General features: G+C 39.9%; 2 protein-coding genes across 2 annotated transcripts; one reads left to right on the top strand and one right to left on the bottom strand.

Annotated features, from left to right (window-relative positions):
* Positions 1–4522: 4522 nt before the first annotated feature.
* Positions 4523–84624, top strand: XRN2 (5'-3' exoribonuclease 2). Its single transcript, XM_082670980.1, has 30 exons — positions 4523–4682; positions 22375–22502; positions 22585–22696; positions 24587–24698; positions 26192–26250; positions 26327–26416; positions 27391–27463; positions 27603–27653; positions 28137–28294; positions 29645–29719; positions 29806–29939; positions 30039–30096; positions 30180–30287; positions 34543–34587; positions 36265–36396; positions 41937–42055; positions 45202–45337; positions 46589–46696; positions 46795–46884; positions 48037–48109; positions 52171–52254; positions 53310–53407; positions 54060–54139; positions 55392–55448; positions 63374–63442; positions 63536–63667; positions 65509–65636; positions 76477–76540; positions 81605–81743; positions 84088–84624. Exons 1-30 carry the CDS (start codon positions 4608–4610, stop codon positions 84151–84153), a joined length of 2853 nt encoding a protein of 950 aa, XP_082527106.1. The 5' UTR covers positions 4523–4607; the 3' UTR covers positions 84154–84624.
* A 6351-nt stretch (positions 84625–90975) lies between these two features.
* NKX2-4 (NK2 homeobox 4) lies at positions 90976–92356 on the bottom strand (the record flags this gene model as incomplete). Its single annotated transcript, XM_082671063.1, has 2 exons — positions 90976–91589; positions 91906–92356. 2 exons carry the CDS (start codon positions 92354–92356, stop codon positions 90976–90978), a joined length of 1065 nt encoding a protein of 354 aa, XP_082527189.1.
* Positions 92357–144179: the final 51823 nt, after the last annotated feature.

Here is a 144179-nt window from a genome sequence, read left to right on the forward strand (position 1 = left end):
GAATTATTACTGTTCAACTCCTTGAAACATATGCCTTCTGTCAACTTCCTGTCTTTTGCTTCAGGAGACAATACAACCTGTGGCCTTAAACAGAAATCTGCCAGAATCTTCTCAAATGTCATGTTATGGAATGAAATGGAGCAGGACGCTTTCATAGTGCTGACCTAGGACGTCTTATACCCGCTTTACAAGCGAATCACATTCTGGTGGGCTTTGACTGTTCGGGGTTACATTTCAGAGCATGGGATCTGTCATTGAAATCCATGTAATAACAAGTATGGATTTGGACTTGTGGCTTTGGTCAAATCCTGTTCTTTGAAACCGAACTACATACAGCCAAAGTTTGCAAAAACATCAGTCGCAGCCTGTATACACTATACACTCCAAAAGTATCTGAGGGATACAAGGCCTTGCAAAAAAAAAAAAAAAAAAAAAAGGATTTTTGTGGTTAGAGAAATTGCGAGATGGGGCATGCCAAAAGGCTCTAACGTGGCCACAGAAATGGAGTCTGCTTAACTCAGTTCAACCCAGAGCTCCTAAAGTCATGTGACTACAGATCCCCTTTCTCACGTGCTTTGGGGGTACGATGCTCATTGTTTTATGTCTTTGGTCAACTTAAGGTGTGAGGACAGACTGAGAAAGTTTACAGGGAAATAAGCTTTCTGAATACATTTAGCAGTGTGTACAGACCGAGGCCTTAACAAATGCATCTTTCAGTTATTTCCAGTTCTGCATTACCTTTCTGTACCTACATTTCTGAGCTGCATTCTTTTTTTTTTTTTTTTTTTTTCTGAGCTGCATTCTTAAGTTCAGTGAGGACAGGACTGCACAGGAACAAACATGTTTTCACCAACGTCATGTTCATTTGTACCTGTGAATTACACCTGGTGATAATGATTGCACATTGTTTTGTGCTACAAAGAGCATTTAAGACAAGATCTGAATATATCAAAATCCTAGAAATTTGAAAAAGTAGCTTTGGATGGGTTCTAAGAGCAGAAACTTGGCGATTCCATTTCTGTTTCTGTGTCCTAAGACAGAGGTTCTCAAAGTTTCTGGCCTTGGGACTCCATTATACTCTTCAAACTTATTGAGCACCCCAAAGAGCTTTTGTTCAGGTAATAATATCTGTCAATATTTACCATGTTAGAAATCAAACCTGAGAAAATTTAAAAATGCTTAGAATACTAAAATAAATAATTATTAATTGGGACTTCCCTGGTGGTCAGTGGTAGAGTCCGCCTTCCAACGCAGAGGACGCTGGTTCGATCCCTGGTCAGGGAACTAAGATACCATATGCTGCGGGGCAACTAAGCCCAGGTGCCGCAGCTACTGAGCTTGCAGCCTCAAGGAGAGAGCCCACGTGCCACAAACTACAGAGTCCACGTGCCACAACTAGAGAGAGAAAACCCACATGCCACAACTAGAAAGAAGCCTGTGCACTGCAACGAAAGATCCCATATGACGCAACTAAGACCCGACGCAGCCAAAAAAGAAAGAAAATTATTAATTCACTTTAACAAAAAACCCATAACATGCTAACATAAGTAACATATTTTAATAAAACAACTATTTTTCCCAAAATTAGTGAGAAGATTGGCATTGTTTTATATTTTTTGAAATTCTTCAGTGTCTGGCTTAATAGAAGACAACTGGGTTGCCACAGCTGCTTCTGATATTCAATCTGTTGAGCTATCACATCACATAACCTCTGAACAATACACTCAGAGAATGAGAGTGAAGAGGGAAAATCACATGTTTTTTTTGGCCTTGCTGCTCGGCATGCAGGATCTTAGTTCCCGGACCAGGGATCGAACCCATGGCCCCTGCAGTGGAAGCACGGAGTCCTAACCACTGGACCACCAGGGAAGTCCCCAAAATCACATCTTAATATTACTATGAAAATAGTTTTAACCTCATGGACCCCCTGAACAGGTCTCTGGGATCTTAGGGGTCCCTGGATCACATTTTGAGAACTACTGCTCTAAGAATTCAATTCAATAAAAATATTGACAATCTACTGGATGCCCACAACAAGATTAATAAAGACATGTCCCTGCTTCCAGGGAACTCACAGTGTCTCCTTCCACACACACCTCCTTTTTTTCCTATTGAATCTCACTGAGATTTCAAGACTCATTGTCATTCAACTTCCTACTTATCATCTCTGATTTCCCCATTAGATGACTAGATCTCTATCTTTTTAAAATGTCTGTAGCAGTTATTGTCTGTGCAATTCATCTGGGATTTTTAGTCATACACTGTGGTATGAGACTTGTTTACCGTAGGTCAAAACGCGACTTTATTATGCTGTGGTTGTATCTTGTCCTTGCTACTGATGGTAGGCTCTTTGAAAGCAATGATTTATTTTGTTAATCGTGCCCAACACAGGCAGGCAGCAGGGACTGTGGACCTTAAATACATATTTAATAATTTGATTTGCAGCTTAATTAAAAAGTGTGGCAGAGATAAGGCGTGTTCACCAATCCTGTTTCCTGTTCCTATTCTTGAGCACTCCAAAAGACTGTATTTCCCAATCTTGTCTTCAGTTGGGTTGGGACCATGTGACTGGGATTTGGTCAAACGGATGCAAGTAAAAATTATGTAAGCCCCCATCAAGCCTGGCCCTTCAGAACATCCAGGGCAGCCCTCCTGCCCTGTCTTCCTTTGGTAGTGGCTGTGGTGGTCATGTGTTGAGCTGGCAGAAGCACAGGATGAAAGCAGCTGGATCCCTGAGTCACCCCGTGGAGGACAGCCCTGTAGGGTAGCTCAACTGCACATATGGTCAGCTGATGAGATTTCAGGCATTACTTATTACCACAGCAAAGCCTAGCTTATCCTGATATGTTAGAGGAAAGAGGATGTTCACAGACGAGATAGGAAACAATGTAAGACACAACACCATGTGTTATAAGTCAAGGAGTGCTATGGAAGGTGAGGGCAGGCAGGAGCCAGTCTGGGCTCATGTGCTGGGAGAGATTTCTGGAGAAGAGGGGGAAGAGGGAATACATAGGATATGAATTGGCAGAAGACTCTTTCCTTTGCGAAGGATAGGAACTTAGCCCAAAACATCTTAGGGCAAAAGGATCATTTGTTGGTTCATGGAATTAAAGGACAGGTTTACCAACCAAACTGTAGGAAGAGGGATTTAGCTGTACTCAAAACCCACTGAAACCAGGGACTAAATCTGCTCCTCTCATTGCAGACTGGCAGTAAGTCCCATTCTTATCTTTTGGCTTTCAACCATCTGGGAGGGATTGCCTCACCATCCTTATGGCTTGAAGTTCAAAAATGCTGGGCAAGGGCTCTCAATGGCCAAGCTTGCCCAGCTACCCATCCCCGTACCAAAATGCTTGCGGCGTGTGTTCCTATAAGATACTTCTGCAGGGAAGCCAGGTATTGAGGAGGGGCTGTTTCTAGGAGAAATGAAGGACTTCACCACAGATAGAATTCCCGGTAATAGTTTTGGCTGTCCTTAGGTAAAATATGGGTTCATCATTTCTCTAATTTCCACACCAGCAGTTTAAACAAAGACCACAGAGGAGGGGGCATGGATACTGCATGCCAGGTCGTAGGGGGAAATGCTTTCACAGAGGCCTCCTGAGGTGAGCCTTTAGGATTGAGTGTGATTTATCAAGCCAAGAGGGGATTCCAGGGAGACAGACTTCCAGGCTTGAGCAAACGGACATAAATAACTCCCCTTCCACACCTTCCTTTTTATATGTTGAAAAAAAATGTATTTGAAGCCATCAGAAAACAAAGGACAAAAGTATTCTGTTAGTGCAAGGACAGAGGATTAAATGATCTTTACCTGGACTGAAACACAAGCTGTGTGAATAAGCAAATGACTTAACCCCTCTACAACCTGGCCTTCTCATCTGTTACGTGAAGATGATAAAAGCACCCTCAGAACGCCCAAGTGACGATCAAATTTGAGAATCCCTTAGCCAATGCTTTAGCACATTGTAAACGCTCAATTAAATGCTGGAGAGTGATACCAGTAATTATTTTATACGCATAAATGTAGCTGGATGCTTGAATTAGATGCTGAACGGTACATTCCATTTTACAACTATTTAAAGTGAGTTACTTATGCAAACCAGCCATCATTAGTGCAAAATACTTTTTAAAAATACGGTTGCTAGTCCAGATACGTACTGTGGCATAAAACCGGGAGAAAGCAGGAAGCAGAAATAACGAGTGCGTGTAGATGCTTAGATTCTACGTGAATCAAGATAGGTGGGAAAGAGGAGGAGACCAGACCGGCCAAGGCTCCCTGGCGGCCTGCGAGGCGCAGGGATCCCGCCCGAGGGGCGCCCGCTGCAGAAGAGGCTCCGGGACACGTACCGCCGAGAACGCGCGCCGAGCCGCGCCGGCTGCTGCCCTCGCCACCCGCTCCACTGGCCAGCCCCGCCCCCGACCAGGCCCGCTCTGCCCAGCCGGGCCGGAGCTTCCTTCCCGGCTTCCCAGGCGGCAGCGCCATCACCTCACTTCCTGTCGCCGGGTGCACGTGGGAGGAAGTGCCAGTGCCTGTGGCCCGCTGCTGCCTGTCTCTCTGGTTACGTCCGTCCGCGGGCCGGGCAGCCACCTACAGCTGCGCCGCCGCTATGGGAGTCCCGGCTTTCTTTCGCTGGCTCAGCCGCAAGTACCCGTCCATCATTGTCAACTGCGTGGAAGAGAAGGTGAGGAGGCGCCCGGAGGCCGCCACGCCAGCGCCAGGAGCCCCGGCGCGTCCAGGCCGCGGTCCTTGGGGCCCGCCGCTCGCCCGGGGGGCGTCGTGCGGGGGCCCGCGCTGCGTTCGCCCCCGGCAGCCGCGGCCCGCCGGGCGCCGGGCCCGGGCGCTCGGACTCGGGCTCCGGGGGTGGCATGGGCGGGGCGAGGGTCGAGCGGCGGAGCTCGCGGAGGGATGCTCCTCCCCGGTCCGCAGATTCCCCGGCGGAAGGCCCCGCCCACGGCTTTGTTTCTTCCCTGCTCGCCCGGTTTGGGTTTCGAAAGCGGCTCCCCGGCCGTCGGGCAGCGCGCGGCTGGTCAGCTGAGTTAGCTGGTTAGGGATGCGCGGGTGCTCCTGCCAGCCTCTAACCACTTTGTGAAGTAATGCTGGGGGGAGGGGAGGCAGCTTTTTGTCGTTTCCTGTCCTAGCCTGAAAGGTTTTCTGCTAGGGGAGAGGCCATTTGTTGCTGTTGTCAGGTCCTACGGAGAGAGCAGCACCTCGGAAATGTCTAGGATAGGACAGAAGTCCCTTAAGTGCCCCCTTGTCTAGGTGCCCGACTGCTGGGCATGCCTTTGACATTTTCAGAATTCCTGGATGCACTTGGACAATACACTTTTTGCTGTTGGTTTGTTAGTGTTACGTAGACTGTTGGTCGTTCTTGAGTTTTGTATTTGTCCTTTCCTTGTTTCCGTCCCAGTTCGATTTTGTACTCTTAATGAGAATTTCCGGATTGGGAAGTTCAGGGGCACATTATGCTCCCCACCCCTTCGTTTTTGAAGGAAGTGCCCAGTCGACACTGGGAACTTTTTGCTTAGGCTAGTGAGATTTGTTTGTTCGTTTGTTTGTTTTTTGGACAGGTAGATGGATCTCCAGGGTTCATTCGATGTGAGATCTTGATTTTGCTTAGTTTCTATCCTAGGAGGAACCGAAACTCTTGTTCTGATGAATTTCCAGTACTCTGTGTGCTTTTCTCAAAGAGAAACTGTTAAACTGAATGCTCATGTCCTTTGCTTTTAAAACTTTTATCAAACTTTATTTAAAGTTTACTTACATCTTATCCCATTTCTACTCTCCAGTGATAACTGCTTTAAACTATGTTTGGTTCTATCTCTAAATGTCTTGCTGACATCTGATTTATTGATTTTGAGTGTATCTGTTGAATTCTAGCTATGATAGAAGAGGATGTAGTCACTTATACAGTGCCCTTCCCCACGTGCCCCCCCCATCCTCCTAATCATTATTTTTATTTCTTCTATTGGTAAACTTGATAAATTTAAGTAATATTCCTTTATTGTTTTATTCCATCTCCTTTACAAAGTATCCCGTGATTCTTCACATTCTGAGGTTAGGTATTAGCTTTTCTACTGCTGTTTCCTTACTCTTCATCCCAAGCTTCTCAGCTGTGCTCTTGCTTCGTTGGCATCCAGAATTAAATTGTCAGGGCTTTGGCTATACAGGTTTGTTTCAAAACATGAAAAATCAAATAGTATTGGTGATGATTGCCACTGTGTAGATTCAGATTATGTACTGTGACTGTTTCTTCTCTTGTGCTACTTTTGTCTTTTTCTGTGTGTTGCCTGTTTTCCATTATACATCGTTCCCCATCTAGACTCTCCTTCATCAGTTATTCTGTCGAGTCCTCTTTCTAGTTGGAGACTGCTTGAAGTCTTTATTTCTGTTGCTGTCACACCTGGTTATTTAGACTTGCTAGAAAGCCGCTTCCTGAGATTTTTAAAAATTTCTTCAGTTGGAGGTACTGTTTTTTAACCATTATCTCTCTTGGCTTAAACCCTTCCTTGGTTTTTGTTCTTACTTGAGTTCTTAAGAAGTGGTGTGTGGTATGTGAGTTTTCTAAGTCCATTCTACCCTTGTATACGTGAATAATCATTAGCTAAGCAGAGTTTGAAAATTACTTTCCCTCAAAACTTTGAAGGCATTGTTCTTTTGACTTCTGTCATCCAGAATTGTTGATGAGAAGTTGAATGTTAATGTGATTTATTTATTTAGCTAACACTTATTTAGTGTTTAACATGTACTAGGCACTTCACAGATGAATTTATTAAATCCTCATAACAGCTACATAACTATTTCTCCTTCTCCTCCCCCCCTTCTCCTTCTTATTACAGATGAGAAAATGAAGCACACAGGGGTTAAGTAAGGTACTCAAGGTCTTGTGGCTAATAACATGTCAGAGCCAGTGTCAAAACCAGGAAGCCCATGCTCTTGGTTTCTGTGTTCTTTTGCTTTCATTCTTTTGTAGTTGATCCGTTTTTCTTTCTGAATTTTTAAAAGATCTTTATCCTTGGTGGTATAAGCTTTTGTAATTATGTACTTAGGTACAGATTTTTTTTTAAATTTCAATTCATTTTGATCAGTGCTTGGCTGACTCTGAGTCTGGAGGCTTGTGTTCTTTAGTTCTAGGGAATGCTCTTTGATTTTTTTCTTGTTTTCCTTTTACTCTGCCTTCTCTGAGCTCTGAATACTGGTCCTCCTAGATTGATTTATTTTTCTTTTCTCTGTTCTCTCCTCCCTCCTCCACTGAGGTATAATTGACCTAGAACAAACTGCACGCATTTAAAGTGTACAATTTAATACATTTTGACATATGTGTATGTTCATGAACCCATCACCACAATCAAGATAATGAACATCATCTCTGAAACATTCCTTCTGCCCCTTTGTTGTTCCTCCCCATAACCCCTCCCCACTGCCCATCTTTAGTCAACCACTGATTTATTTCTGACTCTATAGATAAGTTTTCATATCCTACAATTTTATATAAATAGAATTATACAATATGTACTCTTTTTTTTTTTAACCTGACTTGGTTACTTTCATTCAGAACAATTATTTTGAACGTCATCCATGTTGGTACTTACATCAGTAGTTTATTTCTTATTATTTTTGAATAGTATTCAGTGTTGTGCATATATCACGTTTATTCATTCACCTGATTGGTGAACGTTTGGATTGTTTCCAGTATTCGACTATTAAAAAAAGTCTATGAACATTGGTATACAAATCTTTGTGTGAATGTATGCTTTCATTTCTTTAGAGAAAATACCTAGGAGTGAATTGGTTGCATTGTATGGTAGGTGTTTGATTATTTAAAAAGAAAAACTTGCCAGACTGTTTTCCAAAGAGGTTGTACCATTTCATTGCCACCAGCGGTGTATGAGAGGTCTGGTTGTTTTGCTTCCTTGTCAACACTTAGTATGGTTAGTTTTCCTAGTTTTAGCCATTCTAGTGTAGTGTTATCTCAGTGTGGTTTTAATTTGCATTTCCCTGATGAGAAATGATGTTGAGCATCTTTGGGTGCTTATTTGCTTTCCATATGTCTTCTTGAGTGAGGTGTCTATTCATATCTTTTGCCCATTTTTAAGTTAAGTTGTTTGTCTTACTGAATTGTAGAGTTTCTTACATATTGATTTTTTTTTGCAAATATTTTCCCTTAATCTGTGGCTTGTCTTCTTACTTAGTGCAAAGAAGAGCAAAAGTTTTTAATTTTAGTAGTCTACTTTCTTTCTTTTTCCTCAGTATTCCTGCTTTTTGTGTTATATTTAAGAAATCTTTGCCAAGGTCACCAAGATTTTTTCTTGTGTTTTCTTAGAGATGTCTTATTATGCTTTTAGTTCATACTATGCTTTCTGTTTTTTAGGGTTTTTTTCATGGTGAATTACATTGATTTTTAAATGTTAAACACACCTTGCATTTCAGGTGGATAAATCCCACCTGGTCATGGTGTATTATTTTTATATACTGTTGGAGTCAGTCTGCTAACATTTTCTTGAGAATTTTTACATTTATGTTCAAAAACGATGTTTGTCTATAGTGTTTTTATAATTTTTTTTTTTTTTTTGCATTACGCAGGCCTCTCACTGTTGTGGCCTCTCCCGTTGCGGAGCACAGGCTCCGGACGCGCAGGCTTAGCGGCCATGGCTCACGGGCCCAGCCGCTCCGCGGAATGTGGGATCTTCCCGGACCGAGGCACGAACCCGTGTCCCCTGCATCGGCAGGCGGACTCTCAACCACTGCACCACCAGGGAAGCCCCTATAATGTTTTTGTCCAGTTTTGGTATCAGAGTAATCTTGGCCTCATATTGAGTTGCGAGGTACATACCCTCTTTAGTTTTGTGGAAGCGTCTGTGTAGAATTGGTATTATTTCTTCCTTCAGTATTTGGTAGAATTCATCATTGAAGCCATCCGGACCTGAAGTTTTTTGGGAAGGTTTAAGCTAAAAATATAATTTTTTTAGTAGACATAGGGGTATTCAGATTATCTTTTTTTTTTTTTTTGCGGTACACAGGCCTCTCACTGTTGTGGCCTCTCCTGTTGCGGAGCACAGGCTCCGGACACGCAGGCTCAGCGGCCATGGCTCACGGGCCCAGCTGCTCCACGGCATGTGGGATCTTCCCGGACCGCGGCACGAACCCGTGTCCCCTGCATCAGCAGGCGGATTCTCAACCACTGTGCCACCAGGGAAGCCCTATCTGTTTTTTTAATGAGCTTTTGTAGTTTGTATCTTACACAGATTTTGTTCGTCTAAGTTGTCCAATTTGTTGCTATAAGGTTGTTCATAGGATTGCTTATTATCTTTTTAATATCAATAGAAAATGTAGTGATGTCACTTCTCTCATTCCTGCTACTAATTTTGTCCTTTCTCTTTTATTCCATTATCAGTCTGGCTAGACTGATCTCAGAGAACTAGCTTTTGGTTTCATTGATTTGTCTATATTATTTTTTCTCTTTTCTACTTCATCGACTTCTGTTCTTTTTTATTATTTCTTATGCTCATTTTGAGTTTAGCTTGTGTTTCTTGTCCTCTTAAGGTAGAAGCTGAGGTCATTGTATTGATGCTGCTTCTTTGAGTTGCTTCTGTTGAGTGCCATAAGCTGCCTGCTAGGTGCTGTTCCAGTGGCACATCACAAACATTGACATGTTGTCTTTTCATTTTCATTCAGTAAAAAATACTTTCTCATATCCCCTTGACTTCTATGGCCCATTGGTTATTCAGAAGAGTGTTCCTTAATTTTCAGATATTTGGGGGATTTTCCAGGCATTCTTTTTCTGTTATTGACTTCTAATTTAGTTCCCTTGTCAGAGAACATAACTTTCCATAATTTGAATTACGTATTTTAAAGCTTAACTGATTTGTTTTATGACCCAGAATATGGTCTTGGTAAATGTTTCATTTTGACTTGAAAAACACACAAGTTCTGCTGTTGTTGGGTAGAGTGTTCTGTAAATATTATCATGCTGGTTGATAGGATATGGAAGACTTGAACAGCACATTGATTTTCTGTCTCCTGTTCTATCAATATATATGGAAATCTTCTATAATTTTTTTGGATTTGTCTGTTTCTTCTTTCAGCTTTGTTGGTTTTTGCTCCTTGCATTTTAAAACTCTTTTATTAGTGCATAAATGCTTAAGATTGTTAGGTCATCTTGATGAATGTGTTTCTTATTTTTTGAAGATTTGATACTTTTCTTTTTTAAAAAATTTATTTATTTTTGGCTGCATTGGGTCTTCGTTGCTGTGCGCGGGCTTTCTTCAGTTGCGGCGAGCGGGGGCTACTCTTCATTGCAGTGTGCAGGCTTCTCATCGTGGTGGCTTCTCGTTGTGGAGCACGTGCTCTAGGCGCGTGGGCTTCAGTAGTTGTGACATGCGGGCTGAACAGCTGTGGCATGCAGGCTCAGTAGTTGTGGCTCGTGGGCTTAGTTGCTCTGCAGCATGTGGGATCCTCCCAGACAAGTGGTCGAACCCGTGTCCCCTGCATTGGCAGGCGGATTCCTAACCATTGCGCCACCAGGGAAATACCTGAATGTGCTCCTTTATCATTATAAAATGACCTTTATCCTTGGTAATATTCTTTGCTCTGAAATCTGTTTTGTCCAGTATTAATATAACCAGATCTTTTGACTAGTGTTAACATGGTCTATTCCCCTACTTTCTATCTTATGAATTTGTCTATTCTAGGAGCTAATATAAGTGGAATTATATAATATTTGTCATTTTTTGTCTGGTTTATTTCACTTTTTCATTTCGTAGTGTTTTCAAGATTCATCCATGTTTAGCATGTATCAATTTCTTTCTTTCTCTTTTTTTTCGGATTTTGGAAACCTTTTAATTGAAGTATATATACACAAATACATATATGCATGTATAGTCACTTAAATGTTTAAACTCTTCATATATTGAAGTTATATAACTGTGTATAGCTTGTTAATTTTCACAAAATAAAAATGTATGACTTGCATCCAGATTATGAAACAGAATATTATCATAGTATTCATACCCCAGAAGTTCCCCTTTGCTCCCTTCTAGACAGTGGCCACCCCACAATCCTGTCTTCTGATAGCAAAGAGTAGTTTTGGTAATGCTTATCTTGTTAAAAATGGTACCGTAACCTCTACTTTCTCTTGTATCTGTGTTTATGAGATTTCATGTTTCTTTGATTTATCTAAGTTTGTTTCATTACTATGTAGTATTTCACTGTGGAGCCCATTGTATGAAAATGCAATTAATTTTATTGGAAAAGAGTTTGGGAGCATCTGTAAAACCTGAAGATACATATATTCTATAACTGTTAATTTTTAAGTCTGTATAATGATATCCCGACACGAGTTATTTTTACCTTTTGACTATTGTGAATAATGCTGCTGTGAACATTGGTGCACAGGTATTTGTACAATAGATCAATACTTTGGGTATATACCTATGAGTGGTCCCTGCTTTTGATTCTTTTGGGTATATATACCTATGAGTGGAATTGCTGGGTCTTATGGTAATTCCATGTTTACCTTTTTGAGGAATTGCCAAACTGTTTTCCCAATCTCTGCCTTGTAAATCGGGCATTTAGAACACTTACATTTAATATGATTATTGATATGGTTAGATTTAAATTTGTAATCTTACTATCTGTTTGCTGTCTGTCTCATCTGTGCTTTGTTTCCATTTTACAGTTGTTCTCCTTCTTTTTTATGATTCCATTTTATTTCTTCTTGGCTTTTTAACTACTCTTAATTCATTCAACCATCAGTTTCTTTACCTTGTGTTCTTGGCTTATACAGTCCTCCACTCATTAGCTTTCTGGTCTTGGGAAAATGACTTAAACTCTCCTAAACGATGAAGAACTGGAGTTTCTTGCGTTTCACCACCCTGTTCCTACAGTCTCTATGCTCTGGTCATCTCTGTATGAGAGCTGAAATAGGGCAGAATGTTGCCTTGTTTAACATCAGTTGGGAATGTGTGTGTCAGTGGACTCAAATTTTTCATACTTCTTGTGTCTGTGAATTGACTTTGAGAGTGCAAAAATTGATTTGGGGGGTTACAAAAAATTTTAGTGAGCGGGTGAATTAGCAAATATGGAATTTGTGAATAAAGAAGATCAGCTGTATATGTGCCACATAAGGTGGTTGTGTGGATTAAGTCGGTTAATCCAAGTTAAGTGCATGAAACAGTGCCTTGCACTGATATTTCAGAATTTTATTTGGTAAGTTAATTTTTGGTAGTTTATATGTCCAAGTAAAAGTGGGGATATTTTCATGTCTAACTCTTGGTAACGTTGCGTAATACAGAATTGTGCTGTTTGCATGTAGTGAAATCTAGGTTTCCCACCTTGCTTTTTTTCTTTCTTGGTCAGACTTGCCAGAGGTTTGTCAATTTTCTTGATCTTCTTTGGTTTCATGGATTTTAAAAAATTGTTCTTTTTATTCTCTGTCATTAAATTTTTCTCTAATACTTGTTGTTTTCTTCTTTCTGCTTGCTTTGGGTTTAGTTTGCTCTTCTAGTGTCTTAAAGTGGAAGGTTAGGTTTTTTTTTTCTTTTTTTTAAAATCTTAAACGATATGTGAAAAGATTTATGGGTATATAGGGCTCTTAATTTCATAAAATAATAATTCAAGTCATATCAATACATGTTAAAAAGAAGCTTCTAATTTTCCAAATATTTTGATACAAAAAAATTTTAAACAAATATTTTATAGACCTTTTGTGAGAAGAATATAAGGATAGTTACAAGAAACATGCTGTTCAAGTGATCTTATTCAGTTCACTTGGCCTTCTTCAAATCAGTTATAATCAACATGATTCCAGTGAAGGTTAGGTTGTTGATTTGAGATCTTTCTTATTATAGACACTTACAGCTATAAATTTCCCTCTGAACACTGCTTTTGGGTTCTACACTGTAGGTTTTCATATGTTGTGTCTTCATTTTTATTCGACTCAAATTATTTTCTGATTCGCTTTTGATATCTTCTTCAATTTATTGGTTATTCATTAGTGTGTTGTTAAATTTCCACATGTTTATGAATTTGCCAACTTTTCTCCCATTATTGAGTTCATTACTTTGTTGTGGTTGAAGAACATACTTGGCATCACTTTTATGCTTTTATTGAGGTTTGTTTTATGGCCCAGCGATTGGTCTTTCCCAGAGAATGTTCCATATGCAGTTGAGAATGTATATTCTGTTGAGTGGAGTGTTCTGTAAAAGTCTGTTAGGTCTGGTTGGTTTATAGTGTTGTTGCAGTTATCTGTTTCCTTGTTGATCTTCTGTTCAATTCTGTCCATTTTTGAAAGTGGAGTATTGAAGTCTCCCAACTATTATTGTTCAATTGTCTGTTTCTTTCATTTTTGTCATTTATTAAAAGTTGCATGTATTTTGATGCTGTTACTAAGTGCATGTGTTTCTAGTTGTTATGTCTTCTTGATGGATTGACCTTTTTTATCATTATCAAATGTCATTATTTCCAGTAAGTCTTTTTTAAAGTCTAGGTATTTTGTCTGATACTAGTAGAGCCACTCCAGTTTTCTTGTGGTTGTTGTTTGAGTCTCTTTCCCCATCCATTTACTTTCACTCTGTATCTTTGAATCTCAAGTGTGTCTCCTGTAGACAGCGTATAATTGGATATTTTTTTAAATCCAGTCTGACAACTTTTGTCTTTTGATTGGATTGTTTAATCCATTCACATTTAATGTTATTGATATCACTGAATTTACATTTGCCCTTTTACTTTCTGTTTTCTATATGTATTTTTAATGTAGCGTTTAGATTTCATTAGTGATCTTTTTAAAAAATATATCTTAAGGGCTTACTATACACATCTTAATCAGCTTTAGATTTTTTTTTTTTTTGTCTTTTGGCTGCACCACGCTTACAGATCTTAGTTCCCTGACCAGGGATTGAACCCAGGCCCCTGGCAGAGAAAGCCCAGAGTTAGCTTTAGATTTATACTAGCTGAATTCCAGTAATATATAGAACCTTTACTGCTGTATGGCTTGATTACCATTTTCCTTTTGTTTTTAATTTTATTTTTGGCTGCGTTGGGTCTTTAGTTACAGCATGCAGGATCTTTTGTTGCGGCGTGCGGGCTTCTCTCTAGTTGTGGCACATGGGCTCTGTAGTTTGTGGCACACGGGGCTCTCTAGTTGAAGCACGAGGGCTCAGTAGTCGTGGCATGCGGTCTTAGTTGCCCCGCAGCATGTGGGATCTTAGGTCTCCAACCAGGGTTTTGAACCCACGTCCCCTGCATTGCAGGATGGATTCTTTACCACTGGACCACCAGGGAAGTCCCCCCATTTTCCTTTTTTTACATGGTATTGTCATTATATGTATTATATCTGTTAATGTTACAAACCCTACAGTGCATTGCTATAATTATTACTTTACCATCTGTGGTTACTTCCATAGCATATTGCTATTTTGCTTCTACCCACCTCTTTTTGGGCTGTTACTAGGAAATATATTACATTTATATTAAAGTGTGTGTTGTAAGCCATAGTATTTTACAAAATATCATTTCATCCAACTGTTTTTTTGCAATAGCAGTTAAGAAAAGAAAGGATTAAAAAAAATGTATTATATTATCTTTAGTGGGGTCACTTAACTTTCAGCCTGAAGAGCTTCCTTTAGTATTTCTTGTAAGTCCAGTCAGCTAGCAACAAATGCAATTTTTGTTTATCTGGCAAAGTCTTTATTTCACCTTCTTTTTATTTTTTTGCGGTACGTGGGCCTCTCACTGTTGTGGCCTCTCCCATTGCGGAGCACAGGCTCCGGACGTGCAGGCTCAGCGGCCATGGCTCACGGGCCCAGCCGCTCCGCGGCATGTGGGATCTTCCCGGACCAGGGCACGAACCTGTGTCCCCTGCATCGGCAGGCGGACTCTCAACCACTGCACCGCCAGGGAAGCCATCACCTTCATTTTTGAACAGTGGCCTTCCCGGATATATGATTCTTGGTTAACATTTTTTTTTTTTTCTGTTTCGGCCCTTTATATATGTAATCCCACTGCTTTCTGGCCTCCATTATTTCTTCTTCTTTTTTTTTAATTTCCTGTGGAGATTTTATTGAAATCATATCAAATTTATAGATTACTTGAGGGAAGGCTGACAATTTTGCAATACAGTTTAAGGGGCTACTCTTTGTTGTGGTGCACGGGCTTCTTATTGTGGTGGCTTCTCTTGTTGCAGATCATGGGCTCTAGGTGCGTAGGCTTCAGTAGTTGCAGTGCGTGGGCTCAGTAGTTGTGCACAGGCTCTAGAGCGCAGGCTCAGCAGATGTGGCACACGGGCTTAGTTGCTCCGTAGCATGTGGGAATCTTCCCGGACCAAGGCTTGAACACGTGTCCCCTGCGTTGGAAGGCGAATTTTTTTTTGTGTGTGTGTGGTACACGGGCCCCTCTCACTGCTGTGGTCTCTCCCGTTGCAGAGCACACGCTCCGTTCACGCAGGCTCAGTGGCCATGGCTCACAGGCCCAGCCGTTCCGCGGCATGTGGGATCCTCCCCGACCGGGGCACGAACCCACGTCCCCTGCATCGGCAGGCGGACTCTCAACCACTGTGCCACCAGGGAAGCCCTGGCAGGCGGATTCTTAACTGCTGCACCACCAGGGAAGTCCCTGGCCTCCATTATTTCTGCTAGAAGCCAGCTGTTAAATTTATTGGGGTTCCCTTGTAAGTGACTCGTCATTTTTCCTATTGGTTCTTTGAAGGTTTTCTCCTTGTCTTATACCTTCATCATTTTAACTCTGATGTATCTGTCTGTGGGTCTCATTGTGCTTATCTTACTTGGAGTTGTTAGAGCTGCCTGCACGTGTAGGTTATTGTTTTTCAATACATTTGGGAACTTTTTTGTTATTATTTCCTTGAATATTTTTTCTGCTCCTTGCTCCCCTTTCCTTCCAGTACTCCAGTTGTATGTTCATGTATTTATTTCTGTCTCATATTTCTCTCAGGCTCTGTTCGTTTTTCTTCATCCTTTTTTCTCTCTACTCCTCAGCTTGCATAATCTATTAATCTAAGTTTAAGAATTCTTTTTTTTTTTTTTTTTTGCTGCACGCAGGCTTTCTCTAGTTGTGGTGAGTGGGGGCTACTCTTCGTTCCGCTGCACAGGCTTTTCGTTGTGGTGGCTTCTCTTGCTGCGGAGCACAGGCTCTAGGCGCAAGGGCTTCAGTAGTTGCAGCACGCAGGCTCAGTGGTTGTGGCACGTGGGCTTAGTTGCTCCACAGCATGTGGAATCTTCCCAGACCAGGGATCAAACCCATGTCCCCTGCATTGGCAGGCGGATTCTTAACCATTCAGCCATCAGGGAAGTTCCAAGGATTCTTTTTTTATTTTTTGGTTTTTTTTTTGGCTGTGTTGAGTCTTTGTTGCTGCACGCGGGCTTTATCTAGTTGTGGCGAGCGGGGGCTACTCTTCTCTGCTGTGTGCAGGCTTCTCACTGAGGTGGCTTCTCACGTTGTGGAGCACGGGCTCTAGGTGCATGGGCTTCAGTAGTTGTGGCACACGGGCTCAGTAGTTGTGGCTCGCGGGCTTTAGAGGGTAGGCTTCAGTAGTTGTGGTGCACGGGCTTAGTTGCTCCACAGCATGTGGGATCTTCTGGGACCAGGGCTCGAACCCGTGTCTCCTGCATTGGCAGGCAGATCTTAAGCACTGCGCCACCTGGGAAGTCCCAAGACTTCTTTCTTTTGCCAGTTCAAATCTGTTGTTGAGCCCCTGTAGTGAATTTTTGATCTCAGTTATTGTATTTTTCAACTCCAGAGTATCCATTTGTTTGTTTTTTATAATTCTTGTTTTTGTTACTATCTCTATTTAATAAAAATTGTCATCATACCTTTCTTTAATTCTTTAACCATATGTCTCTTGAATTCTATGAACATATTTATAATAGCTGCTTTAAACTCTATTCTGTTAAATCTGACATCTGGACACTATCACAGGTAGTTTCTTTTGCCTGACTTTTTTCCAGCATGTGGGTCATACTTCTCTGTTTTTCTGCATGCCTGGAATTTTTTTTTTTCCTGCGCACAGGATATTTTAGGTGCTGGTCCCCCCAAGCCCTTCCCAGATGTGTTATTGTTATTTATGTTGCTACTGGCTGGATTATTTTAAGGAGGTGAGTTTCTTTCTCAATGTGTTGTTGTGCCTCTAATATTGATCCTCAGGGAGGTGCAGTTTTGATGTGCCCACAGTCACCCTGCGATGACAGTGGCACACATAGGGCTGTCTCCTACTCTCACCCACTTAACTGCTGAGTGTGATCACGCAGCAGTTAAATTCCATGGATTTTTGTCCATTGCGCCATTGTTTTCAACAGCGCTCAGGGAATAAATTCCTCTACAGACTAATGCAGTGAAACTGTGGCACCTTCCAAGGATTAGCTTCTGAGATTAATGTTTGGTATCTGTTCTAACCCCAGAAGGGTTCCTCCCAGCTGTCTTATTCCCCAGTTCTCTCCTGCAGACCACCTGGTCTGTGGTCTAGGCTGTATCTTCATTAGATCCCTGATTCTCTACTCAGTTCTTTTCACCACACCTTATGCCGTTCTTGAGAATGAATGCCCTTGGGTGTAAACTTCTCCATGCTCTGTTGCAAATGAAGTCATTTCTGAATTTTCAAAGCTTTTCTTGACTAGATTGCTGTTTGCTCCTTGGACTGTTTCCAAAGGCTTTAAATGTTTTGGTTTTTTAAAAGGTTTTCTCTAGTTCAGCTGGGGAGCAGGTAGGCAGAAGTCCTCATGCAGTCATGCTGGTAGCCGAGCTCTCCAATATGATCTCTGTCTTGGAGAGTGAAGATCAGATTCACACATCTTGCATATTATGTGTCCCCCATAGTTCTGGCTGTAGTCCTTGACACACATTATAGGTATTCAATAAGTTTATGCTGAATCTAGTGAAATTGCAATTAATCAGTCTGACATACCGCTTAAGATACCAGCTCTGAGTTCAGATGACTGGGTTCAATCCTGGTCTCTGAACTTGGCAGAAGTGTGACTTTGGAAAGCCACTTACCCCCTCTAAGCATTTGTGTTCTCATCTGTAAGTGGGATACTCTGTACCTCACAGGGTTGTTGTGAGGAGAGAGGGAAATAATCCATGAGTAAAAGCGCTTAGAACAGTATCTGTCCCATTTTAAGTGTTCTGTAAACGTTAGTGATCATTAGTAGTCCTTGTTGACTAACACTGCATAAAAATGGAGAGCTGATATACATGCAACTTGAAAAAACACTAATCACTAAAAATACTAAGTTTTTTTTGTTTGACAGCTACATCAAAATTTATGGCCCGAATTTTTAATGCAAATACTGTAATCTAAAATTTTCAGTAGCCTTTTGACCCTTTCTCCCCAAAATGTCACCTGTGTTTTGCAGTTCATTTTTGGAGTTCTGAGCTGCTTTAAGGGAAGTCGAAAACCAAGTTCTACAGTATGTTATCTACTATCCAACAGTGGGAGCTCTCGTTACAATGGAACCTCAGGCATGAGTCCTGATATTCCTAGTGCTGCTGTTAAATATTGTGCAGACTTACACAGAAATGCATTTAGTTAGGTATTACTGATAGTAGTGGTTTCCGCCTTACATTTGAAGAGCCAGAAAGCCGTATAAGGTTGACTGCAACAGTAGGTTGATGTGAAGCTCATTCTGGGGGTTTACTTCAAAACCTGTGGAGTGTATTTTTATACAGATTCACTGTTTGTGTATGTGTACCATCTTTACTTCTTCAAATACCTTCTTTATTTTGATTCCTTGGCATATTTGTGCACAACCAGGGTAATTTCTCAGCTGCTTGTTTGGGATACATATATCCCTTCCTCTTTCCATGCAGTGGGCTTCCTGCAGGGCAGAACTGCCTTGACGGCCAGCCTTTGGGTGGGTGTGCTCCCTGCCCCTGCGGGGAACTGCTGCTCAGCCAGGGTACTGACTGCCCTTCCTTCGCAAGCACTCGTGTTTTATGGGAATAACTGTCTCAAGTTGACTGGTCCACATGGGGCCTGAGAGGGCCAGGGGAGAGGAGAGTGCAGGGCTTGACCCACTGGGCTGTTCCTGCTGCTGCTGCGGGATCATCCAGATGCTGTCCTGTGAGCCCCCTCTGGGCCCAGAGCCCTCTTGTGTTCTCCCACTTCTGCATGTTTGAGGCTGTGTGTTCCATCTGATCAGATCTACTAGTTTTCCACATTTTGGGCATCCCCTGTGATTTATCAGTCACAGACGGATCTCCTTTTGGTTTTTCAGCACAGTTATGCAATTGTGGTTATTTGTTTGTTTTTAGTCTTTTTTTTAAAAAAATTATTTATTTATTTGGTTGTGCTGGGTCTCAGTTGCAGCACGTGGGGTCTTTGTTGCCGCGTGCGGGATCTTTAGTTGTGGCAAACGGGCTCTTAGTTGCAGGATGCAGTTAGTTCCCTGACCAGGGATCGAACCCAGGCCCCCTGCATTGGGAGCGTGGAGTCTTAATCACTGGACCACCAGGGAAGTCCCTGTTTTTAGTCTTTTATGTGGTCTGGGGATAGAAAGGGAAGGCTGCAATGTGTGCTCAGTTTATCATCTGGAAAACCCGAAAGATAATGAAAAGCTATTTGAAATGAATTGGTTTTAGGGTTCAGAGTAGCTCTCCTTTTAGCTACTCTTTGATTGATTAAGAATCTCTCTTGAACCTAGCAGGAGATAACTGGCATTGTATTTAATGGCAAGGCTCTTGAAGAGTGAATACCTTTGTTGAGTATCAGAATCTTCCCTTGAAGAAAGAAACTCTAAATTTATATAATTAATGTGTTGAAGATATCCTCAGAACTCTGGAGAGAAAAATATGTTCCATTTTCTTATTGGGAATGCTTGTAGCTCTTTTCTCAAAATTAGGACCCACCTATACCTCCTTCCCCAGGCTATACTTTCTAGGTAGTGGAAGTGGAAATTCTCATGCAGCTGCATTCAGCATTCATTGAAGAGCTGCTATATAGCAAACCAGTGGTTTCCTGTTTTTGTAAAGTTTTATTGGAATGCAACCATACTCATTCATGTCCATCTTGTTTAGGGCTGCTTTTACTTTATAAAGGCAGATATGAGTCATTGCAACTGAGATCATTCAGTCAACAAGTCTAAAATACTTACCGTCTGGCTTCTTGGAGAGCATAAAGAAAGTGGGTTTGGATTCTCCTGAGTGTGGTGTCTGCTTGGCTCAGGAGAAAGGAAAATGTGGACTTTGAATGTAGAGGTGAGGTGGAGAGGCACAGAGCCTCCTGTCTTCATTGAGCTTGTTTTTGTTTTGGACTCATCAGATTATCTTGTTTGATAGACCTCCTAAATTGACCTCCTGCTTTCCTCCCCACTTATCCCATTCACTGCTTCTGATCAAGCCCCTCTTTCCTGATTTACAGGGTGTCTGCACAGATCACTGATAGCTTCTTCCCTGTTTTGATATCCGTTTCTCCCCATTATACATACAAACTGAAGCCCAGTCTCATTCCTTCCCTCTCTCGAAGATCACCACTTGTCCTGAAATTGGTGTTCATCATTCCCCTGCTCTTTCCTGTGCTTTCATTGCATCCGTATTCATCCCTGAACAATGCCTAATACTGTTTTGTGTATTTTATAACTTCCTGTAAGTGGTATACTGTGTTTTTTCTTCTTCACCTTGCTTTTTTGACTTAAGATATTTATGACCTTCCAGCCCTATTTCTTTGAATCTTACTTTTGTCTGGCGTTCCGGTGTATGGATGTACTACAGTTCATCAGTCCTTTCTACAGGCTCTTTTTTTTCCTAGTTAAGTTGACCTTTTGTTTTTATTTCTTTTTTAAATAGCTTTATTGAGATATACCATAAAAATCACCTGTTAAAACTATACAGTTCAGTGGTTTTTAGTATATATGCAGTGGTACAGCAATCACTGTTATCTAATTTAGAACATTTTCGTCATTCCCCAAAGAAATGTTGTAACCATTTTTAGTCACTTCCTATTTCCCTCACCCTTTCCCCAGCCACAGATTGAAGGTAATCTATTTCTGTCTAAAGATTTGTCTGCTCTGGATCTTGTAAATGGGATCTTTTGTGGTCTTTTGTTACTGGCTTTTACTTAGCAGAAGGTTTTTTTTTTTTTTTTTTTTTTTTTTGCGGTACGCGGGCCTCTCCCGTTGTGGAGCACAGGCTCCGGACGCGCAGGCCCAGCGGCCATGGCTCACGGGCCCAGCCGCTCCGTGGCATGTGGGATCCTCCCGGACCGGGGCACAAACCTGTGTCCCCTGCATCGGCAGGCGGACTCTCAACCACTGCCCCACCAGGGAAGCCCTAGCAGAATGTTTTTGAGGTTCATCCATGACGTAGCATGTGCCTGATGGGCTTTTAAGTTGTTCACAATTTTTTATTATTACAAATGATACTTTTTATGTTATTTTTTAAGTGACTTTGCTATTAGTAAGAGTAAAAACCAGTCTTATTGTTATCATTTGCTGAAGCTCTGGTAGAAAAAGAGAAAGATAATGCTTACCACAGAAATACAACTGAGTGCCTCCAGGAGTGAGTATGGCGTGGTCCTTGCCTTTGGAAGAACTCACAGTGTAGCTGGGGGTTAGAATGACAAACTAATTATAAGACCATAAAAGTGCTACAAGTGAATAAGCAAAATTGGGAGGAAATGCAAGCGGAGCAGTTAATTTTTTGAGGGATGTGTACAAAGTGTTATAAAGTGAATGGCATTTGATGTGAGTCTAGACCTTGAAAAATTAATAAGGTTTCCGGAAGTGGGTGTTGGTTGGGCGGAAGAAGGAGGAGCAGAGGTGTTGAGAGATGGAAGGGCGTCTTCCAGGAACTGGGGAGATCTGGCGGCCTGAGCAGTGTTTGGCAGGACAGGGTGGGTAAGGGCTGGACTCATTGGTCTGCACCTGCTGTGGTATCATTGGAAAAATTAGGGAAGATGAAGACACAGCCACATTTGTATTTAAGAAAGAAAACTGACAGCATAGAGTGTGGGCTGGAGACAGTAGAGTCTGGAGGTGGGGCAGCCCATATGAAGCCTATTCCAATCTCTTGGTGAGAGGTGATGCCTGATGTTGGTAGTGGGAATGAGAGGAGATGGTGTGGAGAGGCGTTTTTCAGGTTAAATTGACAGGACTTACTGGTAACGGGCGATAAGGGAGAGAATTCTAAGATGACTCCCATGGTCTCTGTCTTGGACAGCTGAGTGATTTGGGAATTTGGTAACTATCCCCCACGTAGTCAAGAGTAACTTGTTGCGATGGAATCTTTAAGGACTAAAATAGCCTATCTTATAATTTAAAGATTACTAAAAGTATTTTATTTCCAATTCAGAAATGAAGCAGGTTCATACTGAGCCTATGATGTGTCAGTTTCAGACTTGAAAGTTCAAACTACTATTAATTATCACTTCCTTATAGCCAAAAGAATGCAGTGGTGTAAAGATCCCTGTGGATGCCAGTAAACCTAATCCAAATGATGTGGAGTTTGATAATCTGTATTTGGATATGAATGGAATCATCCATCCCTGTACTCATCCTGAAGACAAGTACGTAACCCATTTTTGTTACTGATGTCACAAATTACAGAGGAGTACTATTTGATATTACATCGTTTGCTTGTCATTGTAGACCAGCACCGAAAAACGAGGATGAAATGATGGTTGCAATCTTTGAGTACATTGACAGGCTTTTCAATATTGTAAGACCAAGACGGCTTCTGTACATGGCAATAGACGGAGTGGTAAGTGCTAAATCCCCCATTTTTGTTTTTGCTGTGTTCCCAGTGTCTAGAATGAAAGTAAGCTAAATCGTGAAAAATGTTGACTATAGTGAATTTGAGAAAGAAAGCCTCATCTTTCAGTTATTCATTCAAATGTATTTTGTGTATGTGCCTGTTTTGTGCCGCATTCCGTGAGGGGCTGGGGATGTCAGTGACTGCCCTTGCTTTGAAGGGCTCGCCACTTAAGGGACAGAGGCAGAGGTAGACGTGCAAGGTTAGTTACCCAGGGCCTTCCTCGGGCCTTAGACGGCACTTGCGGGGCCTTGAAGGAGGGGGAGTCAGTGCTACAAGGGAGTGAGGAAATAGGAGGGGGCGTTTGTCCCATTTTTTGAAGAGTTAAGAATAATTGGAGATTGGGAGGGCAGGGGCAGAGGAGGGAGGTGGATGTGACAGATGTGGGGAAGGAGGACCTTCCAGATGTCTCAGATGTGCCAGGTCACACACTTTCTGTGTCTCTGGCCACACTGACATGCTGGGGCAACTGCAGGTGTTTAGATTGGAAAGAGAAGTAGAGAGAGGGGCTTAAGAAGGCCTTTCTTGTCACACTCAGTTTGGCTTTTATCCTATAGGCAGTGAGTAGTCATCACAATAACTTCGGAGGGGACTAGCTTATAATAATACCAAGTGGTTTCAGTTATAAATGACCAGCAAACTGTATATCAGGGTTCAAGGAAAATTAGGGTAAATCATAACCCTAAATTTATTTAGCCATATGCACATCGATTCCCTTTCTTTTAGATTTAATAATTTTGGTGGCTAATGAAATAATTTTGAAAATCTGGAAAACTTGGGTCCAAGAAGCTTAACTTTTCTGTGAGATACTATTTACTCAAAGAAAAATCTTAGCTACCTGAAAACTTAGGTTGCAGTTAAAGTGTAGTGAGGAATAAAGGGAACAGGAATATGTCCTATTTGGAGCAGATTGCAGTTCACATTAGCTAAGTTTCTTGAAGAAGCTCTTTCACTGTACTCCGTTGTGCGCTTCTGCTGAATCAGGTCTAAGTTATATGCACATTCGTATGTGTATGTACACACTCTTCTCTATAACTCATGTTTTGTTAAAATATAAATGTAGATCATAGAACCTAAAAGAGTTAGATTAGGTGGTCTCCTTTTACAGGAAAGGGAACTGTTTAAAGAGGATATGAAATAACTTATTTCATGTAGGCAGGATATTTGAGGGTCCCTTCCAGCCCCAAACCCAGTTCAGTAACTGCAAAACCTTGCAGTTCACTTCACTTCATTCAGGCTTACCCAGTGATTGTAAGTTACATTTGGTTCGAGTGATTTAAGAGTACTTTTGATTAAAACCTTGCTCCTTTTCTACCTGCTGTGCCTTATTATAGACACAGAGTGATAATTATGAACCTTATTGTGGGAAATACCAAAAGGCTTTTAAGGTCTTGTGAATCCCATTTGGAGACCATCCTTCCTTTTAGTCGTGGACAAAGGGAAGGTCTTCCTGATCCTGGTTCTGTAGAAACCACTCACTTGCTGTGTGCTGAGTCTTTTGAGTAAAGTGAGTTTTCCGTCTGGGGTGCCTGAAAGCGTCGTAACCCAGTGGAACTGGCCTTGGGGCATGGACCCTGCAGTATTAAGTGCTGTGGCCTCATAGGATGTTTGTCTTTTTGACATGTCCCTCACTCACCTAAGTTCAGCGTTCAAGGTTCTTGGTCCAAATATAAGCTCCCAGGATCTACTGTCTGTCATGAAAGGATTGTTTGGACATATTGCTTAACTTTTCCGTTTTAGCATACTATTTTTGTAAGACTAACTGATTCAAAATAATGTACAGATTTACTTACGAATGTTTGGAACAGTATTATGTCACTATGAAATACCTGTTTTCAGGCGCCACGCGCTAAAATGAACCAGCAGCGTTCAAGGAGGTTCCGAGCATCCAAAGAAGGAATGGAAGCAGCAGTAGAGAAGCAGCGAGTCAAGGAAGAAATACTGGCAAAAGGTAAAGAACATGCACCTTGAGGTTGGACTTATCAGATGTATGCAGACGGGGGTGTAGGGGTGGAGACTTCTCCTTACAAATAGGTACGGTTTTAATTTAATCAGGACCCCAGGATAGCCAAGGGAAATTGACGTTCACTGTTGAGGAAAAGTAGTTAATAGAATCATTTATTCCATTAATAAGCTTGTTCATTTCCAAACTCTATAGTAAACGGGAAACTTGGGAATAAAAGGAGGGAATTCTGGTAGGGAGAGCAAATTGTCCACTTTAGTCAGGGCGAGTGTAGCCCTTCAGCTCACTTTATAGATCTGTAAACTAGAAACACATGAAGAGTGCTTCTTCCTTCTTTTTCTCTGGGGGCTGCTAGGAAGCTACTGTTGTGTAAGCATTTTCCTCAAGTCAGTCTTGGTGGCATGCTTGCTGCTTCTCCCTAGAACTCAGGTCTGGAGGAGGAGGCCTGGGATGATGGGACCATGCACACTCTCACTTTGGGTTGAGGCAGCAGGCACCGAGGTAGTGAGGTGCCCAGGCCTCCCTCAGTTCAGGGAGGGGGTTGTGGGGTGGAATGTGGTCATCTTGGCAGTTCCTCAAAGCCCTGATGGGTCCAGAGGTGGGAGTTGGCTGAGTGTCATAGAGGAGGACGACCAGGGCCCTGACGCCCTGGGACCGCTTCTTCCAAGATGCCTGTGGGTGTGGTGCAGTGCAGGGCGGTGCTGGCAGGGTGGCTTGTTTGGTGTTTTGTTCCATGAGGCAAAATGACAGACCAGGAAAGCCACGATTATTGGTTCAGGATGTTGCATTTGGCAAGTGGAAAAAGAGACATAGTGTAGTTGGCTGAGGCTTATAATTATACTGCCTTTAATGTTATTTTAATTTGCTGGAAGTGTGCAAGTATGTGAGTGTTTTAGCTGCAGCTTGTAATTAATACTCTAAAACCTGTTTATATTTATAACAGGCTGTCTTTGCTTTTAGAGATGTCTTCTTTCTTGAAGATGTTATAAAATATATTTGTGTCTTGAGAAAAAGCTAATCAGTGATATAGAGGAAAAAATAGGATTTCTAAATCCCTCTAGGTGATATAAAGCTGTGATAAATTCAGTATTTTAACTTTGTTTTTCTAAGGCCCCTTCATCTTAAGAACTGTTAGTAGGATCAGAGCCCCTAACCTCTGTGTGTGTGTGTGTGTGTGTGTGTGTGTGTGTGTGTGTGTGTTCTGCCAGGGGCATTAGGAAGAATGTCATAATTTTTGTATTTTTATGTAACAATATAGTATCTTTTGTGTACCATGTATTGTTTGACAGTCATGTTAAAGCTTACTTTAAATTTGAGGAGAGGAATCTTATTTTCTTCGGAAAGGGGGATCATTGCTCCTCAGGTGACAATACTTCTCCTTCTTTTGTATTTCAACTTATTGTTTTTGTTGTTCTGGCCTAATATCGAATAGTTACCTCACTGTTTATGGGGAGAACAAAGCATTGCCCCTTTTTCTCTAGGTGGCTTTCTTCCTCCAGAAGAAATAAAGGAAAGATTTGACAGCAACTGCATTACACCAGTAAGTAGTCTCATACTTTGCTAGTTATTGCTAACTCTTAAATGATAGGTTAATTTATTTCCTTCTATCATTTTAGGGAACTGAGTTCATGGACAATCTTGCTAAATGCCTTCGCTATTACATAGCTGATCGTTTAAATAATGACCCAGGGTGGAAAAATTTGACAGTAAGTTTCATATTTTCGTACTTCAAAAAGATTAGGGTGGGGCTTCCCTGGTGGCGCAGTGGTTGAGAGTCCGCCTGCCGATGCAGGGGACACGGGTTCGTGCCCTGGTCCGGGAAGATCCCACATGCCGCGGAGCGGCTGGGCCCGTGAGCCATGACCGCTGAGCCTGCGGCGTCCAGAGCCTGTGCTCCGCAACGGGAGAGGCCACAACAGTGAGAGGCCCGTGTACTGCAAAAAAAAAAAAAAAGATTAGGGTGACGATTTGAGGCTGTGCTTTGATACGACTGATATTATTTGTCCTTTTCCCCCCATAAAATACTGGTTGGCTGTTAGAGGAAGGAGAAGCTTCCAGGGTTATTAGAAATGGGGTGCCTTGTATGGTCCAGTTAGAGACAGCTGATTTTCTCTTAGTGCCAATTTTGTACTCTTACCATCACTGCGAAGCCATAAGGTGGGACTCATGATTTAAAATACATATATATGAAAGTCATTTCTGTTATTAGAAATCAAAATACAGCAAGATTAAAGTCATGGGACTGCCTCTAAAGAAAATTCTCCTGAGAATTTAAGCAAAACTTTTACATAATAGAAATTATAATAAGCTTGTTTCCCTATTAATTAGATATGGTACATTATATTTAATGGATATCTCTTACTGATTACTCTCAGGGCTTATATCGTTCGATGCTGTATACTTGAGTAGCAGTGAGAAGAGTATAAACTTGTGAACTGAATCTGTTTTTCTAATGGCTAAGTTTGACACAAACATTTCATTTTTTTCTATTCCAAGTAGTAAGTTAACCAATGAAATAATTTTGATGTTTAACACATGCACACCTAATTAAGAAAAATTTCTAATTAATAACACTGTCTTAATAGAATTATCCCAGTTTATTTTAAGACATTCAGTTCTGTTGATTTTTGTGCTAGAAAACTGGGGGTGAGCTACAAATGTTAAAAACTGTTTTTTATAGGTTATTTTATCTGATGCTAGTGCTCCTGGTGAAGGGGAACATAAAATCATGGATTACATTAGAAGACAAAGAGGTAAAATTCACCTATAAATATTTGATTATATGTTCCATTTTAAAAAAGACAAGCCATTGTATAGAAAATATTTGGCAAAATGTGATATTCCTATAGTATAAAATATATTTACTTTAATATATATTTCCCTTCTCTCTAGCCCAGCCTAACCACGACCCAAACACTCATCATTGCTTATGTGGAGCAGATGGTAAGTTTCTTCTTTGGGATCTGAGTCTCTTGGATTAAACCATAGCAAGTCGATGGGTTGGTGTGTAGTAATGGATTATTTGTGGTTGCCTGGAAATTCTAAAATGCCTTGCTTATTTTATGTGTGAGGGGGAACTAGTATAGAGTTGTTGTTCAATCTGTGATTAACATTCACCTATCTAGAATTTTTGTTGTTGTTGTTACATTTTTTCAACTTTTTAATATGGCCGCACATATCTTTAAAATGGAATGTTTCCAAGTGTTGACTCCTGAGTGGTAGTTAGATTCTAGGCCCACATTTCTGTAGGAGATCTTGTTGGCCTCTAGGAAGTTTTAGGCTTTTTGGCTTTGCTGCCTCTGTGTGCTCATTTCGGCTTTTCTTTGCGTTGGTGTCTTGTGTCATGATAATGTCTTGCCTTTGTTTACGGGGTAAGGGTCTTCTAGGGTGCTCACTGTTTGCTGTTTCGTTGTTGTTGATTGATAGCTGATCTCATTATGCTCGGCCTTGCTACACATGAGCCCAACTTTACCATTATCAGAGAAGAATTCAAACCAAACAAACCCAAACCCTGTGGTCTTTGTAATCAGTTCGGACATGAGGTCAAAGACTGTGAAGGTTTGCCGAGAGAAAAGAAGGGAAAGGTAAGAACTTCGAGGTGGTAGTAGCCTCATTTAAAATTTCTTAATTTTATTTTTTATTGTGATAAAATATTGATATATATCAATACAACAGAGAATACACCTTTTTAACCACGTTTAAATGTACAGTGCGATGGCATTAAGTATATTTAGGTTGCCTCATTTTAAAAATGGATAAAGAGAAGACAGTGGTTGATTAGATTTTTACCTACTTGCTCCGTTACCCCTCATAGAGATGTATCTTCCAAAGCTCTTTAAAGTAAACACAAATTAACAACCACGCATGAACTCATCCTTTCTACTCCCCACTTTCCTAACACAGCTTATAATCTACATGAGGCTGAGGTCATATAGGTAATAATGCCCATTGCACTTGATTTGTTTGTAGAAGTTATTTGTCTCAAATGGTTATTCTTCTTAAAAGGAACTATAAATCAGGTATGTTAAACTTCTTGGTATTTTTTAACGGCATATGTATTTTATTTTATTTAGTTAAAGAAATTATTTTATTTATTTATTTTTTGGCTGTGTCGGGTCTTAGTTGCGGCACACGGGATTTTTCTGTTGCGGCGCGGGCTCTTCGTTGCAGCACTTGGGCTTCTCTGTAGTTGTGGCATGTGGGCTCTGTGGTTTGCAGCATGCAGGCTCTCTAGTTGAGGTGCGCAGGCTCAGTTTCTCTGCGGCATGTGGGATCTTAGTTTCCCGCCCAGGGATTGAACCCGCGTCCCCCGCATTGGGAGGCAGATTCTTTACCACTGGACCACCAGGGAAGTCCCCTTGGTACTTTTAAGTTACTCCTAGTTTCTACATATTCTGCGTTCCCTTGATTATATCCATTCTCCTTTAAAGGGGTTTCTGTTTTAAGAATATGGTACCTCTTTAAAAGACATGTTGAGTGAAAAAAGCAGGTAAGAAGTATACGTATTCACAGAGAAGGATGAGGCATATACATTAAAATGTTAATATTGGTTGGGTGAAGGTCAGGGTTTGGCAAACTGCAGCTCTCCAGATTTGGCGTGTGAACTAAGAGGGTTTTTTTTCGTTTTTTCAAGACTTGTAAAAACAAAACAAAACATGAAAGAATATGCAGCAGAGACCATATACGTCCCGCTCCCTAGGCTAAAATATTTAGTGTCTGGCCCTTCACAAAAAACGTTGGCCAATCCCTGGTCTAGGTTTGATTGAGGTTATGGGTAATTTTTATTTTTAAAATGGTTTGGTGAGTTCTTTTTTATTTAATACTTGTAATATTAAAGTGAGTCTTGCTTTAGAAAAAGCCATAATGTTTGTGTGGGTGGAGAAAATTCCAGGGTTCAGAGTAGATGTGTTGAGTCTTCATCCCCTTTCTTGCAGCACGATGAACTGGCAGACAGTCTTCCTTGTGCAGAAGGAGAGTTTATCTTCCTTCGTCTCAGTGTTCTTCGTGAGGTATGTAGCAGTGACTCTTGGCATCGGGCCACTAAATGAGGGTGCCTTTTCATGGCTTTAATGGCAACGTTCCTTCTTGGTTGCAGTATTTGGAAAGAGAGCTCACCATGGCCAGCCTGCCATTCACATTTGATGTCGAGAGGAGCATTGATGACTGGGTCTTCATGTGCTTCTTTGTGGGAAATGACTTCCTTCCTCACCTGCCGTCCTTAGAGATTAGGTATGTATGTTTGTGTCGGTCTTCAAACTGTTGTTTTAGCCTTCTTGCCTTTACAGTGCACGCTGGTCCTAATACATAATGTTTGTTTCCTGGTGGCAGGGAAGGTGCAATTGACCGTTTGGTTAACATATACAAAAATGTGGTACACAAAACTGGGGTAAGTTCACTCTTGAATAATTTCAAAACAGAAGTATTTGCTTTTATAAGAAGATCATTTTACATGTATTTTATCACTTACAGGGTTACCTTACAGAAAGTGGTTATGTCAATCTGCAGAGAGTACAGATGATCATGTTAGCAGTTGGTGAAGTTGAGGATAGCATTTTTAAAAAGAGAAAGGATGATGAGGTAAAGTGTTTCTATTGCAGTAGCTAAATTGCTCCTGTCTCTAATAGGCTGTGATGATCCTGTGATTGTCCTTTTAACCTCTTTGAGTGCGCTGTTAAATCACTGTAGTGTATCAAACACCAATGTAATCACGAGTGGTCAGTGCTTTGATGATTTTATAAAGGCTGTGATGCTTGCTGTGTGGAACTATGTACTGCACCCTGTGTGAGTTGCATTGTAATTTCTTCTCTCAATCTTAATTAAGGTATAAATCCAAACACCTGTCTAATCAATAGGACATGAAATGAGGGTTCCAAAGCTAGAAGAATGCTGGAATTGGACTAGTGTGTTTTATAGGCACTGTTTATGCTCTGAACCTAGGAACTCTGTACTCTGGTGGCAGAGTATAGGGGGTCTGGGTGGGATTACATCAGTCAAGGCAGGTGGTTTCAGCTCTGTGTAAGAAATGTAGACATAAAAAAAGGAAATAAAGTCACAAAGCACCCGGGAATTAGTTACCTGTGATAGGGTGAGTGCTTAGGTGAGAAGTCCAGGTTTCTGGCTGGGATAGTTGGGAGTTTGCTGGTGCCATTCACCAAGGTAGCAAGCCCCAGGGGTAGAGCAGGATGGGGTGGGGATAAGGTAGAAGTGAGTTTCGTTTTGGAGGTACTGAGTTTGAGGGGTCACAGGACACCTGAGAGGAGAAAAGTCCATGAACCAATTAGATGGATATATGTAGAGCGCAGGTCATAAGTCTTTTGAAAGGAGATTTGAGAACCATTGGCATGTGGGAGATGCCTCCCGTCATGAGTGTGAACTTGATGTCCCTGGAAGCTCACATAGCGTGAAAGTGCCTCCGTGAGGAGCCTTGAGGAGTGTGGACGTTTAAGGAGAAGGCGGGGCCGGGGGAGGACGTCCCTAGAGAGAGGAGAAGCCTTCCGTGCTGCCTGAGGTGTCAGAGCAGGACGGACAGGCCCCTAGTCTTCAGCCAGGGCTCGAGATGCCCTCGGGAGCTGAGGGCTGGAGGGGCAGCAGCCTGGAGGCAGAGTGGGCTGGAGGATGACCATGGGGAGTCGCCAGGGAGACCAGCAGTGGGTAAAATGAGCAGAGAGCAAGTGGAGGAGAGCGCTTAGAAACTGATTTTCTACAAGTCACATGGCTCTTGTGAGCAAATAGCAACATAATATCACTACCTTGTGTCACGATTTCCTAACAGATTAAAACATGTCATTGTCTCTGACAAGATTTTATGTTCTCTTCAGTTTTGTGTACTGTAGTTAGGGGCCTCTTCTTTAGAACTTTGGGTACCATTTTGTGTAACAGTGAGTGGACTGTAGGCATTCTTTCAAAGCCTTTGGTATTTGATAATCTTCACATGTAAAATTCAAATAACTAACTTTGGGATATCAAATGTCTACCAGAACAGCCGTTTTTAACTAAGTCTTCAACAATTACAGTGGCTCCACTCGAACTGCTGCCATTTTGCTTAAGGAATAAACTATATATACTGTGTACTACTTGGTGTAAAAATCTCATGTTAGACAAGTCCTTTGAGGCGGCTTTAGCAGCTTCTGTACTATTAAATATTGATGGTATTTGGCATTAGAATTGGATGTATAGGATTTGATAGACTCCAAAGTGCTTCAGATTTAAGTATGTCATGTGGTTTCCAGCTGGCCTGGCAGAGAGGGCGTTTTACAGCTTTGGATCTTTTTTGGTGTCCTTGACATCATATGATGTCTGTTAGCATGGTTGGGCATTGGGGAAATTAATGAACCCTCGGAAATTCAATATAAAAGTATCTGGCTCACTTGGTGGGGAAGTGTCTGGGGAATTCAATATAAAAGTATCTAGGGAAGTGTGTCCACGGCTTTTGACAGATTTCGAGAGGAATTCATAGCACACAAAAAGATTAAAGATCAGTAAGGTCCGTCCAGGTGGACTTGTTCTGCTTACGCAGCCACCTCCCTTAAAAATAGCAAAGTAGATAGTAGAATAGGAATACATCAATATTTGTTATTAAAATTGAACAGTTAGGTCAGAAATGTATAGTTTTTATTTAATGAGTTTTGATGTTTGCCTTTCATCTTGCAAATGTTCATTTACTCAGCAAATATTTCTTGTTTACCGTGTGTCAGGTAGTATTCTGAGCGTTACTGATACAACAAAAAATGAAGCAAAAAAGCAGACGAAATTTCTGACCTCATGGAGCTAACATTCTTCCGGGGGAAATGGACAATCAACACAAAAACGAAGTGTAGTGTGCAGGGTGTTAGAGAGTGCTGAGTGCCATGAAGGAAACTAAAGCAGGGCAGGAAGTGTCTGGGGAGGTTGCAACCCTAGAAAAGGTGGCTGGAGAAGGCCTCACTGACGGATGGCTTTGAGAAAAGACCTGAAGGATGTGAGGGAGTGAGCCAGGCAGATGTGTGCGGAAAGAGCATTTCAGACAGGGAACAGTCCGTGCAAAGGCTCTAGGGCAGGAGCATACGCAGGATGTTTAGAACAGCGAGGAGCCGGGAGCCACTGTGGTGGGAGCAGAGGAAGCAAAGGGAAGCGAGTAGGAGAAGAGGTCAGAAAGACGATGGGTCTGGTAGAGCCCTCTAGGTCACTGACAGGACTTCAGCTTTCAGTCTGCATCATTGAAGCATAAAAGTGACAGATCTGACACGTACTGTAAAGCCATCACTGTGGCTGCTGTATGGAGGTAAAGGCAGAAGCAGTGAGCCCAGTTAAGAGGCTCCTTTGCAATAATCCAGGGGAGCCAGCACGGTGGCAGTGAAGGTGAGAATAGGTGGCTGGATTCTGAACGTGTTGAAGCAGGAACCAATGGGGGATGAAATCCTAGGTGTGAGAGAAGGAAAGGTGTCAAGAATGACTCTAAGGCATTTTTTCTGAGCAGATGAAAGACGGTCTGGTCTGAGCAGCTGTGATGAGAAGACTGGGAGGTGCAGGGCTGGGGGTGGGGTTCTGTTTTGGACACGTCAAGCTTGAGACGTGAGGGTGGGGGTGTTGAGTTGGGAGAGGCTCTGGCTGGAGAGTCATGAGACGAGAGGATTCCTTCTGTGAGCGCAGGGAAGTGGGGAGGTCCAAGTATCGGGCCCGGAGGGGCGCCAGCGTTACAGGGACAGCATGGGGGCTGGGAGGCTGTTGAGTGAAGGCAGCAGCAGGAGTGAAAGAACCAGGTGAGTGTGGTGTCCTGGCAGCCCAGTGCAGAGGGCACCATTCCAGAAGGAGTCGTCGTGGTCAGATAAGAGACGTTTCCTTAACAACAGGGGCAAAGCTTCATCAGAGAAGTGGGTGGTGTTCACGTCTTAGGAGGTTTTCAGGAGTAGGTCCCCATGTATCCAGCATTCAGCCCCTCCTGCAGAAAGCACAAAGCTCACATCTCGTTAGGTGTCCTGTTGTGGGTGGAAGTGCTGCGAGTAGGGTGACAGTCAGTATAGTACCTGCCGTGGTCACCTTAGCTGTCGTTTCAGTGCCTGGACACTCAACAGAAATGCAGGCGTGGGAGGAGTGCTTTCTGGGGAAAGGGGGCCTTTGAGTGGCTCACCTGGGGGAGAGCAAGGTCAACCCTAAATCCTGTCTAGTTGAAACTATGGCTACATTTTGAAAATGAGTGGAGGGAAGAATCAAGGCAGACTGGACGCTTTCCTGTGAATTTAACTGGCCCAGAATAAACAGTATAGACATCTGAATTTTCTTCCTTCTTTCATTAGGTTGACTTGTTGCAATCTTGGTGGGTAGTGTTTGCACAGAGCCCCACTGCTCTCTTTACCCACTTGTGCCACACATGTGACAGCGCTAGAAACTGTCCAGCCCTTTTTAGGTAATAGAGGCCCATTATTAAATTGTCGTGTTGATTTTTAAAAATTGTCATCTTCATTATTAACTATCTTCAGCTACAACTTAAAGAATTGTTTTCTTACTTATGTTTATCTTCTCCATTATTGGCAGCCTGTTCACTCCAGGGAAGAACCAAGGGTCCTTGTCATGACTCTTGCATTCTTTCCTGAAATGATGTTAAAAACTACCTGAAAAAAAATTTGAGGAACATTTTAAATTGTATCTAAACTCAATTTAGAATGCTCTCTATCCATCTGCAGTTCTGATAAGCAGCACTTTGAACATACAGTCCATTGCCTGGTTTAATTATGTACCTAGGTTTCTGGGGTCTTCCTTTAAAACTTTAATTGTCTCCCGAATCATTCCTGGTAATGTTTAACTCTTACATTTTTGTGTAATTATTTGACAGAATATGTGGATTTTATACTTTTAGGACAGTTTTAGAAGACGACAGAAAGAAAAAAGAAAGAGAATGAAGGTGAGTTTTAGCTAATATCATAAGACTGGCAATGGTATCAGTTTACGATTTGGGAGGAAGATGTTCATTACAATAGCTCTTTATTCCTTACGGGCTGGGAGTTGGTTAGGGACGTGGCGCCCACCCAGCTGCCTTCCTGCCTGGTATTGATTTTAAAGAAGTCCTTTCTAAGCTCTCTGGAGTCTGAAGGGAAACACTTGATGGGCAGGAGGGGGCAGGTTGCATTTAGCTGTTGAAGAGGTTTTTTTTACGATAGTCAGATACTGTTTTTGTAATAAAAGCAGTCAACCCTTTGTTTCCCCTTACAAGTCACTATACTCTGTCTATATCTTTGTCAGGTTAATCTTCCTAGAACAAGATACCCATAGCTTTGTTGTTTCTCTGCTCGGAAATCACCAGTGACTCCTTAGTCCCCTCAGAATCCAGTTCTCTCTCAGTCTGCCTTGCAGAGTGCACCGTGGCCTGGTTGAATTCTGGCCTCCAGCCCTTCCCCTGCTGTCCTCTAAATACACCATGTTGCTCCTGACCTAGAGCCTTGCCCCCCTTTGGCTGGTCCAGAAGATTCCTACTCCAAGCCCCGCACACCTGTCTTCTCCACGGCCTCCCTTGCTGCCTCTGCTTGTGGTCCAGGTTGAGCAGTCCTTTCCTTTATCTCTGGTGAATGTTGTCTTCCTTCCTGGATTTTAAATTCATGGAGTTGAGGGACTGCCTCTTATTATCATATTTTATTGGATTTGAGCAATTTCAGGAACCTAGAAGGGAGAAGAGTAATTTATTGTTGCAGGTAGTTGCAAACCACTTAGATTGGGAGGAGCATATTTGGTTTCTACTTTATTTTTTTCCTTTTTTTAATTAATTTTAAAAAATTGAGGTATATTTGATGTATAATATTATATAATCAGGTGATTAGAGTATATTATGTACAGTATAGTATATATAATAGTGATTCACACTTTTTAAAGGTTATATTCTATTTACAGTTATTATAAAATATTGGCCATATTCCCTGTGTTGTACATTATATCCTTGTAGCTTATTTATTTTATATATAATAGTTTGTACCATATATTATTATTTCCTTTCAGTCAATGTCTGTTTTTGAAACATCTGTTTATCAGTCAGCCACAACCGTCACCTAGTGTAGCTATAGCTATAGTATAGCTGTAATTAATTGGCAATAAAGAGTTAAATTCTAGCAAGGTGAAGGGTAAATAAAAGCTGTATTTCCTGAGTAGAAGTTAAACTCTTGACTTATTTTTTTTTACCATTAAGGTAAATGTTATAGTTATTTATTATTTGTTATTTTTATTTGCCTAAAATTATGTCTTGAATGTGTTCAGAAATTGTAAGTAAACGTAGTAGAACAGCCTAATGAGACTTGAACAGTTCCACAAGGTGGAACTGCAAGTGACAGGCATTCTCAAACTCCACGTGTATATACCAGAACAGTGAATTATATGTACTTTTAGAGCAGAGTTACTATTACAAACGGTTGTTTACAGGGTAAGTTACCATTATATCAAAGTGTAGACAACCCTGTCATGTTAACAGAAATCCATTTCGTCTTTTAAGTGCTTACAGTGGGGACTCTTTCTATTGCCCTCTTTTCTTCCTGTCATCTAACTGTGTTGTGATTTAATTTTAATTTCTACATTCATTTATTTCCATGTATGTTAGAGAGATCAACCATCTTTCTCTCCTGGTGGAATATTAACCCCTCATGCCCTTGGTTCAAGAAACTCACCAGGATCTCAAGTAGCCCATAATCCGAGACAAGCAGCCTATGAAATGAGGATGCAGAATAACTCTGTAAGTGACTCACTTTTATGTAGCTTTGAAGGGTGGTGACTTATCAGATGCCCCTGTAGTTGTGTGTGAATTTGATCATTTAGCCTGGGGTTGTTTTGTTTTATAGTTTTTCTCAATTTCTTTTGCCTTGAGAGATATTTTTAATTCTATTAAATTCTTTATCAATATGAAAATATCTAAATGATGTGAAAAGAAAGAAAATGCATGTAAATACAGTTGGCTAAGTGGCTGCAGTGTCTCTGTAATGCACATGGGCCACAGTGCTTCCCTCTTCCCCCAAAGGTACAGTGGTGATGGTGCTAGAAGCATGAGGGGACATCCAAATGTCTCACGTCTCTGGCGTGAGAGACAAGGGAGGGTTTTGCTGCCTAATTTCCCCTTTCCTTCCAGGGATCAGTTATGGGCATTTTGCAGAATGGTATTCCTCAGTCTGTTAAATACAGATACTCCTTACTGCCTAAGCTTCCCTCTCCAACTCAGTCATAGAATAGATCCGAGCATGTGTTTTAAGGTAGTTCTCACTACCGAACTCAGAATGGATTTGCCTCATGGTATCCCTCCTTATTTGAACTTTGTAATCCAAGCTGCGTGAGCAGATCATTTCAGCCAGCAAGGCTTTACTCTGTCCATTAGCTTCCTGTTGTATTGACAGAAGACCAAGAGCTCAGAGCACACGGCAAGACAGCAAGCAGGGGTGAGGGAATAGACCATGAACTAACACACACATACAGCAGATAAAGCTATTGCTTATTTCAGGCTAGTAGGCATGAGAGAGAGAGAGTTTTGTAAAGGGAGAAAAGATACTATGTAAACTTTTACTATGATAGATGCAAGGAAATTGCATAAGTTTGGATATTTAAGTTTTATTTTTCTATTAGTTATCCTATTGATGATAAAATCCCTTTTTATAGGGCAATCCTGTATGTGGAATTTTTGCCATATCAAGAGACTGATTGAATTTATATTCCCATAAATTCACAATTAGAAGTTTTAGGACCTTAGATTTGGAATTTGAGAAATGAGGTTTTGCATCTCCCAAGAGAAGAAGCCTGCCTTTTTGTTGTGTTTTTTTTGTTCTGTTTGAGTTTTGTTTTCTTTTTTTAATTTTTATTTTATACTGGAGTATAGTTGATTAACAGTGTTCTGGGACTTCCCTGGTGGCGCAGTGGTTAAGAATCCACCTACCAATGCAGGGGACACGGGTTCGAGCCCTGGTCCGGGAAGATCCCATATGCCGCGGAGCAACTAAGCCCGTGCGCCACAATGGCTGAGCCTGTGCTCTAGAGCCCCTGAGCCACAACTATGGAGCCCATGTGCTACAACTACTGAAGCCCATGTACCTAGAGCCCGTGCTCCACAACAAGAGAAGCCACCGCAATGAGAAGCCCGCTCACTGCAACAAAGAGTGGCCCCTGCTCGACGCAACCAGAGAAAACCCGCATGCAGCAATGAATACCCAATGCAGCCAAAATAAATTAGTTAAAAAACAAAACAAAAAAAACAATGTTCTGTTAGTTTCAGGTGTACAGCAAAATGATTCACTTATATATAGTTGGCCAAAAAGTTCCTTTGGTTTTTAAGTAAAAATAAAAGCACATTTTTAATTTCCACCAAGAACTTTATTGAGCAACGTATTCACCGTTTTGTTCCACTACCTTCTGCCATTTTTCAGGCAACTTTATAATTCCATCTTCCCAAAACTTTTTATCTTTTTGAGCAAAGAACTGTTCCAGGTGCCTTTTACAGCCTTCCAGGGAATTGAAATTTTTTCCATTAAGAGAATTTTGTAAAGACCAAAATAAATGGAAATCCACAGGTGCAATGTCTGAAGAGAGCAGATGACTCAGAACTTCCCAGCCAAGTTGTAATAGTTTTTGCCTGGTCATCAAAGAAACATGCGGTCTTGCGTTATCCTGATGGAAGATTATGCGTTTCCTGTCTTTTCCGGATGCTTTTCGTCGAGTGCTGCTTTCATTTGATCTAATTGGGAGCAGTATATGTTGGAATTAATCGTTTGATTTTCCGGAAGGAGCTCATAATAGAGGACTCCCTTCCAATCCCACCACATACACAACATCACCTTCTTTGGAGGAAGACTGGCCTTTGGTGTGGTTGGTGGTGGTTCATTTCACTTGCGCCACAATCTCTTCCGTTCCACATTATTGTACAGTGTCCACTTTTCATCACCCATCACGATTTGTTTTAAAAACGGAACGTTTTCCTCACGTTTCAGTAGAGAATCACATGTGGAAATACAGTCAAGAAGGTTTTTTTCACTTAATTTATGTGGAACCCAAACATCAAAGCGATTCACATAACCAAGCTGGTGCAAATGATTTTCAACGCTTGATTTGGATATTTTGAGTATGTCAGCTATCTCCCGTGTGGTATAACATTGACTGTTCTCAGTTAATGTCTCGATTTGATCTCTGTCAACTTCAACTGGTCTACCCGACTGTGGAGCATCGTCCAGCGAGAAATCTCCAGCATGAAACTTCGCAAACCACTTTTGACACATTCGATCAGTCACGGCACCTTCTCCATACGCTGCACTAATCTTTTTTTGCGTTTCAGTTGTGTTTTTACCTTTCTTGAAATAATAAAGCATAATATGCCAAAAATGTTGCTTTTTTCTTCCATCTTCAATATTAAAATGGCTACACAAAAATTCACCAATCTTGATGTTTTTTTTAAAATGCACACTGATGTGACAGCTGTCACAATACAATCTAAGAAAATTGTTTCGGACTTCCCTGGTGGTCCAGTGGTTAAGAATCTGCTTGCCAGTGCAGGGGACACGGGTTCGATCCCTGGTCCAGGAAGATCCCACATGCTGCGGGGCAGCTAAGCCTGTGCGCCACAACTACTGATCCCATGCTCTAGAGCCCACAAGGTGCAACTGCTGAGCTCATGTGCCACAACCGTTGAAGACCACACGCTCTGGGGCCCGCATGCTGCAACTACTGAAGCCCGCGCGCCTGGAGCCTGTGCTCCGCAACAAGAGAAGCCACTGCAATGAGAAGCCCACGCACCGCAAAGAAGAGTAGCCCCCTGCCTCCCCCGCTCACCTCAACTAGAGAAAGCTGCGTGCAGCAACAAAGACCCAACGTAGCCATAAAAAAGAAAAGAAAATTGTTTCAAATGAAGTTAAAGACAACTGAGCGCTACTAGAGCCATCTTAATGGAAAAAGACCAACAAACGTTTTGGCCAGACGTATACATGTACATGTATCTATTTTTGATTTTTTTTTCTTATACAGAGTGAGATGTGGAAGGTCAGTGAAAGGGATTGCAGTGAGACACTTGAGTAGAACAGAAAAAGCTGATGTCCATCATTTAAGATCATAGTGACTACAGTCCCCACAGAGTGGAACTGAAAGTGACTGGCATTCTCAAACACCATATTGATGATATGATAGAATGCTTTTTTCTTAATGTCAGGGAGGCAGTAGGTTTAAACTTTGTCACCTGTGATTGCCCTGAGAAGGATTGCAGTATTACAGTCCGGCTCCACAGAACCAGATCCACTGTTGATTAGTAACGTCTCCCAGGGGAGTGAGAGTGGGGAGGTTGGTGTTCACGTTGCTTATTTGATCCTGTATTAATTCCTCTTGACAGTGTATTTCTTTTGGAGTCTTTGCAAAGAGGGATTTTCATCTAGAATGTTCTGAATTTAAAGTAATCATGAAGGCATATTACCAGTTCAGTTAAAGAGGGCCTTTAAAGTTATGGAGTTTTGCTCTTTTGGTGTGTTTTTGTTTATTTTTGTTTATTGATTTTTTTGAGCTGTTTGGGCGTGTTAGTCTGCAGTACTTGACCAATGTCTGCTGACGGTGAACACTGACAGTGTTTTATCAGACGGCTTCTGTTTCTTCATAAATATGTGTTTTTAATTTTTGCATTCTGAAGTATGGTTTCATTATATCTGCAGCCATTCTCAATTAACAGAATATGATTACAAAACAGCATTTTAAAAAAATTTTTATGACTTGTTATGAATCTGGTATGTTTAGGAAGGAATCCTTTTGTTGGTAGAGGGAGAGGAGAAAAGAGCAGTGGGGGGGGGTTAGCATTAAAGAGCAGACACCCGCCTTTCGTGTTTTCCTTGAAGGTATATTATTTTTGTTATCCAAAGATGGAATTTATATTTTGTCAATTTGGGAAAGTTTGCTTTTTACCCAACTTCCCTTCATAATTTAATCCAAATGGATCAGTGTGGGGTTTAAAAATAAAAGTGATGACTTAGTGAGTCAGGTGTGCTATTGATCTTCCACATGTGGTGTTTCGTTTAATCCCTGCAGTAATCTGTTAAGATAGAGAACAGTAGCATCTCCATTTCAAGTTGAGGCTGACACGTTAAATAAATTGCCCAAGGCCATACACGGAGAAAGGCTGGTTTGGTATTTCAAACCCAGGTCTGTCTGACTGAAAATACCCATCTCATTTTCCCAGTGCAACAGTGCCTTCCTGGATTTATTTTTTTACTGGGTTTTGTGAGGGGTTTTGGACAGTATTGGCCATACGATATCATGAGTAAAATTGATACTATACGTTTTTAAAAGGAAAGTGTTATAAGCTCTATGTGAAATATAATTTTGCTTTGTTGTAACAAACTTTCTTAGCCTGTGGTATGAACTGCCTTTATGCTAATTATAGTATCAACAAAATAGCCTCCTGAGCTCTCAATTTAAAAAATGCAATTTACTCAAAATATCTAATATATTGTGAATAATAGAACAAAACCTTTACTATGAAAACCTTTTTTGCCACTTGTGTTTTTGGTCATTTAACATAAAACTAAAGTTGCAGAAGACTTTAATTTTTTAGTTAAAATTAAAATACTGTAGGGTGTGCCTATCTTCGTTGAGTTAAGTACAAAGGGAAGAGATAATACTGAATTTAAAGTGGTATCCAAGTCTTTGAAATACTAATAAGATGTGCATTTTTCTAAGATGACCAATAGATTTTTATTTGTACATTGAATTTTAAAATAGTGTATGTAAAATAATTTAACAGTTATCTGGCAGAGCCTTATTACTAAACTGTTGCTTTCCAGAGTGGTTATACTAGGTTGAACACATACCATTTAACTTTGTTTTCACCCGCTTGACTATTTTATGTATTACTAATTTATTTATTTATCTTTTTCCCCCTTTACCGTTTTGCTGTTTGATTGGTGGAAAGTGATCGTGAATTCATAAGATCAGCGAATCACCAAAGAAAATAAATATTTAAGTATTAATTTTTTAAATTTATAAAATTAAATTTTTCTTTTTTCTTCTGAAGCAGTTTTTACCCTAAGAATGTTCAGATTCTTTTGAGTTTAAGCATAGGAAGCTTGGTACCATATTACTCTTTTTTGGGGAAGTGCAATAGGCCAAGATCAGTCTTTGTGCTTTCTAAATACGTTTACTAATATCTATTTAACAGCCTTAAAAAATGTATTACCGTGAAGCATGGTGGTAGTAGCAGTTGGATGTAACTTCTTATGTGAAATGAATAATTAAGTCCTTCCTCTCTAATGTCATAATTGCCTGCAGAGTCCTTCAGTGTCTCCTAATGCGAGTTTCACTTCTGATGGCTCCCCATCTCCGAGAGGAGGAATTAAGCGAAAAGTGGAAGACAGTGACAGTGAACCTGAGCCAGAGGATAACGTCAGGTGAAGCCATTTTTTGGTAGCACTTTGTTAGCAAATTGCTGAAATAGAGGCGGTCTAATTAATGCTATTAGCTCAGAGCAGCAGTGCCTTCAGATGCTTGCCTGTGATCTTTTTATCCACAAGTAATTAATGTGGAGGGTTAGAATAGTCAGTAAATTCCAGTGAGATGTGTAAGCTATAGCTGTTAAACCTAAGTATCTAGATTAGTATGCAGGTTTTCGTCCTCCAAGCCACTTTTCCCTCTGAGAGCGGGCGCTAGATGGGCTGGGCATGAGGTGTTTAGCTCTGACTGTGTGATCTGAAGGTCACTGCGTGGAGATTACATTTTCAAGCTGCTTAACCCAGAAAGTTCAGTTACACTTGGATACTTGATATGGTTTGCTTTAATCTTCTTAGTTGAAAAGTTTCTTCCTCAAGATGAAATATGTAGAACTTATTTGGTTAAGAAATAAATATGTATATTTTTTAAAAAACACAGACTTGTATATGCATAGTTATATTTCATGACAGAGAAGTTTCCCTGTAGCTGTATACTTAACATTTATTTTATTTTTTAAAAAATTTATTTATTTTTGGCTGCGTTGGGTCTTCGTTGCTGCACGTGGGCTTTCTCTAGTTGTGGTGAGTGGGGACTACTCTTCGTTGCGGTGTGCAGGCTTCTCACTGAGGTGGCTTCTCTTTGTTGCAGAGCACGGGCTCTAGGCCCATGGGCTTCAGTAGTTGTGGCACACAGGCTTCAGTAGTTGTGGCTCGTGGGCTCTAGAGCTCAGACTCAGCAGTTGGGGCACATGGGCTTAGTTGCTCCATGGCATGTGGGATCTTCCCGGACCAGGGCTCGAACCCGAGTCCCCTGCATTGGCAGGCGGATTCTTAACCACTGTGCCACCAGGGAAGTCCCATACTTAACATTTATAATGGGAAACTTTGATTCTTTAATTTGTCCAGAAGTTGGAGATCATCATATAATAAGATTAACAGCCTCTCCTGTAATTAAATCTAGGTTTCAATCCTGGGCTCCAAGTGCAAAAGGCCAACAGTCTTAATAAATGTAACTCATTAAGAATTTAGCAAAAATGATATAGTTCAGAGTTAAGTAAACAATGGTGGTCCATCTCTCGTGCTTCTTATATAGGATGTGGGTGGTGTGTTTATAATTAGAAATGTTCTTTGATGTTAGATTCTAATATCTGTGATGACTGGTCATCGAACATTTACCTGACCTGAGTTTTTATCCTCTGCTTCTATAACAGTGGATTTCCTCTTAGAGTATCTTTTGTTTTACTCTGAGGTCATCATGATCAATACTAGCTTAATAGTAAACTTGATTTATTTAGTACTTTATTATTTAATTCAGGTGCTGGGGATAATCAAGGTAGAAATGCTTCTCAAGAAATGCTTGGGATTCTTAGCATTTATTTTGTTCATATTTTCTGTAAAATGGTGATAATCCACATCATGGATAGAGGATAGTTCTCCTGATTGATGTTCTGTGAATCCTTTGTGTATGCGGGAAATTAAAATTGGTAATATGTGCGGGTTTCCCCCAGTATCCGAAAGTGGATGGGGCCTATGAAATCTTTCAGAGCCGAAACGGCGTAAAGAAGGAGTTACCTTAGGTCACGTCTTGCTGCACAAAATAAATGGAGATAAAGCCCAGATGCTCACAGACACAGCTCACAGCTCTGGCGGCAGATGCTAAGACGCTGAGTGTGATTCCTGGGGAAGGGGCTGGCGGGGCCACTCCTTCTGGGGTGCACGCTGAAAACAAACGTGCTAAACGAGATTCCCATTTTCTGCCTTTTTTTTTTTTTTAAGCGAAATCTCTGCATTTCTTTCTATTAGAGAAAACAGGTATTAATGAGAGTCTTTTGTAAAAGCAAAGTGGTGTAAAGTGAACTTTTGAAAAGCAGGGCATACCTGTATTCTGAAACATGACTGCAGTTAATTTGTAAGCTCTGGCACATGGTAGAAAATGGCCTTACTGTAGAATCATCTTGGTGTTCTTGATCTGTGCTAATTAAAAAAATTTTTTTTTGGCTTCTTTGTGTTCCTTTAAGAAGATGTTTTCATCTCTTGGAGAATGAGAAATGAGTACTTTGTGGTTCTTCACGTTGTATTTTCCAGTGATTAATGATAACTTAGTGAATTAATTGACCTGCTTCTAAGTTTTACCAGAATATACATACATACATACATACGTGTGTACATGTGCATGCGTGTCCTTCCCTTCAACTCTTAGCTCAAAGAGGCCCAAGCATAGGGAGAGTAGGTTAGTTATACATATAATTTCTGCCTGGTTTCTAGATTATTCTTTTATAAATCACTTTTTACCTTTAAAAGAATTACCCATGCAAGTCTTTTTTTTTTAAGTAATTTAATTGACTTTCTCTGTATAGTTTAAATATATTTTAACAAACTGAGGAACTTGAACTATATAAAAATATCTTCAGCAAATTTTAAAGTGTAGCTTTAGGGACTTCCCTGGTGGCGCAGTGGTTAAGAATCCGCCTGCCAGTGCAGGGGACATGGGTTCGATCCCTGGCTTGGGAAGATCCCATATGCCGCGGAGCAGCTAAGTCTGTGCACAACTACTGAGCCTGCGCTCTAGAGCCCAAGAGCCACAACAACTGAGCCCACATGCCGCAACTACTGAAGCCTGCGAGCTCTAGAGCCTGTGCTCCGCAACAAGAGAAGCCACCGCAATGAGAAAGCTCACGCGTCGCAACTAGAGAAAGTTCGCGCGCAGCACCGAAGACCCAATGCAGCCAAAAAGTTAATTTAAAAAAAAAAATGTAGTTTTAGAATTATTCCACAATCAAAAAGCATGTAAAACAGTATGAAAATTCGAGCAAACAAGTGTTCTGTATCTACTTTAGCATAAGTGATTATTCTTTTTTTAAATGTAGTTTTATAATGCTCTTACTGGAATCAGTGTTTGAGTTTTTGATGTTTAACTCTCTTTAAGTTGGTAATAAATCCTGTGAAAGCGGACTTTTTAGAAATAGTTAAATGAAACCGTGTTTGTTAGCATTACTGTTTAACTCATTTACATTTCACCTGGACATTAAATATAAATTGATTTGGTGATAAACAGGTAGACAGTTACCATATTAATTCAGCATACACTGGCTTTGCCTGGTTTGTAGGTTATGGGAAGCTGGTTGGAAACAGCGGTACTACAAAAACAAATTTGATGTTGATGCAGCTGATGAGAAATTCCGACGTAAAGTTGTGCAGTCTTACGTTGAAGGACTCTGCTGGGTTCTTCGATATTATTACCAGGTACAAAGAGAATATTTTCCTCTAAACCTCTAGTTAGTCATTTTAGGAACATAATTTCTATAATAATGTGTATTATTGAGCTGTATTCTGAGATTAAACCTAGACTTCTTTTTAAGCTTCCTATTTAGAAATTCATTACTTTGAATAATATTTGTTTCTAAAGCTCCTTAGGTGTTAATATATAAACAAAGCTATTTTTTTGCTGTGTCAAAAGATTTCAACACCAGGGAGTATGGTTGAGTATACTTTGTCTTTCAAATGACTAAAGTGTAGTGTTTTTTTAATTGGAATAAAAAAATAAGTGAGGAACTAATAGATAGTCACTAAATGACTGAACAAAGGACAAAGCCTGGAAAATACTATTAAGAATTAGAAAGGAATTTGAATGATACCATTTCCTCTGTATAAGGTAGTGATGTTACTTAAAGTGCTTTCTAATTGGAGTCATCTGTATCTGACTTAAAGCCTTTGATAATTGGGATGTCAGATTGATGAGAGGTTAGGTAGACATGGGGATTGTAACACAGATAGTTAATATCTGGTTTTGTGCTCGGAGGTGAAGCAAGTTCAGTTTGGTGTGATCTGAAATTAGTAAGTAGAAAGTAATTTAATGTGCTGAGTATCAACTATAAAATATTTTAATTTCATGTTTTACTCCTACCAGGATTTTAATTCACCAGGCACAGAGTGAAAACATATATCAGGGAGACTTCTTTTTTCTATGAGTATAACTTGTTTCCGTTTTGATGGGCTTACTTAAATATTTTTATAATGAAGATAAAGTTTTCCCTGAAAATATAGGGAATAGTAAGATGAAGCTTTTGCCTGTTTTACTCTCAATGACAGTGATGTCCCTTCTTCACCTGTAGGCTCAGTAAGTGTCAGCTGCAGCTGCTCTTCATTTTATTTGATGATGGCAGCTCTAGAGTTGAAAGAAATGCCACCAAACACATTATAAGGATAAAAATCTTCACCAGATTGTGTTTGTGAATATAAAGTTTGGTATTAACTACTGATTATTAAAGGTGTTTTGCAGTATTTTTTAAATCAAGGGGCCATTGATACGAAGTAAAAAGTTCAGATTTAATCAAAATAACTTAGGACTCATGGAAAAACTTAATGCATGGAATATATACTAGAAGTCGTGCTTTATAAATAGAATATATAGGTTAACAGTCTAATTTTTATTTGTTTTTTTCTGTGTATATCATTAACATAGATTTTTGGGTTTGCTGTTTTTAATGATTGCAGGGTTGTGCGTCCTGGAAGTGGTATTATCCATTCCATTATGCACCATTCGCTTCAGACTTTGAAGGTATTGCAGATATGGCTTCTGATTTTGAGAAGGGTACCAAACCGGTAAGCTTAACTATTTAGAGCCATAAAATTTATAGAATTTTGGCTTAGATAAAAATTGTGTGTTGTATGCTAAAGTTTTTTTTTTTTCTTTTTTACAGTTTAAACCACTGGAACAACTTATGGGGGTTTTTCCAGCTGCAAGTGGTAACTTTCTACCTCCATCATGGCGGAAGCTCATGAGTGATCCCGTGAGTCTTTTAGTATTTTGAGTGTGTTGGTAACTGGATTTTTGTCGTACATTTTACCAACATTAGCCACAATTCGTCTTGCATCTCATATTTAAGAGAGCGAAGTGCAGGAAAAAAAGTAATAGTATTTGAGTTCCGTATATTTTTCACCACTTTATTCTTTTTCTGCTTTCCTTGGCCATCAGGACCCAACTTAGTAAAAAAAAAAAATCATTTGTGTTTGGGAGAAATTCTTAGAACAGTTTTTTTATTCTCAGCCTACCTGTAAGCTATTATTTTTGGTTGTTCCAGCCTGTGTGGTGGCTGCTAGAGCTAAGGCTGGCCCGCTTGAAATCCCCTCCCAGCTGGGTTTGTGGGCGAGAAGTGAGACCCAGCTGGGAGGTGGAGTAAGTAAGCTCTTCACTCTACACTGGGTCCACAGCTGTCTGCTTTAAAATTCCTCTATAATTATGCCTTTTTTCCCCTCCTTTAAAATATAATTGTTGGGGCTTCCCTGCTGGCGCAGTGGTTAAGAATCTGCCTGCCAATGCAGGGTACATGGGTTCGAGCCCTGGTCCAGGAAGATCCCACATGCCATGGAGCAACAAAGCCCGTGTGCCACAACTACCGAGCCTGTGCTCTAGAGCCCGTGCTCCACAACAAGAGGAGCCACCGCAGTGAGAAGCCCGTACACTGCAAAGAAGAGTAGCCTCTGCTCGCCGCAACTAGAGAAAGCCCGTGTGCAGCAACGAAGACCCAACACAGCCAAAAATAAATAAATTTATTAGTTAATTCTGTTTCACTAGACCTGCAATTTAAAGAATACTTTTTTTTTTTTTTTTTGTGGTACGCGGGCCTCTCACTGTTGTGGCCTCTCCCGTTGCGGAGCACAGGCTCCGGACGCGCAGGCTCAGCAGCCATGGCTCACGGGCCCAGCCGCTCCGCAGCATGTGGGATCTTCCCGGACCAGGGCACGAACCCGTGTCCCCTGCATCGGCAGGCGGACTCTCAACCACTGCGCCACCAGGAAAGCCCAAGGCATACCATTTTTAAAAGGAAAGGATGCTCATTTTCTTATCAGGCATGATAACGTGATCAAATGTTATGTCCAATTCTTTGTAACAGAAATATGTGACTTCACTTTTTGAATCTTTACTTGTCTTCCTGGTATAGGATTCTAGTATAATTGACTTCTACCCAGAAGATTTTGCTGTTGATTTGAATGGGAAGAAGTATGCATGGCAAGGTAAAATTTAGACATTATTCCTTTTCGTTAAAATAATTTTCTCTTGGTAAAGCTGTGCACAAACGTGATTTATGGGATGAAAGAATTTCTCTATTTTGCCATCCAAACTGGGATTAGCAATGATTGATATTTTAATAGTCACACTGTGGTAAACAATAAATGGGTTGAAATACATTAATCATATTTTTTATCTCCTTTGTGATTAATTAACGGGACTTGGGACTTGCTCCTTTCAGTCACTGACGCCTTGTGAGGTTGCTGAGCAATGTAGAAACATGAGAGTGTCCATGTGGAGATTTACTTACACTCTGTGGAAACTTCTGAAAAATGTATTGGAAATTTAGTTTACATACTTAACATTAATCATACTTAGTTTATTTCTTATTTATGTGTATATTATTTTCTCATTCCATTCTTTTCACAGACTTTGTAGAAAGGATGGCAGTAAAAATTAGTACTAAATGTAAGGTGATATTTCCCACTCAAAAAATGTGTGATGACAGTAAAACACAAGAATGCCTCTCACACAGTAAGCCAATTGTTGTTTCACACCAAAGTCCCTTTCAGCAAATCATTTTAACCTCTTCTTCCACCGTATATTTTTCTAGAATGAGAAGCATGTTTGGTAATACCATGCTTTCATTCTTTTTCCCTGATTATTCTCTGGGGGTACAGAGACCAGTAAAATAACTCAAAGAGAACTGTGGAGGAAAAGGGGAATAAATAATAATTTACCAATTGAAATAATTATGAGATTTTAGGGTTGACTTTTGATTTATGTAGTAACAGGAATTTCATATTACTTTAACAGAATGATAGTGGGAAATGCAACCCGTTGATTGGGGCTGTGCAAGTGTTGTACTCTGTGGGCATATTGTGTTATAGGTAAAAAGATTGGGGACTTAGGTTGTTTTTGAAGATGCTTTGTAGAGGAGTCACATAGAGGGAGAGGAGGCATAGGAGAACAGGAAGTAGTAAAGTAAAAATAAGTAAAGTTATTTATGTAAGTGTTCGTTAAATGAATAAGTAAGTATATAAACATGCAGATGACTTGCTGACTATCATTGTAGTATAAATTGTCTAGAGGAAAAGTAAGGCAGTGCACATCAGTTAGTTTCTCCACACCCTTGCCAATATTTATTTGGTTTTTTGATAGTAGCCATCTGGATGGGTGTGAAGTGGTATCTCACTGTGGTTTTGATTTTTCATTTCCCTAATGATTAATTATGTTGATCATTTCTTTTTGCATGTGCTTATTAGCTATTTATGTATCTTGTTTTGGAAAATTGTCTTTTCAGGTCCTTTGCCCGTTTTTGAATTGGGTTTTTGTTGTTTTATTATAGGTGTACTTTATATATTATTGATTTTGATGAAGTCCAATTTTTGTTGGACTATTTTGTTGTTGTTGCCTTTGCTTTTGGTGTCTAAGAAATCACTGCCAAATCCAGTGTCACGAAGCTTGCTCCCTACATTTTCTTCTAAGAGTTTTATAGTTCTGGCTCTTACATTTAGGACATTCAGCCATTTTGAGTTAATTTTTGTATGTGGTGTAATGTAAGGGTCCAACTTCATTGTTTTGCATGTGGATATCCATTTTCCCACCACCGGTTGTTGGAGAGACTGCCCTTTCCCCTCTGAGTGGTCTTGGCACCCTTGTTGAAAATCATTTGAGTGCATATGATGGTTTATTTCTGGGCTGTTTATTCCATTGGTCAGAATGTCTGTCTTATGCCAGCACCATACTGTTTTAATTACTGTAGCTTTGTAGTCAGTTTTGAAATCAGGAGATGTGAGTCCTCCAACTTTATTTTTCTTTTTAAAGATTCTTTTGGCTGTCTGGGGTCCCTTAAGATTCCAGATGAATTTTAGCATGGGTTTAAACTCAGACCTTTAATATTTTTATATTTTATATAAATATTTTCATTTATTAGACTCTGTAGCAAGAACATACCTTTCTTGAGGTAAAATTTACTACTGTTAGGAGATGTAGTTTTTTCTCCATACATATCTTTAAATCGTATGGAAAGTAATGATAATACTTAGTTAAGTTCTTGCCTAAGTTGAGTACATCTTAAATGATAAAATGTATCTGATGATAAAATGTATCTGGGTATTTTTCCAACATTTATTGACCATGTGTACTTACAATTATTATATATAATAATATAGCGTAGGGCTTCCCTGATTCCGCAGCGGTTGAGAATCTGCCTGCTAATGCAGGGGACATGGGTTTGAGCCCTGGTCTGGGAGGATCCCACATGCTGCGGAGCAACTAGGCCCGTGAGCCACAACTACTGAGCCTGCGCGTCTGGAGCCTGTGCTCCGCAGCAAGAGAGGCCGCGATAGTGAGAGGCCCGCGCACCGCGATGAAGAGTGGCCCCTGCTTGCCACAACTAGAGAAAGCCCTCGCACAGAAACGAAGACCCAACACAGCAAAAATAAATTAATTAATTAATAAATTCCTACCCCCAACATCTTCTTTAAAAAAAATAATAATATAGCATAGATATTTCGAATGCTGTGTATTTTATATATGAACAGAGAATTTAAGTAATTTGATCAGAGTCACACAGTGTCAGAACTAAGATCTGAACCCAGAGAGTCTGACCACTGTGTTTAACTAAATATTACCACTATTTGGGCTGCCTCTGGGCTGTTGAGAGGTTTAAATGAACCAAAGCATGTAACATAGGAAATAGGTGCTCAGAAAAAAGTAGCTGCTGCTACTCTCATTTTTACTATCAACTCATTCTCAAGCACTACCACTGTCACACCTGGGTGTAAGGCGTTCCTTCCTCCCTTGGCCAGTAGGGCTCATTTGTTACTTGTTAACCATATGGCTGTCATTAGCACTGCAAGTTGCTTACTGTTTGGAATTAGCTTCTGGAGTTGATATTGTAGGAAAGTCTTTCTGATAATTTGTTTAGATCCTAAATCTAGTAGGTAGAAAATGAAAGCTAGATAATGTTGTAGTTTTTCATGTTATAACTTTTGTTAAGTGAATGACTAATTACCACTTGAACAACTTTCTAGGTTTTTTCCATCTAAGTGTTTACCAGTTTTTTAGGCCCCATAAAATTCACACTAGAAGTTAGTATTCTCAACTAGGTATTCTCCTTACTTGTAGTACAATTGAAGACGTTTCCTAACTTTGAAAATATGGTAGCTAAATAATTAATGACAACTTTGGAAACCTTTCATTTCTCATCATTTTAAAGGGAAAATATCACAAATACAGCAGTTTTGAGTGGGAGTAGTTTCAAAATTATTTAGCTTTATTTAACATTTCTCTTTGCTATTTATCTTAAAATTTTTATTTGGCCAAAATACTATTTTTACTGTATACAGCAGCACTTATTATGCTTCAATAACTTCGTATATTTTTCTAGTAATAGATATCGTATTACTGGTGTGCTTCTTTGAAGATTATGCACATGGGTCCAGATAAAGCAATGATTTCAATTCTAGCACACTCCAGGGGACAATTTTCAACCTGAAAATAATCATCTGTTCTACCCGCCCCTAAAATTTAAGCAAACAAGTGTCTAAAATTTTTGTGTGTGTAAGTTAATTATTAGGTCTTAAAATATAACAGAATATTATGCAATTTTAGAGCTGCAGGAGTCATTTCAAGTATTCTAGTTAAACAGAACTTCTGAGTATTTTTGTTGAATGATCTCTGTACAAAAGAAGAAACCAAGGTCCTAAAAAGATGAAAGGATGAACCCAAGCCTTTGGGAGGTTGACTGGTTTGCCCGAGGGCATCTAGTAAGGAGGGCGAGAACAGAGAGAGGCTGGTGTCTAGGTGGCCACTTGTTCATTTAATTTAAAAATTTTATTATCACAGAGTTAAGATCAAACATGGTTTTCCATATGAGCCATTTTAAGGGTGGGGAATTTGGAATTTTTTCTTCTACATTTGAATTTTGGCTAAAGATTAGAGTTCAGTTCCCAAATGTTTTTATATTAGCAGGGATATTCTACTAGAAATGTTCATTTGGACCAGTTGGAATTTAGGTGACCCTAATAGCTGGGCGGTTGGTGTGCGTTTATGTCCCCAGGTGTGGCTCTGTTGCCGTTCGTGGATGAGCGAAGACTGCGAGCTGCCCTGGAAGAGGTGTACCCGGACCTCACCCCCGAAGAGAGTAAGGCCGACGCCCCACTCAGTCAGCAGTGAGTCTGTGGGACACAGACTTCACGTTTCCTTATAAAATTAGACCTTTTGGGCTTCCCTGGTGGCGCAGTTGTTGAGAGTCCGCCTGCCGATGCAGGGGACACGGGTTCGTGCCCAGTCTGGGAAGATCCCACATGCAGCGGAGTGGCTGGGCCGGTGAGCCATGGCTGCTGAGCCTGCGCGTCCGGAGCCTGTGCTCCGCAGCAGGAGAGGCCACGGCAGTGAGAGGCCTGTGTACCGCAAAAAAAAAAGAAAATATTAGACCTTTTTTTTTCATTTGTGAATTTTTCACAAAGGGGGCAAAATCACTGATTTTACTTCTTTGTAACAAAAGTTAAATTTGTTTCTTAAAATTTATTACCTGTAAATTGAATAGTAATTAAATGAAACTTTTAAGTTATAAGTATTAGATTTCTTCCATCTCCCTTCTTCCCTTCCTCCTCCCCTACCCCCCAAATAACAATAACTTTGCTTGAAGGTTAAGTTGAGTCAAAAGCATTTGCTCTCAGAGTGTTAACTTGAAATGTTATTTTTCACAAAAAGTAGGATTTTGTCATTAATACTGACAGTTAAAATATTGGGAAAATTGCAAGGCTGGGCTCAATTGGAAAATTTATTTAATACCAGTGTAACAAACCTATAGAAATAATATCTCCATTAACCATCCTTAGGATAATTTTTGTTCTCAGATGATAAAATTAGTGTTTTCTCAGGGAATGTTTGTTTCTTATAATAAGAAATTGAGTTCTGTATAAATAAGAAAACTTTGACCCTTATCTTGCAATCCCATAATAATTCAGGTATATTTTAGTAATTTTTTTGATAGTCATTGATTTTTGAAACCTTATCATCAAAGTTTTTTTTTCTTCTGCAGAGACATATCACCTATTTAGACCTATTGTTAAATTATTTTTCACAGACTTTAAGTTTTTAAAATTTAGATGCATCTTTTAATTTTGTTGTCATAAAAATTGCTCTTGCAGATACAATGGTTTGATCTTTATTCTTTTCCTACTTTCCCCCCAGCTAGAAGAAACAGTCTTGGAGGTGATGTCTTATTTGTGGGGAAACATCACCCACTGCACGACTTCCTTTTAGAGCTGTACAAGACAGGTTCCACAGAGGTACGGTCTCCCTTCCAACATGAAGTGTTTTTAAACAGTATATTTATTTGGTTAATTAATCAGGAATACCTAGTTAATTAATCAGGAATACCCTTTTTAAATTTGGTAAAATATAAACATGATTTACCATTTCAAGCATTTTTAAGTGTATAATTCTGTGGCATTAAGACCATGTACAAAGTTGTGCAACTACCACCAACTGTCCGTTTCCAGAACTTCATCTTCCCCATCAGAAGCTCTGTACCCATTAAACAACATTAAACACTGCCTCTCCATCCTCCCCTCCTCCCAGCCTCTGGTAACCTCTCTTCTTCTTTCTGACTCTATGAATTTGTCTAATCTTGATACCTCACGCAAGTCGCATCATACAGTAGTATTTGTCCTCTTGTGTCTGGCTCACTTGGCTTAGCATAATTTTTCAAGGTTCAGCCATCTTGTGTTAGAATTTCCTTCCTTTTATGGTTGAATAATATTCCATTGTGTGTATACGCTACATTTTGTTTATCCACTCATCTGTTGATGGGAACTTCAGTGGTTTCCACCTTTTAGCTGTTAGGAATGTTACTCCTGTGAACGTTGACGAACAAGCATATGTTTTAGTCCCTGCTTTCCAGTCTTTCGGGTGTATAATCAGGGCTGTGTTTTTCCACAGTCAGTGGATGTACCACCTGAACTATGCCATGGGATTCAAGGAAAGTTTTCTTTGGATGAAGAAGCCATTCTTCCAGATCAGTAAGTATTCATTGTATATAATTGAAGCGATTGGGAGGATGTATAGTTAGCATTTTTACTTTGTTGCCTAAATGTTTCATTTTCTAGTAATAATGAGAAAGTAGTGAGAAAACAAAACAACAACAGAATACCCCTGGACTAAAAAAAGACTTGGGGTCAAAGCCCAGCTCTTGGGGCAATCCGCAAGGTCAAAACTATTTTCATAATAATACTAAGATGTTATGATGCTGTTTGCCTTTCTCTTTTCCTCCCTTGAGTGTATGGTGGAGTTTTCCAGAGGCTAAATGTAGTGTGACACCTCAAGAGATTGAATCAGAAGTGGATAACAGAATCCAGCTATTAAGATAGATACTAAGCCATGTATTAAAGAAAGTTAAAACAGTAACATTCTTCTCATTTGTTTTTGTTTTGCTTTGTAAAATATAGTGTTTTTTTCATAAAAATGTTATCTAAATTAATGGTAGGTTTATTACTAAATTGTCTTATTAGGTTTTCAATAGTAGGTTTATTAGTATTATCTTTAAATTAGTGTTTAAAAAATTTCTTAGTTTTAATTTTTAATAGGTAAATATTGACAGATATAACCAACATGAACAGAAGTTCTTTGGGGTCCTCAATTGATAAGAGTGTAAAGGGGCTCTGAGATCAGAGTTTGAGAACTGCTGCTCAAGGGTATATAGATCCAGGAATAGAATTGCGGGTCATAAAATATGTGTATCTTCATCTTTTCTAGATAATATCGGGGGGGTTTCCAAAGTGATTACACTGTTTTATAATCTGTGTCAGTTTGTGAGAGATCCTGTTGCTCTGTTCTCGTAAACTCTTGGGATTGTCGCGACCTTACGTTTTGTCAATTTGGTGGATGCTTGTTGGGATCTTGGGGTTGACAGTTGTATTTCTCTGATGACTAATGAAATTGAATGCTGTATGGTATATCTCTTAACTATTTGGTTTTCCTCATTTATGAAATACCTGTTCTGTTTTCCTGTTAAGTTATCTGTCCCCCCACCTCCCCCTTTTTGGTTTGTAGGTATTCTTTACAAATTCTGATAAAAGCCCTTTGCCCATAATTGTTTTCTGTTAGTGAGATTACAAGCAAGGAAGACAAGGCCCTTTTTTAAAGATATATACGATTATATTGTTTTGCTGGTGCATTTTAATGATTTCCTCAGAAACATAGCAACATCTTGCTTCCACTTATCCAAAAGGTTACGATTCACAAATAGATGGTTCTTCTCTTGTTTCTTTTTAGAATAGTATGTTCTCCTGTTCCCATGTTAAGGGATCTGACACAGAACGCTGCGATCAGGTAAGTTTCCCCAAACTGCTGACATTTGCCCAGAATGCAGCTCTGAACTTGCAGATAAGTTTAAGAAGACTGGTTCACCGGGAAATGGTAGCTGTTATTCCAGCAGTGCTTTGAGATTGGAGAGTCCCTGTGTTGCAGACCTCCTAGTAGAGCCTCTTGACTTTAAATTATGTATATTGTTAAGGTTACTGATTTAACAAGCTTGCTTCTCTGCTTTCTGGTTTCCCCTAACAACCTCTAATTCTTCCTGGATTAGAAAAGTGGGAGGCAGAAAGTAGGAGTTTCCAGGAGTAGTTTGCTGTGTATGTGCAAACAGACCTCGTCACCCCAGAGACCCACACAGCTTCACCGTATTGTAAGACTATTTATTACATTTATGGTCGTGGCCCTGCTGAGTTTAAAAACAAAACTGTTAATATACTTTATTTTGGTTAAGATGAGATAGACGAATTTGTGGAATTTTTTAATCAACAATTTTAAACTTAAGGGGCTAATTTCTGCTATCTGGAAAACTTATACTTCATTTCTTCAATGGTGACAGCATTTTCTACTGAGTATGTAAAATATAATATAGCTATTTAGATAAAAATCAAACTTACTACTCATTTATGTAACTGTTGTATGTAAGTACTAATCTTGATGGCAGGGTTTATGTTTTTGTTTTCTTCAGTCTTTAGATGAGAGTAGGGCAAATATTCTAGTAATTCAAGGATTTTGTAAAAGCTGTTCCTGAATACTCCTTTATTTCTCTCATTCTCAGGGAATATTTTGGATTTTACTTAGATTTCTCATTGTGACGTATAAGCATGTTTATTTTCCTGTCTTTCATGGCTTTAGAGAGCAACTGCCATTCTAGAAAGGCTTTTACGTAAAGAAAACCATTGTGAATTTGGAAAATCTTCCTAAACCAGTTGCCTTTATTTATCTCTACCCACAATTTTAGTTTATCTTTGCACATAATTCGTCCTGGCTCTTTGTCTGTGGGCTCTTTTGTTAAGGGTGGGATTCAGAACCGTAAGCCAAGCTGCTGTGCCCACCACAAACAGTCTGGCTGCGGCAGAGCCAGTGTGGACTCTGTGTATTAACCCCTGGGGTCTTTGGCTCCCAGCCGAGCTTCAGGCCAGTTAACTCCCACCTGTCCTCTCTGTTTGCTGTGCTCCTCAATTTCTCAGCATGTTCTCAAGGGTCTTCCTTCACAGCCCTCTAGAAATAGTTAATTCATCTTAACTATCTAATTAGGATAGAGACTTGCACAAGGGAAGAGTTACAAACTTGACAGATCCTGGAGTTTTTGTTTGTATGATGATATGGTGGTGGTGATTTCTGAGCCTGAAATGGCCTTTGGTGTTGTTTGGTATCCACTGTTTTTACAAGATTTATTAATTTATAAAAGAAATCTGAGATTCAGCTGTATATTCAAGTATATATTGAATATAACTTCATAATAAAATTGACTTAATTGAGTTGATTTCCTAGAGATTTCGTGAAAGACCAAAGTGTTAACTCTTACCGTATGAGGTGATTTTCAGTGTTTTCTCTGAGGGGTCATGTTGAGGCTGAGATGCAGTTTACTGTAGTTTTGCGTGTGTTTGTTTCAGGGTTTCTTGTGTAGCCCAGTGTTTTTTTTTTTTTGCTTTATAAACAAAAAATCTGAAAAGGTAGCTTCCATAGTCAGCTGCCAGTTCTGTTTTGACTCTTGATATTTTCCCCCTTCTCTGTTTGCATGCATCTGGTATTGCATTCCATGTTTGAGAAGTTGTTTCCTCACATTGACTTTAGGTAGATTCTTCCCATCGTGTTAGGTCTTATCTATAGTATTGAGAAAGTATATTTTAGAAGTTATTGAAGTGTCTTAAATTCATAGAAGGATTCTTAAAGAATACAATCAGCAGTTACCTAGGATTTTTTTTTCCAATTCTGATTCCATAAGTCGTTCAACATAGTAGTAGTTTAACTTTGAACAGAGCTGAGCTATCTCCCTGAATTTTCCTCAGTCTACTCTTCCTCCACCATTGTAATTTGCTTAGCATAGTATTTTAGAATAATTCTTTGTCAAATTTAAACATATAAAACCTGTATATGATTTTTAAATTACAAAAAAGTTATCTTCCTGGTGTAGCAGCACAATTTTCTATCCATCTGGGGGAGTAGATGCACACACACCCCCTTGGTCTCACCTCGGACTCTGTGTCCACACTGGCTGCTTTGTTCTGCGCCCCTCACACGCCTCCTTGCCCATCTCTCCGTTCTGTCCCTCGACCTCCTGTTCCCCCAGATGCCCAGACTTAGGAGCTTTGGCTTCTCACTTTACAGGACTCCATGTACCTACACTACTGCTCTGGAATATTTTTTTCTTCCCAATTATTTTTCATATCTGGCTTTTCCCAGTGAGCCTGTTCTGTACTCGCTCCTCCTGGATTACCGTAGTGCTCTCCCAGCTGATTTTTTTTTTTAATGCCACCTTCCTTCCCACTGAATCTGTTGTCTCATCTTTCTTAAACACTGCCACCCCTCGGCGATCTTTGGTTCCTGCCCTAATTTGGTGGAGCCGTGCTCTGTGCCTGAGTGCCCACAGCTCCTCAGGGACACCTCCTCCTTGCTCTCTAGGCTGGTCCCTTCCGTGTCCCACTCATCTCTGTGCCTTCCTCCCAGTGCTTGGAATGCTCTTCCCTTTGCCTACCCTTCATTGCTTTTCTTCTCTTCTCAAAGGTAATCTGGGTTTATGTAATCTTTAGAGATGTTTTCATTAGTAGCATTGTCAGATTTCTCTTTTTCTCTCATGGCACCTGGCATCCTTCTAAACCCATGTAAAAGCTTGGCTTTCATAGTGTTGGAACCTGTGTTTGCCAGATTCTTCTAAGAGCCCAGACTTACTTCTTCAGAGGACTGCTTCTCAAACGTTCTGTGTTCACTTTTGGATGGATCAGGCAAGGGATAGAATGTTTTCTGTCTTCAAGGAGATGTTTTTAAAATGTGGATGTACGTGAAGATAGATTTTTAATGTAATGACCATTACTGCCATGTTTGTAAGACTCATGGTTGGCAAGCAGGTAACTTGAGATCCAAAACCTGAAGAAGTGGAGGACACACGGAATCAGTAACAGAGTTGATGGTTGGGAACACTTGGGAGGGTTTAACTTTCACTGCCTGTAATACTTCATAGGACACAGCTGGTTAACCTCCTCTGATAGGATGTCAGAAAAGACATTGTTAAGTCCTATAAACTCTTTAAGTGCTTTAAAATGTCAAGTATATGAATCGTGAACAGTTTGCAGTGGTTTGCTGATTGAGCATTAATTATGGAATGTATCAGGGAAAGGTAAAAATGAAAAGATTTCTGGAGTTTTCTGCTTTCTTTGTGATGTGTCCTAGCACTCTCAAACAATAGTAGTACTTAAATAGCGTTTATAAGGATAATTCTTAAAGTGAATGGAATTGGAAAAGGTGTTGTGCATTCTGGTTTTTTTCTATTGAGACTTTGCTGCAAAGTGTCTAAAGTGCTACTTGTGATAAAAATAAAAGCACTGTTCAGTTTCCTTACTTTACAACTATGCTTAGGTTTAAAATTTTTAATTTATATTGTCCTTAGTGTGTTTATGAAGACAATTAAGTGATTAAAATAATAGGGAGGTTACCTAACCAAGGAGGGGATCTACTGTACAAGCCCTCGTCGGAGCTGGTCTGGAGGGTAGAAGCTTATGCTGGCTGACTCGGCGCTGTTCCACCTCGAGGGAGTGGTTAAACCCCCTCCGCTGTTCACCAGTTAGATGAAACAATATGAATCTACGCACCGTTCTCTGACCTTAGCCGGGCAGCCTGTTGGGTCCAGAGGTTCTTCTGTTAACTCGTCTCCTCCCTGAGGGTGCTTCTGACTTTATCTCCATATTACTGCTTTCCCTCCCCAGTAAACTCTCCACAATTAATGCCTCTTGTTTCTAATGGTGGGAATTTCTCAGAGTAATCTATATTTTTTCCCCGTTATTTTTATTTATATATTTTAGTATAATGGAATTATTTCCATTATTTTTAATGCTCTACCTATAAAAATTTGAATTACGTTAACCTGAAAAAAACCAAAAGCACTTTGAAAGTTTGGATCCAAATAAAAAGTTACCCTTTGGACCTTTGCGTAATGGGTTCCTGCCTAAGTCTGTTTTACTTTTAGGAAGTTTAAGTTGTGGCTGATGTTATCACATTGGAAAAAAGTACAGTAGAGTTGTGCTTTAGCTTCTGTTGTTACTTTAGTTTCTAGAAACATAATAGTTCTTAGTATATTTTTTGGGGAACAAATTAAAATACAAAAAATATCACAACCAGTCAAAGCTTAACTCTTTCTAGGAGAGAATAAGTCTTCAAATTGTTCTCAAAGATCCAAGGGGAATGAATGCTTTAATCTTTCAGATCATAAGTTGTGTCCCTTGTCCCTTCAGTCGGGGACCTCCAAACTTATTTTTAAATACTCCTTTTCTGTCTCCCAAAGGAGACATACTTAATATGGTTATACTTAATATGGTTACTTAATATGGTTATACTTAACCATATTAAGTATAAGATCACACTGTTGAGTGTAGTTCTGAGGGGAAGTGGGAGAGATATTGGAGATTGTTTTCTTATTAGCTTGGAAATGTTTTCCCTTTCAGAGCATGAACATGAATAGTGGAATTTTAAAAACAGTTTTATTGAGGAATAATTGACATATAATAAACTGCACATATTTGATGAATAAATGGATTTGTTTTCTCAAACATTACCTTCAGCTCTCATTAAACCTCTTGTAACCATTGTCTTTCGAGAGAGATTATCCCTATGACCTGGGATTCTCTCTTCTGCCTGGGAGCTTGTTACTTGGCTGTTTCTTTCACTTCTTAGTTTCAGCTCTTTCTATGCGCGCCTTGCAGGTGTTCCCCTAGAGCCCTCACCTAAGCATGATCTTCCTTCCAGCTCCAGCCCTGCCATTTCTTTAGCTCGCCCAGCATTCCCTAGGCTAGGACTGTGACCTCCTTTTGGTTCTCGCCCCATCTTTCTAATGCAGTGTGGCCGGGTGGTTCTTTCTGAATTGCATCTTGGATTGCTTTTACTCTCTGACAACTTGAAGTGGCCTTACGTTGTGGTCAGAACAAGCCCTTCATGACAACATTCCAGTTCAACCAGGCCGTCTTACTGCCCACTTCTGTTCACATACTTTTTCATTCCAGTTCAGCCCTTCTCAACCGGGGTCCCACCTGAGAATTAAGTCTTGAGAACTTAAAGCATCTACTGCATGTAATGAACCAGTTTGTATCCTGTGCCTTTAGAATGGCACTGGTTATGTATCTTCCTTGGGAGAACTGAGAATGTATGTAGTCACTCAAATCATTTTTTGTAGGGCTTGTTACTTCTCTCCCAGATCCCCATTGAGAAGGCTGCTCCAATTAAACGGAGCTACCCCTTTCCATGTCTGTTCCATCCTGCAGCCAGTCCTGTCCCACCTTCAACCATAGCCTGTTAGGTGCTGTCTTCCTTGGTCCCAGGTGAAAGGCCCCCCTCCCCCATACATACATGCATTTAGCCCACACTCACAAGGGCGTGTGTGTGGAAGGCATGTGCACTCACATGCTTTGATTCAGCATCTTTCCTGTGCCTGTTGTTGCCTTTTCCACTTTCTTCCTTATTAAACTGTTATTAAACCTTTTCTGTCTATTTCCCCTATTAGAAGGGGAGGCAGGCTCCGTGCTTGGTCAGCGTTTGTGCCCCTGATCCCACCGTGAGACCGTGTATGCAGTGGGCACTCTGAAAATTTGTTTGGTAAACTGCCAAAAAGGCCTGCTGACACTAAGAGAAGTATTTTGAGATACTTTAGTTGCAAGTCTTGCTTTATCACCAGATTTCTCTCTCTCTCTCTCTCTCTTTTTTTTTGGCCACTCCACGTGGCTTGTGAGATCTTAGTTCCCCGACCAGGGATCGAACCTGTGTCCCCTGCAGTAGAAGCTCGGAGTCCTAACCACTGGACTGCCAGTGAAGTCCCCAGTTTTCTCTCTTTACTATGTATCTGCAAAGCCCTAACAGACCCAGATACCTATCTCTTTCTCTTTCACCCTCTTAAACCTTTCATACTGCCTGTCGTGCCTGGCCCTGCCCTAAGCCATCTGGAATAGAGAACATCTGAGATAAAGACAGTTGCGGTGAAGAGTGAGTTTGTAAGAGGAACAGATTGAATAAATGAAGTGTTGTTCAGCTGTTCTTGAGCTTATAGCATCTTTATTATAAATGAAACTATTTTTGTGTACTTAAAATATACAGTTAAATCCTACTGCAACGAAAATTTCTCTATAGCAGATGGGCCCTAATTATTTTAAGTGGCAGTATTTGAAGAGGAAAAAAAAGTTAGCTATCTAAAATGTCAACCAGTTCAATAAAACCTTTTTTCACTGATTGCAACTGTAATCTGTAATCTTTGGAGGATCTTTGGAGAATATAAAAAAGCAAAAAGAAGGAAAGGAATTGGTTGAATGTGCAAGTAACCTTTTGGTGAATGTGTGTCTAGTCTGTTGCATGTGTACTTTTCCCACGTCATTAAGTATTTTGTTACATTTTAAAAAATATCAATTGAGCATACCGTTTTTAGAAAGAACCATAGTTTCTTTAACCAGTCCACTATTGTCCATACACTTAGGTTTTACAGTTTTTCAACATTATGAATACTGATGTTATGAGCATCCTTAAGTATAAACCAGGCGCGTATCCAGAGTCCTAGAAGAGACGTTGCTGTGTCAGAAGGAAGACTTGTGTGCTTTGGGAGGCGCCTGCACACACACACACACCCCCCACCAGAAAGGAGTTTGGCCCAGCTTGTTAGTCTGAATGTACAGCCTTTGTGTAGTGTTCAAATGGTGACTGTTACATTATCACAGAAACACACATTAGTAGAGCAGGATACAGGCTTCCAACTGGGATGTTTTGTGTTTTTTCCCCTGTGGATTATTTGTGTTCTATTTTGATTTTGCAAATGTTTCTGTTGTTGTTTGCATCTTTCTTGTAACAAGAGCTGATCTTCTCTAAGATGCCAGAGGGAGGGTCTTTGCCATGGCCTGAACAAAATGAAAGGTGTTTTTTATTTTTTGTTGTTGGAAACCTCTTGGACCTGTCTCTGATATTATACTGGAATTTCTCAAGAGTTGGGCAGGCAGTGTCTGTTATTTCTCTGTGATCACTCACAATTAGCTTGAACATGACTGTTGCACAGAAAGTTACACGAGGGCCATCCTGGAAATTAGTGGCGGTTTGGTGAGGAAGATGTTTAGCCATTTGGCAATTTGGCAAAATCCAGTGACTAAGATCATTTTTTTTTCTTTTCTTTTCTTTCTTTTTTTTTTTTTTTTATGAAAGCTTATTTATTTATTTATTTATTTATGTTTGCTGTGTTGGGTCTTCGTTTCTGTGCGTGGCTTTCTCTAGTTGCAGCGAGCGGGGTCCGCTCTTCATTACGGTGCGCGGGCCTCTCACTATCGCGGCCTCTCTTGTTGCAGAGCACAAGCTCCAGATGCGCAGGCTCAGTAATTGTGGCTCACGAGCCTAGTTGCTCCTCGGCATGTGGGATTTTCTCAGACCAGGGCTCGAACCCATGTCCCCTGCATTGGCAGGCGGATTCTCAACCACTGCGCCACCAGGGAAGCCCCTAAGATCATTTTTGGAGAACATTTGAATTTTAGTTATTCTGTGTAAAGGTCAAAAGTGCCTAGTTCCTTGGTGGCCTAGTGGTTATGATTCCAGGCTTCCACTGCCGGGGCCCAGAGTCAGTCCCTGGTGGGGGAACTGAGATCCTGCAAGCCACGCAGTGAGGCCAAAAAAAAATAAATAAAATAACGGTGAAAAGTACCTGAGTTTACATGATAGTTAAGTGAGGCTAATCCAGTGTAATCACTAAAATGTGTATTGTTCTCTTCTAGTATTAATTTTAAAGACCCACAGTTTGCTGAAGATTACGTTTTTAAAGCCATAATGCTTCCGGGAGCAAGGTAAACAACAGTGCATCTATAAAACTCCCCAGGTTTATTTTGTGTAAACGAAGTTCATCCCTATAACTAAATTTTGTATTTTCAAATGGTTAGAAAACCTGCACCGGTACTGAAACCTGGCGACTGGGAGAAATCCAGCAATGGGCGGCAGTGGAAGCCCCAGCTCGGCTTTAACCGGGACCGGCGGCCCGTCCACCTGGATCCAGCGGCCTTCAGGGCTTTGGGGTGAGTGGTAGGTTTCTCTGTGTGTGTATTTTGCTTTTTCTGGGTCTTCCACAAAGCATTAAGTCAGCATTTATGCCACAAATATTTAATATTTAATTAAATGCAACTATTTTGCAGATATTTTAATGACTTTGATACTTTTCTGCTTTTCTTCATTTTTTAAAATTCACTTCCGTTTCTTTGGTCTGTATATTGCTTTATGTGTTGCTTGAGAATTCCGTTATTTTCTCTTAAGAGATTTTGCTGTCTAGAAGACTGTTATTTCAAAAGAATAAAACATGCTCTTTACCCTCAAGAAAGTTCTGGCCGAGTTCATGTCCGGGTGTCCCCAGTACCTCTGAGCAGAGCCATCACCTCCGGGGCTTGTACCCAAGCACTGATGTCTCCGTGCTGCCTTAATGTGTTTTCTGGCCTGTTAGTCAGGTTGAGTCTCTTTTAAGATGTCTGCTGGCCATTTGTATCTCCTCTGCTGTGAATTTCTGATTTTTATCCTTTGCCCTTATTAGCTATCAAATTGTCTTTTTCCTAGTTATGGAGACAACCGTATATAAAAGAGGGAGCTTTGAAACGGTAACACATAAAGCTGGGATAAAAAGAGCAATGTGCTGGGGTAAATATTAATGAGTTATCATCTATGAATTAATGATGATAACTCAAAAATAGATATTTCCAATTCATAGGAAAACCTTAAGATTCAAAATGGGATTTAGGCAGTAGGTTACCATCAGCAGCGTGTACTTTATACAGTGGCTAGTAAGGGACAGTGGGGTCATGGGTTTTGGATCCTAAACGTCTGGATCAGATGCCTTGTCTACCACTTGATATGTTTGTTCACGTTACTGAACCGCCCTGTGCCTCCATTTCCTGTGTGTAAAATGGGAATCATAATCACACCTACTTAACTCATGAAGTTGTTGTGGGGATTAACTGCTTAGGATAGTTTCTATTGTGGTTGGTTGGTCGTCTTCATTCTTAATAGTAAAAGAAATGCAAATCTAAAATATTCTTAAAAGATTTCTTTTTTGCATTATTTCAGCCATTTTGGAAAGCAACATAGAAATACCTCTAAATAGAGTTTTAAGTTCTGAAGGTACTCTGAACTTTTGATCCAGATTCCTGCTTATTGGAATTTATCCTGAGAAGATATTTTAGAGGAGCCTGGTTATATGCCCAGATCTCTCTAGGCATTGTCGTCTATACTACTGGTACTAAATGGTGGACTAGTTTAGTAAAATATGAGATATCAACATGTAAATATTCTATAGGTATAGATGTTAACACCTAGGAAGACTATGAAAGATATAGGGAAATGTTTGATATATCAGTAGTAAACTGAAAATAGTAAGATATAGAGTAGTAGTATATACAGTTGACCCTTGAACATCTCTGGGGTTAGGGGCACTGACCCTCTGAGCAGTCGAAAATCCTCAACCGTGGATTGTATAGGACTCTAGTATTTACTATTGAAAACAATCCACCTATAAGTCGACCTGCGCAGTTCAAACGCACGTTGTTCAAGGGTCAACTGCGTAGCGATAGCAACAGCATGGGTCTTTGAGGACAAAACAAAATATAATGCAAAAAAAGAGAAATAGACTCAGATTATTTTTTGCATAAAGTAATTAATATTTACATGATTATTAAAAATCTTTGGTGTGATAAGTGAATATTTGCTGTCACCATTATCGGGTACTGTTTTGAACTTTGTCCATTATAAATCTTTTAAATTTGCATTGTCTTAATCAGATCTAATAGTACAAAGACGGCTGCCAACATTTATTTATTACGTGTTGGATATATGTCTATATAATTGTTTTGCTGGCTGGGGGGTCCTTTCATAGCCATGTTATGCCCAGAGGCTCTGGAACTGGAGTTTACAGCAATGCTGCACCACCACCTGCGACTTACCAGGGAAACTTGTACCGGCCACTGTTGAGAGGACAAGCCCAGATTCCAAAGCTTATGTCAAGTAAGTTTTCAGTAATGGATTATTTTACCTGCTAAATTAAGTACTGCAACAAAGGGTGGCTTCTGATCTTCATTGCTAAAAAGATTTATTATGTCAGTGCAGACATAGTGGACTTAAAAACGTAATGTTTAGAAGAATTATAAGAGAATACTTCATACAGACTTTCAGATATTTTTATCTTATCTGTATATAGTTAATTGAATAATATGAATTGGATTTCTTATTTTCATTTCTAAATCTGCTTCTGGGTGAACATATGCAGAAAAAGGTATGCCAAACAAGCTCCTGTTTATCCATTAATACAGGATAATGGGGCAGTAGACATGGAATTGGAATTACTTGAAAGACAACAGTATCTGTTTCTTAATTCAAATCGTATCTTAGTAATTGCCTAACATAAAGACAGGCGTTGCCTTAGGTAGAAATATGCCTTTAACCTTGTGGTTCTGTGAAGACTGTGGCCTTTCCTTGACCCCTTATAACTTGTTTTGTGGGCAGAAGTGAATCAGAAATGTTAACTGTGAAAGTGATTATATGGCATTTGGATTGCAGTGGAAATGGGAGAAAATAGTTGAGTGTTGGGCTTCGGACTTTGTATTAATTTTAAACTGTATCCCCATTAACTGTTGTGTCTGAGCTCTGTGGCCGGGCTCATTTTCAGGGAAGTGTAGGTCACGTGCCAAGTTCTCAGAGCCCTTCCTTTGTGAAGCCTGTGCTTCTGCGTTCCGGGTTGTCTGGTTGCTGCCCCACCAGTCAGCCCCTGCGTGGGGAGGAGGGAGACAATGTGGCAAGATGCTAACATTTGTTAAATCCAATTGTTGTAGCATTTAAGTTTTTTTCTGAATGTTTCAAATAGTTGATAAAAATTAAATTTAGAAAAAACAGGAAGGGCTACTCTATTGCAGAGAACCCTTAGAACTCCTTTTAAACCAGTTACACCTGTCAAAGAAAGAACCAGATTAAAGTGAGGATTGTTGGGAAATACTTATGCTTTGTACTTAGTATTGTTTGCATGCTGATTTAGTTACAAAACCATTTTTAACCTGAAGCCCTGTAAGAAAGGAGTTCTGATGGTCTCCTTCTCTCAGGGTCCTGTTTTCACCGTGTTCTGTCTGTCTGTCTGTCTGTGTGTCTCTCTGTGTGGCTTAATGACACTGAATGGCGCATTGTTAGACTCCACCATGAAATCTGTGGACTTCAGCGGTTTTATTCTATTTAGTGAAGGAAGCACAGAAGGGGCACAGGGTTTAATGGGCTTCTTGGAGATCTGCTTGGTTACAGTAGTTCCCTCAGCTGCTTTCCCCCGAAAATTTAGCAAATAGCATTTCTGAGTATTTCCATTTGTAATGCATGCGGAATATGTATCAACATGTACCACAGACAACAGAAAAGTCTAATCACTTTGTAGGAGTTATCTGTGCCCTGAGATCTCACCAGTGAGCGGTGAGAGCATCTCCAGCTAATTGTTAAAGCCAGCTGTTTACTCAGACGTTCTTTATCAGTTCCTTTTTCCTTGTGGCTCTTTGCCATTTACTTCTATCTCTACTGGTATCACAGCTTCCAAATACGGGGACAAAATGAGATGCAAGTGCTAGAACCAGGTATAATCTCTGTGGATTAGTTTAGCCAGTACTCCGCAAGACCATGGTTGTGGGGAATTTCTGAGGTTGTTGCATTGAGTAGACTTTCCAAGGTGTGGCAAGAGGTTTGAGTAGCAGAGGTGAAAGCACACGTGCTCTGTGTTAAGTGGCTTCCTTCCACCTCCTGTTTCCTAAGGCCCAGTTGCTGGCCTGCTGCCAGCAGGATAAACCATAGTTTATCCAGATGGCACCTGGACATCTTACTTAAAACTTTGAAGTCTTTTTTTCCCACTAACTTAAATTGACTTATTTTTAATTTGTAAAGTGTATCAATACATTATGGTTTTGATGTGCTTGCTGTATGTTTTCAAATATACATCAAAATGAATACAACCATGAAGAGAACAAGCTTGTTCATGGACCCCCAGAAAATCATCTTCTGTACCACCTGTGACATGTATCACACTTGGGGAAATATTGCCTAGATCAGTGGTGCTTAATCAGGGAATCATAGGCCATATGAGAATCTGTAAAAGTCATGGAGTCCCTTCCCAGAAAATCACTCAGTGTGGGATTCATATAAATCCAAGTACTGCATCCGAGGTCCCCTTCCACCCTGCAGGATCCTGTCCCAACAGTAAGAGAAAGAAGTCAGAAAGTTCTTTTATTTATCAAGGTCATACCAGAGGTAAAGAATTTCATACCTTTCAGGGCCTGCAATTCTAGAGTTCTTAGTTTGCCTTTTGTGGAAACAGACAACTCTTGTCAGCATCTGGGCATTTTATTTAAAATAGCGGGGTCCCCTCTTCCCTTTTATTACTTTGACTAACTCGTCATTTGCTGTTTTATAGCACTTAATTAGATAAAATTTGTTTATACTTACAAAGAAGCTTTGATTAGAAACTTTGATTAGAATCTGTTCCACTTAGAATCTCTTTAATTACATCATTAAAAAATAGGAAATATGCTTTGTGAAGTAGGGATTCACTTTGAGCAAGAAACAAGTGGCCCTCTCTGCCTGGTGACTTGTAAACATTGAGTCACCTGAGGATCAGTGCTGGGACTCTCATTGTATTTAACATATCTTTTCAAAGGGGGTGGGGATGGGAGGAGTGAAAAAGTTTATGGAAAAAAATCAGCCAGGATGCGATATTTAAATTGAGCCAACAAGGGGGAATTTGGAATACTCCAGGCTGAGAGAAAATAATGAGCTTGAAGTACACTGCAAGTAGTCAGGTGGTATTAAGCTTAGAATATAAAATTAGTCACAGAGTATGCATTGGAACTGATTATGAAGGTAGGGAGGCTGATTTTTTTTTTTAACTGATGTTTTAAATGTATGTTAACTGTAATACACATTAGTTAAATAAAATATGGTGTATAATAGTAAAACATTTTAAAAACCAATAGATCCATGATCGTGAAATAAGCAGTTTCTCTGTTAATTCTTCATATATGCAATTTTTGAAAATTAGGTTATTATACATGTTTTCACATATACTTTTTATTAAAATGTAACATACATAAAGTGCCAAATCATAAATGTACAGTTTAATTTTTTTTTTTTTTTTTTTTTTTTGCGGTACGCGGGCCTCTCACTGTTGTGGCCTCTCCCGTTGCGGAGCACAGGCTCCGGATGCGCAGGCTCAGCAGCCATGGCTCACGGGCCCAGCCGCTCCGCGGCATGTGGGATCTTCCCGGACCGGGGCACGAACCCGTGTCCCCCTCATCGGCAGGCGGACTCTCAACCACTGCGCCACCAGGGAAGCCCTACAGTTTAATTTTTATGAAATGATTACAGTCATGTAACCACCACTCAGATCAAGAAACAGAAAGTTGGGACTTCCCTGGTGGTGCAATGCTTAAGACTCCGTGCTCCCAATGCAGGGGGCCTGGGTTCGATCCGTGGTCCGGGAACTAGATCCCACATGCATGCCTCAAGTAAGAGTTTGCATGCCACAACCGGGGAGCGGGCGAGCCGCAACTAAGGAGCCCGCTTTGCCTCAACTAGGGAGCCTGCCTGCCGCAACTAAGACCCAACGCAACCAAATAAATTAATTAATTAAAAAGTTACTGGTGCCCAAGAAGCCCCCCATTGTGTCCTCCCCCAGCCACTGCCCCTGCCCATTAAAGGCAACCTGACTTCCATAGATTAGTTTTGTCTTTTTTTTTTTTTAACGTAGTATCTAACAGTCTCTTAACACCGTTACCCTTTTTAAATTTGTCCTAAAAAGTTGTATGTTTTGCTTCTGAGATTTATCTGCCTGTCGCTGTAGCGCGAGTTCATTTGTTCTCATTGCTTCCTGTGTCCCATTATGTGACTGACCGTCATTTATCTGTCCAGTTGGGATAGTGTGGAGTTGGTCCCCAGCTTGGGGGTGCTTGGAATGGACCGCTGTGAAGCTCTCACATCCTGGTGCGTGTTGTAAACGCTTCTGGTCGGTCCGTTCCCAGAACTGCAGGGTCAGGGCTATGTGCACGGTCACCTTTCGTGAGAAGTGCCAGACACGGCCTGGTTTACATCCCCGCAGCAGTCGGGGGGAGGTCCAGCTGCTCCCTGCTCTAACCAGCCCCTGGTGTTGTCAGCCTGTTCGCTTTTAGCCACTCTGTTGGACGGGTAGTGGAAGCTCACTCACGTTGAATTAGCCTCTTCTTGGTGACTTGGAGCAATTTTTCATGTTTATTGACTGCTTGGATTATCTTTTTTGGTGATGTGCTTGTTTGGGTCTTTTGTCCATTTTTCTACAGGGTTGTCTACCTTTTTCTTTTTACTTTGTAGGAGTTCTTTTATAGTCTGGTTATGAGTTTGTGTGTGGGTTTTTTGTATTGGAAGTATCTTTTTCCACTTGAAAACTTGCCTTTTCCTTTTAGTGTCATCTGATGAGCCAGCATTTGGGGAAAGTGGGTGAGGCGTATGTGGGAACTCCTTGTGCCCTTGTAGCTTTTCTCTGGGTCTTGAATCATCACAATAAAAAACCGAGGACGAAAAAAATTAGTAGATATTTCATGTATTTTGATGTTTTTGTAAGTAATATCTTTTAAATGTCATTTTCCTGTTGCTTGTATATATAAAGAGTTGATTTTTAAATATTGACTTTATCCGACAACTTCACTAAAATTCGTGTATTCCAAAAGTTTGTGTGTTCTTTTGGATTTTTTCCCTACTCAGTCATGTCCTCTGTGAGTTGTGACAGTTCTATATATTCATTTTCTAATCTCGATGTCTTTTGGTCTTTTTGTTTTATTGCACTGCCTGGGACCTCCAGTGTGAGTCAGTGTAAGTGGTGATGGTGGGCATACTTGTTTCATTCCCAGTCTTAAGGGGAAAACTTGTAATATTTCACCATTAAATATGATATTTGCTATAGTTTTTTCATTTATAGAAGGAGTTTCCTTCTATTCCTTGTTTCTAGTGGGTATTGAATTTTATCAAATGCTTTTCCTCCATTTCTTGAGATGGTAATGTTTGTTTGTTCTTTTCCTTCTGTTACATGGTGAATGTACACAGATTGATTTTTGACTGTTAAGCTAACCTGGCATTACTGGAATAAGCCTAATTGTTTGTGATATATCAATTTTGTGTGCGTGTGTCAGTATAGTGTGGGTTATTTTTTCATCTCTATGTTATGAAAGATTAGTTTATAGCTTTCTTCACATGTCTGGCCTCATAAAACAAGTTAGAAAGTGTTTCCTACATTTTTGTTCTCTAATAAGGGTTACTGTGAGCTTGTTGTCATGTCTTAATCCTTAGACTCACACAAACCACTGAACTCTTCTATCTCTTTTTTGGCAAGAGTTTTTAAAAACTTTTTAAAGCAAAAAAATGTGCAGTTACATCTCCTTTCTAGAACCACAACTTGCTTGTGGAAAGACTTGGTGGTGGTTCTGTTTAGGGAGAGATGGTGAAAGTCTGGACTGATCTGTGGCGAAGTGGATTCCAAGTGGAGAAGGTGGGAATGGAGGCACTAAAGGACTGCATAGTTGAACGTGCGAAGTGCAGGAGAGAGAAGATTCCAGATGAGGCTCCTTGTGCACTGAGGGCACCTGGGGGACTAGAGAGTTTGGAAGCACAGGAGGATGGAGGAAGATGGAAGAACATGATAGTTCTGATTTGTGTGGAAGTTGAAATGCCTGAAGACATTGATGCCATCTGCCTGGAGGTAGCGATAAGGATCTGATACCTGCTCAGGAGAGAGGAAATTGGGAATCATATCCGTATAAGCCAGAAGTGTAAAAGTTTAAGCAGGATTGCGATAGGTTAAAGATTTCTAATTGCCCTTGGTTATACGAGAACGTAGAAAAGCCTGGGGTTGTGAGATTGGATTTCCTAGAAGGCAGCCATGTCATTTGACACAGTATTCCCTGATACCTTTGTAAGAGATGTGTTGGAGAAATAATCGGCCTAATCTAGAATAGTTGTTGCATGGTAGTAAACTGGTCACAGTTGTATGATAAGCACAGACAAATGCTGCCAACTGTCAAGAAAGGAAATTCCATGTTCTGGGATGTTTTCCCCAATACTCTTTACATGTGGCTCAACAGAAGATTTGGTTTTTCTTTTCTTTTCTTTCTTTTTTTTTTTTTTTTTAGTTTACTGTCATTAATATTTTTCTGGCATATTTATTTCATGGTCTCTTGTGACCTCTAGATTTCATATTTATGCAGACAGACCTAATCCTTACATATATGCCAACCAGTCCATCCATCCATCCGTTGATCCATCTATCCATTCATCTCTCTCTGTGTATTTTCTCTTCTAATTTGTATCTGATCCCTTACGTTTACATTTATATTTACATATCTTTTTTGAATACAAAGTGTTTTAAGGTAGTATTACCCTTTTAAGAAGAGCAGTGATTCCGGGGCGGGGGGTTGTGGTGAGATGAATTGGGAGATTGGGATTGACATATATACACTAATATGTATAAAATAGATAACTAATAAGAACCTGTTGTATTAAAAAAAATAAAATGAAATTCAAAAAAATTAAAAAAATAAAAATGGATACAAATGAACTAACAAAACAGAAAAAAAGTAATTATGGATTTTCAAAATAAAATGTCAGATGTCAAAAAGGATTATTTTCTAATGTTTAACTGTTTCCACATTAAATTACTAATAAAGTGAATGTAAAAATTGTATTAAAAAAAAGCAGTGATTCCAGATGTTTTACCCAAGATCTTTTATTTTCTCCCCATGAATCTGTGTTTGTCAAGATGCTTACTCCTGAAGTGCATGTGTTAATAAAGTATGTTTATTTTTCCTTCCTGTCTTAATTGGGTGGGTGTAGTCATGTGAATTCTAAACTTTGGAAATATTGAAAGTAGTTTGCAGAGATACCCAGTCTTGCCTTCTTGAGACCCTGAGCTTCTGAGCCTCCTGGTTGAGGAGGCAGCTCTCCTGGTCCTTCTGACATAAAATAACATGAAGAGTCACCTCAGCTGACAGTACAAGTGCACGTGAACCATGGAGCAGCATAGTGTGTTGGGGGGGGGTGGTCCTGGCTTTCCCTCCACCCTTATTAGCCTTGTGACCTCAGGCAGGCTTTTGTCAATACTCCCTTTCCTCATGTCTAAAATGATACAGAGAACACCCATCTCACAAAATATTCACAGTAAGTGAGTTTAAGTTATTAAGTACTTGAAACAGTACCTGGCACATAGTAGATACTGTGAAAGTATTCAATGATAAAAGATCAGCATTCCTCTTTATAGAATTTTGAACTTCAAAATTTGTTTAGAGGGCTTCCCTAGTGGCGCAGTGGTTGGGAGTCCGCCTGCCGATGCAGGGGACACGGGTTCGTGCCCCGGTCCGGGAAGATCCCACATGCCGCGGAGCGGCTGGGCCCGTGAGCCATGGCCGCTGAGCTTGCGCGTCCGGAGCCTGTGCTCCGCAACGGGAGAGGCCCGCGTACCGCAAAAAAAAAAAAAAATTTGTTTGGAAATAGTTTTAGTAAAATTGAGATCTAAACTGTTTAGTCAGTCTTTTAAAATATTTGTAGTATCAATATCATAGCTGGTTTTTCATGTGGGGCAGAGTTAAATCAAGGAGAGCCATTGGTCATACTTCCAGCTCTGTTGAGTGTCTGCTGCAGGCATTTCTCACTGTCAGTCTTTGATGTGTCAGTTTTTGGCTGACGGGTGATTGTCCGGGTACTGGGAACTTGTCAGAGTCAAGTGCAGCCCCAAGTGCTCAGCATGAATAAAGCGTTCGCTTCTGCAACCTGGAGAACGTGACATGTCACTTCTCTTCATTTCAGTCGGTAAACTTGTCAATTAGCTGCATTTGAAAAGTGATTTTTGATTAGTGCAATCAGTAAACATGGAATCTTTTCCATGATTGCTACGCTGATTAGGTAAATTGTCACTTGAGGAGCTATTGGTGAAGCCTTGGTTTCTGTGGCTGTAGAGCTCTAGAAAAGGGATATGTTTTTAAAGACCACAGGAAAAAATTAGCTGTCATTTTTTTTCTCTCTCTCTTGCTTGTACCTTTGTGAAGTGCAATTCACTATCTCAGATTTTTTTTTCCTCCCTCTCAAATGGATCTTCTTTTAGAGCCATACAAATGAATGGTAATAAGTTTGTTTTACATTCTACTTCTCAGCCAGGAAATAATTTCTGCTTTATGAACACTCAAGGGCCATATATATTGCTCAGAGCCACATGAAGAGATTTGTTTAAAGGTAGCCTTGAAATTTGTCTTCAGTCCTTTTTATTTTTCTTCTTGGGTTGAAAGCAAGAGATATTTTAAAGTCTTAACACAATTTGTTTAGGTTTTTAACAAAAAACTATAGTTTTTGCATGTGCTGAGTTTGTTGTATGGGAAAAAAAAAGTTGTCCTGGAGGTGAGAAATAGTGAAAGCAAAACAGAGTGGGCAGCACCTGGCATACCAGAATTGGTGGGATAGGAGCTCTGGCTGTTTTTCTAGACATTTACAGGTATACAATTAGACTACTGAGAAGGGCTCCCCCTCTCCAAAAAAAGCATTTACACTTAGTGAACATTACATTCCAATTCTACTTAGAAATACTGGTGTGCTTAATCTAACACGCAGCGTGTTTGGATCTAGTGAACATGTATTTCCTGATGGTGAGGACTTTCCCTCCACTTAATACTGTTCCTGGGAGGAAATATACCAGCTTTTTCCCTGACTTTATTTTTCATAAAACATTAGGATAAACATTTCTGAAGGCTTTTCTTAATGTAAATGTGTTTTTTTATTATCTTCATTCAATTTGATATTTATTAGGAATCCTGTGTGGAAGCTTTTATTAGTACCATGGAGAGTGTGTTCTGTGATGACATCATATATAAAGAGACACCATGCAACCAGAATCATGGAATTAAGTTTTTATGTTAAAAAGAGCCATGTTTCCAGGGTGACCACAGTGATTCTGGGACATGTGAAGTACAGAGCTAGACAGGCGTCCAAATGAAATTTACTGTATTTCTTTTGACCTTTGCTATATTAGCTAGTTTTTTATAATAAGACACTAAAATATAATACTTCTGGGAACATTTTAACCAATTTTCACTGACCTGAGTTTTGTGCAGTATCTGAATAGTTACGGACTACAAGTTTAACAAAGTAATCGTCAGGAAAAGTGGCCAAAATGTTGGTTTTACTTTCGGTAGATTGCTTTCTCGTAACTCATTGAAAATCGTAGAGTAAACTATAGAAGTAAACTGCACAGGGGGTTTGCTGTCTTGTAAGAATTTCTGGTTTTCCCTCCTCCGATTTAGATTTTCTGGTGGTGTACAGTCTGCATAGTGATTCAGAAGTTATTCTGCGCCCAGACTAGGGATCCTGGCCCTGTTTCCTGTGGATTGTGTGGCAATGAGCTTCCTGAGTTTCCATTCAGGTTCTGAATATCTAATGACCAACGGGAAACCTCCTCAGCATTGTTCTCAGTTTGACCGCTACTAATTTGGTTTTTAAGAGATAAAAGGGGGACTTAATGCAGATTGACTAGGGATGCCACCTTTCTTTCAGTTCAGAATGGAATTCTGCTTGGAAGTGATGGTGGTGAAGGCCTCGCGCGTGCACTGATCGCTAGGCCAGGGGCTGGGGTGGCTCCCCTGGGGTGGTTTGTCCATCTAGGAGGCTTTCTTGGGGCCAGTACCTCGACTGTGTTGCTTCCAGAGCAGCAACAGCTGGGTGTTTCATGCTGGAACCTTTGTGAGCAGCCAGGTGCTTTACTTGTTCCAGATTCTCCTTTGCAGGGGGTTTTAAAGCACAATTCTACTTTTCTTTCTTCTTTTCTCCGCCCCCCCCCCGCCCCCAAGTAAACCCAGATTGCATTTTTTTGGTTGGTAACCAGAGATAAGCTTTCATTTCTTCTTTCCTTTAAGGAAGTAATTTCGAAAAGCATGTTTCTAGTTTGTGTTTCCATTAAAATGTGAGCCTGAATACATTATGGTAAGCCTTGTTGTCCTTGGGCCTTGGGAGTCTGGAGGAGGTTACTGTCCTCATGCGGAGACCTCATTAGACAACTCCTGGAACAGCTGTTTTAATTAGGTCACACTCAGACCCTGCCGGAAGGTGGCTGAGATGACTGAGACTGGGGACTGGAATGGTGGTTGGTTGATACCAACCTGCCGACTGTGCTGGGGGTGCCCTTCATCCCATTTACACAGAGGACCAGCAGCCACTTAACTATTCCTTGTAATTCGTTCGATGTTCCCAGCTTAGCTTCTGTTAGGGGAAGAGGTTTGACTCTCAGAAAACAATAGGGAAGTGGGCAGTCCCTTTATGAACATGTCTTCTGACCTGTGTTCGAGAGATTGTGTACTGTCTGCTTCATGTTAGCACAGCTAGGTAAGTCAGCGTTCTTTCCAGTTTACACATTTCGGGGGCAAATTTTAGGATTTCTATTAAAGTTACTATTCGTTCAGTTTGTATTTACGGATGAAACCAAAATACCATCGTTTTGCACAGCGTTTAAAATAGAAATGTAAAACACATGTATAGCTTTATATACACAGATAGTGAGGGAGAGAGAAACGTGAGTTTAATGACCAAGGCTTCTAAAACTATGTTTTGTTATCAAAGGAGAAATAATTTAACAGATTTACTGACCCTGTTGGTTTCATATCTTTTTACATTTCCAGGGTGTGTAATTATGCTAGTTATTTAATTTATATTCAGTCTCAACTTTTTTCAAGAATTTTTAATTATAATATATGTGGGTAGCTGAATAGTGACTACTTTTCAAAAAATAAAAAATCTCCTGTTCAACCCTTTCCTGTTTATCTTCCAGATATGAGGCCCCAGGATTCCTGGCGAGGTCCTCCTCCCCTTTTCCAGCAGCAAAGATTTGACAGGTAATATTAAAGCAAATATGACTTTTCAGTAACTTTTCACATCAGCATTTGAAGTTTGGGCTTTCTCTGTGGTATGAAATATACTTTCTTCCTTCTAAATAGTTTCTCTTGTGCCCTTTCTTTAGGAAAATAGATGGTTAACATGTTGAAGTAAAAGATTCATGCCTGTATACTTTCCTGCTTTTCTTGGTTCTTGGCCTTTATTTTATTGATGCTTTTGAGGTGCCCTGAAAAATGCAACACAGAGAGCTTAAAGTTGTATTAGGTTTTGGTCAGGCTAAACAAATTTCTTTTTAGAAGTGTTGTGCAGCTTAATGAGGCATAACTAATGGAGTTCCACTTTTATCATTTCTGTGCCGGCAGCGCAGCATCAGTACAGACCAACCATTGATTCTTGCTGCAAACCTCTTGAAGTCCTAATCAGCTTCTTTGGTACAACTTTTTCAGGGCTGACAGGCCTATTGTAGTGCAGTGTCACTGTAGGTCAGTAGTTATTAGTTGCCACTGAAAACAGTTTCTTTAACTACTTAAGACTGAACTGAATTAAATGCAGAAGGGACTCAGAAGAGGATTATGGGATCTGCAGTCTAATAAGTACCACGGACGAGGAGGAATGTGACATGGTTTAATAACAAGGGATGTTTGACATGTGTTCTTTCATTGATAAGTTGTGCTCTCCGAAGTCAGGTGGTCTCTGCACGACAAGGCAGCCGGGCGTGTTATGAATAATTATATTAACATCTGAAGAATAATTTTTTAAGGGCAGCTTTAAAGTCTGTCGTCTCATGCTGGTCTTGCCAGCACCAGTAAATGCTAAGACGAGTTTAAGCCCCCACATAGTACGGCTTCCTTCTTTGCCTTCCCAGTTCTGATCTGTTTTGTTTGCCTCTCTTCTGCCGTTTTAGCAGTCTGAGCTGTTCACATCTGAAATGAATGAAGTGTTGTTATTTGAACAGGGTTATAACCTCTACCCCCTTTAAGAAAGGTCTTTCTTTAGAGACTCCAAAACCTCATTTCATTATTTTCTTCAAGAAGATAAAAGAAATTATGTTATTCAATTGTTTATTAATAGTATCAGCTACTTAGTGCAAGCTGCATTTTAATTTAAAATAACTGCTACTGCCTGTGTTTATGTTTTGTTTTCAGTATAAGTGCTCAAGGCACATGGTATGTACCACTTCAGCATCCTCAGAGTAGCACCATTGTCAAACAGATTAAATGAGTGAGGGGTAAATTTTTTCTAAATTACATATTACCACATTCACACCGATCTCATTTTAATAACTGTCTTTCTCCATTACGTTTGTCAAGTTTGATCCTAAGATTTGGTTTCTCCACTTTGTTGCTTGCCTTTTTCCCATATTATTAATAATCACCGGTATTATCATGTGCTTGGGAAGTGCCAGCACTGTGCTAACATGCTTTTAGAAACGCAAATTCGCTTATTCCTCTTAGCGACCCTTTGAAGTGGATGTTATTTTTACAGATGAGGAAACTGAGGCACACAATTCAGTAGCTTATCTGAGGTCTCTCTTCCTCACCATCCTTTACTAAGAAACTTTTCACTCAAGTGAAACTCATCAGAAAACTGACTCTAAGCATCATATTCCATAATGCCACAGGGACTTCACAGAAGAAAAGGAGCCCCTTCCACTTTCAAGGCACCCTTTCTTCAGTCCTAAAGCTTTCCTTCCCTCTACACATTGTTTCCCTAAGATTATCACCTTGTGTCCTGACATCCATCCGTTTTTTTTTTGTTCTGCCCTAGCCAAGTTGGTATCTTCTGGACTGACTCTGTGAACCCAACAGATCTGGGACATATTTTGTGGATGTTTTTGGTTTAGTTTTAGTCAGAAACTAAAATCATGCTGTAGAGCAGAAGTTACATGTGAGCGTAATATAATTCTTTCTTATGTCTTAAATCATGGTCATTTAAGACACACACCATTTATTCATAAAGAAAACAAAGTTTGAATTCAGCCTCCTAAACTTCACTATTAGCCAGCCTCTTAGCAAATACAGTACATCACTCGTTTCTATAGCACGTGTCAGTCTAACCTTTCTGACCTTACAAGACATAGAGGAGAAAATACAAACTCATAGTCACTTTGACTTTGCTGAGATGTCACAACTGGTAAGTAGAATTCTTCCTAGAACCAGGTTTTACTGATGATTAGTTTAGTACTTTTCCACTGCACAGTTTTGAGTGTTTGGTTGAAAACCCTATTAGAGAAGAAAATTTTGAGTGTACTTTTTTTTTTAATAAACTACACTGTTTCTTGAATTAATTCCTACTTTGAAATAGTATATATAATTCATATATTCATTTCACTTAAAAATACACTGGGCGCATCCCTGCCCCCACCTTCTTCTCCCCACACAGAGACAACCTAGCGATCATTGTGTTGATGGTGAGTGAGGTCCAGCATGTGCCTCCTCCTCACCTGAGTTTCTGCCCTGTTGTCTGTGTCTTTGCCAGTGGAGCATTCTCTTTTCTGGCCGTATGCAAGGTTTTTTTATCCATTTAGTTTTTAACTTAAATGGGTGCTAAGCTCAAAGCTGATTTGCCACATACACACACACAGACACACACAAACACACAGACACACACACACACAGACACACACACACACACAGAGACACATACACATAAAGATACCCCAGTGGTAGTATGTAGTTATGTCACATTACCAGCTACTTTCCAGAGCAGTAATTTAGAAACTTAAGAATATTGTTGCTATTCATGATGCCAAATGCCTCAGTTAAGTTGCCTCAATCGATGGCTACTGATTTTAAAAAGTTAAAATGTGTCAGCCTCAGTGCTTCCATCCCAGATTTAAAATGTATTTTCCAGGGTAAATTTCAGTTTGTAAGTATTTGCAAACTAATATAATTAGTACAGTGTAGAAAAATGATAAACTTGTGTAAAATAAAGGCCTTTCTGCCACTAACAAGCAAAAGAGAGTAGTACATGTCCCTCTTACTTGCTCTTTCCATTTAATTTTAATTAAATTATTTTTATAAATATTATTTTTGTCAAAAACATTTCAAGTAATCATTTCAAACAGAAAGGAGAACTTTGTGCTTTTAAATTGTGGCTTTGTTCCTAACCTATTTTTAAATCATAAAATAATGTAAAATTGCATTTATAATGTATTTTATCCATACCAGCAGATTTTCCTGAAACTCAGTTGAGTGAGTTTTAGCATTATAAAACTGTAAAGAAAAAATGATCACAGTTAATACAATGTGTGAGTTGCACTTAATGCAAGTGGGTTTTGCATGCTCAGTTTTGATGAGCCTCCTTGGTCACAGCACAAACCTCAACCCCTCAGTCCTGCAGAGAGTGGAAGAGACCATATGTTCTCTACATATGGAGCTGTTCTTCCTAAATAGATGAGGCCTTCTCACTAAAATATAGTTGTATTAATGAATCCAAAAAATAATTAAAAGCCCTGAATATATGCATATTCTTTCTGAGGTACAGATTTTTCATTTTATTTTGACTCACAGAAAATTATATTATTAGAGTCCTGATTTCACCACGAACTGTGAAGAATAGCATTGGCCTTTCTAGAGTTCTTAAAAGAGCTGTTCTTAGAGCCATCACACAAAAATAATTATCTTTGGTGTTTGAAAAACAAAACAAAACAAAACAGGCAAGCTCCAAGTGAAGGGAGGAGAGTGGGGGGTAGAGAGGATGGATTCAAGCTTGAATAGCTGTGAGAAGAATGCATTACACAGTGAGCCCAGCTTTGGGCTTTTCCCCCTAAGACCTAGGAAGTGAAATTCATAAGCTGATCAGTTATAGCTAATACCAGCTAGTCAGTGCTTTAGCAAATTTAAAGTTTGCTTATAATTCCTCCCAACATCTGTAATGGCCCCAAAGCTTCTAATGCTAAAATATACTGGAGAATTTTGCTACTGTTTATTCTTTGTAGTGACTGTTCTATAAACTGGAAGTTGAGGAAAATGCCTCAAGAAAGTTATGTCATACATGGTGATTGCTTTTAGAGGGTAATCTTTGCTGCATTGTTTATGTGACAGTTTTAAATTGTTATGATTTAATACATCATACCTGTTGCTTTGTATCTGCAAAGTTAAAATAGGCACTTGAAGACAATTAAAACATTTCTTTTGACCATAATCTGGGCCAGCAAACTGGGTTATAATAGCTGTTGAATCTGTGTTCCCATGTAAACTGTACACCAAATGCCAGTCAGCCCATGCCAATTAGTGCTCATGTTGCTAGGTCACCGTGGTCAATTGAAAGCTGCATCAATAGAACTTGAAAAGGTTTCCTCCTGATCAGACCTTCTGACATATTGAGCAGAATAATGGATGGGAAAAAACAGCCAAGTCCCCTACCCTAGATTCAAAATACTCAGCAGTAAGAATTCATTTGCAGTGTGCAATTAACTAGAAAGAATGGACTCCAAGAACCAGCCTGGACATTTTTTAAAATAAAGCCTCATTCTCCTGTCTTGTACATGTTTACTCTTTGGATAGCATCTTATTATTATTATTTTTTTTTTTTTTGCGGTACGCGGGCCTCTCACTGTTGTGGCCTCTCCCGTTGCGGAGCACAGGCTCCAGACGCGCAGGCTCAGCGGCTATGGCTCACGGGCCCAGCCGCTCCGCGGCATGTGGGATCTTCCCGGACCGGGGCATGAACCCGTGTCCCCTGCATTGGCAGGCGGACTCTCAACCACTGCGCCACCAGGGAAGCCCTGGATAGCATCTTAAAATGTAGCCAACTTGGTGATCTTGGGTCCAAAACTTTAAGTGACTAAAAAGAAAACTTGACAGTTGAAGGTGAACAAAATTTTTTTTAAGTCAGACCTTTCTGATTCAATTGAGTTTAAACATCCTTTTAAATAAATGCTGATACTTCCTGAAACATGTTAAACAACACTCACTGCGAGGGACATAAAGGCCACTCTGATACTACATATCCCCTACGACAAATCCAGGCAGATTGGATTGTCCTCAGATTTGGAGATGATGATACCTGCCAGATTTTAGGCTTCTGACTTTTAATGCAAACATGATGCTTTTCCACAGAGGCGTTGGGGCCGAACCTCTGCTGCCATGGAACCGGATGCTCCAAACCCCAAACGCAGCCTTCCAGCCAAACCAGTACCAGATGCTCGCCGGGCCGGGCGGGTATGCACCCAGACGTGATGATCGCGGCGGGAGACAGGTGATGCAGCGGGGACTGTGGCATGGAAAGCTTACTGCTCACTTTGAATGGAACCGTGCCTCTTGGGACTCCATGGTTTGGTTTGGTTTTGGTTTTGGTTTCCTTAAACATCTGTGGATAAGTTACTGATAGAGTAGCTCAGTCGAACTTGGATCCCTCATTAAAAATGTATACGGGGTGAGTATCTGCCTCACTTAATAGGTTATCCTTTGATGATGCTGAAGAATTTTCAGACCAAAAGCCCCTTTAATCACAGCAATCTGATATTTAGCACAAATATGGTCTGTCACCAAAACATGTTTATCCTTAGGGTATTGCTTTTTAGTTTCATAGAAACTAGATCTCTCAAAATAAATGGTAATGTTCTAGAAGCTGAAAGTAATATTTCACCTTTTCAGCTGTTATCTTTATTCCTCTTGGGAGTTTTCTGTCTTGATTCATCTGTTCTCTATCTTCATGGAAAGAAATCTTTCCTATCTAATTTCCCACTTTTTTTTTTTAAACTAAATTTAAACAGCTATACATTGAGTGAGTATAATAATTCCTAGACAAATTCAGTAAATGTAAGCTTTATTTCCTTCTCTTTATAGCATCTACTTTTAGCAGCATTTAAGCCTGAGGTCTGTTTGCCTCAGTCTGTTTGTCCCCCAGCCATTTGACACCCTGGCCAGTATTTACATGCTCTTTAATCAAACGCTTGCCAGAGAACAGGATCTGAATGCCGTGATTCAGAATGTGTGCTATTCCTGGAGTTGGCACCTGTGGTGATGTGAAGTGGTTTTTAAATTGCTTACCTGGTGTCGCCTACAGCCTTTTGCAGTGCTTCGAATATTAATTTTCTAGCTCAGGTTCTTGCCATGTGTCCCTTTGTTCTGCCAGCTGAGAAAAATCTTCTGCCAGCTAAGAAAAATCTTTTTTTTCCACGCTTTTTTGGTGTATTCTTACAAGTCTCAGTTCACTTTACAAGAAAGTAATCATCTTGTCTTTTGAGAGAATTTTGTTACAGTTCTTTAGAATCAATTTGTACAATATGACTTTGCATACTCTCAGCCCGAGATCTCTACAGATGCTATTGGTAGGTTCAGTAGATTGAGACTATTTATGCTGCTAGTGTGAAGGGGACACTGGGCCAACTAAATGATGAATATTTTTGAAAGGAAGGCACACTTGCAACTAGAAGAAGTTCTGGAGGAAGTTCAGTCCAGTCACCTCATTTTTCCAAGTCAGGAGTCGAAAGCTTAACCCTCCTGCCTCTGGGTTGGGCAGCAGAGCTGGGGACGCCTGTGACTTCGGACCCTAGTTCAGCGCCTCCCCTGCCTCCTTTAGGGGAGCACGTCCCTTTAAAGGAGCCTTCTGCTGTTACACGAGGTAAAATTCTTATTCACTTAGGAGATGCAAACTGGTTGTACATTATAATTCTTTTAGGACCTTTTGGAAATACATTTCTTTCTTAAGTCTTTTTTCTGTGGAGATTTTTTTTAAAAATTAAATCAGAATTTTGAAGCGCTGTTAAATTGTAGAAGTTTATTGTTAAAAGCAGTAAAATTATGACTTCATTATATATTTAGTGGAGTTTATATGACTAAACAAGTCCTTAGCCTACATTATGACCTTGAAGGACTACACATATTCATGTTATAATTTAAACTAGTGAAGCGCTCTGAGTGGCAACATGGGGAAGGGGGTCCATTTCAGAATCCTCCGTAGAAAGGGAATTGTGATGGGAGACACATCACATTTACCTTCAGGTTGTACAGAAATGTTATTTGCAAGCATATTAGGAACTGTTATGAATATTGCCAGTAATTGATTATGTAATAACCTAATGTGGTACACTATTATTTATAGCTAAACAAACAAAAAACCCTAAAATTAATAGTTCATTAGGCCTCAACTGATGCAGCAAGCTCCTGCCTTTGTTAAGCAAAACGACTTTCCTGGTATATAATATGTGTGTGTGAAGGTGATGTGGGCACCTTACCACAGTGTGGCTTGAATTACTAGCTGGGGAGGGGGTGGTAGGGAGAATTGAGAATGACAAGTGTTTTACACAGGACACTTAACGATCCTTCATTTGTGTGCATTTTAAGGAATTTCTCAAGCGCTTGTTAAGGCTTGTTTGGTTAGTTATCAGTGATAGCATTTATGCTGATGTCCCACTTTGCATGCAGCTTTCTATGAAGCTGCAGACCAAAAGCACCCGTTCAAGGAGACCTTCCATGTGATATACCTGTGAGACATATTCACCTTCTTTATAGTGTGTTTTTCCACAGAGAAGTAAGATTAGTTTCTTTGCAGGAGTGTTAATCCAGAAGATAAACTCTCTCTTTTGCTCTTTTTTCAGGGGTATCCCAGAGAAGGAAGGAAATACCCTTTGCCACCACCTTCAGGAAGATACAGTTGGAATTAGGCTTTTGTAAAGCTTTCCCAAATCCTTTCATCATTCTACAGTTTTATGCTATTTGTGGAAAGATTTCTTTCTCAAGTAGTAGTTTTTAATAAAACTACAGTACTTTGTGTATTTCTTTTAACTGTGTATATTTCTACTGATCCGATCTCACTGTTTTATGTTGCTTTCCAAAGATGTGTGTTGCATAATACAGTGGATCTGAATTTATTATTGCTTGTAAAACACATTTGATGGAACAGGAATACTGGTTTTTCATTATGTTCAAAAATCAAACCAGCTGTGGATTTCAAAACACAGTGGTATTCTAGATCATCTAAGATCCATGCTGATTTTTAATGCACAATTGGGTATGAACTATTGAGCTGGAACTCTCAGCTAACTAGAGTGTATATTGTTCAGTATTTCTTTGGGAACATTTCATTAATGTACTTGTCATATGGAAATTTCTGGACTTTAGTAAAAAAAAAACAAACTTAAAACCCTGGCCTCTTGTTTTTCTTTTACAGTATTTAAACTTTGAAAATCTTGGCCAAGCATATGGGTTTTTTTTTTTTTTAATTTTTTATTTTTTTTTGCGGTACACGGGCCTCTCACTGTTGTGGCCTCTCCCGTTGTGGATCACAGGCTCTGGGCGCGCAGGCTCAGCGGCCATGGCTCACGGGCCCAGTTGCTCCGCGGCATGTGGGATCTTCCCGGACCGGGGTACGAACCCTGCATCGGCAGGCGGACTCTCAACCACTGCGCCACCAGGGAAGCCCTTTTTGTTGTTTTTTAATCAGTATATCAGAAAACAATTTATTTCTACAATTAGATGTCAAAAGAAAATCAGTGAAGAAGTAGATTTGAAGAGGATATGGTCAGCAAGACAACCCAACCGACCCATGTATGTGTCTGCTACTGATTTGGCAAATTATAAAATCTTCATGAGAATAAATTATTTACATTTTACAAATTTCATTTAGATTTATACTGCAGTTTTAAGGACTGGTTTTAAATCTCTAAGAAAGTTGAAAAATTCCGGGGAGTGGTTATGAGTGAAATAGGTGAGAGGGATTGAGGTACAAACTTCCAGTTACAAAATAAATGAGTCATGGGATGGAATGTACAACATGGGGAATATATTCAATAATATTATTTTTGTGTGGTGACAGATGGTAACGACTTATTGTGGTGATCATTTCGTACTGTATAGAAATATCGAATCATTATATGCACCTGGAAGTAACACAGTGGTGTAGGTCAGTTGTACTTAAGTTGAAAAAACACTACACAGAACCCAATGGGAGGGCAGAAAGAAAGAAAGAAGAAAGAAAACTTAAAAAGTTTAATTCCTAGCTAAATTGCCGATGTTCCTTGGCAGGTTTTTGCATTATTTCACAATAGATTCCAATTTGTACTTATCTTTTTCTTGCTACTAAGCACACTATAATTCCTTACATTTACGCTTGCAGTTCACGTGCAGCACTTCCATATGCATTTTCCTTGCCACAACCAACCCAGACACACGTATGAAGACTTGCTGCCTTGTTTCCACCTTTCCATTGTAGCCTCAGATTGTAAAGTAAGGTTTCTCTCTGACTTTCTGACCTCGGACATTTTTGCTTTAGTATTCTACAAAGGCACACTTGTTAATCTTAAATCTATTCAGAAAAAGTCCCACCTTAAACCTTGGATAGGAAGGTATTTTGAAGCTATTGAGTTCATTGCTGATGATGGGTGAATAGAGCAGGGTCCTTTATTGTTGAGGTAAAGAGTCTCTCTGCTGGGAATTAACACAACCATTATATATTACTTCACAATACATTAAAGTGGGAATAATACCTTCTGTTAGATTTCTCTATCTTCCAAATACTGAAAATGTATAGCGCCTAAATCAGTATTGCATACTCCAAAGGAGCCCACATACATGTCTTACTTAGTGTACAGAGCTTCCTAAGTACACCATACCCACACTTCTGCAGAACCTATATTTTCTCAGATCTTTAATTTTGGTCTAGTTTTTGTTTTAAGCTATCATGAGTGTGTCTAAAATAACTTTCTGATTTGGCTCTTTCACCATTACATGTAACGGATCAAAACAAGTTTGAAAATTAATGTTTAAAGTGTTCTGAAGACACCTAAGCAAAAAGCCTGATGGAAAAATTAAGCCGGCTAGAGTCCCACTAGCCAGTGGTGAGACCTCGCTTCCTTCCCTCTCCGTACTCTGCATCTCCTTCTAACTTGTCCCCACGTTTGAATCTCCCAGAAAAATGCCCTGTTATTTCAACAAGTACACGCTTTTTAGAACTTTAAATGGCATGTTTAAAGCTATAACTATCCCCTCCATGTTCGGGTGTAAAGTCAACGGGTCAATTTTATGTAATTAACTCCACTGTAGTATGTTTACGTAGGGCCAAGTTTTTTCAGGGTCTCATTAAAGATTTGTAAGAATCTTAGAACCTGGAAACAGCCCGACTTCATCGCGGCGCTAAGAGCCCATGGTGAGCAGCTGTCTTCCCCGTAGGGTCCAGTGAGGCAAAGCCTTAGAGCCCACGGCCATCCATCGGAAGCTCTGTCCGGCCGCCGTGCAGCGTCGGGGAGGCAGGCGGGGAGATGACCGGCAGGCAGAGCCCGAGCCAGGGCCGGGCGGGCGGGCTCGGGGGGCGCTCGGCGGGGGCGGGGACGCCCGCGGCCCCGAGGCTCGGGGAACCCGGCATCCTAGCCCGGATCCCCGGCCGGACCCCGCGCCGCAGCTTCTCCGCCAGCCCAGCGTCGTCTCAGCTCCGCACGCGTTCGAATACCGGGACCTGGACGGAAAGAGCGGAAAGGGTCCTCTCCCGAGGCTGCTGATTTAAGTTCCAAGCCTGAACGTAAGCGAATTTCGCTTTGCTTCGAAATTAGAATGTAGACATTCTCCGAAGTCACCTGGACGCCCGGTTCACAGGCGGCTTGCGGCCCCGGCTGCATCCCGCTCGTCGGCGCCGCTTCCCGCCCCCAGGGCGGCCTGGAGCCGACCCACCGGACGCGTGCCCGCGAGCGACGGCTCTGCTACTTCTAACCGGGGAAAAAAGTAAAACTAATGAAGTAGCAAACGCCCCACTCGGGGTGAAGTGAATGCCTGCGTTGCTTGTTGTCTGACACCGTATACATGCACGAGGGCCAAAAAGGAACATGCTTTAATTTGTGTGTGTGAAATGGGAATGGAGCTATTCACTACTCCAAAATAGCTTGCACAACTTAGACTTGGGCAAATTTGTGGTTAAACTTTTATTAGAAATCATTTAAGCAACTACTGAAATAAGAGGTTACATGGAATTTAGAAACTGAAATAAAAGGCATTTCATTCAACTGCAGGTAAACATTCTAAAGCAAAGACAAATGAAACCAAAACACCTCTTTCAGAAGCTTCCATTTAAGCTTACCTCCAGGCTTAAAAATAATGACATAAAAGTGATCTTAAAATCACAAAGTTATCTTAATACTTACTGGAGAGAGCGAATTCCTGACTTCAAGTCTTCTTTGAATCTTGTCCAGATGCTCACCAATTCTCACTAGCAAAAGTCTATTTATTTAATTCAGTTTTAATAAAATGTATCCTACTGCCCTGTCTCATTGTATTTGGGCATGGCAAGTAGCAGTTATTTTTAAAAACTGGACTAGTAATTAATATACAGGGTTTTATCCACACGTTAGTGTTATATTAAACAGTTGGGCAGTATCATTCATGCTTTGAACTACATCTGAAATTTATACTGCCACTACACAGTGCACTATCTGATGCACAAATTCATAGCTAAAAATCCAATCAATGGGTCTTTATGTGACTATGGTTCACCAATTTATTCTAAAAGTTTATAAATCATCAGTATTCAATGCAGCTAACAAAGCAAGTCTTTGGAAGTTGCTTGCATTTAGTGAACAGGATTGAGTCTCTGATTTGCTTTAAATTGAAAGTAAACAGTCGATAGCAGAATGGAGTTTGAACACAACATCTGTGTTGATAAAAGTCTGATTGACTTACTTGTTCTGACCATTAGGTTTTAGTTCTAAGCAAAGCCTTAAATAGAAGACAACTGGGTTTCACACACCATCCCCCCTTCCATATACAAAACACCCTTCCTGTATCCTTCAACATTGCGCTCACACACACATACACACACACACCCCGCTTTAATTTACATCCCAACACAGATTTCAGAAAAGTACCTGCAATCCCTGCCGTTCCTCTCTGCAACTTTGATTCTGGATCTTGGTTTCTGTGCCTCAATTGGAAAAGATACGTTAGAATGCTGTAAAACTCCAAAACATTTAGGAAAGTGTCACATCTGCAGTTAGCATTTCTGAAACCGCATTTTACTGTGGCCTCTGCGAAACTTTGGAGGGGCTTTGTTCCACTTAGACCCTGCGCCAGCCCTCCCTCTTGGTCGTGAAGACACTTATCCTCCTCTTCAGTTAATGAGTTTCACCTAGTCTGGCCGTTTGTGTTTTTATAAAAGATCTGCAAAGCATTAATTGCAAAAGAAGAAAAAAGCTCTTGTTTTGCATTAATCAGAATGTGGAATTCTATAATAAAAACATTTGCTATTTTAATGTTTCAAAATCAAACCTTGTCCTAATTTCAGGATGTGCACACATAAACTCAGTAAGTTTCTGGGTATAGAATGTTAAGCCCTCTGCAGCAATTACTTCTGGCTTGGGTCCTTTACTATTTAAAGGAACATTGAAAGGAAAAAGATATGCCTGTACCAAATACACTTTCAGAAAATATTGTATAAAGAAGGCTGTTTCTTCTTAATGGTCTTTTTGATAGAGAGTTCCCTTAGTCTAAGGGATTTTTTGTTCCAGAAATTAGCAAGGAAAAAACTGTCCACGAAGATTTATTTTCTTTAAATATGTTACTTGGACCCCTTAGTCCCATAAGCTATTCTTGCTTTTGTTGAGTATTGGGCTGTAAAAAAAAAAAAAAAAAAAAAAATTACAAACCATGTGAACTTTTAGAACATGTTTTCTAGAAGTAAAATTTCAGAATTTGAAGGAATCCGATCAATATAAACAAGCATTTTGAAATGTGGCACATCAGTAATAGTTATGCTAGCTTGGCTAATATTTTGAAAGTCAATTTTATTAGTATGCAAAAACCCAAACTGGGAAAATTTCCTTCAGGTGTATTGCACCATTGTCATACTATTTTTTCTGCTTATTTTTTTATGTAAAATGTTTTAAAAATCAGTTATCATTTTACAAAAATGCATTCACAGCCCCTTGATAAAGACTGATCCACTTGCTTCTTTAGTGTTTCGGGGTTTTTTTTTCTTTTTGTGGAAGGAACTGGAGTTTTTAATTACTATTATTATTATTTACTATATAAAATACATTTAGAGAAAGTGCAACTTTTAAAACACCTTCTTAAAGAATGCACTTTGCACATTCAGAAAAACACCCAAACAGTGAAGTTAAATAAAATGTTTTGCTTCAAACTATAATTCTAAAACTTCAAATGTAGAAGAGCTTTAAGGTCTCTGGTAGATGTTTTGGTCATTTATAAATCACGTTTTATCCATGTTAACGTCTTTAATTTGTCTTCATTTCATAAGCTCACGTTCTTCAGCTTTTTAGTATTTTTACTCCGCTACCAGTTCTTTAAATCATGAGTCAACTGAGCTGTGTTGTCACATCATGCCAAGTAGTGTTAAAAAAAAAAAAAAACCTATACAACTTAGTGTAAAATAAATGACCATTTGACTCTTACCAAAAAAAAAGTACTTAAGGTTCTTTTAAGTTATATTTAAATATCCTTTTGAAACACAGGAAATATAAATCATCATATTAAAGAGTAAATACATTATTTGTACAAGAAAACACCAACAAAATCGGTGTGTAACCCCTATTAAGTTCTAAATATGAAAAAATTATAAATATTTTAGTTACTTATTCTTTACATACTGATTACAATTCAGTAAATCACCTTATTCTCTTCTTGACATGCTTTCAAACAGGTTAATTAATTGATGTCTATCTTAGCAATTTTGCTTACTTGTTCTAATGTTTTATCACGGTATTCAAATCAAGATAAGCAAATACCTTAGAAAGAGTAAATAACATGTCTACAGAAAGACAGGGTGTCATTTATTTTATCCATTCATTGGGGAGACCAGTTTCCATATAAAAAGTAGCTTACAACCCTTCTTTCTTTTGATGAACTGCATATTAGGGGGAAAATCCTCTTTTAGGGTAATATACAAACACTCATTGCCAAATAATGATCAAAACATTTAAAAAACAGCATTAAATTTAAAAAGCTATAATAAGCGATATTTTGATTAAGTTTATTCCATTTCTGTAAATGGCAATAACTCCTCTGCAATAATGTTGCTATGTGCATGATCCACCTTGAGCTACAATTAAATTTACTTTCCATCAAACATTAATGAAATTGCACTTAAGGGGAGGGGGATTCGAAAATTAATCTCCCAAGGTAAGTTCCACTCCAAGAAGAATTCATTGCTAAAGCTGGGTTGGTTTTTAGAGCAACAAACACCAACGAAGTCTCCAACGTTTAAAACTCTGAGAGCTTTGGTTAGGAACGTGGTGGATCTGGATTCGGCCGGCTTTTCACATAATTTAGGAACCTCTGGAAGGAGGAAATAACCACCTCAACCACCTCAAAGCCCCCTGGCGCGATGCTCGTGATTCGATCCTGGGGCTGTCGCGTCCCCACACCCAGTAGTAAGGTTCCGCGCCCGCCCGCCTCCACGACCCGTCCGTCCGTTTGCGAGCTCCGCGTCCGCCGTCGGTCCAAGCCGACCCTCAGGCGTCACGAGGGACCCCGCCCGGCCCGCGCCGTCACCACGTCCTGCCATAGAGCAGGTTGGCGCCCAGCGCGCCGCCGCCGTAGTCCCCAGCCGCCGCGTCCAGGGCCGCCAGGCCTCCCCCCGGGCCGTGCAGCGCGGGCGGGCTGGGCGACAGCTCCTCCAGCTCGGGCGCGGGCGTCGGCGCGGGCGGTTGCGGGCCGGCCTGGCCGGGCGTCGGCGTGGCCGCGCCGTTCTGGCAGGGCTTGCCGTCCTTGACCAGCACGGGCACGGCCACGCGGCGCGGGGACGGCGGCGGCGGGGGGCCCAGGCCGACCTCCTGCTGCAGCTGCTGCGCCGCCTTGTCCTTGGCCTGCCGCTTCATCTTGTACCGGTGGTTCTGGAACCAGATCTTGACCTGCGTAGGCGTCAAGTGGATCATGCTGGCCAGGTGCTCGCGCTCGGGCGCCGATAAGTACTTCTGCTGCTTGAAGCGCCGCTCCAGCTCGTAGACCTGCGCCTGCGAGAACAGCACGCGGCGCTTCCTCCGCGGCGGCGGCGCCGCCGCCGTATGCAGGGGCGCCAGCGACTTGGCGGCGTCCGCGATGCCCGGTAGCGACCCCATGCCGGCCACGTTCACTCCCGCTGACGGCCCCATGAACCTGGAGACTGGGGAGGGGCCCAAAGGGAATGCCAGTCAGCTGCCACCCAGCTCGCTTCACACCGCTGCAGCCGCGACGCCGGCGTGGCCCCGGCGGGTCCCAGGACGCCCCGCGCGCCCAGGGGCCCAGCACCCCCCGCGCGCGCAGCGGCCCAGGACGCCCCGCGCGACCCCGGCCGGGTCCCAGCGCCCCCCGCGCGCTCAGGGTCCCAGGACACCCCGCGCGCTCCGAGCCCGGTCCCAGCGCCCCCCGCGCCTCGGACTGTGGCGGGAAAAGCCCGCGCGGTCCGCTGCCCTCCGTCCCGCGTTCCCGGCCCCGCTCACTTGACGAGAAGCGCGGGTCCGGGTTGGCGCCGTACCAGCCGGTGGCCGCGGCGGCCGCGCCGCTCCGCATGCCGTCCGTGTAGGCGGGCAGCTCGCCCATGTTGCCCAGGCCGCCGTTGCAGTAGCCACCCATGGCGCCGTGCGGGAACTGCGGGACGCCGGGCGGCATGTGGTAGGTGGCGGCCGCCGCCGCCGCCGCCGCCGCCGCTGCCGCCGCCGCCGCGTTGTGGCCCGCCATGGCGTGCGGGGGCTGCATGCCCGCCACGGCCGCCGCTTGCGAGGAGGGCCCGGTCGGCGGCGCGCGGTAGGCGGCGGCCGCGGCCCCCAGAGGCGCCCCCAGGCCGGGCGGCGCACCGTCCATGGCGCCGCCGAACTTCTTGTAGGTCTCCTCGATGGGGCTCAGGATGTCGGACACGGAGAAGGGCGTCGTGTGCTTGGGGCTCAACGACATGGCTCGGCGGACGGCCAGGTAGGGGGGGCCGGGGCGGGCGGGACGCGGCGGCCGTGGGTCGCCGCCACCTGGGCCGGGGCGGCAGCGCCTGTGACCAGGAGTCGGCGGCGCGGCGAGCCCCCGGAGCTGCGGGATCTGGGGTTTATTTTAGTCCCGCGCCAGGTTTACGACAGACTCGGGGGGCGGAGCAACATCGCACACGAGCAAACAATGGTCATTGACATCTTTTTCTCTCGGCCCCCCACCTCCCCATAGTGGAGACAAAAAAGGTAAAGGGGGCAGTTGGGTGTTTCTTGAAAAGATCACTCCCCTTTGCTTTCTCCATGCTTCCCGCCTCCATCCCGGTCGTTATCCCAACCCTGGAGCACCAGAAATAGAAACTCCGAGGCCGGCGTCCAGGCTTGAAGTGAAGGATTCCGCGCCTCTGCCGATCCAGACCCCAGTTTTCCTAAAACTACTGACTTCGTAGCAAAGTCCAGTGTAATTGGGGAGGGGGTATGTGGTGTTAAGTTGAGGGGGGGATGGTGCAGGGCTCGCCTCTTCGTCTCTAGCTACCAGCCTCTCACTCGCTCCATCATCTAAAGTGTTAAAAAAAAAAAAAAAAAGAAAGAAAGAAAAGGAAAGGCTCTTGGGTCCCACCATAAGAGCGCATAAAGAGTGAGGTACAGTGACCGTTCTGTGCCTTTGTAGGGCTTCTAATTTATGCATCCTTAGATTCTCAAGCATCATTTTGTGGACAACCAAACGGGCACTTCCAAATTAGCTCAAAGTATCCAAATCCAAAGAAGAGAGAAAACACATAGAGATACAAATACACAGATGCTAACTTGTAAGTATTCTGTTTCTTCTCTGTGGGGATGGAGGTCGGGTAAGGGAAAGAGGGTACATTTTTAATCTTTCGAATGTTTCCTGTTCAGCTTGCACCTGCAAAGTTCTTTACAGGTTTCTTCCCCCCCCCCCCACTTTTTTTTTCCCCGCATCCGCCCAAGTACAAATATCCAACTTAGGGATTACTGGCCTATCACTACAATGATCAAAAAGAAGAGAAAGAAAACACCGCGAAAATCCAAATATTTCTAGCTATTCGAAATGGGTCTTTTTATTGTTTTATGAAAAATATAACCTGCTCAAGGATTATGAAATGGATGCACAGATCAGGTGAAAATGGTAGTTTCTCTGGAAAAATACTGTAGATAAACTGATTCTAAAAAAAACTTTGTCATCCTTTGATTTGCATATTTACCTGCATAGCAAAGAACTTAGACATTGTGAACTTTCCTCTGAATGCTGAACACCACAAAGAATAAGACGAAGCGTGAGAAGCATACTGACTAAATTTTTAAAACAGCCCTGCAGTTAAAAAAATGAAACAACCAGGGAAATGAAGATGCAGTTTTTAAGTTTTCCTGGAGACTGGGGCAGGAGAAAGAAAAACAAGGAGAGTGCTTTCTTAAGCAAGATTTTATTGTTTAGAAAAAGAAGAACAGGATGTATGAAAACAATTCCAGTTTAACCTGATAGAACATAAAACCTAATAGTACACAGTCTTGAAGGGAAGAACAGTTACCATTTCCTTGTTTGGTTTCAGTGCTTTGGTTGAAATGTCTTCCATGGTTTTGCTCTTATTATTTTAATCATTGTTTTGTTTATTTTAGTGAGTTTTGCAAAGAATCTGGGGGTGGGTGTTGGGGGGGAGGGACCAGTATTCACCTATGGGAAGAAAGTGTCAACCAGGCAAGTGTGTAGAGTATTAGTATTTTAAAATACTGAAAGATCCAAAAGACAAGGTATCATGATTGTTTCCAGATGTCAGTTGCTGACTTAGTAAGATTAGTATTGCTACAGTTTTTGCACCACACTACTTCTACAGGTCTTTCCTCAGCTTGAAACACTTGGGCTAGGTCTTCATCCTCACCTGCACTGGAATTGCCTACTTAATTTTTTTAAATTAGTGATTTAATACAATGAAGTATTCATGTATCGTATGTATTTAAGTAGTTGCTAGAATCTTAAAAACTGCAGTTTGGTTTTTAAGTTCTGGTTTCATTCAAATTGTATTGTTTACTTGATTCTCTTAAAAATAATAAGAAGTCTTTCCTTTCAAACTTTCCTCAGAGACAAGAGAGTAAGTAAAAGTAGTTTTTATAACGTCTATGGATATAAAAGTCATTTGTGAACCGTTATATTTTAGTTTTCAAGTCGAAACATGTTTTAGAAGTGAAACCTATTATCACAGTCTTCATTCGTGTTGTTGAGTTACCCAAAGTGCAAAAGTGTTTACAATTATAGTTTTTTTTAGACAATTATTATTTATTCTGTTTTCAGGCTATACATTTCATCTTGTGTAATATTTTTATAGAACTTTAGGGTAGCAGTTCACATTGAGTGGTTAAACTACAATTTGTTGCTTATTTTGTTTTTCAGCTGTAGTGGGTCCTGCTACAAGTTCATTTACATCTGGAAAGTTCCCACCTTTAAATAAAAAAGCACTTTATCATATCTCGGGGCTCTCTGCAGATAGTCACTTTGTGGCTGCTTGGGAACTTGATACCCTAATTAGTTCTCCTTTACTGGAGGTGAACAGTTCTGGAAAAAAAATCCACAATCTTCAACATTTTTCCCTATCATTTGTTTGTGTTTCATTCCAGAAATTACATAACTTCATGCTGGTAACACTGTTTGGATGTGTGCAGATGATTCTGGAAATAGGTGTAGTCTGGAGGATGTGTATCTACATTTATATACAGATACAAATTAGAATAATCCAATTGATGCTCCATTAAAGCTCTTTATCAAATTCATTTCATCATATTGTTGTCTGCCTAAATTATGTATGGAAATTTATACTCAGTAGATTCTTGAATACTATTGACTTGTGAAATTGGATTTCATAGGAAATACGTTTCTGAGAAATGTTTTCTTGTTGGTTTTTTTCTTTCCTTAAAAACAATGCCGGCACTCAGGAAAAAAACCCCAAAACCAAATACTACCAAAGAGAACAAAGTGAAAAGAGATGTTCCTCCCCTTCCCATCCTCCCACTTTCCCTCAAGCCTCCCATTTTCCCTCCTCAGAGGCACTATTACCTGTTTCTTCTGGCATAGTCTGTACATCTTGAAGCATACTACCATTTTACACACAGGGGGTAGCATATAGTTTGATACCTTGCTCTTTTCACAGTTTAGGTTTTTGTAATTTTATATATCACACCACTGAAAACTTAATAAATGGGCTGTGGCAGACATATAGAAACATTTCCTAGATAAAAAGATTCAGTAGAATCTCAGCTTTCTGACAAAAATGTGGTAGTTAATGAAAATTTCTCATGTGTTTGTTAACCTTAGGGCCAAAATTATTTGGCAAAAACAACTCTGAAGTAGGAGCCTTCCCCAGATAGAGGATTTGCTGTTGTCAGACAGGAGCTCAGAGAAAGGGGCCTGAGAGACTTTGAGAAACCAGTCAGTTACTTAAAGGGAAATGTTGTTTTTCTAAGGTGGCAAGTAGATTTCTAATGTATCCTGAATTTCCTTATAAAGAAAAACTGTGTTTGAAAATATAACTTTCTGCTTGACACTCAAGAAGATAAGTGCCTTTTAGAAATGAGACACTTGCTACATTTGTGATTAGTTTAAAATAGTTGTGAAATAATTTGATTAGTAAAATTCTCACTTTTGGGAAGTAGCTTTAAAATATTGTCTTTGCAGTTGGGAAGGAATAAAATGAAGCAGGTCAGGATACTAGTATTTTGTAGCAAAATTTATGATTATAAAGAGGAAGCAAAACTGTTACAAAGATGAAACACAAAGTTTTAAAAAAATTATTTTTAAAATGTTTGCCAATTTCTGAAATTTGGTTTCTTTTTAGTCCTTCTAAAAGACTCTGTGTTTTTGAATGTTCATTTCAATTATTATGAGTCTCTTATGATAATTTTACACTTGTATTTATATGACTTTTTATTTCTCCCTCCTCCTCCTGCAACGGGGGATGGCAGAGAGGAGGGTTTCCACAATACCCACATGCCTCCCCGCCAAGCCTCCGTCTCTTAACCCTCAGCTCTTTCCCTGGTGTGCTGAAATGCAGCTAGGGCCGAGGGGAGTGGGACTCTCTCTCCTTGGGAGGACAGGAGGAAGAGACTAGAGAACTGGACAACCCCCCACTTCATCCTTTCATAATTTCTTCACAAATGCAAATCCCTTGCAGTTTAACTCCTATTAAAAAAATCTTGAGTCACTCTTTCCTGATACTCAGATTTTTAGATTGAAAATAGTTTTCTGACCAATGAATACATTTTAAATTTAAATGATTTTTAGTACAATGTGAGAATGAGTAGAGGGTGTTAAGACATGATTGTTGTTGGAATCATCATAATAATAAGGGCCAATTAAATGGTTCTTAAAAAACAAAAAGAAAAACTAGAAACCTCCCCTTCTAGGGGATAATAACGTTAGGCTACACCAAAGGGGTAAAAATATGAAAATTGACCAGTATGGCACAACTCTCTCACCCTAGGATTATGAACTTAAGCTAGAAATTTAAATTTTTCTATGTTTTAAAAATTATTTTTATTTTTATGTATTTATTTTTTAAATTAATTAATTATTTATTTTTTGGTTGTGTTGGGTCTTCATTGCTGCTGGCAGGCTTTCTCTGGTTGCGGCAAGCGGGGCTACTCTTTGTTGCGGTGTGCCGGTTTCTCATTGCGGTGGCTTCTCTTGTTGCAGAGCCCGAGCTCTAGGTGCGCGGGCTTCAGTAGTTGTGGTTCACGGGCTCAGTAGTTGTGGCTCGCAGGCTCTAGAGTGCAGGCGCAGTAGTTGTGGCACGTGGGCTTAGTTGCTCCGTGGCATGTGGGATCTTCCCAGACCAGGGCTCGAACCCGTGTCCCCTGCATTGGCAGGCAGATTCTTAACCACTGTGCCACCAGGGAAGTCCATAAAAATTATTTTTAGAGTAAATATTAAAATAAATACATGATATGGGAAACAAGGGCAATATTGAAATATATTCTTTATTGTGATAACAAGTTTACTTGTATATCTTGCTTACACAGAAAGTTTAAACTTTTTAGAATATAATAGCATTTCCATTGAACAATATCTGACATTTTTTACATGTCTTGGAATGTAATTAAATGGTTCTTTTATAGGAAAAAAAGAATGCTTTGAATTTTAAGCAAAATGGTATTTCTATTTATTATTTTGTGTGAGGAGCTTGTCATTCTAAAGGTTGTACCATATCTCTACACATACCTGCGTGAATACATATAGCTTTTTAAAATATATACTTTTATAACTTTTTTTCTCAAGTGCACTCAATTTTTCCAAATCTAAGTTTCATTGAATTTAAAGTCTCTTTCTCTCCTACACGTCACATTAAAGATGTATCACCTTACGTTTACAAATTAATTTGTGATTATCAAGGAACGTATCAGTCTTTACACCTGCTATCATTTACTTGAAGGAGAAACTTCAGTTTGGGGCATTTTTGATAAATTATTTGTTGCATTTATTAATAAAGTTTTACTATACACATTTTAGAAGAAAGAACTATGAAATTAACATAATTAGAGAATGTTGCTCAATGTTTCCCTTTTTGTTCTGTGTACTATGAATGTTGTGGAGCTATTTGTTATGTCTCTATCTGCATTCTTCGTTGAGAATTGTGCTTGATGCAGTAGGCTAGTGTTCACCTCATAAATCAATGTCAGTTTTGGTAGATTTTAAACAATTTAATTTTTGGTTCAATAATTCGCTTTACAAAGCTTGATATGAAATAATTTTATTAATCTACTTTATACAGACACTGAGTGCAGTGAGGAGAACTGATTGATGAAAGTTTCCTCATAAGGTTTCCTTTAAAAAAACAAAAAATAAAAACCTAGTAAAATGAGTCTTAAATCACAACATATCTGTCAGATGGACTTGAAGTTTACTGAATATTGCCTCAAAATACCCAGTTAAGTGAACTAACAATGAGATGACTCTTCAGTAAACCTAGTGTTTATTAAGTATTTGAAAATTAGGTACTAAATTTGATCTTGTAACTCTGTAGGGAATTACATGAGGTAATACTGAAAAGATGATTCAAACTTTTTTTTTTTTTTTTTTGCGGTATGCGGGCCTCTCACTGTCGTGGCCTCTCCTGTTGCGGAGCACAGGCTCCGGACACGCAGGCTCAGTGGCCATAGCTCACGGGCCCAGCTGATACGTGGCATGTGGGATCTTCCCGGGCCGGGGCACGAACCTGTGTCCCCTGCATCGGCGGGCGGACTCTCAACCACTGTGCCACCAAGGAAGCCCTCAAACGGTTTTTTGCTTTTAGAATTAGTGGAAATTTCACAAGTGTCACAAGCTACTAGCTATTGGAATTTGGCCAAAAATGCCAAGTAAGAATTACTTGAGAAAATCAGTACCAGCTTGAATGAAAGCAGTTTATCATTGGTATACAGCATGTCTTTAGAAATAAATATTATCTCACAGAAGAAATAGGTAAATTTGGAATAGGTCATCTATTCTAAAATAAAAAGCATATATGTATATGCAAAATAGTTTAAAAAGCTAACAAAACTAACTTAACTGTAAGAATAAATGGTAAACTTCAGTGGGTGAGAGATTTTTAAAAAATTACACAGTATAAAAGAAATTTAAAATAGAGTTTATAATTGTTTAAAGTTCACTTTTTAATAGGATAAATAAATCTTGAACTGTGAAGGGTGTATTACGGTTGGATGTTGTGCATAAGTTGTTCTAGGAGTTAGATGATGGAATACAAAGTCATTGTTTTGATTTGTGTTTTGTATGCTTACTGTTATAAACATATAAAATACTCTGAAAGATCTGAAAGAAAACTATTTCACGTGCGAAGTTTTAGTTTTCTATAAATAGTCTGGTATGTGTGATGATTTCTTCTAGAGTTAATTCTTTTAAATGCAATGTTTCTTTAGAATAATCAGTGGTAGTGCATATATGATTGAACCGTCATTATGAACATAATTGATGACAGACTGCCTTGCTGCAGCTCTTATGAACAATTTGCAGAGATTAAAAGGGTGATGGAAATGGTGGTTTAGGAATTGCTTTCTAAAGACACGAGAGGATCGAAAAGAAACCTGGGGTTTCCAGTGCCCTCTGAAATCATTTTCACATAAAACCCAGGTTTAGTAGGTACAAGTGTTGTTTAAGTGCTCTGCTCTTGAAAAAAAAAATTATGTGGCATAAAGAGATGATTTGGTCATGGATCTTAAATGATCAAATCAGAGTGTCTATTCTATACCCGTTTCAAAAGGAGAAATGCAGAATGTTCTGTCTATTCAGTATTCCATATGTGCCTGCATTTAACTACGTAGGCAATAAATGAATATAGGTAAATACTCATGAAAATCAAACACTTTTCATACCCCAGAAAGGCTAACCACAATTGTCCTTAGCTATCTATATACATAGATTGCCACATTTCCATATATTCAAGCAGAAAGTTGTATCTCTCATGTAAATGTTTTGACATAGACTCGGAGAATTAGTTATATGATGCAAAAAAGAAAAGCTTAATTATATACTTCTTCTACCTTGATTCATAAAGGATATGAGGCAGCTTTTAAATAAGTAGGTTTGTGTACTTCAAACATTTAGTAAGAATCATGACCTCTGGGCTTCCCTGGTGGCACAGTGGTTGAGAGTCCGCCTGCCGATGCAGGGGACACAGGTTTGTGCCCTGGTCCGGGAAGGTCCCACATGCCGCGGAGCGGCTGGGCCCGTGAGCCATGGCCGCTGAGCCTGCGCATCCGGAGCCTGTGGTCCGCGACGGGAGAGGCCCCAATAGAGAGAGGCCCGTGTACTGCAAAAAAAAAAAAAAAAAGAATCATGACCTCGTAGATAAGGATCTTGTAATAGTAAGAAGTTAACATATGTCTGAAAAAAACATCAAATCTATGGGCCATAAAGCCTACCAAGTTCCTGTAGTTGAACCCCAACCTTGGCTGTAAGCGTCCTAGTGGTCATCTGGAAAAGCCAGTTACACTTTCCTTATTTTTAGGGGAAAAAACAAAACAAAACCAAAAACAAACACCACCCCCACCCCTGCCTCGATTCTTCAGGAAAAGAAGCACTCTAAAAGAAATTCCTCACAGGGGGCTTCATATAGGAAACACTGAATACTGTAACATTCTTAATAGTTTTCTAGCAGAGTTATTTCATAAAGTTAGCTTGTTTTAGCGGCCATTCCTCAAAAATTTGAGACCTCAACACCAAATCAGCTCAATTAAGGTAACTGAGGGGTGGGAGCAAAGTAAGTGATATGGTCCAGATGGGTAGCCTTCTGATGTTCCAGGACTGAACTCCACACTTTTCAAAGAAGATGTCATAAAAACCACAACATTGTTACGCTTTGGTTATTAGAAAGTTCTTATACTGAGGCTAACGATGTCCCTCTCATTTGCAGATATCAGTCCCAATTCAACCTTTTGATGCCAAATTATAAGTCTGGTCTCCCATAAAGCCCTCTAAATATAAGAAGATACTATATTAATCATATTATGTTTTCTCCTTTTCATATAAAAAGTGCCCCAAAACAAAAAAAAGTCTGTAGTGAACATACACAATTATTAACCAAGAATTTATCAAGTGATTACTATTTATCAGGTGATTATCAGGAGTGTCCTGAGTGCTTTAGAAAATTGGGAAGGGAGCCCTTCTGGTACGAGAAAGAGGAAACTTATTCTTGGCATCCATATTCTGATCTTGAAATGGTACTTTTAAATTGTATGTACGTATGTGTGTATTACTTTATTATTTTAAATTATATGTACATATGAATGTATGCTTGTGTGTACATATATATGTGTGTGTATATATATATATATACATGCCAGGTTCTAAGCAATTGACTTACTAATGAACTTTTTAGAACATATCCCATTTATAAGGTGGAGATAAGGCTAAAATCCTGAAACCCACTAACAGTAATCTTTACTAATGTGCTAGGTACGTTCGTGAACTTTAGGTGTTTATCTCATTTGATAGTTACAATAGAAGAGAACTTAAAGTGTGACTGACATTGACAGTGATTCAAGTGAAAAAATATTCTTTTTTTTCTTCCAGGTGTATTGAGATATAGTTGGCATACAGCACTGTATAAGTTTGAGGTATACAGCATAATAATTTTATTTACATACATCATGAAGTGATTCTAAGTTTAGTGAATTTCCATTATCTCATATAGGTACAAAATATGAGAAATAAAGAAATAGAAATAACTGTTTTTCTTGTGATGGGAACTCTTAGGATTTACTATCTTAACAACTTTCATATATAACATATATCAGTGTTAATTGTATTTATCATGTTGTACATTACATCCCTAGTGTTAATTTATCTTATAACTGGAAGTTTGTACCTTTTGACCACCTTCATCCAATTCTCCCTCCCCTCACCCCCCACCTCTGGTAACCAAAAATCTGATCTCTTTTTCTAGGACTTTGGTTGGTTGGTTGGTTGGTTTTGAAGTATAATTGACCTACAACACTATGTTAGTTCCTGTTACACAAAATAGTGATTTGATATTTCTGTGCATTTCAAACTGATCACCGCGATAAGTCTAGTGTTGATATGTTACCATACAAAGACATTACGTAGTTATTGACTATATTCTCTACACTGTACATTTCATACCCATGACTCATTTATTTTGCAACTGGAAGTTTGTACCTCTTAATCTTCCTCACCTATTTATTTTTGTCCCATTACTCCCCTTCACCCTGGCAAACACCTGTTTGTTCTTTGTATCTATAATTCTGTTTATGTTTTGTTATGTTGGTTCATTTTTTTTAGATTCCACATGTAAATGAACTCATACAGCATTTGTCTTTCTTTGTATGACTTGTTTCACTTAGCATAATAGGTCCATCCATGTTATCACAAATGCCGAGATTTCATTCTTTTTTATGGCTGAGTAATATTCCACTGTATAAATACATCACATCTTCTTTATCCATTCATCTATTGATGAACATCTAGGTTGCTTTCGTATCTTGGCTATTGTAAGTAATGCTGCAGTGAACATAGGATGTATATATCTTTTCTAATGAAAAATATTCTGGAAAGGAGTGGGAAAGAGATCTCAAAGATACTTCTTTCCTGCATCTCTACAAGGGTGATAGATTAGGATTTATGTGATATTTGAGTAGCTATTGTTAATGAAACTATTCTTACATTGTCAGACTATTCTGATGGCTATCTAGATAAAATTTAAAAACTTACTATTCAACTGGATATTTGTTTTCTGTACATTTTCTTTATAAGGACAGCAGAAAGTTTGGAAGTTTCTAGTGACTATAAGCAGAGTTAATAGAGCAGTGATAAAAAGAGTTTTTTCTGTAGTTACTGCAGTAATAAAACAATCTCCTTAAAAATATTTACAACATAATTTCTCAAAATTATGTAAATATTTGATTTGTAGATTATAGGCATTATTGATATCTGCTCAATATTATTACAGTTACTGAAGTAATAGAATCTTGTTGAAAAACAATTCAAAATACTGTTGAAGTATATTATTGTAGAACAGTTGTGTCCAGTACAAATACAATGTGAATCACATACGTAATTTAAAAATTTCTGGTAGCTACATTAAACAAAGTAAAAAGAAACAGGTGAGATTAAATAAAAATGTATTTTATTTAACCCAATATATTAAAATTTTATCTGTAGCTCCAAAACTATAGCCCCCAGGCCAAATTCAACCAGGCACCTGTTCTTCTACAGCCCAGGAGCTAAGAATGGTTTCTACATTGAAATGGTTGAAAAATGAATAATAATATTTTGTGACATGTAAAAGTTATATGCAATTTAAAGTTCAGTGCTCATAAATAACATTTTATTGAATATACCCACACACCTTTATCAGTGGCAAAGTTGAGTAGTTGTAACAGAGACCATATATGGCCCACAAGCCTAAAATATTTGCTTGCTGGTGCTTTTACAGAAAATGTTGGTCAAACTCAGCCAAGGTAAAAGTGAAAGTGAAAGTCACCTTTACAAATACCCAATCCCACGCCAATCTCCGGAAGTAATCACTATGAAGGTATGAAGGGTTTTCTGTGTGAGTTTTTCTAGATCTGTATGACTACACATATTCTGTAGTTCTGTTTCTTTATGTATCTAGAACTTATATTCACACTTAAAAAATATAATGGCATCATTTCATATATATTCTGATTTCTTCACTTAATGATATTTTATATCAGTTTCAAAATGAGTACTTTTTTTTTTTGGCCGCGTTGTGTGGCATATGGGATCTGAGTTCATCCACCAGGGATCGAACCTGTGCCCCCTGCATTGGGAGCATGGAATCTTAACCACTGGACCGCCGGGGAAGTCCCTCCAAATTAGTACTTATACATATGTTCCTTGTTAGTACAAATATGTGCTTTCATGGCAGTGCACGTAGATGTTCTCATTCTAGAATCTACTTATTTATATCCCATGATTCAGGTTTACTATATGTTATTTTTTCAGTCCCATGTTAATGAGTTTAGGCTCTTTCCTCTCCTTTCTTCCCCTCCTGTCTTTCTCTCTCTCTCTCCCTTTCCCTCTCTCTTTCTATTACAAACAGTACTGCAGTGAACATTCATGCAGATCTGTGTGTACTGGTACAAATATTTCTGCAGGATAGATTTCTAGAAGTAAAATTGGATCAAAGGGTAAGTTTATTATACATTTTGGTAGGAGTTGCCAAATTAGCCTCCAAAAAAACCAGCATCAGTTTATGTGTCAGTGGTGTGTGATGTAACCTTTTCTCCCTACATCTCTCACCAACACTGGATAATCATTAAAAAAAAATTGTTTTTACCAGTCTAGTTCAGCTTTACATACATAACTTAGTATTTCCTTAATAGTCTTCTATTTGCTAAAGTACTGTTGCTCATTTAAAAAAATCAAAAAAGAAAAGAAAATTAACCAAGAATTATATAAAGTGCGAGGGGCAAGTCCTCTGAAATAACATTCAGAAATAACCACTCTTAAATAAGAATTCAAGCTAGAAGATTTAGCTTAGGACTCTGATATATTTGTATTTTCATCCTGATTAGTTTTCTTTGAGAGGAATATGGCATAGTAAAAAGCAATCATGCTTCAGAATTAGACTTCAGTTGACTCCTACTCTATCAAACTGTAAAATTTGATGGCAAATTTTACTTTATCTTTCTGAACTCAGTTTTCCCATCTGTAAAAATGTGAAGGTTAGATTAAATAGGTTTAAATAATAGATGAAGTCACCGATCATAGCTGTTGCATAGTGTTTGCTTTATTTATTGCTTCCTTTCTTTTTCTCTCACTGCTTTCTTTCTGAGAACAACAAAAATACACGTTTCCTAAAATACCATGTTTTATTGCAGAGGTTGGCAACCCATGATACGTCAAAGGAGATAGCTGAGAAGTAACGTTAGTATAGTAATGGATATGGACTTGTGGAGAGAAAGATTTATTCCTTTGAGGACTGAGTCTTCTCACCATCTCCTGACATCGCCCCTTCAGGTCATCCCCTCTTGTCCCATGACATTCTACAGCCAAAATTTTTGTTTGTTTGTTTGTTTTTAAACCTCAATATTGAGTAGTGATTCCTTCCACTTTAAAAAAAATTTTTTTAAATTTATTTATTTTTGGCTGCGTTGGGTCTTCATGACTGCACGTTGGCTTTCTCTAGTTGCTGCGAGGGGTGGCTACTCTTTGTTGTGGTGCATGGGCTTCTCATTGAGGTGGCTTCTCTTGTGGAGCATGGGCTGTAAGCGCACGGACTTCAGTAGTTGCGGCAGGCAGGCTCAGTAGTTTTGGTGCGCGGGCTTAGTTGCTCCGCAGCACGTGGGATCTTCCTGGACTAGGCTCAAACCTGTCTCCTGCATTGGCAGGCGGATTCTTAACCACTGCGCCACCAGGTAGGCCCCTCTACAGCCAAAATGTTGAATAACATTATCCTCCCTTTGGGGAAAGCATGACTCTTCAGGCATAAAGGAAGTACCTTAACATTTTTTTTTATTGAAGTATACTTGATTTATAATGTCGTGTTAGTTTCAGGAGTACAGCAAAGTGATTCAGTTATACATACATAAATATCTTTTTTTTCAGATTCTTTTCCCTTATAGGTTATTACAGAATATTGAGTACAGTTCCCTGTGCTATACAGTAGGTCATTGTTGGTTATCTGTGTTAAATTTAGTAGTGTGTATGTTAATCCCGAACTCCCCCACCTTTCCCCTTTGGTAACCATAAATTTGTTTTCTATGCTGGTGGGTCTATTTCTGTTTTGTATATAAATTCATTTGTATCATTTTTTTTTAAGATTCTGCATATAAGTGATATCATATGATGTTTGTCTTTCTCTGTCTGGCTTACTTCACTTAGCATGGTAATCTCTAGGTCTATCCATGTTGCTGCTAATGGCATTATTTCATTCATTTTTATGGCTGAGTAATATTCAATTGTATAAATATACCACATCCTCTTTATCCATTCATCTGTCAATGGAAATTTAGGTTGCTTCCATGTCTTGGCTCTTGTCAGTACTGCTGCAATGAACATTGGGGTGCACATATCTATTTGAATTATGTTTATTCCAGATACATGCCCAGGAGTGGGATTGCAGGATCATATGGCAGCTCTGTTTTCTAAGAGCTCCATACTGTTTTCTAAGGAACCTCCATACTGTTTCCCATACCCATAGTGGCTGTACCAATTTACATTCCCATCAGCAGTGTAGGAGGGTTCCTTTTGCTCCACACCCTCTCCAGCATTAATTATTTGTAGAATTTTTGGTGATGGCCATTCTGACCAGTGTGAGGTGATACCTTATTGTAGTTTTGATTTGCATTTCTCTAATAATTAGCAATGTTGAGCATCTTTTCATGTGCCTACTGGCCATCTGTATGTCTTCTTTGGAGAAATGTCTGTTAAGGTCTTCTGCCCATTTTTGATTCGGTGGTTTGTTTTATTGATATTGAGCTGTATGAGCTGTTTGTATATTTTGGAGATTAACCCTTTGTCAGTTGCAGCATTTGCAAATACTTTCTCCCGTTCTCTATGTTGTCTTTTCGTTTTGTTTATGGTTTCCTTTGCTGTGCAAAAGCTTTTAAGTATAATTAGGTCCCATTTGTTTATTTTTGTTTTATTTCCATTATTCTAGCAGATGGATCCATAAAGATATTGCTGCAATTTATGTCAAAGAGTGTTCTGCCTATGTTTTCCTCTAGAAGTTGTATAGTATCTGGTCTTATGTTTAGGTCTTTAATCCATTTTGAGTTTATTTTTGTGTGTGGTGTGAGAAAATGTTCTAATTTCATTCTTTTACATGTAGCTGTCCAATTTTCCCAGCACCACTTATTGAAGAGACTTTCTTTTCTCCATTGTATTTTCTTGCTTCCTCTGTCATAGATGAATTGACCATAAGTGTGTGGGTTTACTTATGGGCTCTCTATTCTGTTCCATTGACCTATGTGTCTATTTTTGTGCCAGTACCATCCTGTTTTGATTACTGTAGCTTTGTAGCATAGTCTGAAGTCAGGGAGCGTGATACCTCAGCTCTGTTATTCTTTCTCAAGGTGGTTTTGCCTACTTGGTGTCTTTTGTGTTTCCATACAAATTCTTAAATTATTTGTTCTAGTTCTGTGAAAAATACCATTGGTATTTTGATAGGGATTGCATTGAATCTGTAGATTGCTTCAGGTAGTAAGGACATTTTAACAATATTAATTCTTCCAGTCTATGGACATGGTATATATCTTTCTATCTGTTTGTGTTGTCTTCAGTTTCTTTCATCAGTGTCTTATAGTTTTCCAAGTACAGGGTTTTTTTTTTTACCTCCTTAGGTAAGTTTATTCCTAGGTATATTATTTTTATGTGATTGTAAATGGGATTGTTTCCTTAATTTCTTTTTCTGATAGTTCATTTTTAGTGTATAGAAATGAAACAGATTTCTGTATATTAATTTTGTATCCTGCAACTTTACTGAATTCATTGATGAGCTCTAGTAGTTGTTTTTTTTTTGGTAGGATTTTCTATGTATAGTATTATGTTGTCTACAAACAGTGACAGTTTTACTTCTTTCTTTCCAATATGGATTCCTCTTCTTTTTCTTGTCTGATTGCTGTGGCTGGGACTTCCAATACTATGTTGAATAAAGATGAGAGTGTGCATCCTTTCTCATTCCTGATCATAGAGGAAATGCTTTCAGCTTTTCACTGTTGAGTATGATGTTAGATGTGGGCTTGTTATATATCACCTTTATTATGTTTAGGTATGTTCCCTCTGTACCCAGTTTCTGGAGAGCTTTTAATCAGAAACCAATGTTGAATTTTGTCAAAAGCTTTTTCAGCATCTATTGAGGGGATTATATGGTTTTTAGTCTTCAAATTGTTAAGGTGATGTATCACATTGATTGAATTGCATATATTGAAGCATCCTGGCATCCCTGGGACAAATTCCACTTAATCATAGTTTATTATCTTTTTAATATATTGTTGGATTCAGTTTGTTAAATTTTGTTGAAGATTTCTGCAGCTGTGTTCATCAGTGGTATTGGCCTGTAAATTTCTTTTTTTGTTATATCTTTGTCTGGTTTTGGTGTCAGGGTCATGCTGGTCTCACAGGATTAGTTCAGAAGCATTCTTTCCTCTGCAATTTTTGGGAATAGTTTGAGAAGGATAGGTGCTAACTCTTCTCTAAATGTTTGGTAGAATTCAACTGTGAAGCCATCATATCCTGGACTTTTGTTTGTTGGGAGGTTTTTGTTTTGTTTTGCTTTTTTTTTTTATTACTGATTCAATTTCATTACTGGTAATTAGTCTGTTCTTATTTTCTGTTTCTCCCTGGTTCAGTCTTGGGAGATTGTACATTTCTAGGAATTTGTCTACTTCTTCTAGGTTGTCCATTTGATTGGCATATGTTGTTTTTAGTAATCTCTGATGATCCTTTGTATTTCTGTGGTGTCGGTTGTAACTTCTTTTTCATTTCTTTTTTTATTGATCTGAGCCCTCTGTCTTTTCTCTTGATGCATCTGGCTAAAGATTTATCAATTTTGTTTATCTTTTCAAAGACCCAGCTTTGTTTTACTGATCTTTTCTATTTTTTTGGTCTCTATTTCATTTATTCCTGCTTTGATCTTTATGAGTTCTTTCCTTCTACTAACTTTGGATTTTGTTTGTTCTTCTTTTTCTAGTTCCTTTAGGTGAAAAGTTTGGTTGTTTATTTGAGATTTTTCTTATTTCCTGAGGGAGGCTTATGTCACTATAAACTTATTTCTTAGAACCTCTTTTGGTTGTACCATAGATTTTTTTTTTTTCAATATTTATTGGGACTTCCCTGGTGGTCCAGCGGTTAGGAATCCGACCTCCAATGCAGGGGACGTGGGTTCGATCCCTGGTCGAGGAACTAAGATCCCACATGACATGGGGCAACTAAGCCCACATGCTGCAACTACTGAGCCCATGTGCTCTAGTGCCCACACACCACAACTAGAGAGCCCACGCTCTGCAACTACTGAGCCCGCACGCTCTGGAGCCCGTGCACCACAACTAGAGAGCCTGCGCTCCGCAACTACTGAGCCCACATGCTCTGGAACCCAGGCGCCACAATTAGAGAGAAGCCCGTGTGCTGCAACGAAGAGCCCACATGCTGCAATGAAAGATCCCATGTGCTGCAACTAAGACCCAGTGCAGCCAAGAATAAATAAATAAATAAATATTTATTTTTTTATTTTTTTTTTTTTGCGGTACGCGGCCCTCTCACTGTTGTGGCCTCTCCCATTGCGGAGCACAGGCTCCGAACGCGCAGGCTCAGCGGCCATGGCTCACGGACCCAGCCGCTCCGCGGCACATGGGATCTTCCCAGACCGGGGCACAAACCCGTGTCCCCTGCATCGGCAGGCAGACTCTCAACCACTGCGCCACCAGGGAAGCCCAATATTTATAATTTAAAAAAATTCTTATTTCTTTTTTATTTATTTGGCTACGTTGGGTCTTAGTTGTGGCATGTGGGGGCTTCATTGCGATGCACAGGATCTTCGCTGTGGCATGCAGGTTTCTCTCTAGTTGTGGTGTGTGGGCTTTCTAGTTGTGGCTTGTGGCTCCAGGGCACATGGGCTCTGTAGTTGTGGCACCTGGGCTCCAGAGCGTATGGGCTCTGTAGTTGTGGCATGTGAGCTCTCTAGTTGTGGCACATGGGCTCAGTAGTTGTGTCATGTGGACTTAGTTGCCCCATGGCATATGGGATTTCAGTTCCCCAACCTGGGATCGAACCTGTGTCCCCTGCATTGGAAGGTGGATTTTTAACTGCTGGACCACCAGGGAAGTTCTCTGTACCATAGATTTTGGATCATTGTGTTTTCATTTTCATTTGTCTCAGGTATTTTTTTTAATTTCATCTTTGATTTTTTTTGGTGATCCATTGGTTGTTTAATAGCCTATTGTTTAGCCTCCACGTGTTTGTGTTTTTTACATTTTTTTTCTTGTATTTGATTTCTGGTCTCATAGTGTTGTGGTTCAGAAAATATTCTTCATATGATTTCAGTTTTCTTAAATTTACCAAGGCTTGTTTCATGGTTTAGCATGTGATCTATCCTAGAGAATGTTCCATGTGCACTTGAAAAGAATTCGTATTCTGCTGCTTTTGGATGGAATTTTCTGTATATATCTATTAAGTCCATGTGGTCTAATGTGTCATTTAAGGCCAGTGTTTCCTTATTGATTTTCTGTTTGGTTGATCTGTCCATTGATGTAAGTGGGATGTTAAAGCCCTGTACTAATATTGTGTTACTGTCAGTTTCTTCCTTTATGTCTGTTAGTATTTGCTTTATGTACTTAGGTGCTCCTATGTTGGGTGCATATATATTGACAATTGTTATATCTTCTTCTTAGATTGATCCCTTGATCATTAGGTAATGTCTTTGTCTCTTGAATGGTCTTTGTCTTAAAGTCTATTTTTTCTGATACAAGTATTGCTACCCCAGCTTTTTTTTGGATTTCCATTTTAATATTAATCTGCTTAGGAGTTGTGCTGTGTTTAATGTTTTCTGTAGTTGTAGGTGCCAGAGGCCTTCACATTTTTCTAGTGAAGTCCTTGCTTTTGTCTCTCTTGTTGTTTTAGGGCTGCACTAAGGACTTCCTTAAATACAGTCTGTATCTCAAAGCTCTTTCAGCTGCAATCCCACTGTTACTATACTGTAATACTAATGATATAGGGGTAAAACATAGGGGAGGGGAAGTGTTCTATAATCTTATGATTAAATCTCAGTCTTTTAGTGGGCCTGTGTCCCTGGATGTGACTTTCACAAGTGTATTTTAGCTCTCCCCAGCCTTCAGTGAGGCAGAAAAACTAGAGAGGGCTGGGGTTAGAGAAATGCCCTTCCCCCAGATCAGATACATCTTCAGCAAAGTCCTTGCCCTTGAAGAATGGGCATTTGCAGGGCAATGCTCTGGGTATATTTCACAGTGATTACTTTTCCCCTCCCCCTGCCACAGCCCTGAGGGGATCTTTCTTGGCTTTTTATCACAAGAACCTGGTGGGGTTCTTGGAGGTAAAACCCACAGAAGTGTGGACCCCCCTAAGGCTGAACCCCCCAAGAGATTCTCACTCTTGTGTTAGTTTACCCTCAGCCTCCAGCGATTCATCACATTTACCATTTATGTGCCCCTACCAGTTTATGGCTCTAGCACTTCTGCTCCAGTTAAGCACATCTCAGCTGTGAGTCTGAGAGTTCTCCCATCTTGCCAGATTTCAAGGTGGCAGATAGCCTTGCATCCTCAGTTCTCTAACGGGTCCAAGAAAAGCCACTGATATTTCAGTTTGTTCAGGTTTTTGCTCGCTGTAAAGAAGAGAATGATGACTTCTAAGCTCTTTACTTTTGGAAGTGAAATATGCTAATAAGCACTTAGTAGCCACTAAATAAGCAGTTTATTAGACAGTAGAATTTTATGTATTTGTTTAAGAACTTTATTTTTTTTGCTGTTCTGGGAATTGCCAGCTTACATTAAACATTTTTTAATGCAAAATTAAAGCTGTCTCAAAATACTTAGAGTTATAAAAGGGAGATTCGATTTGTTATCAGTAGCATCAAAAGATCTGTTGGTTAACACAACATTGTAAATCAACTATACTTCAGTTAAAATTTTTTTGAAAGATCTATCGGTGGAAATTTTGTATATGTAGGCTGATCTTAATTCAACATAAGAAGCTTCTGGGAAAATTATTCAACAATGTTGGGCATATAGGTGGTAGTTTATGTATTTGAAAATCCTTTCCTAATTGTGAATTGATTTGGGAATGCCACTAAGTTTTTCCTATTCCCCTAGGTAAGTATGTAAAAGCAGAAGCTAAGTGACAACTCTTCGGGTACTTACAATAAAGAGTAACTATCTTGGATGAGAGGGGGCACTATATAACTTCCAACGTAGAGATTCTTTGATTCTCTGACACTGTGCCCTTTCAACCTCCCAAAGTGGAAAAGTCCACTTCTCTTCCAAATTTTTCTAAGTAGAGTTTAAATCCATTTATACACTTTTAATGGGATGGCCTAGAGGAAACTGATGTTCAGTGTCCTAAATCCCATTCCAGCTTTGGAGCTAAGCATTAGGCATGGAGCTTCTGTGCAGCAGGAGATTGTTATGAGTACCAGCCCAGCCTGGAGCCATGCATCTAAATGAGACCCCAGTGGGCAAGCTTGCATATGTGTGTAGTGCTGGGCTGTGGTGACATTGCTTACAATATGCCTGTGAGGCAGAGGACAGAGGATATGCGTTGTGCTCAAGCTCCTGTGAAGTGAATTTCTCCTTTTGCAGGAGGTTATGTGCAGGGAAGAGACAGGCTCAGATGTCTTAAAATTTATCTCCATTGCTGGGAAACTGCTGTGTGTAGCAACCTTGCTGAAAATACAAAGCTTATGGTCAATATAGCTACTTTGTATTGCTTTTGACTAAAAGCTTTGTTAGTGACAAAAGAAAGAAAGACCTTGGTTGGTTGTTTTACATCTTACTGTTTTATTTTGAAGAAACAAACATGTTCCCAAATGTTAAAAAATAAACCAAATCTTTTAAATGTTGTTTTCAAGGGCTGGGAAATATTTTGAAGTAATGATGTTTCTGAATTTTATATAATTCATAGTCTCTAAATTCTGTACAATTCATGTTCTTTTCTCCTCTAGTCAACCCCAGATATATTTATAAACATATTTATGTGTTTCAGGAACCACTTACGTTGACTTCAATATACTTACTAAAGAGTTGAGCCCAGAAAGTTTAGGGTTTTGCCGGTCACTTTTGATGGTTAGTGGCAGAGTTGATAGGTTTTATGTAAAGTGATCCTTTCTTAACACTCATAATTTAAAAAAATTTTAAATTAAGGTATAATTTACGTACATTAAAATTCACACTTTTTAGTGTTCAATTCTGTGAGTTTTGACAAATGCATACAGTCATGTAATCACCACTACAATTAAAATATTTCCACTAACAAAAAATCAACTCTGCCCTTTTAAAGGTTTAGATTTTACTTTAAGGTCTGTGATACATTTTGTGTCAACTTTTGTGAGACTGTGAGGAAGTGTGGATCTAGTTATTTCCTTCCTTCCTTCCATCCCTCCTTCCTTCCTCTCTTTCTTCTGTCCCCCTCCCTCCCTCCTTCCTTTCTCTCTTCCTTTCTTTCACAAATGGATATCCAGTCATTCAAGGACCATTTGTTGAATAGCCTTTCTATTTTTGTTGAAAATTAATTCACCATATATGGATATATCTAAAGTTTCTGAGCTCTCACTTCTGTTTCACTGATCTCTATGAGTATAAATCTCAAAAATTTTAAATTCATTAGTGTGGTTAAGTTATAAATGTCTTTGGTCCCATAATTTCTAGTTTCTAGAAAATCTGTTTTGATATTAAAAGTATTCAAGAGTAAAACATTACAAAGAAAGTAGAAATATTTTTTTTTCTCTTAACTCCTAGTAAGGGTCTCTTTGTTTTTGTCTAACTTCATCTTTTCTGGCCTGAGTTTGAATGGCAGAGTGTGCATCAAGATGGAGGATGGAGCTTCTCCCCCACCTACATTCAAAGCAAGACATCTCTGGTTTCTTTGACAAGAGCTGTATTTCATCAGAGATTTTGTTTCTAAAGTACTGTCTCTCTGAGTCCATATTTAGCTGTAGGTGGATTTTGTCTCTATTTGGGGGGTGGTGGGGGTGAAGGGAGCAAGGGCACCAACCACTAAAAAACTATGCTCCATACACCTCCAGGGTCTGAGCTTCTAAATTAGTCACTCGCTCCTGGGGATCCCATGGCTATGGAAGAGACAGGAATGAGAGGGGAAGTTTTTTGCTTTAACCAGAGAACCCTGATCTACTATATTCTCTTCCTCAGTGACTCTTGTTCTCTAGCTGCCATTGGGTGGGCTTTGTGTAGTCTTGGAAACGTTCACCTCTGCCTTGACACTGGATGAGCACGGTCACTCACAGACTGTGGGGACCTCCCACTCTGTTCCATGCACATGGCTGAGCACCAGATTCCAGAATGTTGCAGCTAGGCTTACAGATAGGGACATTCACTGCACCTGCTAAGGGTGGCACTAGGTTGCCTCCACTATACCGTGGTGTTTCCTGCTTGACAAATTGCTTGTCTCTCTCTCTTCCCATCGACAGCTTGCAGAGTATGCCTCTGAAGGGACTGTGCCTCAATGTGCTCCAGCAGTTCCCAGAAGGCAAGCCATTGCCCTTTTCTTGATGTCATTTCCCTCCCTCCCTGATATAGTGAGTAGTCGTCCTTACCGTCCCCTCTGCTTAGGTCAGAGCCAACTCACGAAGTCAGCCTTGGGCTGTTTACAGAGTTCCTCAGAACTTTGTAGCACCCCCAGCCCCCATCCCCATCCCACAGTGTTACAACAGGCGCTTTCGTCTCCCTTCTCTTGAGGGCAGTATACCCAGGAATAACTGGCTGGGTGGTGTTAAATGAAAATGCATCTCAGCTACCTGATTCAGCCACCCATCCTTATTGAGCTCACGGTTCCTTATTTGTAGGGCTGCTGTCAGTGGAAGACATCTCCCTCTACCCTAATGGCCCAGTACTTGGAGCAGCAGCCATCTGGGGCCAGAGAAGAAGCTGATTTTACCTGCAGTCTTCATCAGTCCATTTCGCTTTCCAAATTTCAGTCTTCTAGGAAGGCACCTGTGTGCAAATGATCCCAGGGCCTTCAGTCATGCTGCCTCTTGCCCTTTTCCAAGACATGACTTCAGAGTCAGCCATTTAAAAATTTAGTATGTAGTCTTCTAGATTCTTTTATGCATTAAGAAAAACATACATGGGGTGATACTACACAGACTGTAGTCTTCTTTATGCACTCCTGTGTTGATGGCATTTTTCATGTTATAAGCTGTGTGAAATTCCATTGTGTAGTTAGTTATAGCATGGGTTACTTCACCAGTGCCTCACTGACTGATGTTCACGTTGCTCCGGTTTTCAGATATTGTGAACAATACTCCCACAAACATCCCTGTAGGTACATCTTAGTGCACCTGAACAATGATTGACTGAAGATGTATCCTTAGAGGCGGAACAGATAAAATTTATATTTTGATACACACTACCCTTTAGAAAGACAGCACCATTTATGCTCTCACTAGCAGTACATAAGGTTCACTTTTTCCCTATGCTGTGGTCAGCACTGAGCTTTATCATTCTTTTTCATCTATCTCAGACTATACCCATACTAGGGCAAACAGAGTATTTTATTGTTTCAGTTTGTATCTCTTTGATTATTAATAGGGTTGAGCATCATTTCATATACTTAATGGTCAATTGTCTGTTCATATATTTTTTCTACTGTAATATTCATCTTTTCTGTTTTTTTAAATTATTTTTTTAAACTTTTAATTTTATATTGGAGTATAGTTGGTGAACAATGTTGTGATAGTTTCAGGTATACAGCAAAGTGATTCAGTTATACATATATCTGTTCTTTTTCAAATTCTTTTCCCATTTAGGTTGTTACATAATATTGAGCAGAGTTCCTTGTGCTATGCAGTAGGTCCTTGTTGGTTATCCATTTAAAATATAACGTTGTGTAAATGTCAATCCCAAACTGGGTAACATTTTTTCTGTTTTGATTTGTAAGAGTTTTTATGTGGTAAAGATGTTAACTCTTTGTCTTGTGTATACATTGCAGATATTTCCCCCAGTTTGTTGTTTGTCTTTTAATTTTGATTCTAGTGTCTTTTGCCAAAAGGACTTTAAATTTTTGTACAGTCAAATGTGTTATTTTCCTTTGTGGCTTCTAGTTTTTCACTCTTTTCCCACGCAAAGATTATAAAATATTTAAGTGTATTTATTGCTACTGATGATTTTTAAAAAATGTTCTTCCAGGCTCAATGGAGGAGGGTAGTATGAAGTTACTCCTTGACAGGTCGGGTGAAATAGACTCTCATGAGCACCACAGAAGTTGAGTATAACCAAGAGCCCAGTTTGATGACATTGGTTGTGTCTACAGAGTTGTTAATACAATTGTCCCAGATGTTTTATAAGTAAATGAAAGGTAGAACATATGATTCTCTTGTTATTAAGTTGAACAAATCTTTTGTTTCCAGCTTTGACCAAATATATACTAGCTTTATAATTTTTAAGCTACTAACCAGTTGGCCTAGAGTTTTCTGTATAAGGGGAAAGAAACCTCACTAAGCAATATGTTATTAATTACTGTTGCAGCCACTCTGAGAAACAGAATGGACACCCTCTCAAAATTTGTTTCAGTTGTAGCACTGATGGTGCCACACACACACCAAGAGGGTATGAAAAGTGTAATTATGTCCATAATAGGAAGTCTCTAGGGAGAGCAGGGCAGGCAGCCAAGGAGGTCCAGAATGGGTGAGAGAGTAAGGAAAGGAGATACGCCTGTTTCCTGTGGTTGAGGTGGGGCTGGGAACAGGGTTCCTGCATGTGGGCAGGGCCTTGCCTGGTTTGAATCTTCCTCTGACGTCAGCAGAGGGAGCACTAAGGTTTTCCCATCCACTTGCCCAAATGTGGGGCAGAGGGGCAGAGGGAAAGGTGTGGCTTAAAAGCTGATAGCAGTCAGATTTCTTATTGTAACCACCAATCCCTGAACAGTTACATTTACATATCCTTAGGTTCCCAGAAGAGCTGAAAGGTAGGAGCACCTTTGCATATTGAAGAGTCCATCCCCCACAAAATGCTAGTTCATGCTCAAAGGTGTTTCTGTAGTTGCTAATAGCTGGAGACAACCAACAAACCAAACACCTTTATTTATTATGTTTTTAATTTTTTAAATTTTTATTGATTTTATTTATTTATTGGCTGCATTGGGTCTTTGTCACTGCATGCGGGCTTTCTCTAGTTGCAGTGAGTGGGGGGCTACTCTTCGTTGCGGTGCACAGGCTTCTCAGTGCGGTGGCTTCTCTTCTTGTGGAGCACGGGCTCTAGGCCTGTGGGCTTCAGTAGTTGCAGCACACAGGCTTAGTAGTTGCGGCACGTGGGCCCTAGAGCGCGCGGGCTTCAGTTGCGGCGCGTAGGCTTCAGTTGTGGCATGCAGGCTCTGGGGTGTGCAGGCTTCAGTAGTTGTGGTGCGCAGCCTCAGTAGTTGTGGCTCGCGGGCTCTAGAGTGCAGGCTCAGTAGCTGTGGCGCACAGGCTTAGTTGCCCCGCGGCATGTGGGATCTTCCCAGACCAGGGATCCAACCCGTGTCCCCTGCATTGGCAGATGGATTCTTAACCACTGCACCACCAGGGAAGTCCCCAAACACCTTTAAAAAGCTAAAAATATATGTGTCAGGAACTCCAGATACTAATGTTGTAGGTATTCATCACACCTAACCTCAGGTTCTTTGATAGCCTAGACATTTATGTTGAAACAGATTTTAAATGACTTCCTCAGCCACACTGATGCTTATACTCCTCTAACGATAATGCCTCAGTCCTGAGTTTTTCCATTACTTGGTGATTTAGTTACTAATGTCATATGAATCAGATGTCAGCAATGCATTTATTTCCAGAATGCTGAGTATCAAGGCTTGGATAAACTATTTTTTTTGTAAAAATTCTATTTGTTGATATGTGATTTTCTCATTTCCTCCTGAAATCACTTCATCATTGTCAGTAATTTCATTCTCTCTCTTTAGACAGCAGTTACTGCCCTTGACTGCTTGCTTTTTAGATTTTCTGCTTTCTCAGTAAGCACTTTCAACAATACAAACTGACGTAATGGAGTATTTATTTCTTAGATATTTTTGCTTTTGTTGAGAGTGTAAATGCCCATTTGATTTCAGGGGGTTCTTTGACTTAGATTAGTTACATATATCTTTGTGAACATATGTAGTTCTGAGATATATTGGGCTTCATGTCCAATACTAATTTTCAATGCCTGAATGATTAGTTGGGAAAACTGAAGAATCAAATATTACTCATTTTTTCACCACTTAATGCTATGTTATGTAATTAATTTTTGCCTTTTGTAAAAGCTTGTCATATACCAGGTTCTTGAGTCAAAATTCCATTTGCGGGGCTTCCCTGGTGGCGCAGTGGTTGTGAGTCCGCCTGCCGATGCAGGGGACGTGGGTTCATGCCCTGGTCCGGGAAGATCCCACATGCCGTGGAGCGGCTACGCCAGTGAGCCATGGCCGCTGAGCCTGTGCGTCCGGAGCCTGTGCTCTGCAGCGGGAGAGGCCACAGCAGTGAGAGGCCCGCTTACTGCAAAGAAAAAAAAAAAATCCATTTGCAGTTATTTGTTTTTAAAGAGTTAGTATCCTCTCTTTTTGTTTGTATACTACTACATCTTCTTTAATCCTTTGATCCATGCCCCCAACATAGGTTTTTATTGTACATACAAATAGTTTGCTTTCTTTTTTGAGGTATTACTCAAGTGCCTTTCACTGCATAAATCCTTTTTATTCCTTGTTTCTGCTTGGAATTCTGGAGATTTCTGAGAGATCGACAGGAATTTCACAGATCAAGTTCATCGAGGTGAGAGATTTTTTTACTAGACATATTTGGCAAATATAGAAAGTGTTAATATAGAAACCTCAAAAATTAAAAATAGGAAAGTAATGGCTCTTGGTCCAGTTTTCCTGGAAAATGTTGAGTAAATTTTCACTTAAAATGGGACAGTAGTGCTTCCCTGGTGGCGCAGTGGTTGAGAGTCCGCCTGCCGATGCAGGGGACACGGGTACGTGCCCCGATCTGGGAAGATCCCACATGCCATGGAGTGGCTGGGCCCGTGAGCCATGGCCACTGAGCCTGTGCGTCTGGAGCCTGTGCTCTGCAACGGGAGAGACCACAACAGTGAGAGGCCTGCGTACCGCAAAAAAAAAAAAAAAAAAGGGACAATCATCTTCCAGTCAAAAGAGTAACGTTGGCCGCCTGTAAACCAGAAACTTGATAGTAAAATACAAAGGGATTGTGCTATCAGCATTAACATGGATTAGATTTATTTCTTTAGTCAAACAGAATTAAATCACTAAGCTCTGAACTCAGAAAAATTTCAGCAAGTACAATACAATCCTGACAGAATCTATACTACACCATGACCAATGTAATCATTATGATCTTCCATGAAAATTATATTCAACATACCTACACATCAATTATTGAAAGGCAACTGTATCTTGTTCCCTATGAAAATAAACATACCATTAATATGATGATGAAAGGTGTAATCAGAAATAGCTTCCAAGAAAAGGTGTCTAAAGTGTTAAACTTTAATACAATATGATGATCCTCCAATATTACTATTTAATGTTCTAGTTTATGCCTAAACTCATAAGGTGCTATGGCAACATCAGATATTATCTCGTTCACCATTAGAATGTTTCTATTGCCTTTTAAGATGTCTTAATAAATCACGGAGCCTTGTTTTAGAGACTGCTATATTAGTAAATAATTAAATATTTTTCTTGGTCAGTGAATCAGATTCCAATTTGTGATTGAATGGCATGTTAAAGCATTTGGAGAGGCCGGAATTAGGAGTACCATGATGTTTGTATGTTTCTAGTATGTAGAATCCATACTAATTCTATTTTCTTCTATTCTAAATTTCTAAAACTCCACTGGTGTGATGGTTAATTTTATGTGTCAACTTGCCTAGGCCATGGTGCTCAATTGTTTGGTCAAACCCCCGTCAAATATCTTCAGAGAAGGTATTATTTTAGATGTGATTAGCATTTAAATCAGTAGACTTTTAATTAAGCAATTTACTATCCGTAATGTGGATGAGACTCTTTCAATCAATTGAAGGCCTTAGGAGAAAAGACTGAGGTCCCCAGGAGAAGAAAAATTCTGCCTCCATTTTGCATTCAGGCTCAAGGCTGCAACATCAACTCTTCCCTGGGTCTCTAGCCTGCCGCCTGCTCTACAGATTTCAGACTTGCCAGCCCCCACAGTCTTGTGAGCCATTACTTAGAATAAACCTCTCTCTCTCTCCCTCTCTCTCTCTCTCTCTCTCTCTCTCTCTCTCTCTATATATATATATATATATATGATATATATGATATATATATCATAATGGTTCTCTTCCTCTGGAGAACCCTAACTGATACAACTGGTAAATTAAAAATGAATAATCTGAAATATAAAAGACCCCTAGAAGAAAACATAGGCGGTAAGCTCCTTGACATTGGTCTTGGTGATAATATTTTGGATCTGACTCCAAAAGCAAAGGCAACAACATGAAAAATAAACAAATGGAACTACATCAAAATAAAACACTTTTGCACAGCAAAGGATATCATCAACAAAAAGAAAAGACAAACCTATTAAGTGCAGAGAAAACTTCACTTATTTATGATGTTAAGTTTTCCAATTCATAAACATGGTATGTCTCTCCATTTGTTTAGGTTTCTCAATGTTTTATAGTTTACTTTGTAAAGATATTGCACATATTTTGTTAGGTTTATTTCCAGGAAAGTGATTTTTTAAGTGTATTGTTTAAGGAGTATTCAAAAATTCTTATTTTCTAGTGATTGTTCATTATAGAAATACAGTTGTATAGAAATACTTTAAATCCAGCAAATTTGCTAAATACATTAATTCTAATAATTTATTTGTAGATTATTTTGAACTTTTACATACCCAATCACACACTTTGTGAATAAGGACAGTTTTAATTTTTCCTTTTCAATCCTTATTGAAGGATAGTACCTCATTTACAAAGCAGTCCAGTTCAGTATTAAAAAATCAGTCAGTGTAATTAACTCACCATATCAACATATAAGAGAAGAAAAAGAGTGTGATCACTTCAATATATGCAGAAAGACCATTTGACAAAATTCAATATCCATTCATGATAGAAACTCTCCCAAAATTGGTAATAATAGGGAACTCCCACAACCTGATAAAGGGTATATTCAAAAAACCTACAGCTAACATCAAACTTGATAAGATCTTGTGCTTTCCCCTCTAATACTGGGAACGAGGCAAGGAAGTCCACTCTCACTAGTCCTATTCAACTTTCTACTGGAGATCCTAGCCAGTGCATTAAGGCAAGAAAAAGAAATATGCATATGTCTCACAAAGGGATATAGGAAACTGCCTTTATTTGAACGTGACATAATTGTCTATGTAGGAAATCTCAAAGTGTCTTTTAGAAAAAGCTCCCAGAAACCTATGGAAGGGGAAAAATAATATATATGATGAGGGATTAATATCCAAAATATATAAAGAACTCACACAACTTAATACCAAAAAAAAGTCTGATTAAAAAATGGGAAGAGGATTGGAATAGGTATTTTTCCAAAGAAGACATACAAATGATTAACAGGTACATGGAAAAGTGCTCAGCATCACTAATCATCGGGGAAATGGAAATCAAAACCATGAGATATCACCTCACACATGTTAGGACAGCTGTTACCAAAAAGACAAGCAATAAATGTTGGCAAGGATGTGCAGGAAAGGGAACCCTTTTGCACTGTTGGTGGGAATGTAACTTGGTGCAGTCACTATGGGAGACAATGTGGAGAGTCCTTTAAAAATCTAAAAGGCATATGACGCAACATTTCCACTTCTGGGTACTTAACCAAAGGAAATAAAATCGCTATCTTAAAAAGACATCTGGACACCCATGTTCATTGCAGTATTATTTACAGTAGCCAAGATATGGAAGCAACCCCTAATTGTCCATCGATGGATGAATGGATAAAGAAAATTATTAATATTCAACTATAAAAAAGAAGGAAATCTTGCCCATTTGTGACAGTATGAATGGACCTTGAGGGCATTATTCTGTTAATGTGGTTGAATTACACTGATTATTTTTAAAAAATATTATGCCAACCTTGCCTTACTGGGATAAACCTCACTTAATTATAATATAGTATCCTTTTTATAAAATGATGGATTTCATAAATTTTTGTGGATTTTGCATGTGTGTTCCAATTCTCTACTTTTTTTTTTTTTTTTTTTTTTTTTTTTTGCGGTATGCGGGCCTCTCACCGCTGTGGCCTCTCCCGTCGCGGAGCACAGGCTCCGGACGCGCAGGCTCAGCGGCCATGGCTCACAGGCGCAGCCGCTCCACGGCATGTGGGATCTTCCCGGACCGGGGCACGAACCCGCGTCCCCTGCATTGGCAGGCGGACTCTCAACCACTGCGCCACCAGGGAAGCCCCAATTCTCTACTTTTGAGCTCTGAGTTTTTTCCCCCATCTCTTGGTTGACTGAAGTATTCCTTTTAATGCTTCTTTTTTAAGATCTATTTTAAAAAATAACCATAATACTATTATCAGACATAAAAGTAAGCAATACTTCCATAATATAAAAATATCCAGCCAGTGTTCATATATGAAGGTATATATATATATTCTATATATAAATGGGAGTATACTATACACATTTATTTTTACTTCACTTTTTTCACCTAATAGTGTATCCTGGAGGTCACTCTATAGAGATATAGATGTATTTCCCATTCTTTTTTACAACTGCATGATACTCCATGGTATGGATGTACCATAATTTATTCACCTAGTCCCCTACTGAAGGAAATTTAGGTTGTTTCTAGTCTTTTGCTATTACAAATGGTGCTTCAGTGAATAGCATGTATCATTTTGTGGTTTTGCCAGTATATCTTTGGGGTAGATTCCTAGAAGTGTGATTGCTGGGTCAAACGGTAACTGCTTATGTAATTTGCTACATGTTACCAAATTCCCCTCCAAAGGGGTTGTGCCACTTTGTATTTCCACTAGTAATGTATGAAAGTACCTGTTTGTTGACAGACTTGCCAACAGAGTGTGCCAAACAGTTGGTAATATTGCCAGTCTGATGTGTGAAATGGTATTTCAGTATTGTTTTAATTTGTATTTCTCTTGTGAGTGAGGTTGAGCATCTTTTCATATCGTTAAGAATCATTTGAATTTCTTTTTGTGGAATTGTCTGTACATATTCCTGGTCTATTTTTCTATAAGGGTTTTGGGTTTTTCTTTTCTATGTCCAGAAGTGCTACATATGAAGGATGTGAACCCTGTGCCTGTGATGGTAATAGCAAATGTGTCTTCCCAGTTTGTCATTTGTCTTTTTACTTTGCTAATAGAAATTTTGACATGCAAAACTTCTTAATTTTTATTTTTTGGTAATTAATACCTTTCCCTTTTTCTTTGTGGATTTTTAAGTCATAACCTTACTCCCAGGTTACAGAGAAATTCATCTTGGGACTTCCCTGGTGGCGCAGTGGATGACTCTGCACTCCCAATGCAGGGGGCCTGGGTTCGATCCCTGGTCAGGGAACTAGGTCCCACATGCATGCTGCAACTAAGAGTTCACATGCCACAACTAAGGAACCCGTGTGCTGCAACTAAGGAGCCTGCAAGCCGCAACTAAGACCCAGCACAACTAACTAACTAAATAAGTAAGAAATTCATCTTGTTTTTTCTAGTATTTGCATGTTTAATATTTTTACGTTGAAATCTTTGATCCATTTATTATTTTTAAAAGAAATTTATTTATTTATTTTTGGCTGTGTTGGGTCTTCGTTGCTGTACGTGGGCTTCCTCCAGCTGCGGTGAGCAGGGGCCACTCTTCACTGTGGTGTGCAGCCTTCTCATTGTGGTGGCTTCGTGTTGCAGAGCACAGGCTCTAGGCGCGCGGGCCTCAGTGGTTGCAGCACGCGGGCTCAATAGTTGTGATGCATGGGCTTAGTTGCTCCGCAGCATGTGGGATCCTCCTGGACCAGGGCTTGAACCCATGTCCCCTGCATTGGCAGGTGGACTCTTAACCTCTGCGCCATGAGGGAACTCCCCTTTGATCCATATAGAATTTATTCTGATGCATGATGTGAGGAATAGATCCAATTTTAACTTTTTCCATATGATTATCTAGTTGTCCTACCATCTAACACCTTCTCTTTTCTACTGAAGCAGCTAAGATGCTGTCTTTATCATATACTAAATTTCAGTGTGCATTTGGCTCTATATTTGTGTTTTTATTTATGTCTTTTTGCAGAAGGGTATGTGAATGGTACATTTTGGGCCTCTATATGATAACTGTGTTGCCTTCATACATCTTCACTTGCTACAAAGTTCTTGGTTCACAGCCTTTTGCCCTTAGTGTCTATGGATATCTAGACTCTGGTATTAGCAGTGCAGAGAAATCTGAGGCCAGGCTGATTTTTGGTACTTTGTAGATAACCATTTTTTAGGAATGAAATCTAGGATATTTTTTTGTCTTTATATTTACAGTTTAAAATTGCTCTTAGAAATTTTTTGTCTAATTGTGGTTTTCTTTTCATTGATTATTTTTTATCTATATTGCCTTGATCTTTTTTCAGCTTTAGGAATTTATTTTTCAGTATCTTTGGCCTTTTTAGTTTAATATGGTCTCATCTCTCAGAGGCACCAGTTTTCCACATGCTGACTTCCAGTCTCTTGCTTCCGTTTGTGTTACCTTTTTCTCCTTCATTTCACTCTTTCTTATCCTTTCACTTTGTGTAACAGGAGAGTTTCTTCAATTTGTCTATCTATCCAGTTTTATTTTCCACATCATCAGTTCAACGTCTGTACTCTATGCTTGTGAATTTTAACGATTGCCTTTTTAGTTTCCTTATAATTATCCTTTGGTTAACCTGTATATCATGGCATTAGAGTCAGACAGGCAAATCTGGATTCAGATCACTACTCTGACATTTACAGCTGCTTGACCTTGAGCAAGTTATTTCACTCTTCGAACTCTCAACTGTCTATTTTATAATAGAGATGATTTTTAGGAGTAAACAAATAATATATACACTGTGCCTGGCATATAGTAAATACTCAATAAATGATAGCTATTAATAAAACTTTATTCCACTGTCTTTTTATCTCTTTCTGTTGCCTTTTTATTTCAGCCTGTTATTTCCTTACAGACTTCTGCTACCATAACTACAGGTAATATCTTCTTGCAGAGTAACAAAATATTACTAAAAACTTTTTAACCTGTATACTGAATTATGTCATTTCCAGAGAAAGAATCTTCCTCTGGGTCATATTGAAATAGTTTTCTTTCCCTTTCTTAATGATATTTCTTCATAAGCTCTATGTGGGTTTGTATATCTTTTACTTATGTTTGGACAAGGTAAACTATGTTCCAATTTGATGTTCTGAAGCAGACAGTGTGTGAAGCTTGCCTTAGCTTGGCCTCTGTTCTCCTCCTGAGACCCAGTGCAGGAAAAGTGGCTGATGGGCATGCACAGCTCTCAAACTGTGTCTGAGCTGCAGCAGCTTCCTCCAGTGCTCCAGTGACGTAGCATCGCCTTCATCCTGCAGTTCTTGGTCCTCTGTGACTCCGAACGGATGTATATGTACAAGAAAAGAAACCCCTGACTCCTGGAAGTCCTGTTATTGAGACTCTACCTGCATTCCCACCTGACACGTTAGGGGAGTTCACCCTCTGGTTGCCACCCACCACTGCCAGCCTCCCCCATTACCCCTTTCCTCCAGCCACACTTTTTGAAGATGTTTTCTAAAAATTGCCTTCTATGTGGAAAGATAGTAAAGGTTAAAAAGTGAAGAAAGAAATAATATTCTGGGAGCTCCACACTTCAGCATCTTCAGAAAATTCATCAACTTTCTGACTGGTGTAGGTTTTTAAAAAAACAGCTGTATTGAGATATAATTCACACACCATGACTCACCCAAAGTTTATAATTCAGTAGTTTTTGGTATTGGCATAGGCTTTTATTTATTTTTATTTTTTTTAACAAATTACCTGCAGATACTATTTTTAAATTTTATTTATTTATTTTTGGCTACGTTGGGTCCCCATTGTTGTGCGCGGGCTCTCTCTAGTTGTGGCGAGCTGGGGCTACTCTTCGTTGCGGTGCGCAGGCTTCTCATTGCGGTGGCTTCTCTTGTTGTGGAGCACGGGCTCTAGGTGCGCGGGCTTCAGTAGTTGTGACGAATGGGCGTAGTTGCTTCACAGCATGTGAGATCTTCCCAGACCTGGGCTCTAACCCATGTCCCCTTCATTGGCAGGAGACTCCTAACCACTGCGCCACCAGGCATAGGCTTTTAAAAGGTACCTTCCTATTCCTTTTTAGATATTATCTTTCTTAGGTGGAGCTTGGGTGGATTTTTTCTAAGGTTTACTCCATCTGCCTCATAATAAATGAAGATTCTGATATAAAGCATCTGTTAAATAGGAATTCATAAGTCCTTGCTGATAAAAGATGAGTTAATAAATGGAGGAGATTGCAGCTCTCTTGCTTGGAGAAGGCTGACTGGGAAATGGGGAGGGAGTGCTAGAGTTGGAAAAGCATCATTTTTCAACTGTTACAGTAAAGATGGGGTCAGGAAAGAATCACCACAGGTTGCTAACTCTAGGGAGAATTTTGATGAGGAGGAGTATGTTTGTATGATCTTAATCATACAAACATACTCACCGATTGTTTATTAATTAGAAGAAAAATAAACCCCAGTTTATTTCAGTGGAGAAAAATGGAGAAATCGGGCAGTGCCTTAGCCAGGTGACCAAAATTAACAGCCCCAATGAGGGGCAGATAGACATTGTTTGCCTTCAGTGTGATACCCTGAGAAGGACGTGACCTCATCCATGCAGCATTCCAGCTGAGTAGTCTCATTCTAATCACACACAAACATCAGACAAACACAAAAATGAGAGTTCTATTTAAAGGTGGGGGCACTGTGTTCTTCAAAAATGCCAGCATCATAGAGCACAAAGAAGGGGTGTGGAAATGATCAGGTAGAAGGAGGCTAAGAGACATGATGACTAAATGCAATACCAAACCCTAGATTGCATTCTCTACTGGAAGTGGAAAAAGTCTATAAAGGACATGATTAGATTAATTTCCAAGCCTAGAATATAGATGGTGGGGTAGATAAAAGTATTATGCTAGTGTAAATTTACAAAGTGGGCAACAGTTCTGTGGTAATGTAAAAGAATATTCCTCTTGGGCTTCCCTGGTGGCGCAGTGGTTGAGAGTCCGCCTGCCGATGCAGGGGACACGGGTTCGTGCCCCGGTCCAGGAAGATCCCACATGCCGCGGAGCGGCTGGGCCCATGAGCGATGGCCGCTGAGCCTGTGCGTCCGGAGCCTGTGCTCCGCAACGGGAGAGGCCACAACAGTGAGAGGCCCGCGTACCGCAAAAAAACCCCCAAAAAACCCAAAGAATATTCCTATTAACCAACAAGGACCTACTGTATAGAACAGGGAACTCTGCTAAATGTTATGTGGCAGCCTGGATGAGAGGGGAGTTTGGGGGAGAATTGGATACATGTATATGTATGGCTGAGTCACTTTGCTGTGCACCTGAAACTATCACAACATAGTTAATCGGCTATACTCCAATATAAAATAAAAAGTTAAAGAAAAAGAGGATTCGTATTCATAGGAAATACATACTGTAGTATTTAGGGATAAAGGGCCATGATGTATGTTACCCTCATGGTTCAGCAAAAAGTATGCAGGGAAAAGAGAGAGAGAGGGAAGACAATCTGGGTACAGGGTTGCCTTGTGCTATTTTTATTTTTGCTGCTTTTTGTAAGTTTTAAATGATTCCCAAATAAAAGGGTTGTATCTTATTTTACAGAATTTTCCTCATAAGCTTGTGGTATTTAGAAGTCACCAGTTTGGAATAAGGATGGAGGGGGTGGGAGGGGGGTCTAAGAGGGAGGGGATATATGTATGCATAGAGCTGATTTACATACAGCAGAAACTAATATAACATTGTAAAGCAACTGTACCCCAATAAAAAAATGCACGTGTGCGGTTGAGAGAGATCATGCACATGTTCTTTCACCTGTTCGTATTCAGCGCTATTTGGCATGGCTGAACTTGGAACAGGAGGGGGCAGGGTTCCATAGGATGTAGAACATGTATGTTTTGATGAGGAGGAATTAGGGCTGACTAGGACATGGGAGTAGTATTTATGGTGGGAAAGAGATTGATATTGAGTCTGTGTGTGAAGGCAGATGCCTTGGTCAGGATGAGGGTATGGGAATTAGGAATAGAAGGGAAGAAATGTACAAACTGAGGAGTGATATCTTAGAGTAATATCTCAACTCAAATTGAAGAGTTTTGCCTGGGCAGGTCTTAATCCCCCTCCTCAGGATCCCCTTCCATTACAGATGCATTAGTTCCAAGAGCTGATTTAAATCCTTTCAGGCTCTGCTGGTCACGATGACAACCTCACCTCTCTCTTTTACAGTCTTGCCCATTTTTCCTGATCATCTGAAAAGTGAACTTTTTGCCCTTCCTTATGCTGTTTGCATTTCTTACCTCCACAAAGGCTTTTGGGAGGCTGCAAATGTACAGTAGAAAATATTGATACATAAAATAGAATAGAGGGACACATTAAGAACCAGCTTATCCATCAATGATTCAGTTTCATTGTGATACTTAGATTGGTTATGGATTTAGAAGGGCAATTCCTCCCTTCCTTCCTTCCTTCCTTCCTCCCTCCCTCCCTCCCTTCCTTCCTTCCACATTGAGCATCTACCACATGGCACACTCTCTGCTGTGTGATGCAGTGATGATCAAAAATGGGCATAGGGTAGATAAGCAATAAAGATTTACTATATAGCACAGGGAATTATACCCAGCATCTTGTAATAACCTATAATGGAATATAATCAGCAAAACAAAACCAAAAGCGAATCACTATGCTATACACCTAAAACTAACACAAAATTGTAAATCAACTATACTTCAATAAAAACAAATGGTTAAGAAGGTAAAAAAGTTTAACCATGTGTGTGTTACCTATTCAATAATAAACACATACATTATTTTTTAAAATGGGCATAAACTTTTTTTTTGGCTGCGTTTGGTCTTTGTTGCTGCGCGCGGGCTTTCTCTAGTTGTGGCGAGTGGGGGCTACTCTCCATTGCGGTGCGTGGGCTTCTCACTGTGGTGGCTTCTCTTGTTGCGGAGCATGGGCTCTAGGCATGCGGGCTTCAGTAGTTGCAGCACGCAGGCTCAGTAGTTGTGGCTTGCGGGCTCTAGAACGCAGGCTCAGTAGTTGTGGTGCATGGGCTTAGTTCTGTGGCATGTGGGATCTTCCTGGACCAGGGATCGAACCCATGTCCCCTGCATCGGCAGGCAAATTCTTAACCACTGTGCCACCAGGGAAGTCCCTAAATAGGCATAAACTATTATAGCACAACTGTGGGTGCCCTGCCCAGATGTCCTTTGCACTCATCATTCCTGTATATGTTGACACTACGGCTTCCAACCATCAGCACCTTGACTTCTTTGCTGAAGGTTTCATTTAGCCTCAGGCCAAAAAAACCTGCAAAATTAATGCCTCCCCACCCCAGCTGCCCTTACACTATGCCAGATGGGGGTGGGTCGGTATTCCCAAGGGGGGAACAAGTCTGAGGCACGTTCCACATAGCATCCCAGAGGTCCCCAGCAGCATTGAGCCCAATGGCCCATAGTGGTGACCTGCTCAGTAATACACCCTCTTTTTACTTCCTTCTTTTCTGTCTCACTTCCTCACTCCCAGAGGTGCTTCCAGCGTTCACCTCCCAATAAACCACTTGCACTAAAATCCTCAGCTCAGGACCTGTTTATGGAGGAACCCAAACCAAAACATTTGTTAATACTTACAGCACTTACTGTAGAGTGAGGGAGACAAATCATCACACGAACGGTTGTGTAATTAAATTCATACTGGGCATCATTAAACTCCTGTTTGTAACTGAATGTAGTTTAAGTGCTAGGGAAGACATTTTATTTTGGAAATGGCTCATGCATTGTTCAGAAGAATTTTTTTTTTTTTTTGGTAAAAGCACTTAACACATGACAAATATAAGAAGTAGAAAAGGCATTTACATAAGCTACAGGAAGGGTAGTATTAAGTAAAAGTGAATCAAAATAAATAGTTTCTGCTTTCTTTGATTTTTGAATTCTAAAGAAGACAAAAATACACAAGGAGGTTTGAATATAACATGTTTTGTGGATTTCTTCTTAATCACTGCTTTCTGTTTGCTGTATTTTTATGCTCAGAAAACACCTGAAAATTGTAGTTGCTTATACAATCAGACGCTTGATAATAATCCCAGGAAAATTATCCTTATCTTTCTTTTATAATGAATTCCAGGAACAGTCAGGTCAATGGAGAATCTTAGGTGCTGCTGAGAACTACCAATTTTGTGACAGTCATTGAAATTATGCTGCATTACAGCTTTTTTGAGGACATACAAACAGAGCAGGATGTAAATAACCCTCTTTATTTTTCTCATTTCAGCTTTGTTTTTTTTCCATGTTAATCAGATCCAATGTTATTGAAGACAGTATGGCATAGAAAACTATATCTGATTTTTTCCCCAGGTGGTTATTATTTTACAATTATCTGGCAAAATAAGGACCAATATTTAGTCAGTTCCCATCTGTGAGACATTGTCCGTCTGCGTTATTTACAATACATGAAAACCTACTTAGCAAACATAGAGAAATATAATATATTCAGCAATCAAATATTGGAACATGACTGTCTGGTACTAAATAAGATAAGGGGAGTCTGTTTCATAATCATGAGTGATATGTAAACCTCTCTTCATAGAGGCAAAGTGGAAAAAGTGCACTCAAAAGACTACTGCCAACTGCCAGATGACCTTAGACGAGTCTGTTTATCTCTCTGAGTCTCAATTCCCTTATCTGTGTGTTGAAGGGTTTCCACCAGATTCTCCATGAGGTCTCACTGGGAGCTTAAAGTCAATGTCTGTTTAACCCAGAGTGACCCGAGGTAGAGCACAGCTCACCTGGCGGGGGCTGGGTTATGGGGACAAAAGAATAGAATGGAAGTCTTTGAAGAGAATTGAATGGTTACTTCTACCCATCCTTCCAAGTCAAGGTATAACCCCACCTCTTCCAGAAGCTCAGGTTCCAGAGAAGAGGGCAGGAAAGAGGAAAATGGGACATCAGGACAGTGCAGGACGTCAGCCTGACTGATATTCAGGGCAGAGGTAGGAGCCAAAGTGGAAGCCAAGGCTTATGCATGGAGCCAAGACTGAGCAGCAGAGAAAGGAATAAGGAATGGTAATTGGCCAATGGGCTCCCAGCAAAGGCACTTCAAAATAAGAGCCAAAGATGTTGTTAGAACTGTCTCAGGGCAACTACCATCATCGCAGCAAGCAGACATGAAAGTCCATGTAAACACTTGCTGGGAGCCTACCATGTGCTTGGGAGTTGCTGGAAATCAAAAGTGAATCACATGTAGCCCTGCCTCCTAGGAGTTTAAAATTTGGAGAGACAGGTGTGTACACCACTAACTGGCTATACATTACTTTGCAGATGGCTCTAAAACAAGAGTCTAAATCAAGTGCTGTGGGAGTTCAGAAAATTAAATCTGGTTCAACTAAACTGGGAAGGATAAGGGAAGGCTTTGTAATGCAAGTGATATTTAAACTGGACCTTCCTTGGGAGGTGGGTAGGATCAGCAGGTGGAGGATTAGGGAAGAGTAGATAAAACAGCAGGTGAAGAGGGGTGAAGGAATGAGATGACGTGATGTACCTGGTTCCAGTGAGAGGCCAAGTATAGCTGGAGCAGGAGGAGGGCCGCAGACGGGGGAGCAGGTGGAGCCAGAAGAGAGGCTGCCCCAGGACTGGGAGGTGCTTTGACTCTCATGCTAAGCAGTCTGGGCCACAACCCAGTGAGAGGCTGGATGGCGTCATTCAACCAGCCACTCCCACAGGTGTCTAGGCAGCCAAGCCCAGACACTGTAAGTGTCCAAGAGGAGAGGAGAGAAGGAGGGGCAGAGAGAGGAAGGGAAAGAGGAGTTAACAGCAGCCTTGCGGTTCCAAGCTAGACTGAGTGGTTAGGAACTTTACTGATTGAGACATGGGCTACAGAAGAAAGTTTGAAGGGAGAGATGATAAATTTAATTTGGTAAAATTGGCAACATCCATGAGAAGCTCATCATTAGGCCATTGATTATGTAGTTCTGGAATTTGGGAGAGAGCCAGGGCTGGATTAACTGCTCAGGAGAAAGCAGTGGGAGTGGATGAGATGCCTCAGGAGAGAATGGTGAACAGAAAGAAAAGAAAGTGAAGATGTCTTGGGGGAGAAACCACCTGATGAGTCAGTGAACATACCAGGAAAGATGAGGAAAGTAGGGTAAAGACAAGAGGGAGTTGTACTGTGGAACCCAAAGGAGGTTAAGATTTTACAGAAGAGTCGGGAATTTTTTAAAAAGCTCAACGGAGGTCAAGGTGGATGAGAAAAAGAGGTAATGGAATTGGAACTTAAGTCAACACAAAATGAGGAAGTGAAGTCAGTGAGTATAAGAAGAATGAGACCATAAGAGAGGAGACAAAAAAGTTGTTGGCTTTAGGTGAAGCTAGATTCTAAGGAATGTTTGGTTCATTTGTTATTTCAAACGTGCAGAAAAGTTGCAAAAATAGTACAAAGAGCTCCCATGTGCCCAAATTCACCATTCACCATTTGTTAACACTTTGCCTCATTGTTTTATCATTCTGTCTCTTACTCTCTTTTCTTGAATTATGTCAGTTGCAGACGTCATGCCCCTTTTACATTCAGATATTTCAGTGCAGATTTCCAATGAATAAGGACATTACCTTCCATTACAACAGTACAGTTACCAGAATAAGACTTTCACATGGATATAATGCCATTATCTAATCTACATTCAGTAATCGTGTCTAAGAAGTCCTTTATAGCTATTTTTTCTCCATTCTGGATGCAAGCCAGGATTGTGTATTTCATTTAGTTGTCATGTCTCTTTGGTTTCCTTGAAATGGAACAGTTCTTAAGTCCTTCTTTATCTTTCATGACATTAACATTTTTTGAGGAGTACAGACTAGTTATTTTATAGAATGTCCTTCACTGTGGATTTGATGATGCTTTCTCCAAATTTGATTAAGGTTTCTAATTTTCCAGGACTGCCCCAGAAGTGATTGTCTTTCTCAAGGCATTGTATCAGGAGGCATATGATGTTGTTTTGTTCCCTTATTGGGGATATGATCTTAGATTACTTGTTGATGTGGAGTCTGCCATATTTCTCCATTGTAAAGTAGCTGTTTTCCTTCTATAATTAGTAATTTATGGAAAGATACTTTGAGACTATGTAAATATCCTGCTCCTCATTAGACAGTCACCTACTATTAATATTTAGTATTCATTGATGATTTTTGCCTAAATCAATTATTACTATGATGGTTATAAAATGTGATTTTTTTCTAAAAATATGTGTTCCTTCTGCATTTATTAGTCGGTTTATTACTATAAAGATGAGCAACTATTTATTTATTTATTTATGTCAGTGTGGATAAATGTTTGTTAAAAGAATGTGGGAAGAAAAAAAAAAAAAGAATGTGGGAAGACTTGAATTTTCTTATAGATGGAATGAAAAGACCCAATGGGTAATGTAAGGAATATAGGGGATAATTAAAGCAGTCAAGTCTGAAGAAGGGGTGGGATTAAGAGTGCAAATTGAAGGAGTTGGTCCTGCACAGGTGTGGGAACTAAGCAAAGTGAAACTAGAACGGAAGAAAAGGCAGGGGACTGCAGCAGGAAGGTTAGGGGACTCATTCCTGATGCCCCTCATTGCTTACATGAAGTATGTGGTGACGTCAGCCACACATGTGCCTGGTTCTATTAAGACGAACCTTAAGTGACTGGTGAGATGACTGATAAAACTACCTTTTAGGGCTTCCCTAGTGGCGCAGTGGTTGAGAGTCCGCCTGCCGATGCAGGGGACGTGGGTTCGTGCCCCGGTCCGGGAAGATCCCATATGCCGCGGAGCCTGCGCGTCCAGAGCCTGTGCTCCGCAACGGGAGAGGCCACAACAGTGAGAGGCCCGCGTACAGCAAAAAACAAACAAACAAACAAACAAAAACTACCTTTTATATCAAATACTGTGGAGAGCACTAAGTATAGGTCTACAATCCATCATCCAAAATTACTGAGACCAGAGGCACTATGGAATTCAGAATGTATGGTAATATGGTACATATACCATATTTTATGTAACACCCCCAGCAGAATCTGGGGCAGTATGTGGTAATCACACGCAGTTTTTATTTCTAAAGTGAAGCCAACATTTCTAAAGTGAAAGGCAAATTTTCACACTGTAAATGACAGTCTCATGTCAGTTTGGATTAGGTGAGGCCACCAAAAAAGTTTGCATCAAAGTTATAAAAAGAAGTTTTGGTTTTCACAGCATTTTACATTTCTGAACTGAGAATAAAGGAGTGTGGACCTATGTAAACAGTCCTCTGAGAGCAAGTACTCCCAAATCAAGGAGTCAAGGAAGGCTTTGCACCTGAGCAGGGTCTTGAAGAAGGTCTAGGCTTTTGATTAGCAGAAACTGGGGATTAGAGGTAGGATAGAGGAAAGGACATTCCAAATAGAGGGAAGAATTTGAGAAAAGTCACAGAGTGAGGAAAGTCCCTGGCTTGTCTGGGTGATTATTTGTAATTTCGGGTTACTGGATCTTAGGCTGGCAGGAGGGAGTGTCAGACCATCCAGCGGGAAAGGTGGCTTGGAACCTGAACGCAAGAACTGTGAATACCATCCTCAAGGTTTGAAACTTTATTCTGTCATCACTGGGGAGTGACATGGTCACATCTCTGCTTTTGTTAAGTGGAACCTGGGCTGATTGGATTCTCGCTTTGTGCCGGTGCAGAGGATTGACTGGAGTCAGGGGACAGTGAGGCAGGAGGCAGTTGCAGTCATGGAGGGGAGATTTGTTAAGAGCTGGTGTGAGCGCAGCCAAGGGGAAGATAGAGATTTGAAAGCCAAGTTAGACTCCATGGGACCGGAGTAATTGAATAAAGGGTGTGGAGGAAAGAGAGATTCAAAGATTGGCTCCTGGCTGAACCTCAAGGACAGAAAGCAAGACAGTATATGAGTGATGAAGATTGAGGGCTCAGGTATCCACCCAGTTGGGCTCATGCCCCAGCTGCAACTTCCTACCTGTGGGAAGTACAGCCGAGAGCTTAATCTTCTCATCTGCAAATGGAAATAGTAATAGCATCTTCCTGAAAGGATAATAGTGTGGCTTAAATGAGTTAATCCATATAAGTAAATACTAATCACAGGGCCTGACACATAGAAAATATACCACAGATGTTTGTGAATATTGTTGGTGATTTTGATGATGGTGACATTGAGAGAGAGATCCCAAAAGATGTTGTAATTCTGGAATTGTATATAGATTGACTTGTAGTTATAAGGTCATTAGAGGAAAGTTTCTGATTTTTACCTCTTTGACTATTTAATATTCCTAGTTTCTTCAAAAAATTTATGCGGAGTAAAACAAAAACCTGTTAACATTCTTTAGTGTATGATAATAGAGAGGTGTTTCCTGGCCTTAAGATAACATACATACTCTATACCTCTGTCTATTATGTGTACTTTTAAAACTCAGTAACTCACCAAAACACTGCTATTAACTGGAAAGAAAGCTTTCTAGAGGGAGTGGTTGCTGTAGGCTGTAGGTTGAAGGTGCAGCGGGAGAAAAAGAACTGCTCACCAATAGACTTTTATCAAGGTGAAATTCAGAAGACTAGTCACAGATATTCAAAATGGTATTGACAGTATGACCAATGTTGTAAGATAGTTTGGAATTTCAGTCTGATTGGAGAGCTGCCTTCAGAAGAAGGCCCACGTGTCTTGGCCTCTTTAAAAATTCTTCAAAAGAATTGCTTAGGCTTCTGGATAAAAAATACATCATTGGACTTGTCCCTATCAAGCAGCGTCCAGCTCTCCTGAACTTAGGTCAGATGACCTTGATGTTCAACCCTGTGTGAAGCAGAGATGTGATCAAGACTTGTGAACATCCTGCAGAAAACATTTGTTGCAGAGAAGCGGGGAGAGTTGATACAGACGTCTATCGAGGTGTGTCTGAAGTGGAACTTAAGCAAACTGTCAAAAAATTTCAAAAATCACTCACCACAATCAAGTACTTAAAAGTGTTGCAATTGCTGAGACTCTAGGTAGAAAATTCAAGTGCAGAGTAAGAGGCATGCAGGAAAATGTTTCTGTGGCAGTTAAGCTCCATATATACCGTTACGTAAACTTATAAACATTTGGAATGAAAGACTAGTGTTATCTATAAAACACTTTCTCTTATGTGCCATCATCTTTAGCAAAGTGTTCTGCATTTGGAAGACATAGTTTCTTCTAAGTGAAGAATGAAAACTCTCTGATATAAAAAACCATTATCATATTTTCTAGAGTTAAAAAATGTTTGAGAAGACAAGTTTTTTCATTTTAGGATGTAATTAATGCACCTGTTCTATATAGAAGCCAGTGGTGACACTCATGTATTCAGTATTAACAAGTATGTGTGCCTGCAGTTCTCTAAGAACGAGATGACGAAATCACCAGTATGAAGTCCAAATCCCAGGGAAAATGAATCACCCTGAAACAAAACTATTTGGGGGGATTATGAATACAGTATAGTAATAACAAACATAATGCAATGTTATATTTCTATATAGACCCCTGCATTTTGGAGGAAATGTATTCTTCAGTGGCTTTAATGTTAGAGAGTCAGGTTAACTCAAACCCAGTGCTTTAGCTATGTTCAACAAGCACTTTGAGCATTTAACTTTGTACATGCTACACAGATGCATAGATATTAAGCTAGAATAATCATTACAAAATTAAGTAGTATATCTTTTTTTTTTTGACCACATGGGCTTGCGGGATCTTAGTTCCTCCACCAGGGCTTGAACCCGGGCCACGGCAGTGAAGGTGCTGAGTCCTAACCACTGGAGCACCAGGAAATTCCAGTAGTATATCTTTTAATAAGCTATGTCTACTTACCGAAAGTTAAGACCTGTACCAATGATCCAGTTGAAATAAGCAGCACTTTCCTTTCTTTCCCTTTTATCTGAAATACCCATGTAAATTTTCTTTTGGTCTTCAATTTGTTTCTTTATTATATTTTGCCTGTATAGATAGAACCCAAAAGAGACAATTAGAGGTTTACATTATTGAAATTAATATGGAAGCACACACACACAAGCCAACCAGGAAAAAAATCAGTTCACTCTTTGAAGCTTCAAGACTATTTACATTACATCTAATTTGAAAATATTGCAGATAATGGGACTAGTATACTTAATTTAAAAAATAAATATTCTTAACAAGAAACCTCAGTAATGAAAGAGAAATATAAAAGAAGCTTCAAATAAATGAAGACACTTGTGTTTCTGGGAGGGATGGCTAGTGGCCATGAGTAATGAGACCTAATTCTTCTCAAATTAGATAATTTATTTAAGACAATTTAAGGTCTGTTTTTGAGGGCTTTGAGAAAATTAAAGTTAATCTGCAAGAGATAAAAAGACAGATATTGTCAAGCCAGTGTTGAGAGATCCCCTATAAAAGCATGCTTTAAAGGTATGCTATTTAAAACACAGTGGCTAAGGCTTAAAAATAGGTAAGTGCAGCAGAATAGCTAGCTACATGATTGTAATTGTACATGAAAACAACATTTGATAAGAGAAGCATCACAAATCAATAGGTAAAAGGTGGATAATTCAATAAATGTTTCCAAAAAGTTGGCAGGCTATTTGCGGGAAAAATATAGATTCTCCTTCTCTGCCCAAACCTTATGTATAAATTTCAGATAAATTTAGAATTAAATATAAGAAAATTAAGTAATAGTATTTGAAAAAAATTTGATGAATATATAACTGATCTCTAGAAGAAAAGACCATTTTCTAAACATAGTGAAAAATCACAAAGGAGAATATCAATATTTTTGAGTTCATAAACTTTTATCTCTATGCTTAAGAAATGACAAAATACTAAAAGTAAACAATTTATGAAAAAATATGACTTTCAAATATAATGGCTTTAAATTATAAAAAGTTCATATATTAGAATCCCTATAGATACATGGGTAAAGAACAAGGATAGTAATATTGCAAAATAAATATAAATGAAAAATAAATTTGTGAAAAATTCAGACTCATCTGTAAAGAAAGAAATGTCAATCAAAACAGCTATGAGATACCATTTTACTGATGAAATTACAAAAGATTAAAAATATATGATGCTACTGAGGCTGTGTTAAGACAGAGGCTTTCATAATGGCTGGTGGGAGTGTGAATTGGTACAACTAACCTGGAAAAGGACTTGGCACTGTGTACCAAGAGCAGGATTACTGAGAAATCATCCAAAATGCAGTGAGAAATACAGAGTTGTTCACTGCAGTATTATCATTATTATTGTCATTATTTGGTTCATTAGAAATACAACATACTATATTTGTGTTTTACCAAATATCAAAAAATTGAAATTATCATAAGGAAAATGAAATTTCAGTAGAATTATATGTACTTAATTTAATAACCAGAAGCAATTGGGGAAGTTTTTTTAAATTGAGATATAATTGACATAGAACACTGTATAAATTTAAGGTGCACAAAGTGTTGATTTCATATATTTATATAGTGTGACATGATTGCCACTGTAGCTTCAGCTAAACACCTCCGTACATCACATAATTATCTTTTCTTTTTTGATGAGAACATTTAAGGTCTAGTTTGTTAGCTACTTTGAAGAATATAATACGATATTGTTGACTATAATAATGCTGTGTATAATGCTGTGTATTAGGTCTCCAGAACTTATTCATCTTCTAAATGGAAGTTTGGGCCCTTTGAACCACATCTTCTCAATTCCCCCATCACTTCCAGCTCCTGGTAACCACCATTCTACTCTGTTTCTACAAGTTTGGCTTTTTTAGATTCCACATAAAAGTGAGATCAAACAGTATTTGTTTTTCTGTGTCTGACTTAACTCACTTAACATAATGCCCTCAAGGTCCATCCATGTTTCTGCAAATGGCAGCCTATTCTTTCTCATGGTTGAATAATATTCCTTTGTGTATATATGTATCACATCTTTGTTCATTCATCTGTTGACAGACACTTCAGTCGTTTCCATATCTTGGCTATTGTGAATAATGCTGCAATAAGCTTGGGAGTGCAGATATCTTTTCGATATCCTGTTATCATTTCCTTTGGATATATACCCAGAGTGGGACTTCGGATCATATGGTAGTTCTACTTTTAATTTTTTGAGGAACCTTCATACTGTTTTCCATAGTGGCTGGACTAGGGAAGTTTGTGACGCACTGAAGATGTTAAGGACCAGAATAGGGGCATCTGATGCAGCCCAGTTGGAAGCAGAGGCTGGAGAAAAAGAAAACAATTTCTGTCCATGGCCTACTAGTAGGGACTGCTTAACCATCAATTACTCATGTATCATGCCCTTCCACCAGGTTTTAAGGTCCTTAAGGGCAGGGAATGATCCTAATGCTTTTGAAGCAACCAGAGGCCAGCTCTGTGCTGGGCATAGAGTAGGACCTTCAGGACATGTGATGCTTGAGGAGGAATTCTCCACCTGGCTTCTGCCCGATTTCCTGGGTAGTATTTACTTTCTGCTTAGTCTATTGGTGGCGCAGTTGTTTGTTTGTTTGTTTTAAACTAGGGACTTCTCATCTCTGGAGTGGGGGAGGTTATTATAAAATAAATACATCTCTGAGCTAAGTTATTTGCAGTACCTGAGCAATATGGCACTGGCAACAACAACAAAAAGTAAGCTACTTTACACTTTTAGAAGGTTATGTTTGACTCTGAGACTGGTCATCTATGAGCCCACAGATAGTCTCTGTCGCCAGCCCTTGGTGCTCCTTGGCAGCCAGTGATAACACTTAGGGCCTGTGAGTATCAGGTGTTTCTATATTGATCCTCAAAGTGTGAGCAGTCTTGGAGGTCTTTATTAATGTCTTAAGTCAACCAACCTCTCTGTATTTAGAATGCTGAAAGGGATTCCAAGGTGGAAAGGTCCTTATTATTGAGTATATATTGCAATTACACACCTTGAAATCATTGTGCTGAGGAATTAATTAGATGAAACATTGCAGGACAGTTTATTGCCTCAACTCTCTTGTATCGACCTTTGTTCTGAGACTCTTGGAGTTTCCTCGGGAACTTGATGGAGGGGCTTCTACACCCCTCCTCTAAGTCAAGAGGAGAAACAAGTGTGCTGTTTTTAGTGTTGAAATGAGTGCTGATACAAACATTTACTCTTTCATATATACTCATAATCTAATGAACAGTCGGAAAATATGGCCACAGGGAGGAGGGTTGCCAGGAACGATAAATGTATAATGAAATAGTTTAATATGCAGAAAACTGTTTCTGATATATACTAGCTGGTGCTTACAGAGGAAAATAATTACTCCTAAGATTGCAACATGCCTCCTTTCTATATCTTCCTTGGTTTTACAAAAATATTTATTTTTATGGTATATTTCCCTAGAGTCTTTTTCATATTCATATTGTACAAGGATATAAATAATCATATATATACAATTTTTAATTTTTTAATTCATTTAACATCTAGCATAAATGTTTTCACGTTACTAGTTTTGATGACCATAATTCTAATTGCTGAAAAATATTTTGTTAGGTAATTTATAATAATTTATTAAATATAACCTAATGTAAGAATTTGGGCTTGCTTCCAATTTTATTATTACAAAAATTCCATTTTTGCTATTATAAAAATGTATTTCTGTGACATGTCTTTTTATTATTTTGAATTAGAGTAGATTCTCAGAAGTGAAGTTTTGGGGCACAATGTTTGAAGTCTTTTTGGTTCTTTTTTTTACTGAAATATAGTGGCTTACAATATTATATTAGTTTCAGGTGTGCAACAGTGGTTCAATATTTTTATAAATTGAAGTCTTTTTGGTTCTTGATAAAATTACCGAATTTCTTTCCAAAGTGGTTATATCAATGTATAACTCTACCATCTACAACCTTCTTTTTATGGTCTCGTGAAAGTCTCCTTTTATTTGCTGAGAAAAAGGTGAAAACAACTTGTTTGATGATATGCATGATACCTTCCCCAGAGATGCCCCAAAATAAAAATGGAATTCGCACATATTTGTAGAGAGAAGAAAAGGTGGAGAAGTGTGGTATAGGACTATCACAACAGTGTGTGTGTGTGCACGGTAGGCAGTGTGGAGAATTGGAGCTTAATGTGCCTAACAAGAGATTACTCTTTTGCCTGAAAAATAGGCTGAGCTGACCATATGGTGAGTGGGATGAAGTCACTTTCCTAACATTGTGTGCAAGATTTCTAGGTCTTTGTCTTCACTCTGTCCTTAGCTAGTAAAGTCAATGGGGATGCCTCCTTGCAAATGGCAGGAGGCAAAACCCCATTTCCGCCCTAATTTGTCATCATTTGCCCAGAATTCATTTAGACTTTTGTTTTTAATACATGTATTCTCCTTTGGCAATACCATAATGTCTTTTTCCCCCCGTTGGTCTCTCTTTGCTGTAATCATGATGAACACAAATGTAATGGGCGTAGTATTCCTTCATTTGAGTCCTGCTTTTATTCTTTTAATTCTCAACTGCTGCTCTTCCTGAAGGAGGACTGTGTTACAAAAGAATGGAATTTTCCAGACAATGTTTAGTACATAATAGTTTTAAGAGGCTTCATGTTTGCAAGAGACAAATTAAGCAGCCTCCTCTAATACGTAGACAACATCTGTTACACAAAGTCACCATTAATGATAACACCGGGATCTCCTTTGTGGCTGATTTTCATCCAGCTGCACCTACCCATAAAAGGCGTCAGCAAAGAGGGCTACATATTTATCTTTCAGTTCAGAATGACTTTGGAAAATGGCACATAAACCCAAAGCAAATCTTTGTTAACCTCTGAAATCAGAACTTCCATAAATCACTGCTAAGAATAGCTTATAACTTCCTCACAGCCAACTCACCATTTCCATTTGGTGTTTTATAAGATGCTCCAAATTTCAAATTGGTAATACAGAAGAAAGCCACACACCAAGAAATGGAGCCATTTGGCACCCACCTGTAAAGGGACCAACATGCCCCTTGGTCTGTCAGTTACAAGTTCTTACCCCAAAGCTTTATTCAGACAACATTCCCATTTGTACCAACAGAGCTATCACTCAATAATAAAAACCCTACAAAATCCTTGAGAGGGCTAGTTAGCTACGGTTAATAGTTTGATTTAATGAATTGTCCTTATTTACTTTGATATTAAACATTAAGTTTCTTAAAGGAAAGCCACCCAAAAGACTTGTAGAAGGGTTACACTTTCTTTGCAAGAATGAGCTGTATAAATTCTCTCTCTTATTTGGTTGTGGAATGTATTCCAGTATGTTTTCATCTCCTCTGTGGAGATGGTTTCTCTGTGGATGTATAACTTACAGTGTAACATGTCAAATTACTCATTTAATGCCTACTGAGTGCCTGCTCTTTCAGGCTTGTTGCTGGTTGCCAAGGATGCACTGGAGAACAAGATAAAGTCTTTGCCCTCTGGTCTTACCCCCAGATGGAGAGAGAAACAACAAATGACTAAAATTGTAAATAAGGCAAGAGCGATTGAGTGGTGGCACTTTAAATGAGGTGTTCGGAGACAGACTCTATACAGAATTTTAAATGAAGCAGGGGAGCGAGTAGTGTAAATATGCAGGAAACACACATTCCAGGCAGAGGGAACAGCAGCTGCACAGGCCTCAAACTTGGCAGGTGCAGGAAACAGAATGGAAGGCTCTGTGGCTGGATGTAGGGAGGATGGGAGATGAAGGCAAGGCTGTGAAGGTAGAGGCAGAGGTCAGTTCTTGGAGGGCCCTGAAGGCCACAGGAAGGGTCAGGGGTTTTACACTGTGTGAAGGAACACCTCAGGAGGTTTTAAAGCAAATCCAACCAAACACATACATTTTACACCAGCTGAAAGACCTCTTTGAAGCATAAAGAAACCAAAATGTAACTCAGTTTCCCCACCTGTCACAATGAGAAGTTTGCCTTAAAATGCAATTTTAACCAGGGCTCATAGATGGTTTTCAGACAGTCCACACGAGGCTTATAAAATGTTATATGTTTATGAATGTGTGTAAGAAGAATCCAGACCTCAGGAATGCTAAGAACCACTGGTCTAGATGACCATAAATTAATAGAGTTCCAGCCATATAGAACGTGATCCTCTAGGTCCTAAACATAGCTGGCAGTCTTCCATTAATAATTTTTTTTAAATGTGGGACTTCATTTTTCGTTGACTTATTTCCTTTCTTCATCATTAATCAGGTGTATATTTTCAAGTCTCTTTGTCCCACCTGGTAGATTGCATTACATTCTTTATCCCTTTCTACATCTGTGCTCTTCACCATGTAACTTTGTAGGGCAGGGCATACTTCCATACACCTTGGCTCTGGCCAAATGACCTGCTTTGGCCGATGGGATGTCAGCAGACGTGACACAAGCAAACTCTTGGACAGCACTTGTGAATTCTCGCTGTTTTGCTCCTGCCACCATCATGAGAAGGACCTGCCTATGCTAACCTGCCAGTCCCAAGAGGGGAGTGAGAATCCTGGGGGCAGCTGAGTCACCCGAGCCAGGCCCAGGCTAAATTGGTCGATGCCCAGACACACAGATTTGGGAGCTAAATGAGTGCTTATTATTGTATGCTGCTGAGACACTTTTGGAAACGTTCATAACACTGCAATAGTTAACTGATATTGCTGCCATACTTGTAGTCTCCTTTTAAAAACACCAAATTGGACATCCTGAAAGTTATGTTCATTTGTACCCATTTGGGGCTTTGATTCAAAACTGAATCCCCAATTTCAAATTTCATAACCATGTTAACCCTGGTTGTTTGCACTTCCTTACTGGCACCCTCTCAGGCTTTGCCTTCAAAAACTGGCGCAGCTGCTCCCGGAGGCCAAGTACTAGAGGGTTCCACTAGTGGCAGAAGGATGAAGTTTGCAGCCCTAATCTCATAATACTGTGACACAGCCTGACGGTGGCGTATGCCACAGCATCCTAGCCTGATACAGGATGCTAATGAAGGCTACAAATCCTCCTTCAAAGCAGGGGTGTAAGCTGTAGAACCTTGCTAAACGTCTGTAATTAATGTAAACTGCAGCATACCAGCTGAACCTTGGGATACGCTTAATTGCCTAGGGTGGCTTAATCTTCAGCCCTGCCAGTTGCAGAAGGATTACTTGTCTTTGGTGAACTCAGTTGAGAGTTGAAAGTAAATTTGCTTAAATAGTAGAGTTTAGAATAGGCATAACAGCAGATTCATAAATAACTGCTACCGAAAAGTAAACTACAGCTAAATCTAAGCCTGTTCTTTGTCTAACCAAGGACTGCCACCTAGAAAAAAGAGGGAGCATCAGAATCTCTTGATTTAGGCTTTTATTAAACTACAGTGTGAGTCACGAGGAGAACAGTGGGTTCTGTTTAAGGTCATAGTTATGACCAAAGCAACATTACCTTAATATCAAAACTACATTTCCTTTCATGAGCCTTCGAAAGTGGAGGGACCTAAGAATTTTGCTAATTCTTCACTGA

Source organism: Grampus griseus (assembly GCF_964374135.1).
Source record: "Grampus griseus genome assembly, chromosome: 14".
NCBI classification, from domain to species: domain Eukaryota; kingdom Metazoa; phylum Chordata; class Mammalia; order Artiodactyla; family Delphinidae; genus Grampus; species Grampus griseus.

Coding starts and splice junctions, on each gene's coding strand:
- XRN2 (XM_082670980.1), top strand. CDS start 4,608: ATGGGAGTCCCGGCTTTCTTTCGCTGGCTCAGCCGCAAGTACCCGTCC. Junction 34,588..36,264: donor AAAAAAGAAAGAGAATGAAG/GTGAGTTTTAGC, acceptor CATGTATGTTAG/AGAGATCAACCATCTTTCTC. Junction 48,110..52,170: donor GAAGAAGTATGCATGGCAAG/GTAAAATTTAGA, acceptor TTATGTCCCCAG/GTGTGGCTCTGTTGCCGTTC.